Source organism: Silurus meridionalis, chromosome 8 (genome assembly GCF_014805685.1).
Source record: "Silurus meridionalis isolate SWU-2019-XX chromosome 8, ASM1480568v1, whole genome shotgun sequence".
NCBI classification, from domain to species: domain Eukaryota; kingdom Metazoa; phylum Chordata; class Actinopteri; order Siluriformes; family Siluridae; genus Silurus; species Silurus meridionalis.
The window spans coordinates 3,428,394-3,561,619 of NC_060891.1; the positions used below are offsets into that span (position 1 = coordinate 3,428,394).

At 38.4% G+C, this 133,226-nt stretch overlaps 10 protein-coding genes across 23 annotated transcripts; 8 read left to right on the top strand and 2 right to left on the bottom strand.

The window, feature by feature from the left end:
• The first annotated feature begins 1,425 nt into the window (after positions 1–1,425).
• On the top strand, positions 1,426–29,099 carry fam184aa (family with sequence similarity 184 member Aa). Of its 2 annotated transcripts, XM_046855507.1 has the most exons (18): positions 1,426–2,046; positions 2,966–3,799; positions 4,358–4,493; positions 5,241–5,422; positions 5,628–5,813; positions 6,182–6,304; positions 8,760–8,921; positions 10,237–10,358; positions 11,724–11,874; positions 16,326–16,538; positions 17,458–17,611; positions 18,360–18,487; positions 21,624–21,808; positions 24,466–24,612; positions 25,113–25,230; positions 25,320–25,424; positions 26,364–26,527; positions 28,655–29,099. In XM_046855507.1, exons 1-18 carry the CDS (start codon positions 1,804–1,806, stop codon positions 28,731–28,733), a joined length of 3,432 nt encoding a protein of 1,143 aa, XP_046711463.1. In that variant the 5' UTR covers positions 1,426–1,803; the 3' UTR covers positions 28,734–29,099. The 2 variants fall into 2 exon arrangements, with proteins under 2 accessions (XP_046711463.1, XP_046711464.1); XM_046855508.1 differs by lacking the exon at positions 26,364–26,527 and having other exon boundaries at positions 1,439–2,046.
• Positions 29,100–29,661: 562 nt separating this feature from the next.
• Positions 29,662–33,272, bottom strand: LOC124390157 (cardiac phospholamban-like). Of its 2 annotated transcripts, none has more exons than XM_046855918.1 (2): positions 33,157–33,272; positions 29,662–30,575 (listed from the first exon to the last, which is right to left on the bottom strand). In XM_046855918.1, the coding sequence occupies exon 2, from the start codon at positions 30,473–30,475 to the stop codon at positions 30,317–30,319; it is 159 nt and encodes a 52-aa protein (XP_046711874.1). In that variant the 5' UTR covers positions 30,476–30,575; positions 33,157–33,272; the 3' UTR covers positions 29,662–30,316. The 2 variants fall into 2 exon arrangements, with proteins under 2 accessions (XP_046711874.1, XP_046711875.1); XM_046855919.1 differs by having other exon boundaries at positions 29,662–30,571; positions 33,157–33,268.
• A 6,365-nt stretch (positions 33,273–39,637) lies between these two features.
• Positions 39,638–51,431, top strand: ros1 (c-ros oncogene 1, receptor tyrosine kinase). Its single transcript, XM_046856083.1, has 20 exons — positions 39,638–39,654; positions 39,866–39,893; positions 40,363–40,399; positions 40,654–40,787; positions 41,702–41,837; positions 41,973–42,177; positions 42,983–43,059; positions 43,216–43,341; positions 44,130–44,314; positions 44,422–44,519; positions 46,386–46,827; positions 47,650–47,713; positions 47,956–48,159; positions 48,455–48,568; positions 49,201–49,388; positions 49,540–49,731; positions 49,853–49,953; positions 50,236–50,433; positions 51,018–51,187; positions 51,291–51,431. The coding sequence occupies exons 6-19, from the start codon at positions 42,119–42,121 to the stop codon at positions 51,127–51,129; spliced, it is 2,160 nt and encodes a 719-aa protein (XP_046712039.1). The 5' UTR covers positions 39,638–39,654; positions 39,866–39,893; positions 40,363–40,399; positions 40,654–40,787; positions 41,702–41,837; positions 41,973–42,118; the 3' UTR covers positions 51,130–51,187; positions 51,291–51,431.
• A 2,282-nt stretch (positions 51,432–53,713) lies between these two features.
• LOC124390256 (proto-oncogene tyrosine-protein kinase ROS-like) lies at positions 53,714–56,615 on the top strand. The gene is made up of 7 exons (XM_046856084.1): positions 53,714–53,780; positions 53,965–54,094; positions 54,607–54,704; positions 54,786–54,989; positions 55,080–55,214; positions 55,757–55,917; positions 55,990–56,615. The coding sequence occupies exons 2-7, from the start codon at positions 54,044–54,046 to the stop codon at positions 56,151–56,153; spliced, it is 813 nt and encodes a 270-aa protein (XP_046712040.1). The 5' UTR covers positions 53,714–53,780; positions 53,965–54,043; the 3' UTR covers positions 56,154–56,615.
• An 892-nt stretch (positions 56,616–57,507) lies between these two features.
• LOC124390263 (ankyrin repeat and EF-hand domain-containing protein 1-like) lies at positions 57,508–62,320 on the top strand. Of its 4 annotated transcripts, none has more exons than XM_046856092.1 (10): positions 57,508–57,590; positions 58,308–58,732; positions 58,833–59,032; positions 59,114–59,260; positions 59,403–59,526; positions 59,661–60,345; positions 60,442–60,668; positions 60,866–60,960; positions 61,241–61,348; positions 61,570–62,320. In XM_046856092.1, coding segments are annotated over exons 1-10 (2,208 nt in total). In that variant the 5' UTR covers positions 57,508–57,588; the 3' UTR covers positions 61,765–62,320. The 4 variants fall into 4 exon arrangements, with proteins under 4 accessions (XP_046712048.1, XP_046712049.1, XP_046712050.1 ...); XM_046856093.1 differs by having other exon boundaries at positions 60,866–60,951; XM_046856094.1 differs by having other exon boundaries at positions 60,866–60,942.
• Positions 62,321–63,823: 1,503 nt separating this feature from the next.
• Positions 63,824–68,337, top strand: styx (serine/threonine/tyrosine interacting protein). The gene is made up of 11 exons (XM_046856698.1): positions 63,824–64,087; positions 64,455–64,487; positions 64,586–64,639; positions 65,053–65,150; positions 65,929–65,989; positions 66,083–66,119; positions 66,246–66,285; positions 66,687–66,737; positions 66,847–66,919; positions 67,251–67,335; positions 67,787–68,337. The coding sequence occupies exons 1-11, from the start codon at positions 64,028–64,030 to the stop codon at positions 67,858–67,860; spliced, it is 666 nt and encodes a 221-aa protein (XP_046712654.1). The 5' UTR covers positions 63,824–64,027; the 3' UTR covers positions 67,861–68,337.
• A 1,108-nt stretch (positions 68,338–69,445) lies between these two features.
• gnpnat1 (glucosamine-phosphate N-acetyltransferase 1) lies at positions 69,446–73,233 on the bottom strand. The gene is made up of 6 exons (XM_046856369.1): positions 73,079–73,233; positions 71,538–71,701; positions 71,400–71,462; positions 71,186–71,313; positions 70,979–71,040; positions 69,446–70,631 (listed from the first exon to the last, which is right to left on the bottom strand). The coding sequence occupies exons 1-6, from the start codon at positions 73,084–73,086 to the stop codon at positions 70,484–70,486; spliced, it is 573 nt and encodes a 190-aa protein (XP_046712325.1). The 5' UTR covers positions 73,087–73,233; the 3' UTR covers positions 69,446–70,483.
• socs4 (suppressor of cytokine signaling 4) lies at positions 71,712–86,468 on the top strand. Of its 6 annotated transcripts, none has more exons than XM_046856362.1 (4): positions 73,285–73,873; positions 74,491–76,458; positions 81,267–81,461; positions 82,035–86,468. In XM_046856362.1, exon 4 carries the CDS (start codon positions 82,063–82,065, stop codon positions 83,227–83,229), a length of 1,167 nt encoding a protein of 388 aa, XP_046712318.1. In that variant the 5' UTR covers positions 73,285–73,873; positions 74,491–76,458; positions 81,267–81,461; positions 82,035–82,062; the 3' UTR covers positions 83,230–86,468. The 6 variants fall into 6 exon arrangements, with proteins under 6 accessions (XP_046712323.1, XP_046712318.1, XP_046712321.1 ...); XM_046856365.1 differs by having other exon boundaries at positions 82,040–86,468; XM_046856363.1 differs by having other exon boundaries at positions 74,491–74,688.
• A 3,071-nt stretch (positions 86,469–89,539) lies between these two features.
• On the top strand, positions 89,540–111,953 carry wdhd1 (WD repeat and HMG-box DNA binding protein 1). Of its 3 annotated transcripts, none has more exons than XM_046855774.1 (26): positions 89,540–89,615; positions 91,906–91,992; positions 92,672–92,783; positions 93,648–93,799; positions 95,634–95,745; positions 96,530–96,580; positions 96,850–96,942; positions 97,090–97,182; positions 98,344–98,453; positions 98,780–98,939; positions 99,047–99,224; positions 99,333–99,526; positions 99,783–99,967; positions 101,759–102,000; positions 102,084–102,221; positions 102,341–102,497; positions 103,935–104,049; positions 105,163–105,294; positions 105,741–105,958; positions 106,703–106,827; positions 106,913–106,969; positions 107,684–107,715; positions 107,851–107,997; positions 108,187–108,320; positions 108,470–108,605; positions 111,579–111,953. In XM_046855774.1, exons 2-26 carry the CDS (start codon positions 91,916–91,918, stop codon positions 111,759–111,761), a joined length of 3,333 nt encoding a protein of 1,110 aa, XP_046711730.1. In that variant the 5' UTR covers positions 89,540–89,615; positions 91,906–91,915; the 3' UTR covers positions 111,762–111,953. The 3 variants fall into 3 exon arrangements, with proteins under 3 accessions (XP_046711730.1, XP_046711732.1, XP_046711731.1); XM_046855776.1 differs by having other exon boundaries at positions 98,347–98,453; XM_046855775.1 differs by lacking the exon at positions 89,540–89,615 and adding an exon at positions 90,148–90,166.
• Positions 111,954–113,204: 1,251 nt separating this feature from the next.
• Positions 113,205–127,643, top strand: gch1 (GTP cyclohydrolase 1). 2 transcript variants are annotated; one of them, XM_046855778.1, is made up of 7 exons: positions 113,205–113,270; positions 113,619–113,998; positions 120,715–120,824; positions 123,323–123,378; positions 124,586–124,617; positions 125,084–125,168; positions 125,602–127,643. In XM_046855778.1, exons 2-7 carry the CDS (start codon positions 113,620–113,622, stop codon positions 125,726–125,728), a joined length of 789 nt encoding a protein of 262 aa, XP_046711734.1. In that variant the 5' UTR covers positions 113,205–113,270; position 113,619; the 3' UTR covers positions 125,729–127,643. The 2 variants fall into 2 exon arrangements, with proteins under 2 accessions (XP_046711734.1, XP_046711735.1); XM_046855779.1 differs by having other exon boundaries at positions 113,227–113,345.
• The last annotated feature ends 5,583 nt before the right edge of the window (positions 127,644–133,226 follow it).

Here is a 133,226-nt window from a genome sequence, read left to right on the forward strand (position 1 = left end):
ATGTCCTAGTTTGAGAGCGTTGATGGTTTGATTTTACCAGTAGGGGGCATTTGTGACCAGATATTCATGATTTCTATACAAACATTGACAAAGCTAAAAAAAAATTGTTAACCCTTTCCTGTTTGCTGTGCACAACATGTGGGATCAGTGGCAAAGCTTTAGATTATTTAGATTTATTTAAAAAAGCTTAGAAAAAAGAAAGCAGAGGAAAAGCCATTAGGAATGAGGAAGACTGCAGGCCCTTATAGCTATTTCTACAAGCTATTTGAATCCAAAACAGAGACAAGACTGACACACACACACACCCCAACACTCAAATGATCAAAAAGCTCTTTGCACAAATTGCTAGTAAACTCTCATGTTTTCATGTAGAATATTTTTATATTGCTGCACTGTCGGTGTGTTTATTCTCTTATTGTGTTGTTTGGTTTGCACTTTATATTGTGTTACTTGTAGCTCCTCTGTCCTGGGGGCAAATTTGGTATTTACAGTCATAAAGAATCTAATTTGTTTCTTTGTGCAGGTCCAGTTTATTTTTAGTCACAGAATGAGCAATTATCTATTATCTGGTAAGCTCATCATGTGGCAGGAGTGTAATCCGTTAAATCATGGAAGCACAGAGCAAAAGCTTATTAGAATATTCAGATCAAACACCAGAATGAGGAAAAATCATTCCACCTTTATGACTTTGGTTGTTGGTCTGGATGGTGGGATCTCTTGGGATTTTTACACACAACCAACAATATAGGATGGCACACAAAACAAGCATTAATCAGTGTGTAAAATTTGCCAGAGAGGTCAATAGAGAAATGATTTAGGAAGGCTACAGCAGCTCGAGCAGCCACTCTTTAAACCAGTGCTGAGCAGAAAAGCATGTCGGATTGGGCAATACCTTGTGGTGAACAGGTTACAACAGCAGGAGGCCACGTTCACTTATAACCCTTAATATTATTGGTTGACATCATCAGGTCTTTTAGCTCATAGTGTGCAAAGTTGACATCAGAATCCAAAATCATGATGGTTACACAGTTCTATGACAGAGATCATCTTAATCAGGACTTAATCAGAATCTAATTTAAGTAAAACTAAAATCAGGTGTGCATCATTTGGAGTAAAGAGGCATTAGTGGTGGCTGCTGGGAAATGGAGTCCAAGCAGCCATATTGCCATTTTGGAGATAATATAAGATGTAATTTTTTTTTGCCTTTCCTCCGGAACTGTTTTATTATTATTATTATTATTATTATTATTATTATTATTATTATTATTACTATTATTATTATTATTATTATTGTTGTTATTATTTGTTTGTTTTTTTAATTTAATTTAATTTTATTTACCACTTGTTTGATTGCCTCAATCATGCTGTCTGTATGAGCCAGGAGTGTGTTCGAACAACTGGATGATGTCAAATAGTGCAAAGGAGCGCACTGGAAACGACATGACGTCATGGAGCAGCGGCCGTTGTAGTCGTCAGAGGTGTCACGTGACGTTTTTTTAAAGCAGGTTTGCGAGTGAGGTCGAGTGGAAAGGAGGCGGAACACGACGTGTGTTTGTGTGTGTAATTGTCGGTGGCTCTTCACACGCATTACACACATCACACACACCTTCATCCGGCGCGCGCACCGATCACCACATGACGCATCTGGATGCGGCTTGATGCACGCTGGGAAGAAGGAGGAGGAGGAGGAAGAGGAGGAGGGGAGGGCGATCTGGGGGGATGCTTTTGTGTGATCTGATGTAGCTCTGGTGCAGCATCGTTCGCAGAGAATCTTCTAACAATGCTGTGAAGCGGAGCGTGAAGATGGCGACGGGAGCAGGACGGCACCAGCAGCAGCAACAGCAACATCAGCAGCAGCAGCAGCAGCAGCACCTTCCTCCTCCTCCTCCTCCTCCTGCAGGAAATCCTGGTGCTCCTGCCTCCTGTGCATCGGGAAGCAGTCCGTGTTCAGCATCATGCAACCTGCTGTACGAATCGGGACTCGCCATGGAGTACACACACGAGCTGCACCTAAAGATGAGCAAGAAAATAGCCCAGCTCACCAAGGTCTGCCTTTTCGATTGCACTGCTCACACACTGCTCAAACACTGCTCACACATTGCTCACACATTGCTCACACATTGCTCACACACTGCTCACACATTGCTCATACATTGCTCACACATTGCTCACACACTGCTCATACACTGCTCATACATTGCTCACACACTGCTCACAGACTGTGGCTACTACATGACCTCATCATAAGCCTACTGCAATCAACTTCAGTTCTGGCATGTTCAGTCGTTTATGTTTGTTTGTTTGTTTGTTTGTTTGTTTTAACGCATGCAATGCATCATACTGTAATTTTTACGAATACAAACTCTTTCTATCTGGGGGAAGTGAGTGGGAAAACCAATTACCATAATGTTATTGCATACAACTGAATGCTTATGTAAATCTGAATCAGAAATTGACAATGAGCTCATTTGCAAGAAAAAAAAAACCAAACTAATTTTTCCTTCTTTTATTTTCTCTTCTGTTTTGGAGCAGCGCATGTTTTGATAATGATAGGCTTCCAACACTACAGGCAGAGCGAGTCAAACAGTTTACAGTATGCTAATTAGACAGGATGAGCAGGCGCGTGGGATGAATTAGAGATGTAAAAAAAAAAGGAGATAATTCGTCCATCGGGCAGGAAGAAACGGGCAGGAAGAAAGCGTTAAGTTAAGTTTTGCCAGATCTCATAAGAAGTCAATCGAAGGAGTGGTATTTTGGTGTCTTTCATTTAAATTATAGCTGATTAAAAAACACGGTAAATATAATACTCTCCTGTTATCGCTTATGTTAGAGCAGCTATAAACAGCTGGCTCTCTTTGTGTGTTTATATCAGATAATGTATAACAAAAAGTAAATAAATCAAAATCACAAATATGGTCAAATTCTATTTCCTGTAATTATGAAATCTTATATATGTTTATCGCAGGTCATTTATGCACTAAACACCAAAAATGACGAGCACGAAGAGGCCATCCGCTCCCTGAAGGATACCCATGACGACGAGCTTGAGCACATCCTGAGCGAGACACGTGAGAAGATCCTGCAGTACCGGAGTAGGATGGGTGCCGAAGCAGAGCTGAAGCGTCGGCTCCATGCTTTGGAGGAATCCCTAGAGCTGCACGAGCAGCTGAAACACGAAGCGCTGGCCGAGTTCGAGCTGTACCGGCGTCGCGTGGAGGAGATGCGCCTCAGCTCGGAGGAGCAGCACACGCAGCGGGTCACCTCTATGCAGCGTGAAGCCGAGGAGCTGCGCTGCGAGTTCCAGGAGAAGCTGCGCTCCTTCAGCCAGCTGGAAGCACGAATCGAGCAGGAGAAGCAGCGAGCGATGGACGAGCTCAAATCTATCCATCATCACGAGCTGCAGGAGCTGATGGAAAACCACCAGCAGAGCCAAAGCGCTTCGGTGTGTGTAGATCAGGAGGAGCTGATTGAGCTCGAGGAGCTGGTCGAGGAGCTGAAGCAGGAAAAGGAAAACTTGGAGGAGGAGTACGAGGTGAAGCTGGACGACTCGCGCGCTTTTTACGAGCGTGAGCTTGAGGCCATGAGGCGCACGCAGCAACTCACCACAGAGAACCTGCTAGCCTGGAAGAGAAGCGAAGTGGAGCTCAGAAAGGAGTTTCAGCTGCAGGAGGCTGCACTGCAAAGGACGCTGTGCAAACTTCGCTCTGATCTGCACCGTGCCCAGGAGGAGGCGCGTGAGAGCCGCGACAAAACCAACAGGCTGCAGGCTTCTCTCAATAACGCCGAGGTCACCATAAAGGTAATGATCCATATTCATATTTATAATCCACTGAGATCTCATGGAATAGTATTTTTTCTTAAAACTAATAAATACAGATTATAATGGATGGTATTAGAATTTAATTATAATCTTAATCATGCTCCTAATAAACTTGGCAGTCGACTAAGGCACAATCAGCTTGGGGTTGAGCGCCCCCTACCCTACCGCCACCCTCACCCTCACCCAATTAAATTATTACTATCTGAAGATGAATATGCATTATATGTTTACATTTTAGGCAATTTTGCAATGATTATTAAATGTGTTTAACCTTTTTTTATCTAAGTTTGTAAATGATTTATATGGTGTGAGGGTGGATCATTGTGGTGGGAGGGCAGAGCCACTGTGTGGGGGTGGGGTGGGGGTAGTTTCAATCTAGGAAACCCACATGCTAAGGATCGAATGAAACACGTTTAGATTCAAACCGACCAGAAAAAGTATACTAATTTCCATATTGAAAAAGAAAATCAATAAAAAGAAGTTTTGCATGAGCCAAAGTTTTCTTTATGTTAAAAAAGTTTTGTTTTCCATGATCAGGAGTTACATAAGCAGCTGGAGGAGGCCATACAGGACGGAGAGATTTGGGTGATGCAGTTGAAGGATACGGAGTATGAGTTGGAGGGAAGCAGGGATCGAGTGCAGCAGCAAGCCACTGAAATCCTCCACAAAGCCAGTAAATGAATTGCCTCTGGCACTCAATTATGGTCCCTCTACAAACACACACACACACACACACACACACACATAAACACTCATAGAGACAAGATGGATGGCACAGAATCCTCTTACCTCGTTCTGTGTATTAATTCCTGTTTGATTATCTCACTGTTATGGATGATTAAGGACTGCAGGGATTTTAACTTCAAGCGATTGGAGTGGAGTCGCTTCATTACATTTGCATTACAATTACATTCACAGTTACATCAGATTATATTTTTTACATTGTGTTTATTTTCTGCCTGGAACATTCTGTTTAATGAACACCAATTCCCTGCTAATTTTCCATCCATCTAATTGTTTCTGTCTGTCTGTTGAGAGAAGTGGTTACTCAGTGATTAAGGCTCTGGGTAACTGATTGGGAGGTCGGAGGGGTCAAGCCTCCATGTCACCAAACTACCATTTTCGGGGCCTTAAGCAAGGCTCTTTACTCTGAATGGTTCAGAGGCACTGTTACATGGCGGACCCTCTGATCCCAGCTTCGTAACATCGCTGGATTATGCAAAGAAAGATTCTCACTGTGCTGTAAAGTACATGTGACAAATAAAAAGCACCGTATCTATATATCTGTGGCAATCTATCCATCTATCTATTTACCTGTCTATGAAAATGAAAATATTTTCTTTGCTCATTTAAGCTTTTCATCAAAAGTATATTCACAGTTTTGTGTGCCTGACAGACTGTATTTCGTTTTCGGTCTAAGGTCAGATCGGCACGCTGCAGGCCACTCAAATGAGCCACGAGGCCACCATTAAGGACCTGCAGCAGGAGCAGAGCCGTCTGAGGGAGAAGATTGTCCAGCTGGAGGAGGAGAAGGACAGACTGCAGAGTCAGAGCCAGGATTTAGACGAACAGCAGCGCCTGCAGATCCTCAACCTGGAAAAAGTAGGTCATTTTGTTCTTCTCCTGTACTAGCTCTTTATATAGATTTGCGTGCTAGTTCGTCCCTAACTTCAGGTTTAGATCTACCGCAGTGATAGTTTGTACACCATAATTATTATTATAATTACAGATCTTGCAGATAAATAAGCTTATCAAGAGTTTATATACTTTCCTGGTGCTCTAAAGCTCATCTGTGCTTCGTTTTCAGTCCATATGTGACCAGAAACAAAAGTACGAGCTGGATTTGGCTCAGGCTCGGGCTCAATATGAAGAGGAGGCTGCTCAAGTGAAAGATGACGAAGTCAAGGCTCTTGAGGAGGTCATGGAGAAGCACAGAGTGCAGCTGGAGAGCGCACACAACTCTGCAGAGAGAGAAAAAAAACAGCTCATCAACGTATGTGTACATATTATTAGGGATAATGAATGGTTTAGCGCTGAGAAGATGAAAAGATACTGTATATAGCCAGACAGGAAGGCTAAGATGGATGCTCTTATATATTTATATATTTAAAAAATATGGCTTCCTGCTTTGCTATAAGAATTAATATAGTTCCTATAGCCTGAGTGCATTTATTTCATCAGTGGGAGCTCTGGGCATTATCCTCATTTACACTTTCCACTGGTTTCAGGAGTGGGGAATGATGGTGCATTTCAGTTTCCACCCCTTGACAATTCTTTAAGACCTGTTTTGTCATCAACACATACCATCCTGTCTGGGTTTTTCTCTGCTCTTTCCATTGTATACACTCAATCTATTTTCAGGAAATGAAACAGCAGTATGAGATCCGGCGTCTCTCGCTGGAGGAACAGAGGAGCTGCATGCAGCAGCAGCTGGATACTTTCCGTGAGGAGCTCACTGCCAAGCTCAACATTGCCAACCAAGAGGTATGCAGAAGTCTCTCATACACTGCTCAAGCACTGGGTTTACCAATGAGATTTACCACAGATTCTTCACTGACCTGTCATAACTATTATAGTATTCCATTTCCATAATATAGCAGTGAGGTAGGTGTGAACTGTTAGATGATTTACAGACATTGTAGTCCTTCGCTCATCAAGAGCCTGACAATAATTATAGCAAGAAACAAAAAAGAAAAGAAGGAGACCTATAGGACAAGGCCAGGCTTAAAACACAAAGTGAAACTAAGAGAGGCAACTTTCAAAGTGTGCTGCCATAGAGCACTGACCTCAATCCTATTGAACACCTCGGGGTGAATTGGAACACTGACTGCACCCCAGGCCTCCTCACCTCACCTACATCAGTATATGGCTGTACTACCACCCTTGTGGCTGAATGAGCACAAATCTCCACAAGCACACTCCAAAATCTAGTGGAACATCTGGTTTTCTGGTCATTGTAGTCAATTGCTAAAAGGTCAGAATACAGTACAAGTTATTAAGAGCCTCACCATAATCATAACTAGAAGCAAAGAAAGAAGAGGCAAGCAGATCTAAAGGACAAGCCCAGGTTAAAAAACACAACTTTTACATACTATTCATACAAAGAGTAGACACTAAGCCAGACTAATTGCAACTTTTAGAACAGAAATCTTTGGCTATATGAGGCAAGTGAACTAAACTGGAGCAAATTCGTGGGTCAGGCAGGTAGGGTAGGTAGCAATTTTCCAAAGTTTATTCCTCATGGACTATATGGACTTTAAATATTTATAACATTAGTAAAATCTGTTATTGTTGTAAAAGTATACCTCAATGGGGAGATAGTAGCTCAGTATTTAAGGCTCAGGGTTGCCGACCAGAAGGTCAGGGGTTCAAGCCCCAGTATCACAAACCCTGCTACTCTTGGGGCTTTTGAGCAATGCCCTCCATTCCAGGGTTTCTAAACATAGCTGACCCTGTGCTCTGACCACAGCTTTCTACATCGCTTGCATATGTGAAGTAATAACAATTTAGTATAAATTGAACAATAAAGTGTTCTTTAAAAAAAAATGTCTGTCTTGGAACATACTTTAATTAGCTTAAGGTTTAGAGCACATAGGGTTTAGGTTTATCTATATATCAGGTACTACATGTGGTATTCAAGCCTGGATTAATAGTGCTCTTCAATTTAACCACTACCTCAAATAATAATCCAAGACACACACACACACACACACACACACACACACACACACACACACACACATATATAATGACTTTGATCAATACTTATCATAATTAAGATGACAGATGTCTGGGAAGCTGCCTGCCTTTGGGTGAATCTCAAATGACTCTGGCTATTTCCTTGCCTTAGTGGCGCACATACTAAATAGGAAATAAAACAGCTAAAGAAATGTTTCTGCTACTAAATAGAGAAACTTGTGCCTGGCCAAACCTCCAACATCTATTATTAAAGTGCAGACACTACTGACCTGGAAGAATGCCCAGTTTCAACAGAGGGTCTGCCAACCATTAAACCACCGAATGGATTGTTTTTGAGAAGATTGTACGAAGGCCTAAGGGTAAATCATACATAGCAAAAAAAAAAAGCTATGTTGCTGCACTGCAAGCTGGCCAATAATTAGGTTGTGTGTTGGACACTGATAATACATTCCAGGAATGCCTGTCAATTTTAGCTGACGCAACTGCTATCATCAGACCAAGCATTCTCTACCATAAACCATGGTCCACAAAAGAACCTCATTAGCAAGCATGATCATATCTGCAACAGTCAGGTGGAGCTTTCTGAGTGTTCCTAAGAAACAAAGAAGCAAGGTGTAACCCAGTTCTGTGGCTCTTAACAAATAAAATTAGAAGACCTTCAGGAAACAGTTCAAGCCTTTTGTATGGGATAAAACCTGTAAAAAAAACTTTACTCTCTTTTTATATCTTGAGTCAAGACAATGAATATTGCCTTCAGGGCTATGGATCTGATGTAGTGACTGGTTCTTATCTGTAAGACACTTTTAAAGCTGTCTAGGGCCCTCCATATGTAGTAGAATGACAGAATCCTAAAAAATTGGCAATAAGAATGTCTTGAAATACTCAGTAGAATGTACTGTAAAACTTATCAGCATGGACCAGGCAAAATCAAGCAGCATAACAAGCTACTCGAGGCAACTGGTGCATAATACACCAGGCAAAATCAAACAGCATGAGAAGCAACTCAGGGCTACAGTGCACAATAACACTTTAAAATTATGGGGGCACAACCATAGAGGCACCATATATATCAGCTATTGAACAAATGCCATAAAGTGCTGGGAGTTTAGAGATTATAGAAGGTGGTGGATAAATGTGCAGAGATAAAGATCTGAAATAGATAAATATATTATGGAAAAAAATGTCCAGGCATGTTGTGTTTCAGTGATGAATAAATGCTTTCGCTTGCACTTTTCTTTAGGTGTCTCATCTAAAGGAGCTGGTAAGGGAGGGGGAGACAAACCTGGATTCAGCCGAGAATCACATCTCTCGACTAAAAGAGAACCAGGAGAAGCTGCTCATTGAGCTGGATGCTGCCAGAGCCAGAGTGAGAGAGACTAACCATGTTCTCACTGATGTACAGGTAAAAAATTTTAATAAAACAAAAGATTCACTTATTTTTGCCATGATGGAGTCTATGACTTGGGATATTCTACTACTTTGTACATGCATTAATGAGCATACATGTTAAAATTAACAAAAAGAAATCGAGTGCTCTTTATCAACCTGAAAAAACCCGTCTTTACAGTGAAGCATGGTGGTAGTAGTATCAAATCACAGAACTGCTAACGCCTGAAAACAAGTGGCAAAAAAGCAATAGCAATCCTAATATAAAATCTTTTACAGCCTGTGGTAGGGCTTCACCTTCTATAAGGATAAGAACCTTAAGCTGTCAAGTTGTGCTAATTAAATATTTCAGCGTTAGGAAGACCAGGTTCTTCAACCCAGGCCAGAAAATTCTTGATAACTGCTGTTTAGTAATAGTCTCCACAAAATCTGACAGAACTTGAGCAATCTTGACAGGAATAACCTGTGACATATCAAGATCAAGACATGCAAAGCTAATAAAAAACATATCCCCGTAGTGGGGTACAAGCAGCCAAAGGTTGTTTAAACATAGTTTTGCTTGAAATGCCGCTAGTTTACTTCAGCATGATGCCCATACATGTGTGAAGAGATTTCCCAAGGGCATTTCTAGTTGGTGTTGTTTTACTCTAGCTACTAGTAGAATTCTTGCCTTTGGCTTTGACCTACCAGCCTGTCCCTGAATATTGCTAATAGATCTGCCTGCAGCCACACCATCTGCTCATCTTTTAACCCCTGCTATGAATGTTGATTAGATTTCTCCTAATTCACAGATTCTCTCTAATAAATGCATGTCAGGTCTGCACTTTGGGTCACCTCTATTATACAATCGATCAGAAAAGACCCACTGACATTTCATTCAAAACACTTGCGTGTTTAAAAAATGCTTTCTGCTGACACGAATACGCTTTGCAAAAAACGAGAACAGAAACGTATGTGAGAATAAAACGTGACTCAGTAGTGCTGTACATGTTAATCACACAGCAAAAAAAAACATGATGCGAATAGATAACGCCTCATTTGTGGAAAGAAAAAAAAGATGTTACATGTGAGGCAATATGTATTCATATTATCTACACAGCACAGCTGGGCACCGTGGCATTGCGTAGAGAACAATAGCGCGCTTGAAAAAGCCAAATTAAGCCCTGTTTGGTTGTGAATGCAGCCGAGGATGACAATTTTCCCTCTCTGCGTCCGTGTGGAAAACAAATGTTTCTAATGATTCCTGTGTGCAATTAAGTGTAATCACTCTGTCTTTAGCGATAATGATCCATTATCCACACACACAGAGATACATGGTATTTTTTTCACAGGAAGAGATCGAAAGCCAGAAGCAGCAGCACGAGGCCAGGATCGTTGCCATCAAAGCTGAGGAGAAGCAGAAAATGGATAAAATCACCAAGGAGCTTGATCACAAATGGACGGATGCTCTGCGGTAATTCACATTGCAAAAGTATTTTATAGATTATATAGGGGAGCTTTATATGGTAGTGGTGGCTCAATGGTTAAGGCTCTGGGGTATTGATCAAATGACAAGTGGTTCGGGCTCTAGTGCTGCCACAAGCTGAAATATGCGAACAAAAGAATTTTGCTGTGCTTAAGGTATATGTGACAAAGCCTGTTTGCTCTTTTATTATATAGTTCACTATATGGAAACCTGATCGTCATGCCCATACCAACAAAAAAGTAAACCCAAAATTGTGAAGAACTATTTCTAAATCATAATCATTTCCTTTCACTGGAACTATGGGGTCCAAACCTGTTACACACCTGGTGTGCCAAGGTTGGAGTAGAAGAACTCGAGTGTCCTGCACAGAGCCCTGACCTCAACTGCTATGAACATCTTTGGGAAAAACTGGAACTGCACCCCAGACCTCCTCACCTGACATCAGTAATGCTCTTGTATATAAAAGAACACCAATCCACACAGCTGTGTCCCAGAATTTAGTGGAAAGCCTTCCCAGAAGAGTAGATTTTAGTAGTCCTTAAAACCATGGATGTGCATTATACACTATATGGACAAAGTATTGGGACATCTGACTTTTTAGCCGTATGTGGTTCTTCCCCAGTTACCACAAAGTTGGAGGCGCACAATCATATATATATATAAAATATATTTGGATGCAGAACCATTAACTTTACACTGAATTTGAACTAGGAGACTCAAACCTTTTTCAGCATAACAATGCCCTTGTGTCCAAAGCCAGCTCAAGGAAGATATGGTTTACATAAAATGTAGTGGAAGATTTTGAGCAACCTGTTTTAGAGCTCTGACCTCAAACCCTACTGAACACCCTTGGGATTAATTGGAATGCTGACTGCATCCCAGGCCTCCTCACCTACATAACCTGAATTTATTAACACCCTTGTGGCTGAATGAGCACAAATTTCCATAAACACACTAAAAAATCTAGTGTAACATCTTCCCAGAGGTGTGGGGGAATTATAAGAGCAAATTGGGACTAAATGTGGAATATGTTTAAAAAGCACATACCATACTTATGACCAGGTGTCTGCAATGCAATGAAATATATTGATTTTGCTTTTATTCCGTTGGCACCTTACAGCATCCGGATTCGAACCGTAGCTCGTGTTATTGTTTCCATAAAGTTTTGTGTTTTCCTAGTCCCTTTGTGGGTTTCCATCAGGTTTGGTCCTTGAAACTCTTACATGCTAACTCATGGTTGATTCCTATCAAAAAATGTGAAAGAGTTTCTTTTGGATAGTGATATTTTAACATATTTATCTACAGAAGCAGCTCACATTAATCAGTAATCCCAGATTGTGTTTGTGTGTGCAGAGCTGAGCTAAAGACTCTAAAAGAGGAGCTGACGGATGAATACGAGGCCGATAAACAGGCAGCGCTCAGCCAGCTATCTCAGCAGAAAGACGTAGAGATCATGGTGGCCAGAGATACCTGGCAGAGGAGGGTGGAGGATCTCCTGGAACAGGTATCAGACTTTTAAGCTTCTCACCTTGACAATGTATGTGCCACATGTCTTCATTTCTTCTCCCTAATGGCTTAGTTTTTCAATGTGTGGTTTTGACATCTGACAGAGCATCACAATATAGTTGATACATCGTAATATACACTATATAAACAAAAGTACTGGGACATTAGAATTTTTCACCTATATGTGGTTCGTCCCCAAAAAGTTGGAGGCACATAAATGCATTGAATTCCTTTGAATGCTGCAGCATGAAAATTTCTCTTCACTTGAACTAGGAGCCCAAACCTATTCCAGCTTGATTATACCCCTGTGCACAAAGCTTCATGAAAAATGGTTGCCATGAGTTGGAGTGGAAGATCTCCTGCTATAGATGTCACACCTATTGAACACCCTTGGAATGAATTGGAACACTGACTTCCTCCTCACCTCACCTGCATCAGACTTTATTAACATCCTTGTGGCTAAATGAGGACGATAAACCTCAACCTCCCTCTATCTAAAAATCTAGTGAAACATCTTCCCAGAAGAATGGAGGTTATTATAACAGCAAATTGGGGACTAAATGTGGAATGGGATGTTAAAAACCACATATCAATGTTAAGGTCAGGTGTCCACAAACTTTTGTCCATATAGTTTATTTTAAAACAGACTGCAATGCAATTAGAAATTAGTAACAGCAGTATATTAATACAAAAGCGATTTACCAATGATTTAAAATATTTATAAATTCTGACTTTTCTCTCGCAATTGCAAGTTTATATTTCACAATTCTGAGGAAAAAAGTCAGAATTACGAGTTTGTGTCACGCAAACTTTGTCTTGAAACCAGGCTTTTCTTTCCACCTAAGCAGGAGCTATACCTGATTTCAGAGGGTTAATGAATTTATCCTGGTCTCCATTTAGATATTAATTGTGCATCCTATTGGTCAGCCTTCAGCTACAGTGATATTTTATCGATATGATTAAAGACCTCTGCTTTATAGCCACCTGTGGCCGGGAGCCAAGGGAGCACAATTGGCTGTGCTTTCTGACTAGGAGGAATGACATTACTCTCTCTATCTATCTATCTTTTGCACTTTCTTTCTCCTGCTTTCTCTTGTTTTATGTTCTGTCAATCACAGTGACACTGACCAATCCCAGGCCATCTAGGTGGAAGACTTTGGGAAGATGCCCATGGCTAGTTTCTCAGCAAACACATTCAACCTTCACTCTCGCTCCCTCTTTGAACCAGACCCTGACTTGTATTATATATTTACTAAAGATGATTTATACACTATATGAATAAAAGTATGACTTTTCCAACCATATTTGGTTCTTGCCCAAACTGTTAGTACAAAGTTAGAGACACACAACTGTATAGGATGTCTTTGGATGTGCTAGCATGAATCTTTCATCTTGTCAGCTTGAATTGAACTTGCAAACCCAAACCTGTTCCAGCATGACATTTCTGTACACAAATCTAGCTCCATGAAGATATAGTTTCTATGGGTTGAAGTGGAAGATCTTAAGTGGCCTGCAATCCATCTCTGATCTCACGCCTGTTATGAGCTAGCATGAAAATGAGCTTGTCATTTAGCAAGCTAAGAAGCAGGTATTATAGCTACTTAGCTACAGGATAATCTGCTGTTTCAGTGCATAAACTGAAATAATCAGCTGATATTAAATGGTTCAGTGAACCATTAAAGATCCTCATAGCAAAAATATTAAAGTCTGTTTATATATTAAATGATGTTCGATCCGTTTGTTGTCTGTTGATATTGTAGACGGTACCGTTACCATGCCTGGATCTTTTCCAAACAACAGTTTGTCTGATTTGCATTAAATAGGAAATCTGTCCAGATGTCACATGGTCTGTTGACGTCACATAAAAAATGTCTGTATCTGATTATGTGTGTGAAATTGGTTTTGTGTGTGTGTGTGTGTGTGTGTGTGTGTGTGTGTGTGTGTGTGTGTTGTCCTCTCTAATTTCTCCATCCCACATCTCAAGCAGATGCCAGTATTAAGCGCATGCTGCCAGACAACATGCTGTAATTCAGCCCTCACTTAGACATTAATCCTAAATAAAGTTCTATTTGGAACTAAGATGGAGCTCAGGGATTAGCCGCTGTTTTGTCAGGATATGCCAAGCAGCCCAGTGACCCAGTGTGAGGTAAAATAAAAATTTTGATTAAATATTTAATAGGGCAGAACAAATCTCCTTGCAATCAGTCCCCGTTTCCCGGCTTGTGTCCATCTTACAAAGTAACACGAAGGGATATGACAGCTTGGCCACTAGAGCTTTCTCGCTCTGTCGCTGAGCAGAAGAGAAAAGGGCTGCTGGCTCACATATGTGCCAATAGCTCTGCTGTCATCTTCGAGATTGCATTCATTTGTTCGTTCTGAAGTACAATTATTTATTTATAATATATATAGTTTTTTTCACTCAGTCTTTGAGTTTTCTGTAATATAATATGAATGACATTTTGAGACATTTAACATTTAACGCTAATGTTTTTCTTAAATCTTTCACAGATTTTAGCACTCTGTAATGCAAAACCTTTTAAGTTTGATGACACAATTATTAGTGTACTTTTTATCCGTTTATAGTTACTGACTCATTGTCATGTATGTAACTAGGTCACAGGTGATCGGATGCCAGTGCAGAATATTTTAAATAAAAAAAAAAACATAACCTCGGTATGAAGGTGAGGATCATAAACAATAAAAATAACTGTGTAACGAGAAATGTAAGATATTAAGTCCTGTGAAAAGTAAAGTTTACGGTAATATACGGACCTAATTAAAAGAGAGCATGATTTAGGTGCAGAGATCATGTGACATGGCTGCAGTGAATGCTGGGAACCATGGTCCAGGGACATACTCTTGACACTCTGTCAGTAAAACAGATTTCTGTCATTTTGTGGAAAAGTGTTTCTTAGTTTTTGGAGTGTGCTTGTGGATTTGTGATCATTCAGACCAAAGTCAAGTATTTATGTAGGTGAGGTGAGGAGGCCTGGTCTCAGGTCAGTGTTCCAATTCATCCCAAAGGTGTTCAGTAGGGTTTAGAGCTCCATAACAGGCCACTCAAGATCTTCCACTCCAACCCATGTAAAGCATATTTTCATGGAGATTGCAAAGTACACAAGGACATTGTCATGCTGGAACAGGTTTGGATTTTCTAGTTCAAATGAAGGGAGAATTTAATGCTACAACAACTATCATATACAATTGTGTGATTCCAGTTTTGTGGGGAAGAACCACATACTGTATGCCAGCACATTATACTATTTTTTGCCCCACCAGTTAAACCATTGACTCTAACTATTGTAAAATGTCTGCATCTAACAATAGTGTTTCTCTGGTGGTTTTCTTCTGGATTGCTTTCACACCACAATCACTAATCGATCAGTGGATGATTTATTCACTGCCTCCAAAGGCATGATGTGATTTACTGAATCTGAGCTACAGAACTGCAAAGGATCTGGATATTGCATCTCCTGCAGGATGTAATTTAGTTCTTCTTCCTAACAAGATGCATCTTAGGCCATTTTTTTACATTTTCTACCCAGGTTTCAAATACTACATAAAAGCCTACAGCTATTTCAAGGTGCCCGAGTGCATCAGAGAGAAAAAAAAGGGAATATTTTATAAGATCGGTGAACTCTGTCTCTTCTTTTGGATTTTATCTTACATAAGGATTTGTGTATTGATTCCGAACAAAGACAGGACTGATGCCGTAAACGGTGGGTCACGTCTGGTTTGATGAGTCATGGTGTAAATTGGGCTTTACAGAAAGAGCTCAGAGTTTCATCTCTGTGGGGAACAATGGAATTTCTTACTTCGAGGTAACAAAAAAATAGAATGAGATCTTCTTAATCACCCATTTGACAGAATTTATTTGTTCAAATTTATACAGATTTTTTTAACTTTACATCTAAGACATCATAACTCTCAGGCACACACGTGGTTTGGACACACGAGAATAGTTTTATCGACCGAAGCAGACAAATCAAAAAGGGTAAAGTGTAACAACGATGGTTGTGGATGAAGTAATCATCAAACAGATGTAACAAGGCTTGACATAAAATCATTCAACAAACCAGCCTGGGGTAATACCATAAAGTATCTATGAAAAAACATCAATAACATCAGTAGGGCAAGGGCAAGCTACACTGGGATCCTTGATGTGTACAAAATCCCCCAAAAAGCTTTTATTGGTGCATCAAAGGTCCAGGGATGTAGAATGAGGGAGAAGATCATGTGATTAGGGCCATAGTTTGTAATCTGGGAGTTGGTGTTGGTGGAGTAGACATGGCACATGATGCCCAGTGTACAGTAAATGTCTTAAAAGGACTTCTTCATAACCTCCTTATATTCCTCCTTTTTACATTAATCTTCTTTTATGCTATTTTTGTTTGATAGTGTTTGACCATGTGTCTATCTTATATTCTGTTATGTATGTATGTGTGTTAGATTTCCTTATTAAAGCAAAGTTTGGAGCTGCAGCTCTCGCAGTCAAACAGCGCTCTGCAGCAGCTGCAGTCGCAGTTCACCCAGGAGCGGCAGCACTTGGCCCAAGAGCTGCACGAGCTGGCGCTGGAGCATCAGCAACGAGAGCGCCATCTGCAGGACGCCCACTGCTGCACTATGCAGGACCTGGAGGAGGCACGCCAACTTGAACTTAGGGTATGTGCACACACAGACATACACATGTACAGTAAATTCTTTACACGCATCAACTCCAAGTTCAGTATGCGATGCAGCTACAATATATCATTGAAATGTTAGATAAGAGAAATGTTAAATGAACAAAAGTATTCGGACACCCAACCTTTCCAGCCATACAATATGTCGTTCTTCTGCAAAATATTCCGACAAAGTTGGAGACACTTGATTGTATTCGACGTCTTTGGACGTGGAAGCATGCAATTATTCCTTCACTTGAACTAGGAGAACCAAATCTTTTTTAGCATGTTAATTCCCCTGTGCCCAAAGCCAGAACATGAACACATGGCTTACACAGTAATCCCCCAAAATATAGTGGAACATCTTCCCAGAAGAGTGGAGGTTTTTAGAACAGCATGAGGTCTAACTGTAGAATGGGGTGTTCAAAAAGCAATCTTTTGCTCAGGATTCCTTTATATAAGCTGCTTTGGGCTTAGATTACCAATAAATAAATAGATAAAGCAGAGAGGCAGCTTTCATTTCATAACACTTGTGTGTATGATTATACAGGCCTCATGTGCCTTGTTTTTTTTTTTTTTTTTGGGTATTTGGTGGGTGGATCGTAGGATGTTCTTGGCTGAAATAGAATGGCTCTTTAGCAGGCGTTTGACACTGATTTTTTACATAATGGAAAGTAAGTTTGTGGTTTCTGTAATGTTTTGCAATGGAGCTGTGCGTTGGCGTGCTCACAATGTTGTATTGATGCTCTAATATACATTACCGTTTCTATACAAACTGCTACTTCTAATAACAGAGCTGGATGTTATTACAATTTCATCTTTTAATATTCACGTGGTTTTTCTATTGTTAAATAAAATTCAATGAAGGATTTGGAGGACTTGTACCAAGCTAGAGATTAATTTATTATGTATGTGTGAAGGAGCTGGAGGATCGTCTGAAGCAGGAGCAGCGTGAGGAGCTGCATGCGCTCAAAGAAGCCCAAAGACAGACGCTGGACATTTTGCAACAACAGTCAAATCAGGAGCTGCAAACTCTTCGATTCGAGCTCGAAGATGAGGGAAAGGCCATGCTGGGTATGATTTAAAAAAAAACACACACACAATCCACCATTCAATCACCATCATCACATGTGACCTTTGAGACAGTTACTGAAAGGAATCAATACTAAAACTACTGTTATACTAAATAACAGAGCTTCAAAGTGTTGACAAATAGAGCACTTATAGTTAAAGCTTTTGTTTTGATGCATCAGAGGTCCAGGAAAACTAAAACCAGGTTCATCATTTGATGGGTCATGTGATCAGGTTCATAGCTGTAATATTTTTATAGTAATGGAACTTTACTGATTGCAATATGTTACTGGTACCATGGTATCACAATCTATAAGACTAATGATAAAAAAATAAATAAAAATGACAAATTATGTGTTATTCGACCAAGTGGGCGGAGCCACAGGGTGGGTGTCTATGTTTGTTTGTATATATTTAGGCGATGAGCTTGGAGAGGGCTTTCATTAGGCCTTTTGGACATGCGTCCAAATCTTGTTATTCCTCACAAAGTGGCTATAATGTAAGGGACTAATAACAGGGACAAACTGTTCACTGCATTGAGTGAAATATAACTATAAAAGAGCATAAAAAATTAAATAACATCATTCCATTTTTTCAGGATATTAATTTGAAAGAATAATCAACTTCCAGATCAACAAACTTTAGGATATAATGGATATACTGTACAAACTAACTGTACTGTTTTGTACTACTCTATCTAAACACAAATTTCTCTGTTTCTTGCATGTGTGTGTTTGCGTGCACATTGTAGCCTCTCTGCGTTCTGAGCTGAATCATCTGCATGCTACAGCTATCGAGCACCTGAGACAGAAACACCTGCAAGAAAACACAGTGGCCAAAAGAGAGCTGGACAAAACAGTGGAGTGTTGCAAACAGCATGTAAGTGATTTAAACACACACACACACACACACACACACACACACACACACTGCACACTGAACCAATTTCATGCACATAATTAAAATTTCGTTTGTGATGTCAACAGATCATCTGACGTACCCACACACACTTACTCACACACACACACACACACACACACACACACACACACACTCTGAGTACACTTCAAACTGCACTACAAGCAAATCTGGTAATAACTGAAAAATATTTAAAAAAAAAAGGACTATGTATATAGTTTCACTTCACACCTCACAGTTTGTCTCCTGATGGTGGTATTGCTGTTACTGTTGGTGGTGGTGGTGGTGGTAGTGGTGGTGGTGGTATTGATTTGTATTCGGGTTGTGATGGTATTGTTGTTGTTTTTTGTTGGTGCTCCAGTTATTTAAGGTATTGTTGTTGGTGGTGGTGGTATTGTTGGTATAGTTTTGTAAGTAATGTTAGTGTTGTGGTAGTGGTTGTAGTATTGTTGGCACAATTTTGTATGAGATGTTGATGTTGTTGGTTGTGTTGGTATTGCTGTTATTTTCATTGGTATTGGTGGTGCTGATTGTGTTTTGGTATTGCTGTATTTGTGGTGTTTTTGGTGATGGTGTTGGTTTTGCTTTTGTCAGGGGTGGTGGTAGTGTTTTGGTATTGCTGTTACTGTTGATGGTGTTGTGGTGGTATTGCTGTTATTGTTGGTGGTGGTGGTTTTGGTCGTGGTAATGCTGTTTTTAGTAGCGGTGGTATCGTTTGTACGGTTTTGTATTGGGTGTTGGTGGTGGTAGTATTCTTGTTTTTCACAGTCCTTGTCCACGGTTCAGTTTATGGTTCTTGTGTCCTGGTGATTTTGGTGTTTTATTTCTTTGTTGATATTTGCTGGCACTAAAAATGAGTCACTAGACTGTGGCTATTAAACATGCCTGGTGTGAAATCAAACAGTTCTGATACGGGGTAAAAAGGATCTTCAGTCGAGGCTCTGATATAGTAAATATTTCACATTCAACATTTAACAAGAGACCCAAAAAAAACAGCTGGTGGAAAATGGATAAATCCAGAAGAGTAGTATGTTTAAACAGGGCTTACTAAATCCCTTGGGTTTTGAAGCCTCCCTGTTAAAAAAAAACACTCACTTAAAGCAATACGAACATACAAACCCAGAAGGCAAAAGATCAGATTAGGATTTAAACAAAAGGAACATTTTGTAAAATGCAAAAATGAAAGCTTTCCCTCTAACTGTTTCAAAGTGCTGATACTGGAGACTCCTTTCAAAGCCTGGTGAATCAGGAAACTAATTTTACTTACAGTACAACATGTCAACAAAAAATGACTAAAAACCTTTTGGCCAATCAGGACCAAGTGTTAGACCCGCCCACCAGCATGTTCATCAAGAAGTTTTCCATTTTGAAGCTGACTCCAAAAATGTACATAAATCCTATAAAGCATAAAGGCCATGGATTTGCTTCCTAGTTTTATACACTGAAACAGAGAGGGAAAAAAACAGAAAACCACTGCTGTGATGAATCTCTCGAGCTGGATTTATTTAAAAATCTGAAGGATGCGACACGTCTGTGCGAAAAATAAACGAGGCTGTCAGGAACAGGTAGCGGTTGAAGGAACCTGCGCTCGCTCATACCAGTGATAAATTCGCTTCAGGGTGAAGCCCATTTTAGTGGGAAGTAAACGATGAAAATGATGAATCGCAGAAATTAGTGTCTTCTGCACATTTTTTGCAGAAGACTGCAGAAGAATTCTTTGCTTCTCATTCCCTTCACCATTTCCTTATTTTTCTGTCTAGCCTTTTTTTTGGTGCAGCTATAAAAAAAAGGATGTACAAGTGACTCTAATCAATGATTATACTGCCAATGTGCTGTTTTTGTTTTTAAATAAAAGGTGCATTTGGAGTTTTAGGTTGTGCCCATATTTTGTATTAAACACCCTTACCTTAATATCTTTATCGTAATAGTAGATAAGGCTATATATATAGAAAGAGAGGCAATAAAATGTTTTTTTTATTTATTTATATATATATGGCACAGTCTAGTAAATGCCATTTATTTTTTATTACATTTTAATTTTCAGATTTATTTCATTGTATATTGTATAGCGGATGAATCGGATATTACTTATTTGATATTATTTTTCTCGGTTTTTCTACTCATTTCCAAACACCATTATAACATATTTCCAAGCACATATAAACTGGGAAATATCATGCTATATGTACAAAAGGTTGTGGACACCTAACCTTAAGATTAGTGTGGGCTTTTTGAACATCCTTTTTAACATTTAATTTGTTGTTATAATAACCTCTACTCTTCTGGGAAGATGTTTCACTAGATTTTGCAATGTGCTTATGGAGATTTGTACTTATCCAGCCACATGGGTGTTAGTTTATTCAGGTGCTGTTAGGTGAGGTGGAAAGGCCTGGGGTGCAGTCAGTGTTTATCTCAAAGGTGTTCATTAGGCAATGGTACCAATAACATGCTAGTATACACTCAGTACTTATATATATATATATATATATATATATATATATATATATATATAGGGTTGATAAGGGCTGTCAATCGATTGTTCTTCTTCTTTGGCTTCTCCCATTAGAGGTCACCACAGCGGATCATCAGTCTCCAAAGGCTGTCAATCGATTAAAATATCTAATCACGATTAATCATGTGATGGTCATAAGTTAACTCATGATTAAACTAATTAATTTTGACAGCCCTAATATATCTGTATCTCATCCAGTAGAATAATATTTACCATTACACTGTTCAGAAATGGTTTAAAGAACATGGCAAAAAGTTCAAGGTCTTGACTTGGCCTTCAGATTTCCAAACCTTCAGTCCGTTTAAGTATCTGTAACAAAAAATCTTTTTACTTTGCAGCTTACAGGACTTAACATCTGGTTTGCAGACACTACAGCACACTTTCAGAAATCTTGGGAAGTCCAGGTCTTAGACAACTCAGTTGTTTATAATTACAGAAGTTAAAGCATTAAAAGCTGTCCTACTTGAGCAGAGGGTATAGATAAGGAATACAGCACTAAATTGGGGGGCTAAATGACTCATTATGGGTAATGTCAATAATAAAGCATCCTTACATTTTCCTTACGACTTCATTTGTGTATTTTAGGAACAGGATCTGCTGGTTAGTTTCTCAGACCTGCAGCAGGAGGCAAACTGCAGGAAGAACCGTGTCGCAGATCTGGAAAACGAGATTCACTCTCTGAATGAAACCGTCAACAAGCTGACCAAAGAGCTGGAGCTGAAGGGCAAAGAAGTTCTGCGTGTCCGCAGTGAAGCCAATTTGCAGATCAGGTTTGTTTGCCGAGCGTTAATTAAATAAACAGTTACGCAAAGATGAAGTGTGAAGCAGCTGCTTTATTTTAGTCAAACACTGATACACGCAGGTGTTTGGTGCGTTGAGAATGGATCAACAATATATAGGCATATATAGGTCAAAGCCAATGTTAGATGACATGCTCTGTTCATTAAGAGTCACAGGATGGTAATTGTTAGTGGTTGTTTTGGACCAGGAAGGTTGGAGACTTATTTCTGTGGAAACAAATACTGATCCAACATGGCTGCCATTCCATACTCCAACACCATGTAATTTTGTCTGGATTGCGCCTCATTGGAACCGACTTCACCATACAATTAGACAATGCATCCAAGCTCTATAAGGGTTATTTAGAGAGTAAACATTAATCTAGAGTGTTATTTATCATGGAAAGGCCTGGCCAGTTACCATACCTAAATCCTGTTGAACTGCTCTGGGATGAACTGGTTCTCAGAAAGAAATCTTTAAGTGGTGAAGAACACCTCTGGCAAGTTTTACAAGAGCCACAGCAAAGTTTTTCAGCTGAATGTTTGGAGAAAAAGCGTGTGTAAAGCTGTTATACATGCTAAAGGAGGGTTTTTCATGGAAAAAAAAGTTTACCATTTGTACATGAATATATTTGTTTAGTAAAATTTGAATTTCATACTGTTTAAATGTATGTTGAAATGCACACACAGGGATGCAACATGCTACCAAAAACAGAGGGTTAAATAAATAAATAAATAAATAAATAGATAGATAGATAGATAGATAGATAGATAGATAGATAGATAGATAGATAGATAGATAGATAGATAGATAGATAGATAGATAGATAGATAGATAGATAGATAGATAGATAGATAGATAGACAATTTGAGACATCTGGACAACAAGATGAAGGGATGAAGTGAGGACTAAAAAAAGATCTCATGCGGCAGCTGCTCATGTGTTACACATTCCAGCCATGACACTGTACACCAGAACAATACTCAGGGAGTTAATCACTCACGTTAGCTATTTGTGAAACGCATTCTTCTCAGCAGTCGTTATTAGAGGGACTGACCGGTGGCTTCAGAGATTCCCTGCAGTGTCGTGAGTCTAAATTCATACAATGGCATAAGAGGCTTAATAGTAGAAAGCTAATTATTAACTAGACTAATTATAATCCTATTAAAAATTATACTACACTTGTATACTAAGGTAAACGACACTACCTCAACACTGAATAGACCAAAGTTTGTGGGCACCTGATTATAAGATTCCTATGTGCTTTCTGAACATCCCATTCCACATATAGACCTGATTCACTGTTATAATAACCTCCACTCTTCTGGGAAGATGTTCCACTAGGTTTTTAGATAGTGAGGTTGTGGAAGTTTATTGTCCTCATTCAGCCACAAGGGTGTTAGTAAAGTCAGGTGCTGTTGTAGGTGATGTGTGGAGGCCTGGGGTGCAGTAAGTACTTCAGTTCAGACTTCTTTCAGAAGTTCTTTCACTGTAACCCATGTAAACCATATCTTTATGGATCTGGCTTTGCACACAGGGGCATTGTCATGTGAAATAATCATCTAATGCCAGCACACTCAAAGATATACAGTATATACTTTTTTTTTCTTTGAGGAAGAACCTTATATGGCTGGAAATCTCAGGTGTCAAGTGACATTTGTCCTATAAATAGTGTATATTTTGCAAAATTTAGGGGACATGAGTGAGGAAATGTGAAGCAGGAAGCTAGAAAAATGAGGCGTGGTAATTCATAAATGTAATTGTACTTTGGCGAAAACATACAGACACAAGAAGTATCAGTACTACAACTGATTATCTACTGAAAAAAAGAATTACAGATTGCATTTTGTTTACAGACAAGAAGACGGACGTGTTTTACGACAAGTAACAATTCATGAGTGAAATGAAACGATTTTGTTGTAGCGAGGAAAGAAAAGCACAAGTGTGTGTGTGTGTGTGTGTGTGTGTGTGTGTGTGTGTGTGTGTGTGTGTGTGTGTGGGGGCGCTGTGGCTGTGTGTATATGTGTGGTGCAGCAATTTGGTCGAAAGCTATTTTTCTTGCTAAAAAACAGTGCCACCAGCAGTGCAGTGTGTATAAAGGTTAATACAGCAGGAATTAGGAGGGCAGAGGAAGTGATTTTCTTTGGCAGGCCCGAGGCTGAGTGAAGCAATAGGTCTCTCTCTCTCTCTCTCTCTCTCTCTCTCTCTCTCTCTCTCTCTCTCTCTCTCTCTCGCTCTCTTTCTCTGTCTTATACATGCGCATAAAAACACATACACAACCAGATTTTTCTCTTAGCACCATGTATTTCACTCTCTTTCACCTCCATATCTTAAAATTAAATTGCAAGCCTGTGTTATCTTTAGAATCGCCAAAAATTGTGTTTGACTGAATTCTTCAGTGCATTAAATGGAGCGTTCAGACCACCTGCTCAGATCATCGCTCAGTCTCAGGAATAGTTCAAAATATATATATAAAAAAAAAGTCCTGGAAACTGGAGAACACAGAGCAACTCGAGCTTGAGATCAAGATCGAAGCTGGATCCCTAAATCTGTAGCAATGCTAACTGCTAGCCTAATGAATGTTGAGGACCTTTACAGTATGTTGCTGGTGTGTGCATGTTCTAACTGTAAGTGAAACTGTTTCCAGGGCTCATGAACAAGATCTATCCAAGAGGCATGAGAGAGAGCTAGGCGAGCTCAGCGTGAGCCACAACAGAGAGACACACATCATGTTGTCTGACTTTAACAAAGCTCAGGAGCTGCTGAAGGACAAGATCTCAGCCCTTCAAGTCCTGTAAGTAAAAATAAAAATGACGAAATCGATATATATTGTATGTGTATGTACAGCCATAAAGAAACCCAAAATCCAAAAAGGGTGAATATGTAGGATTGTTTTGCTGTCACAAGACCTTGGCAACTTGCAGTCATTGAGTTGACATGAACTCCTCTGTTTACCAAAGTATTCTAGAGGCCATCTGTACAAAAGCTAAATAGTCTGAATCACCAAAGAAAAAAACACAATGCCTGATTTTTCTTGGATGACAACTGCATCTACAGTCCTTAACATTACCCGTTTTTTTTGTGCTTCTTTAAAATAGCTTGAACAGCACATCCTGAAACCCATCTGCTTTAAAATCTTTGCCTGGGAGAGACCTTGCTGATGCAGTATAACTACCCTGAGTCTTGTTGCTGTGCTACTATGGAATTGAAAAGAAAATATGTGGTATCATCTTTCCCTAGTTAACAATGAATGTTTTTGTGTGTGTGTGTGTGTGTTTGTGTGAACGTGTTTAGGCTGGAGGGAACCGAGGACAAGTTTCGAAATCGTGAGAGCAGGTCGGAGGACTTGCAGAAGATCACTGATCTCCGAGAGATGGTGGCCGAAAGAGAGTCTCTGGTCAAAAAGTTGGTGGTAAGTGTGTGTGTTCAAGTTGCTGTGCGACCTTACACACTGGTCCTCACAAAGGGTTTCATGCACACCTCACTCTCTCTTTGTTTCAGGATGATAAGAAGTTCTACCAGCTGGAGTTGGTGAATCGAGATACAAGCTTCAATAAAGTGTTCAACACCAGCCCCAACGTGGGGGTCATTAATCCACTCATAAAGGTACAAACGCTCGCTTTGTATTTCATCACACGCTCTGAAAGGTGCCACAAATACAATCTGTGCCTCTATAACCTTAAAACCCAAGCAGCTGGGGGTTTTCTGGAAAATACTCACCTTGTTTACTATTATAGTGAAATATAAAAGTATTAAATCCCCTCAATTTCTGGGTTACAATCCAGATTGATCAACAAACACTCTATGGACAAAGGTTTGTGGACACCTGACCTGGCTATGTGTTTTTTGAACATCTCATTCCACATTTAGTCCCCACTTTCTGTTATAATAACCTCCACTCTTCTGGGAAGATGTTCCACTGGATTTTGGAGGGTGCTTGTGGAGATTTGTGCATTCACATTCATCCCAAAGGTGTTCAGTAGGGTTGAGGTTCTTAAGCAGACCACACAAATCAAAGGAAATTAGACAAGCTATAGCTTAAGCCTCCCAGATCTCCCACACATGCTACTGTTAGCACTAAGATCACTTATAATGCTGAGGTTCTAAGGGTTAAGCTGAGGACTTCATGTGCCTCTGTCATGAATAACATCCATTATTTTAAACGCAAAGACATGGCACTCTGATTTTAATTTTTTTGCATTAAGGCGAATGCTAATTTTTGAAATACTGATGCATCCCATCCCATGATAATAATAATCATAATAATAGTTAGGAATGGGTTATTGCGCATGAAATGTTGGGGTTTCTTTTGTACGTTTTTGCCTCTCATTGCCATGAAATGTTCACGTGGTCTCCCTTTTTGAAATCCCGCTCCCTCACATCGACCTCTCCTTTTGCTTTCCAAGCCATTCTCTCATGTTTTCTTATCTCGTCCAGAGAGACCTCACCTGGAAGCAGGAAGCTAAACACCTCGCTAGTAATATAGTGATCCCCCCCACAAACAACACAAAAAAAAAACGTTCTGTTTGTGTCCTTCCGATTTAGCATAAGAGTAGAAAAGCTGCAATCCGATTCATCAGCTCTCCAAACCTAAGTGTTGTGGAAGCCGAAGAGAGAGGGGCGGGGCCTACCAGCGTAGAGTCTGTCCCAAGTTCCCCCAATCAGCACGCAGAGCACAAAGCTCCGTCCCTGACCCTGCCCACGCGCAGGTGAGCCCCGCCTCTTCGTCCAGTGTCCATCCTCTATATTACACTCATTCACAAAACACACACACACACACACACACACACACACACACAGACTCACCGTGACCAGAGCCATATTTGATCACACAGCCATTACTGTGTGTGTGTTTTGCTGTTTATTTTTTTAATTATTTATTTGGTTGGTTGGTTATTTATGCATTTATCACCCCTTCACACATTCCTCAGTGCATCTGGCTGGCACGATGCACAGGAAGGGTGTTTGTGTCGCGTTTTTAAAAAGCATGGGAAACATATTCTCGGAAGAATTTGTTTTATTCTCACCGTCATGTAGGAACAGAAAGCGTAGATTTTGCGTACTACTGGCGTACACATACACACTGTGTGATCTTTATTAGACACAGACAGACAGACAGACAGACAGACAGACAGACAGACAGACAGACAGACAGACAGATAGATAGATGGCATCGGAATGGAAAAGCGAGCATGCCTTAGTGTTTATGTCCTCCTTTTCACGTGTCCATAGATTTTTTTATTAAATTTTTTTTTTGTATTTGCATGTTTAAATATGTGGATGCGATGCATATCGATATCAATGATTGTCTATCTGATTCTTCTCATTCTTCCTTCATGTTTCTGGTGTTTTTGCAGCTTTTTTTTGAAGTTGGTGGTGATTTAAAAAAAAATGTGGACCATATTCAGATTTTGTTGTTAAGAGTTGCATCAACTTTCACACTGGGAAGGTTCCTGGTATTCAGAGTCAGGTTCCCCACCAAACAGATTATTAATGATTATTTATTTAATCCAATTTTTTTACAAGCATTCATATGAATAAAAAGAATAATTTAATCCATTGCATTTATTTTGCCCCCTACTCCCCCCCCCATACTTTTAAAAATAAATAAATAAATATTTAATGTATTTTATAATTAATTTTCTCAAAAATGTGTTTACTTTTATTGAACGCGACGTCAGACCTTTAAAGTCTGATTATTTATTTTAGCCAAATGCAGCATTTTTTGGCTAGTTAGCATCTCTTACTTTACTTTAATATTCAGGATCAACTCATTTTTATTATTATTATAAACACATGGATATTAGGATAAGACTGGTGTATAAATACACTTGGTCCTTCGGGAGAATGATTTTAACACATTGTGGGTGGTCTGTGAGCTTGTGTATGTGGAAGACAGCTGTTAGTTCTTGTGTTAAGAACCCCCGTAATCTACCATAAGCAGCGTTTGATAGCGGGGTGGAAGCGCTTGGGTAGAAAATGCATGTGATTGCAACAACCAGTTTGTTTTTCCCAGTTGCTTTCCTAGCAGAACTCTGAAAGTCTTTCACCCTGAGTGATTATTGCAGGGCATATTATTTTAGTAGCCGTTTCATCAGCAGGTCACAGGAACTCTGTGACATACCCAAGACTCTTTGTCCTATAACCTTATTCTGTGCCCTGTAATAATCTCATCTTTTACAAAGCCCGCAAATGAAATGTAGTAGTAATTGGATTGTGATGGATTCCGATCTACCAGCTCTAAAAGATATTCCAGGAAGAACATCATTCGAAAGAACCCCAATCTGAATTGACCTTATCAGTGATATAATGTATGTATGCACTTATTTTTCGCTGTCTTTTTTTCACCTCTATTCGTGTCTAAACTTGCATGCTGATTCCCACCTGATATCCTACAGAGTGTGAAAAATAACACCTTCAACTTTTCAGATACATGAGTCAAAGAACAGTTGGAGGAAACCCATATACTCACAGCAAGCTCACAGACTGGGCGCCCGAACCATTTACCATTCTATAGATGTATGTTTGTGTTGAGATTCAAACCCAAGACGTTCTTCATCCTTTGTGAATCACAGAGCCCTCCAAGACATCCCTCACACACGTACACTAGATTGAGACTCCCACAATACTCTAGCTTGGCTGTAATTGTCAGAAAAGAAGGACGTGTGCCATGCCAGACTGAGCGTACGGTCAGTTTAGCTTCTTTAGGACTCTACTTAAATATATCCGTGTTGAGATTCAAACCACGGTTACTCTCATATGTTTTGCCACTCAGGTTTGTGCTTTTATCTCTTCACTTTTTAAACCTCGTTTTTTTCTGTTTGTGTGTCCGGCAGCCATCGTGAGAGCGATGACGCGACAGCAGCGGCGCCAGAAGAGTCGCCCGAACTCTCGTCTCAATATTTCTCGTTCTGACACTTTCCACCAGAAGAGCATGCGAAAAAAAAAAACAGCACTTTTCAGTCGTCCATTAGTCTGTGTTCTGCACTTCACTGTGAACTTCACTTCCTGTTTTTATTTCAGTAATAATATGAAGAATAATTATAATACTCTTTATTCCTTTGACCTGGGCATTAATGCAATATGAGAGGAGAGGTTTATCCGATTTCGTCGATCGCACAGATCAGATCTGTCTCTTCTTGAAGGACCGAAACTGTTGGAACAACACTGTCTTGCCAGTTCTGAACAATTTAATTTACAATTAATTGCACAATTAATTGTTTATATTTGTATTCGATTTGTCTTGTTACGAAACAATAAACCATCAATTATAAAAAATAATTATAATAAACTATGTCTGTCATCTTTAAATGCAAATGTCTATATAAATATGAGTAACGGGGAAAAAACATTTCAGTTAGAGTAGTAATATAATAATAATAATAATAATAATAATAATAATAATAATAATAATAATAATAATAATTTAGACAGATTTCAAAGCAAGTAAGACCTCTCAGAAAAGGTAAAAAAAAAAATATTTTTTAACAGTTTAGGTTTTTTTTTTTCAGTTTTTTAATAGTAAAAGTTTACTATTCTTTAATATTATAGGAACTAACTTGTTTCATAGCCATTCAACAACATAAAATATAACTATGAAATAAAAAAAAAAGCAACGTGTCGTTTGTAAATGAATGTATAAAAAAACTGCTATTGTTGCCATATTTCTATGACATAATCGTTTAAATAAAAGCCAAAAGACTATTTTCTCATCAGCTGTCATGGATTCAGAGCCTGGAATATAAAAAATATTTATACAATTAAAAAAGATATTATTTGGATTTCAGATTTAAACTTTTGCTTATATGGAAAAGGGTAATTAATCACATTACAACAATAAGTCTTCAGTGTAATTTTTGTAAATTTTATTTTTACAATGTTTTATTTACAAAGTAGGAAACAACATTTTGGGTATCAATTTCTAATGTGTAAAATATATATATTTTTTGTAACGTCTAGCGCCCTCTGCTGGCTAAGAACATATTGCAAACGTTAGAAAAACAAGGTCACATGGGTTGACTTTTAAAGTAGCTCTTTGTTAACGTTGCTGGTGACATTTCCAAGCCAGAAAAAAAATGTAAACAAAAGCCAGAAAACACATAAAGTAGCGAGATCCACTGTGTAGCAATATGGTGTATAGTGAATTTGGCAGAAATCTTTGATTTGAAATAATCTTTATACATTTAGAGAAGCTTTTGACGAATTACATACTGCAGCTTTAATTTTATTTACATGGCTCTATTACGTCTGAGCAAAATATGCAAAATACCTTCAAATGAAATAGAATTATTCTGGATTGTTACTAGAGAAAACATGGCAGTTGAGTGTAGTGCATGTGGTAAGAAATGAAACTAGAATCTCAACAACAACAGCTAGCTTTTGACTTAATTTCTAATAATTATCACAGCATGTCAAGCAATAACGTGAGAAAAATTCCTGTCCTTGTGCGACCTTCCGTCCAGGCCATGGCTTCCTCCAACCACGTGCGTCCTTCATCCTTACATCAGCAGGACGATGATGTAGATGAGGAGCAGGCAGATGAGGATGAGCGAGAAGTTGACGAAGAGCTCCTGCAGGTTGCGCTTGGTCTGCGGGTTGACCTCGATCAGGGAGGCCCTGCGCATGGCCGAGCGGGTTAAGTGTTGAACTCTCTCCATCGCGACCGGAGGGATCAGGCAGAACGAGACACGGGACGAGAAATGACCTGCTCAGGGGAACTGAGCCGTGCTTCGGTCAGCTGCTAGCGTTCACTCCTGCCTTTCATCACAGCAGAAAAAAGACAAGAGAGGATAATTGGAGCTATTCTGAGCAGGTGTGAAAAGGAGGCTTAAACACAAAAGCATGGCCCAGTGCCACAGTTATGGATATTTATAGTAAAGGTTGTGAGGTGAAATAAATAAGACCTGAATTGCTGCCAAAGAGCAACACGATGAGAAAGAAAATATACTTTTATATACAAATGTTATATATATGTTTGTAAAATAAAATATGAGCTCTTTTGGTGCTAGTTTGTCATTCAGTTCTAATAAGGAGTAAAGCGCCGCTGCATCGTGATGGCATGAAACCGCTGGCATCATCATCAGAAGGTATTTAAAGAGCATCATTGGTAATATAGAAACCGTAGTGAAAATAGATGATGAACGGGGAAAAAAAATAAAATTAATTTTTATTTTACATTACGTTAATCCAAAACATCAATTCCTGTATTGTCCTTCAATTGCAAAAGATAATATTCTATTAAAACGTGTTAGCTAACAAAAGTTTAACATTGCCGAAACAACTTCAGAACCAAATCTTCACGCGTTCACCTCAATATAAACGTCTGCTACTTTATATCCTGTAAAAATTTACCTCACATTGCTGAAAACAATTCCTTAGATAAATGGGTGGGGCCTCTGATTTCCACAGTTTGTAGGTAAAATTGTATATTAAACATGATTTTGATTATATTTCTGTTGTTAGGCTATAATTCATTGTGAACAAATGTGATAAGGAAGAGAAAGGTCTAGTGAGGTGTGTGTGAGAAGGTTGACATGCTAGCATGATGCTAATCACTTGGCTAAAAGCTCCAAGAGACTTAAACATGACTGCATTTCGTAAAAGACACTGGAAAATTCAATAACCGTTTCCTTTTCATATAAGAACATCTTTTTTTTTTTTGGTATAAAAGTTTTTTTATTCAGAGCACAATTTGGTGATGTATTAAAACACAGCCCAAAATCAGTTGAGTGAATAGAAAATGTGGATATTAGCAATTTTCTCCTGATCATTATGGCTAAACTTGAGGGGAGCACTAGGGGTAAATTGCCATGTTGTTGTTGTTGTTGTTGTTTTAGCTGTTAAAAAAGATCACATGGTAAAAACTCCTGTCCTTTTTTTTATATAAATTCAACTCCAAAAATATATTTTATGTTTTATTTATACTGTAAAGTTTATTTGAGTGTACTTCTAACTCACAGTGCTACAGAATTATATTTTATCTGTCTGTCTGTCTGTCTGTCTATCTATCTATCTATCTATCTATCTATCTATCTATCTATCTATCTATCTATCTATCTATCTATCTATCTATCTATCTATCTATCTATCTATCTTGCACATCCCACATGGGTTTTTACAGAAAACATTTTTCTTCACAATGACTTTTTATCATTTGACCATCAGCTACAAAGCTTATCACTCAATGGTTTCAAATTTTCCTTGAAGGACCTCCTGGGTATTAAAATTAACTTGATAATGTGATCTGTAATCCATTTCAGCATGAGTACAATTTTAGACGGTTTGATGGATGTAGGTTTTGATGTCAACATAATCACTGATGCAGTAACACAATAAGAGCCAAAAGCAGGAGCTACACAACATCGAGTGGTGGAAGGAGTCTCTGCTGTCAGTCTCAGCATTTTGGGAAATAACAAACAACATAAGAATATAAAAGTTGGGGAAAAGAATCGCTATTGAGAAAATGACTGTTCAAAACCCTCTTGTCCTGAGGATGTTCCTCAACATGAATCGTTATAGTTCAACATTAAGTTGATGTGTCATGTGGAAGTCAATGTGTCATGTGACCAAGATATAGCAATTCTTTTGGTATTGATTGTCTGTATTTTTTACTTTGTTTAGGGTTTTTTTAATAGTGAACAATTGTCTCTTTCAGTGGCATAATTGTTATCAATATTTATATAGAATATATACATAGAATATTATGTTCAATAAAAAAAGTGCAGGTAGGATATAGTGAGTAGGGAACATCTCAGTGCAAGAGGAATGAGGTACGAATGTACAGTGATCATGTGGTAATTATACCCTAATGTGCAAAGAGGAAAAGTAGAGTATGAGGTATAAGGCATGTGACATGGTGATAAGGGTGTGTAAGCAGCATTAGTTATGTACAGAACAGGTGTGATTATTTATTAATTTTCGTATAATATTAGATAACTGACAGTTTAACCATACACATTCTGGGAAACACTTATGATACTTTTACAGTAACAGTGAACAAAACCTCTTGTTGTTTACAAAAGCCTGATTATGTTCTGAAAGGTCATTTGAATAAAGAGACATTTACCAGAGGCGCTTTATTACAACATGCAAATATGTTGGGGGTTGTGTTCTTCCTTATCAACTCATTTTTATAGCCTTTAAAATATATATATCAGATATATTTTTTTAAGAAAGTAATGCGTTCAGTAGTTTACCAATGTTACCCAAACCCATCATCTAAATTAAAGCTATGGATGTTAAAGCCAATTTTTTTAAATCATTCATTATTCGATTTGTGTATCGTGTCCTAAACATTTATATAAGAGTAGTAGAAATGAGATAATCAAGGTCTTCTTACCGTTAGAAGTGGAGGAAGGTGCTAAAGGTGAATTGTAGTGATGAGCACTTCCAAGTTATGAATGCAGAACAGAACAGTCCAGCGCTTGTGTTTGTTGTGTTCAGTTTATAAGAGGAACTAAAGGGGTGGGGAAAAGTGGGAACGTGACCAGGAAGAGGGTGACGGACACCACTGCTGTGACCTCTGAGTGCAACTGAGTGTACACTAAAAACATACAGTTCCCACAAGCAGGGCTTTCCTGTGCCTGATGCAGGCTTTTATTCTCCTTCTCCTTCAAGCTATTTACTGTAAATGAAACATAGTGACTTTTTTTTTAAGGTTTTGTATTATTCCAAATGAAGGGAGAGAATTCTGGGAGATTAACAGTATGGTTTCATGCTAAGACCACAGGAATGGATTAGCCTTGGACCTGGCTTAACCTTTATTGTCACGCAGAAGAACGTCTATAAATAAGTGCTATAAACAGGGGTGGTTTATTTTAAGATATTTACTATATATAAGATCATTCTCCGAGTGTAATCTTCAGAGGAATGCGCATCATCTTCGCACAAGTGGCTAGCTAGCTGTCCTGTCAACACATCAGGCTGCTGTTGTACGACTGGTTGCATGCAACACTCTCAGGTCACTAAAGGTGCACGGTTTCCATGCAATACGTGTGACATGATCACGTGATGTTCTGAAAGTAAGACATCTGACGCACCGTAGAAGACAAGAGTAGCAAATCGGTGTGATCGTATCGTCCTTTTGGTGTTTTGATTCCTAAATGAACTGATACCAAAAAATTCATTTGGATAAATAATCAAAACCGATAATATAAAAAAAATCACATTTTCATGACCAATATTGTTTTCTAAGTCTGCTTTTTGTCCAAGATTCTAAGGGCAGGTTGGATTGTTTGAGTATCTGCAAGAGTTTGTAGGAGTAAGTGAGACTGGCCAAGAGTGTTTATGGGAGCAGGTTGGATTGAACAGACTTTCTGCTCAAACATGCAGGACTGTTCAAGCATTTTTTGCAAAAGTGAGACAGATCGGGGAAATGTGTCTGTAGGAGTGGGTGGGAACGGCTCAAATGTTTCTGTGATAGTCCTGCTTTCCAAGGCTGGTATAATAGCCTTCTTGATTCCTTGACCATTACCTGTGTATTTAGAATATAAAGCCATAAACAGACCAGAAACCCTTTACTCCTTAACACCATCTCTACCGGTACATGGTAGACATACTTCCAGGCTCTTTTCTGTTCTGCCACTATGGCTTTCAAACTATTTTTTTTTCCCGACAAAGAATTTTAGAATGATGGTATACTTAGTCTGGGTCCTAATAAAACACTATTAGAATGTATTTCCTTTAAATCACTTCACTCCAGGTGAGGGTGTCTGCTAAATGCCAATGCCAGTCAGTTAAATCCACTATAATCAATTTGGACAATAACTAAAATAAAACCAAAGCTGCACCTGGACCACGACACTTTTATTCAGCACAAATTATGCTCCAGGATTCAGTCCCTAGCTGGCCAGTCATTTTTGCTATGTTCATGATTCCGAGTCACCTAGTTTCTTAATCCTAGTCTGTATTGACATGTTTCACCTGTTATGTCATAATCTCGCTATCCTGCCTCTTTGAATTATGATACTGGATCTTCCTTTGGAGTTAACCCAATATGCAGACCCAAATCATTTAGATTTCGATTCTACCTTTCATATATTAGCATATGAATATGAATATACATGTATAGCTACTCAGTTTACCTAGGAAAAGGAAATTATTTTATTTGACAACAGATTTATTCATTTCTACCCTAATGCCATTGTGTCCTATAACCAAATGAGTTAACCTTTAACCAGAAAAAGATAGAATGGTTGACCAGAATTCCAAAAATACTCAACATACTATAATGGCACAGGCTCACAAGAAATCTTGAGCAATTTTAACATTAATATAGAAAGTGAAACAAGTAAAAAAAAAATTATTGAAATTTGACCAATGAAGGAAAATGAAGGAGTCTTTGTGGACACTTGTTTTTTATGTTGCTGCACATTAGTGTCAACCTGAAAGACATACCAAATTGCCCTAAGTGTGCTTTTGTGTTTGTGTGTGTGTTTTGTCTGTGTGTGAGTGCACCTCACCAATTCCACAGGGAGCCTTCCCAAAATAACCCTTCTTTGTGCGCACAAATCCACCTCACCCTAAATAAAAAGTGCTTCGCATAGTTGCGGCCCTAGTGACCTAGCGCGAGCCGTGTACATGTTTTTTTGCTGCTCTTAACTCGGTATCACTTCAAAAGTTCCTAATCCCAACACAAACACTCCTGTCCTTCTCCGTTACTGCGTGCGTTCAGGATTTTCAGCGCTTTAAAGATAAACGACCTCAACCTGTGTGGAGCCTGAACTGTGAACCTTGAGGCACTTTTAGCGTAGCGGCTTCAGAAATACCTGCCTGATACATGGAGGATGGAGCTACTGCTAAACCTTTGTGAAAATCTTTACACCCTTCATTGTAAAAAGATCCAGACTACATGGTGTTGCTATGCTTGATAGATAGACTGATATACTGTAGATGCATACCATATAGTACCTTCATGGTCGGTGTTAGGTCGACACTCATTAATACTGCAGCAGGAAGGAATGGCAGATGTATTTATAAATTTGCGTTTGTAGACTGGAGGCTTGACAGCAATAATGTAGAGCTATTGATCTCAATCTCAGGTTTGGGTCTTCTAATTCACGTTATAGGGAAATTTCATGCTACACCATACAAAGGCATCCTATACAATCGTGTGAGTCCGAGTTTGTGAAAGGACCAAATATGGCTGAGTACGTCACGTGTCATGTGGGTGTTTTAAATTGCTCAGCATTGGCACAACAACAAGGCAGTGTGATTCGAAAAGTGCCATTGATTCACGTTAGGCTTGGAATTCAGACAACCTAAAAAAAAAAAAAAGTTTCTGCTATTTTTATTCAATCAGAGTTTGGCCTTGTCCTTGTTTACAGTCGCATTATGAGGTATTTCGCAGATTAAATGTCTCTGCTTGGCAATATTTATAGCTAGTTGGCTGGTGAGAGGCCTGATGACAATGTGATTATAGATTTGAGATCGTGCATCTGGTAATGAAAGCTTTCCCCTGGTTGGATGAGAGCACATCCTATTCCAGCACAGCACATTAAAACAATCTCCTACCTTAAAGGTCATACGCTGTTTCTAACCACACAACCATACATGCAAACGAGCGAAAAAGTGGTGAAGGTCTCTTATTTGAATAAATGTGTAAGCAAAATGCGCTAACATTGTAGCCACTGTGCACTATAACGAACAGGGCGGAAATGTCAGAGCACTCAGGTATAAAAGCACTATTGTCACCCAGTTTAGATATTGTCACAAAGCAGCTTTCAGAAATAAACAGAGTATGAATATACATTTTAAATGTATTACTTTATTCCCAGACTTGTATTCCTGATAAAAACAACCCGCTTTAAGGGATAAGCTCTCTGAGACTTCATAAGGAAGAAAACTGAAGAGGAACCTGACTCAAAAGCAACTCATTCCCAACCCCAAATATTCATTCATTAGTTTGTTGAGGATATCAACCGTTCACTGATGGACACCAAGACCTAGACCTAAGACACTGTACCAGAACTGTTCATATCACAGTCCAAAGCCATCTTCATGGTTCCTAAGTGGAGCTACCTGCATGCATCTCATTTTCCTGAAGCTCACCTTCATAAAGCTTCGGTTTGACAAATGAAATGTTGCATTTTTTATATTTAAAAAAGATTTAATCTTTTAAATATTAAAGCTTTATTTAATTTAAAAAGTTTTTATAAACAGGTTATCAAACAGCCTTCACGAATGTCAATTTTCACTCAAAACTTTTCGGTTCTATAACAAATAAGGTCATTCTTACTTGAAATCCAAGGGTGCCAGGAATTATAAGCACTAACATGACCAGTTACCATTTGTCTTTCAAAAATAAACAGACGTTTTTTGGGGGCTTCTGCTTTAGATTAGGTTTGACATGTTAAAGTGCAAGTAATATAAAATATACTGTATATATATATTATATATAGTTAAACAGCGCCGCTCGTGGTTCGTAAAGGAAATGCACAAAATGGTATTAAGAAGAAAGGCTGGGACTGATTCTTTCTAGCCCAGACTATCTATCTATCTATCTATCTATCTATCTATCTATCTATCTATCTATCTATCTATCTATCTATCTATCTATCTATCTAATTCAGTTAATTTTATTACATATGAGAATATAAAATAATATTCTTTAGTGTCTGTGTAAGTCAGTACCTGCCTATAGGGAAATGCCAATGGACTGTTCTAGACAATCCACTGCATTTGTACCTTTTTTTTAATCCAGTGTTTCTTTTAAATATAGTTGGGGTGTTCAACATTTGGCTATTTCAAATAGCCAAATTTGAAATAGCCAAAATCTCATTCCCCTCTATTTCCTCCTTATTCTACAAATGAACCTGCACTGGTGGAATCAGCTCTCCCTCATTACACCTCTCTTACTGAACATCAGGTAAGGAGAGAGCTGAAGAAACTGAAGACCAGGAAAGCAGCAGGCCCAGATGGGTTGTGCCCCAGGCTCCTGAAGACATGTGCAGATGAGCTAGGAGGTCCTCTCCAGCACCTCTTTAACCTGAGCCTGCGCCTTGGTATAATACCAACACTCTGGAAGACCTCATGCATCATTCCTTTGCCCAAGGCCAAGCAGCCTAGGGACAATAAAGATTACAGACCAATTGCACTGACCTCTCACATAATGAAAACTTTGGAGAGGTTAGTGCTGCAGTTGCTGAAGCCCCAGGTGCAACATGCCCAGGATCCACTGCAGTTTGCGTATAGGGAGAGGGTGGGAGTGGAGGATGCTGTCCTGCATCTCCTCCACCGCACTTTGTCTTACCTTGATGAAGGGGGATGTGCAGTGAGAATGTTGTTTTTTGATTTCTCCAGCGCATTTGACACAATCCAACCCCAATTCTGCAGGAAAAACTCAGGAGTATGGCAGTCGAGCCATACTTAATATCCTGGATCATGGACTATCTGAAGGACAGACCCCAGTTTGTCAGAATGGGGGCCAGCCTTTCCAGAACACTTTGCAGCAGTGTGGGAGTACCTCAAGGTACAGTTCTTTCTCCGATGTTGTTTGCTCTGTACACGACCGACTTCCAACACAACACAGAGGCTTGCCACATACAGAAATTCTCAGATGATACCGTCATTGTGGCCTGCATTAAGGAAGACAAGGAGGTGGAGTACAGGCAGCTGGTGCAGGATTTTGTTCTTTGGTCCAAGCAGAACCAGCTACTGCTAAATATTAGAAAAACGAAAGAACTGATTCTGGACTTCAGAAGACAACCCCCCCTCTCCCAGCCAATATGCATTGACGGTGACCTGGTGGAGACGGTCACGTCTTATAAATATCTGGGAGTGGTGTTGGACAAGAAACTGGACTGGAACGAGAACACCACCCTGCTCAGCAAAAAATGTCAAACCAGGATGTACTTCCTGCGAAGGCTGGCATCTTTTAATATTTCCACCAAGCTTCTTAGTATGTTTTATCAATCAGTCATCAAAAGTGCTCTGCTGTACGCTGTGGTGTGCTGGTGCGGCACAAGCAAGAAAAACCTGACCCGACTAAATAAGATCATCAGGAGGGCTAGCTCTGTTGTGGGACTGAAGCTGGCCTCAGTGGAGGAGGTGGCAGAACAACGGACATTGTCGAGACTTCAGGCAATCATGGACAATGTGACACACCCTATGCATGAGGCCTTCAGTAAGAGGAAGAGCAGCTTCAGCAGCAGACTTTTATCCCAACGCTGCACCACAGACAGACTTAGGAAGTCTTTTGTCCCACGAGCCATCAGACTGCACAACACTCTGTGCTGAGAGCTTTTACTTTATCTTTTGATTAGGCTGGAATTCTGGGAAACTTGGCTTGATTTTGATTTTGGGTGATTGTTTATATTTGCTTGTACCTTTTATCTTTTATCTTTTATCTATTTATTGTGTTTTATTTTGGTTTAGGAATGATTGTGTTTTTATGTGTGGGTGGCTGGCCACTTGGAATTTCCTTCGGGATCATTAAAGTTTATCTATCTATCTATCTATCTATCTATCTATCTATCTATCTATCTATCTGTCTATCTATCTATCTATCTATCTATCTATCTATCTATCTATCTATCTATCTATCTATCTATCTATCTATCTATCTATCTAATATAATCGTATATCATTTTTTTATATCATCGTCACACCCCCTGTAAAACCAATCCCAGAGTTGTGTAGCAGTGAAAGTGAATCACCTTTTAGCCTTTATCCACAATGAGTATTCATTCCACACCAAAAAGAAAAGATAAGCACCTCATTCCTTTTCCGAGTCCATAGTTCAGTTCAGCTAATAAAAGTGTTGTGATTACTGACAGTTATCAATGACACATACACGTCTGGAAGCACCAGTTCCTGTTTCCTGTCTGTTCACACGCAGGTGAAAAATGCAGACGGACCATGACGGGACCAGAACCAAAAATCTAAATAGAGTTTTACATTAGGAGTCAGATGTAGGGTTGGTTTTAGGTGTTGGGGAATAAGAAGTGAGGAAACAGGTGTGAATATAGGCGTAAAATGGAAGGGATTTGGAAAAGAAGATATTTTCACTGTCTAATTTTACATTTGCTTTTCTTTCTCATCTGTCTAAGACCATCATCAGGCAATCAACCTCAAGAAGTAAGACGCATTAAATATTTTGTTCATTTCAGTTGAACCTTAGACTTTTATCTGGGATGGATGGATGGATGGATGGATGGATGGATGGATGGATGGATGGATGGATGGATGGATGGATAGATAGATAGATAGATAGATAGATAGATAGATAGATAGATAGATAGATAGATAGATAGATAGATAGATAGATAGATAGATAGATATTGTTGTATGGGTGTGTGCGTGTGTGTTTGTGTCTGTGTCTGATATGGTCCCTTTTTTAATTCAGTGCAAATGAATCACATGAACTGCATTATAAAGACAAATGGAAAATCATCTAGAACCTTCTTAAGTTGAGAAGTACAATCTCGTAGGCTGACCAGATAAAGATCAATGAAGTATGGCCTAATATTTACCACAGCAAGCTGTAATAAATCATTTCCTTAATGTTGCTTTTTTGTGTTCTGATAATCAAATATTTGTATTCTAGGTGGCTGAAAGTCCTTTTGGAAACTGCACAGAGAAAAGTAAGCAACTGCCGAACTTCTACAAGCTATTAATACTAAATAGGGTCATTCCTTATACTGTATATGCTGCCCTTTAGATCTAAATGTGGTAGATATGTATATACACTATCTACTATATGGACAAAAGTATTGGGATGCCTGACTTTTCTAACCATATGTGGTTCTTCGTCAAACTGTTTCCAGAAAATTGGAAACACACAATTGTATAGAATGTCTTTGGATGTGATTGCATTAAAACATTTTTTTGCCAATAGTTTTTCTGCCTCCACCGTATGTAACTTCGGTTGGCTCTCACAACATCACCCTCAGCTGGACTCACCTGAACTGCACCGAGGTTGTTTATGTTCCTCAGTGGACTGGACATGATGGAGTTTGGACACACAAAAAGGTGGGAGTACATATAAATCCATTTTTAGAGGTGGAAATAGAATAAAATATTCTACTCAAGTAAAATACTGTTACTTCAATGAAATTTTACTTACCGGTAAGTACAAGCAAAGTTACCAGCCTAAAAATCTACTGAAGTAAAAGTCAAAATTAGCAGCAGGAGTGAAGTGTGGGATTCTAGTATAGTTAAAAAAAAAGAGGATATAAATCTCAAAATAGTTGTTTTAGATTGAATTAACAAGTTTACAAAATAAAGTGCTAACACAAAAAAAACTTGTCTAATGTGAGTTATGCACTTTTGCACCAATAATCAGCACTCTCCTGTTATGTCATTTATGATACCAAGAGAAATCGCAAATTGTCTGTCTTTTCCGTGACCATCTTTCTTTCTTATAGTTTTTTTTAGCATGCTCACAATCAGTGCAGTAGTTGCCGAGGCACGATTTTTTCCCCCTTTGCATAATTGTACATTTTAATTTTTTTTATATTTTACAATACTCCAAACAAAACATACTTAAGTACAATTACAGATTTAAAAACTACTTTAAAAAGTACACAAAAAACTACTCAATGACAGTAATGCGAGTAATGGGTTTATAAATTAAGTGCTTGAAATATGTTTGATCGGGACACAAAGGTTTAATAAACAACAAAGAAGAAAGCAGCTGAAAAGTAGAACTACCTTTGACTGTAGTTACAGTTTTCTTTGCATATTTAATTTGCACATCTTGATCTTTGCCAAAATGGTTCATGTTCCATCATGAATGCTGTTGAACAGCAATTTCTTTTAGCAAAGTCTTGCCACAGATTTTAACTAGGTCACTCTTGCACACAAAATATGAAAAGTTTAGTGGTACTTATGCAGGGAACCTTGTCTGATTTTGATTCTTGTCTTGTGTGTATTTTCTGTTGTAGAATGTAACAGAACCTACATACACAGTGGAGAATCTGCAGCCGTACACACTGTATAAGTTCAGGGTTTGGGGTGTGGTTTCTGAGACGTACGTTGTTTCTGCAGAAAGCCAGTTTTACAGAACTGAGCCTTTTGGAGGTATTTTCACAATTGGGAATTATCGAATTAATCAAATAAACAAATGTTGAATAAAGGTTATTCTACTGCTATTGTATTGATATAATTAGCTATCCGAAGTCCACTAAATACAAAAAAGACATGAACTGTTTTCAGTTCCCTCTAGTCCTTTGATTGAGAGCGTAGACAGTGACTCCGGATTGAGTGTGGACGTCAGCTGGTCGGCTCCAGAGAACCCCAGAGGCTCCATTGTGGGATACAACCTCAACCTCACCTCCTGCACACACATCCTCACCCTTACCATGGCAGGAAATGTCTTCTTCGCTACATTCTACCCGACTCTGCATAACACCACGTACAGGTTTGCAGAGATGCACGACATGCCTGGGGTTCATTGCATTGTTCTTAAAGTTGTGACGAATACTGAAGTGACCTTCAATTAAATACACCTGCTCCTGGAAGGGCCCTGAACAAACAGCCAAAACATGTTAAGGACAAAGTGTAGTAAGCTTTATCAAGTATTTATCAAGAATTAGTAATAAAAATGATATTAAATACTATTAAATTGAAAGATTAGGACGAAAGTCTGTCAGTTGGTATGGAAGGCATTACTCAGAGAAGTGACCAAGAGGCCAAGGATAACTCAGAATGTAATACTTCCACCACCGTGCTTCACAATGGAGATTGTGTATTTTTAAGAAACTTTAATCTTATTTTCTGACTGGAATTGAACTGCTCAGATTGGAGACTCCTTTGATAAATTCAAAATAAACTTCACCATGTTATAAAAGTCCTTTGTGCTTAGCATCCAATGGACCAGCACCCATGTATGTATTAATTATAGAATAAGTAACTAGAATAGAATAGAATAACTAGAATAGGTTACTATATAATAATATATACCATCAGGCGTATTCATTAAACAATGATTTGAATTCATTCGGACCAATTAGAGAAATTAGTGACTATCATTTTAGACATAATAATAATAATAAGTCTACTGGATAAATGCCTAATCTTCAATAGCACATGAGGCATAAACGTTGATTCATTGATTTATTGTTATGGTAGTAGGATTTGATTTGGGTCTGTATGAATAATGTAACAAAATAGCGTAATGCAATTCTTAGCTTGCTCATTTGTTGCCAATTTCTACATTTATCCAGAATTTCAATAGCTGCTGTCAACCGCGAAGGTCAAGGGGTGGCTGTTGAAGCCAATGTGACCACACCACCTCAGCAGGGTCAGTTACAGTACACACACACACAAACACACACACACAACAAACATATGAAAGGTTAATTATAAATGTGCAAACTGTCTACCATTAACTTGGCCAAAATGTTTGTGATGAATGGGGGTTATAAACATGGCCAGAACTGATTTTTTTCTTCCTCAGAGCAAGATGGTGTCCGCTGGGTTTTTGCATCCAGGATGAATTCGCTCAGGAAACAGCAGGATAAGGCGGACATGTTCACCGCAGCTGAGTGTCTCTCTGATACACTCATAAAGGAAAACATTACAGGTCCATTTCCTCTCACTGAAGCTATAATTTAGACATTTCATTAATTTTTTCCAGATTCATAGCCTATAATATAAAAACTATGTTCAGCAACCTCAAACTCACTGAAATTTATTTAAGCATAATGTTATGTAATTTTGGCTTCTGTGAGGCTTGTAGTTAACTATAGGAGGGGGAAAAAACTGGCCTAATTATTAATTACAAACTGCAATACTGGTATAGACTATATGCTCAAAAGTATTGTGACATCCAACTTTTCCAGCCACATGTGGATCTTGCACCATCCAGGAGGCAAACAAACTGTATAACATGCCTCTGGATGTGGTATCATGAAATTTTCTTTTCGATTAAACTAGGAGTACTAGGAGTTACTGCACTAAGCAGCTGATCATCATACAATGTTAACACTATAGCATTGTCACTTTCTGTGTATTTTGCACTGCTTTATCACTACGCATTTTTGCACCATCCATAACTCTGTTTATCATTGTACTACTGTATATTCCACCCACATTTATTCTGTATGTACTGTTTCATACCTATATTCATACTTGTACATATCATGATATTATACTGCAAATTACTATATTTACCTTAATTAATACAACTGCATTACATTTACTCTCTACATGTACCTCGCACAATGTAATGTAATGTAATGTAATCTAATCTAATCTAATGAAGATATGGTTGACATGGGTTGGGGAGTAATATCTTGTTTGTATAGTGTAATGAATTTGCTGGGGAAAAAAATAATATTATGTATTTTTGTATTATTTTGTTTCGGGCAGGAGTGGCTGAATATCACATGACCAACCATGTCTACTTCTCGGAGGGGACTCGTATTTGGGAAAAGAGTGCAGGGAATCTAACGGATCATTCCGACCTAAGACTCGTTCTCTCAGGCCATGCAAAAATCACAGCTCTGACTGTGGACTGGCTCTACAGAAAACTCTACTATGTCTCTGATCACAAGGTGTGTCTCTGTATTTACTGTATGTTTTTTTTGGTCCACGTATACCATATAACGGTTAATGATGGTTCAATTTGCTTGTTTTAATCTCCGCTTTAATTAAAACACAGGTCCGCTGTTGTAAACTGGAGGACTGCTCCCATGGCATGGACTTTAACCTCAATTTAGAGAGTGTCCCTCGAAGAATCATTGCCGATCCATACAATGGGTTAATATCATCATCATCATCAATTCTAGTTCAAATCCACGAGTAAAAATGGATAAGTTGATTGAAATTCTAAATAAATGCAACAATTATAACATATATAATATTTATAGGGTCCGTGTACATTGCGTTCATAAATTTTTTGTTTTGATATAATAAGTACAGTTTGTCTAACAATATAAGTTGAAAATGCCATAATATGTAAACGACTTATTTATAGTTTCTTGCCATCTTTTTGGGGGAATTTGAGTTAATGGGTTGAATAGTTCTCCTGATCAATTCGGGTGTAAAATAACCGATCAACCATCAGCGCGTGATCCGAACAGCCCCACCCTGCCCCGCCCAATTTTTGTGCAATACATTTTCATTTTCATTTCGCAACTTACTGTACTTTCTACTTAAAACTGTAATTTATTTTACCTAATTTCATTTTGCACCAAACTATGCACATATGGTAATTAAAAATGTTAATTTAAATACAGAAATACATTGCCATTTATTTTATATTGAACTGCATATTTGCATATTTAATTTAAAATTGAACGTTTCTACCTTTACCCTTTCATAATTTGGATCATTTTATTTATCATTTGGGAAAAATGACTCCAGAGTGGACATTTCTTCCTAATAAAAGATCACCAATGACATTTACTTCCAATTCAGGATTGGACATTACATTGGAAATATTTGGTATTGTGAGATTTGGATTGCTATGCTTTGTATAATTAAACGAATATAAAAAAAAAAACTACTGTAATTTCCGGACTATTAAGCGCCCCAAATATAAGCCGCACCCACTGAATTTTACAAAGATTTTTATTTTTAACATAAATAAGCGTACCTGTGTATAAGTGTCTACACTGAAACTAATGAACTTTACACAGGCTTTAAAAAAAGACAGTGTCTGTCACACGGTGTAACGGGTGAAATATGTTGTGGCTCCTTTAGAAGCAGAGCGGCATTTTGGGAATTGCCTGCCGCCTAATTTTTTCGCTATTTCTGCATGTGTGCAAGACCGAGGAATATGTCCTTATTATTTTCTGATGCTCATTTCTAAGTTTCTTTGACTAACCCGTAACGCTGTTGCCAAGAATAATAAAAAAGCATATAAAAGCAAATAATAAAAAATAGCTTATATGATTTCTGTTGCAACTGGAGTTAGCGAGCTCTCCCTTCACCCAGACTCAACATGTTACAACAGCTTGTATCTAAACAGTAGCCTACCAAGAAAATCATTGTTCACTGTCTTCCTCCTTCCTTTCACAACTATTTCTCTCGAGAGTTTATCTTTTGGCATCGTCGTGCGTTTAAAAATCACCATCGGTGATCGGGAGATGCGGTGTTGAGGTGCGTTTTTTCGTTTCTGTTCGGAAAATTTCATTGGTCTAATGTTATGGGGTTCAGTTTTTTGGCTTGAAGTTTGTGAAACCGGGAAAAACCCAGGAAAAATCCATAAATTAGCCGATTCGTTGTTTAAGCCGCGGGGTTCAAAAGTGGGAAAAAAAAGCGGCTTATAGTCCGAAAAATACGGTAATTAATAAATAATTTACTTTTTTGTGTGTATAAAACCATAAAAAAACATTTTCTCCTTTTTTTTGCTTTCAATAATATTGAATTAAAGAAGGCGTTGTAATTGACGTTTTGTTTTTTAATTGCGAATCAGAAAAAACGAACTGAACAAACGCAACGTACACAGACCCAAGAAAATTTGGTCTATTGTAAATATTTACCTTTCGAGATTTTTATAAAGCAAAAAAGAAAAACAAGTGACTGCAACATACATAAAACATCATGGCTGTATGTCAATATGGATAAGAAGAACACTGCAGAGATTCTTCTAGACATTTTTTTTTCCTCTTGTCTTGTCAGATGGCTGTTCCTTCTTCTGCATGACGGAATACATCGCATTCCTCTTCCCGAATTTTTGGACCACGCATCAAACCTCACGCTTGTACTAAAAACAGACTCTGTGCATGACTTTGTGGTCAGTTTTTCCAATAGGAGACTGATTTTCTATGACAAAAACAATCGCACACTGTCCGCTGTATCTATGGACGGCTTGCTGCCCATTCCGCTGTACTCCCACATCAAGCAAGATGTTCAGAGTGTAGCATATGAAAACGATCTACTCGTGTTGACAGACGGACACGCCGTGTACAAACAGAGCGGAAATGGCCAGGTGGGCCTTTTTACAGAGTTCTCTATGGACTGTGATATCTTCCAGTCAAACTATGGAGGATTTGGAAACGTTCGCTTTCTCGGCCCGTCTTCTCAGCCGTGTCCGGTTCCTAGGCAGCCAAGGGACCTTCAGGTAGGGACAAGTTACATAGGAAGCGATTTTCCTTGTTAAGAAAAAGTCGTCAATTGGGGGAGGGGCGTTTTATTCCTTTTATACCACAGCAGTTTTGCAAAGGTTGGTTACATCATAAGTTTTGCCTATTTATTGTTATTTATAGCTAATGTTTCATTCCTAGCTGCAGTCATTCCCTCTTTTGCTTTCACCTTCTCAATATAGCAAAGGAAAATAGATTTGTTCTCTTCATGTTGACTATGAATTAGCATTTGTCCACCAGCAATTAGACATTTAACCACATTTAAATCCACGAGGTTTGTGCCAAAATCAGCCATTCCAATGGCCCATGATGATGTGGTGGTTATATAAAGTACTTCTTTGCTAACTTTCGACCAACACTGGACCGACTTTGGACCAATGAAGGGCCAAAATAGCTACCCAAAAACTGACAATCGCTACTTCGATGCGATTTTGTCCTCGGTATCTTCTCACAGGAAAACTTTAATACTGACAATTTTTCGTGGTTAATTGTTTTTATTTGTACTTTGTTATTATGAGAGCTGCAACAGCTGCTGTTATAGAAAATGAATACCTTCTTAGCGATTAGAATTGAGAAGTAGATGGCATATGGCAGGAAAACTATTGTTAGGTGTAATTGTACTTCATGGATATCTACAATATTTTGTTTTATTTATATGCTATGTTTAAAAATTTTTATTTTTTTGTCTGCTCCATTACTAAACACTGTGGTTTATTTTTATCTAGTATCAATAACTAGTATCAATTATTGACAGATTATTTTGATAACACTTTTGCCACATTGCTCATTATTGTACACAGGTTTTGTTTGGATCTGATAAAGCCACTCTACGTTGGAACAAACCAAAAATTCAGAACGGATCCAGTGAGTAAAGCAATCGTAACATTATTTTATTATTATTATTATTATTATTATTATTATTATTATTATTATTATTACTACTACTACTACTTCAATTGCCATCATCAACTGAATATTTTGCCATAAAACTTTGAGTTATTCCTATAATATCATAGCACTTGAATAGCAAGAATGTATATATATATCTATTCATTCTAAAATGACCCATTTTACTCTGTATGTGTTTATTGTTTGCTCCCATTCAGGTTCTTCGGCTTGGCAAAACTGGACGTACTCAGTGAAGTGTTTCCTGAATGGATTAGTAATTAGTGAAGTGAGTCAGATCGCCGCCACATACACAACAGTGCGAGATCTCCAGAGCGTTCAACAATACGTGGTGAGTGTGTGGGCTGTTTCTCCTGGAGGAAGTTCACACACAGTGATGTTTCAGGGCACAACTCTCCAACCAGGTACAGAAATAATATGCTGAAAAAAATATTTTGAAACAATTTAAGTAATGTAACAGCATTTTCAGTATTTTTATACAGTATAGTTGTGATTAATAATTAAGTAAATTTGAGGTCCTCATTTTGTAGAACTGGCAGAGACATGTACCACAACTCCATCCCAGTGCCTGATTGGCCACGCCCCGTTTACTCAGACTGTAATGCACAGAGGCCACGCCTCCTCCAATGGGGCTGATACATTAATAGTGACTTATTATTCTGTGTTTAACTATAAATCATTTATCTTTTCTGCACCCAGATGAAGATCCACCATACATTGCTGGTGCCACTGCTGACAAAGGAATCTGGAGACAACAACTAGATAGTTTTGACTTCCTCGCAATGCTGACCTCTAGTGTCACAAACGTGAAAGGTAATTGTTTGATTCTGTATTTTTCATAAAAAAAACACGTACCAGCAGTATCCTTGTAGTCGACCACTGGTTGCCATTTCAGACTGCAGAAAAAAGGCAATTTCCTCATTGTCTGTCTGATTTTTGATTCTGAATAAATGGTTTCCTACAGACAAAGAATTTCCTTATTGCTAAATCCTAACGTAAAATAGGAATTAACCAAATCCTCCACATCTATTTTATGCAAAACAGTGAAACGTTTCTCGAAATATTACCACTTTGTTATCGTATTGCTGCTTTATTCTTAAAATATTTTAACTAAATTCTCGTAATTTAGAACTTTTTTTCCGTATTGTCATTTAGACATTATTCTTGTAATCTTAGATTTTTTTTTAACTAATTTTAAAAATGGCACTAAATGCCATAATACAGAAGAGAGAGAAAGAGAAGATATCTATAATTTTTGTTAATATCATGTACAGTATAGGCTGATTGCATCCAACATTTTCAGATTGACATATTTTCTCAACATGCTCCATTTTCATACAACGTGTTTAATTTCTTTGTTTCTGTTTTTATTAAAATACAGATCATAAAACAAATATATTTTACGCCTCATAATCGATTATTTGTTTCGTTTCGATGCCCAACAGACATGGACTGGTATAACAACACGATCTTCTGGACGAACAGTTCAGGCCACATTGGCTGGATAGATGCAGGTGATCACTCTACTGCTTCTGGGCTGTTTTTAGCGCCTCAGAGTGGAAATCTGGACGCTCATGCCATAGCATTTGACTGGCTGGGACGATGTTTGTACTGGAGCTGCAACACGAATATGGTGCGTAATGTATAAAGCTCCATTGGGTCCAGTTTAAAGAAGCAAACAGTGGATCCCAAACAGGGAAAAATAAACAAGTTCAATTGGTTTTGCTGATTCTTTTTTCTGACTGATTCCTTCTTACACTTATCCGTTATCTTTTCTCCATCAGATATGCCGAGGACGTTTATCCGGGTCGGAGGTGGAGATCGTTCTTGACGCAAACCGAAAGATCAGAAGCATACTTATAGATTCAGTGAACGCTGCGATTTACTGGAGCACCGATACCACTCTAGAAGTTTGCAGGTTCGATGGTGAGAGACGCCGCTTGATCGAAAAGCTGGACATCTTTTCAGGGAGGAAAGTAAGAGTGTGTGTGTGTGTGTGTGTGTGTGTGTGTGTGTGTGTGCAGTTTTCACCTGCTGTACTTTCCTTAACGTTTCCACACACTAGCCTGGAGCAAAATTTGTCATTTCTGATTCCAGATTGCAGGTATCACTGCAAACTGGAGAGAACGCAGGCTGTACTGGCTCATCCAGGATGGATCCTTCTTACATCTATACAGCATGCACACCAGCAGCGAGATGTAAACACAACCATACACACACATCAGTGACCAAACATAAACGTATTAATACAATGTGATCCTGATGTGTAAAGATAAAAAAGACACATTTTCACAACCTTCTCTAAGGCTGCCAATGTTAGTGGCACTGTACTTTTTTAGCATTTTTAATAATCAAGAATGAACATTTCTTGCAAGATTTTGGACATTCATAAATGAGAATTTACCACCATTTATAGGTTTTGTTTGTTTGTTTGTTTGGTTGGTTGGTTGGTTGGTTGGTTGGTTGGTTTTTCCACCCAGGGTGCACCATGTTCTCAAATGGAGCTCATCTATAGTATCGAATCAGCAGGTAGCCTTCTACAGCGGACGGCTTGTATGGCTGGACGAAGCCGGCAAACTCAGAATTCAGGAACTGAACCAAACGTCAAGTGTTGTTATGTCACCGAATAACACACTGACAACTTTTGCTGTCCTGCAGAAATTTAAAACCTCTTCCAGGTGGGTGATGATCAACTGGGCTCTGTTTTCAAACACTGTGTGTTTTTCCATCAGATAAATTACACTATATGGGCAAAATAATTGTGACACCTATCGCTTAAAACCAAATGCAGATCTTCCCCAATCTGTTACCATAAAGTTGGAGGTACACATTTGATAGGATGCCTTTGACGTGAACTACGAGAACCAAACCTGTTCCAGCGTGACAGTTCCTCTGCGCACAAATACAGCTCCATTAACATTGGGTTTGAAGTGGAAGATCTCCTGCTATAGAACTCTGACCTCAACCCTATTATACACCTTTGGGATGAACTGGAACACTGACTGCACCCCAGGCCTCCTCACCTCACCTACATCAGTACCTGACTTTACTAACACCCTTGTGGTTAAATAAGCACAAATCTCCACAAGGACACTCCAAAATCTAGTGAAACATCTTCCCAGAAGAGTGGAGGTTATTATACTAGTAAATGAGGACTAAATGTAAAAAGGGTCCACATATAGTGCATGCCTTTCTTTTACTGTTTCTGTTTGTTATATGATAAAAAGGTCATACAAAAAACAATGTATTTTATTTGTTTCAGATGGTTTTGTCTCCGCCCCAGTCGTAATTCCTCCTGCTGTCCCCAAATCATCTATTCGGCTCAAATCCAACGAAACCGTGGTAACGATCATCTGGGATCCGAGCAGCACTGAATTCGGGACTGTGTTCTACTGTTTAGAGATAAATGTCCCTAATATTCCAAAAGAAATGGTGATTTAGACCTTAATACTTTTTTATAAACACCCCCTCCCACCACACACACACACACACATTTTGTAGCATATTTCTAATGTTTAATACATTTTTTCTACAGATTCGTTCAGGGAGCATTTACTGTCCATCATCGTCCAACAGCGTCTCCGAACCTTCAAAGCAAATAAGCAGACTCAAGCAGAACAGCAGAATTAATATCACAATAACTCCATATACATATTGGGGCAGAGGCGAGTCAACGGTTCAGACTCTCATCATGTCCGGTGAAGGCAAGATATTTAAAAATATACTATTTTACATTTTAAGGTGTCTAAATAATATACACTATAAGGACAAAGGTTTGTGGACACTTGACCATAAGATTGGCCCCATTCCACATTTAGACCCCATTGTTGTTCCACTACATGTTCTTGGAAAGATTTGTCATTAATTTACCCACAAGGGTGATATAAATATTAGATACTGATAAAGGTGAGATGAGGAGGCCTGGGTTGCATTCAGCTTTTCTGTTCATTCCTCTATAGCAGGACATTCAAGATCTTCCACTTCATCAATTGTTAGCCGCCAACATTGTGGTAACATTTTGGGGAAGAACCATATGTGACTGGAAAAGTCAGGGGTCCCAATACTTTTGTCTATAGAGTGTGTAGTTTTATGTATATTCATATTATAATAGTATTTTTCATATATATATATATATATATATATATATATATATATATATATATATATATAAAATCATGACCAGTACAGATAATAGAAAAAAAATCATTTAGTAAAAGAAGATAAAAAGTATTATATTTTAAGTTGAATGCTAGAAAATTGGAGGTCTGTCAGAGAGTGTGAGTGATGAGACACTCAGTCCTTGTAACTCTTCTGACTGTTAAGATCACTGACACTGGAGACTCCTTTCATAAAAGTCAAAGTGCCTTAGTCAGTCTCTCTCTCTATCTCTCTCTCTCTCTCTCTCTCTCTCTCTCTCTCTCTCTCTCTCTCTCTCTCTCTCTCTCTCTCTCTCTCTTTCTCTCTCTCTATCTCTCTCATCTCTCCACAGGCTCTGCTTCACAAACCAACAATGAACTCACGCTAAGTGTCGTGATCAGCCTTCTTGCAGTCGTCATCATTATCACTTTTGGAGCGATCAGTGAGTTATATTTGTGACATACTTATTTTTCTTGGATAATAATTTGTTGTGCAGAATGTCTAAAAAGCAGTGAATGAAAAAATCTACATCATCGTGGTTGTGTTTCATTTTGAAGTTTGCTTTAGAAGGCGAAGGAAAAATGGGCCAGAGGTGGATATAGAGAACGACTTGATGGGTTTAGGGAGCGCCTGCTACGCGGTCAGGTACTGTAACTCCTGGTGCTGTTTTCTGTCAAATTCAACTTACGCATGTATTACAATCAAATAAAAATCCGACATTTATTAAATTCAGGTCATCAGGAAATGTTTATCATAGTTGTTTTATTCTGAATGCAAGAGGAACTAAATGTTATTATGGTTCTAGTTGTTTATAAGCAGAGCTTTCATTTAAAACACTGATTCATCTGACCACAAACTACCTGTGGGTTCATCAAACGAACTCATACCTGATCATCCAGCCAATCACTATGCAGGAAGGCTATAATATGAATGGAATGAAACACCTCAGGACACAATGGGAATTCCTTTTTGTGCCTATCATTTGACCTCCTCTTTATGTTTTAATCTGTTTTCAGTGCACTGCCCATTCATAAAGAAATCGAGTCTCTTCCTGAATTTTCTCCAGAGAGTCTGAAACTGCACAGGCTGTTGGGCAGCGGAGCTTTCGGAGAGGTTTATGAAGGAGTTATCCTCTCAGAACACAACACCAGTGGGACGGCTGAGACGAGAGTGGCTGTCAAGGTTCAATTTTGAATAAAGTTAGAAAAAATTGTTTCATGTGCACTGGTTATTTTTTAGTAACAGCCATTAAAATGACGTCCTAATGACCACATTGTTGTGAGTTCAAATCTCAGGACAGCCTTTTATCCTTCAACTGTTACTTCCTCTCAAATAATGAGCAAATGTTTATTCACAAACGACATCACATGGCCTTTCTAGAAAATGAAACATTATTTTATGATTATTAAACGTGCTTCTGATAATAATGGATGTGTTAATAGACTTAAAAAATTATATATATTTTTTTACAGACACTGCAGAAAGGAGCTAATCATCATGAGAAAATAGATTTTTTAAAAGAGGCCCGTTTGATGAGGTAAGTGGATAAAATGATCTGGAAATTTGTGCAGTTTTTGTATTTCAGCAAACATATTTCAACTTGTGTGTAATCATGTGTAAATGCAAATGCATGTTAAATGCATATAACGATTCAAAATGTGTTAATGGAACATCTTTTAGTGCAATGGTTTTCCTGACAGTTATGCATTCTCACCCAAAACTTGAATAAAAATACAAAATTTGACAATAAAATCCAAATTACAACTACAAATGCAAGACAAATACACCCGGGGAAATGAGACACAGGTGGCGGCAATGACACAATTAAAAGACAGCAGCACAAACACCTATGGAGCAATGGGACTAAAACAAAACATTCCAGCTAAAAGTAAAGCAAACAGTAATTCTTTATACCACCTTCTGAATAAAATGTACCTGAGATGATTGTGTTTTTTCACTGTAATACTCAAAAGGGTTAAGTGTTTATTACTATGAATAAAACCTCATTAAACACCCTTAGTGTGCACGGTATGTATCTTCTAGGTGAAACATTTTGATGTTTGTGTGTCCAGCCAATTTAACCACCCGAATATCCTGTGTCTGCTGGGAGTCTGTGTTCTGAACGAACCTTATTGTCTGATCCTGGAGCTGATGGAGGGAGGAGATCTGCGTTCTTACCTGAGAGGAGCTCGTTCCACGTCTGTGAGTACAAGACGCGACTGTATTGTTCTTAAAACACTTTACACACTATATAAACCTGGAAATGTTCCACAAAAACGCTCTACTATTCACATTTTTGATATCTTATGTGGACTTTTTTGCACAACACTCCATTGTGACTTTAGCTAGCAATCGGAGTGCATTAACAGTGTTATATTAGTCAAATAAATCGCATTCTCTCGACATATCTGAGGAAAAACTTATTTCGAATAGTTTTATCCTATTTGCATGGTCGCTGTAACTTCACATTGTCTGTTTAAGAAGAAATTTGATTCGAACCTTGATGTCAAAAGCGATTAGCGGTTAACATGTGAAATGACGGGTTTAAGTTTTCTGGTGGATGTAACATTTGTTAAACTATTTACTCGTAGATATTTCTCAGCCTGTGGTGCAATGTGGTGGGAAATCTGTTAGACATGTTAAGAGTTCGATTGTAGTTCACGTGTTGGAACGTGCTTGATGTGTAGCACTGATGATGCACTGGATCGTTGCAGAAAACGGAGCAACTTTTGACCAGAACTGACCTTCTGGATATTAGTGTAGATGTTGCTAAAGGATGTGCATATTTGGAGAGGCTCCGTTTTGTTCACAGGTATGGATAAAGATTATTATTATTATTATTTATTATTGTATTATTGTATATATTGTATTTTATAAATTAATTCGCACACAGAGACCTCGCTGCCAGAAACTGCCTCGTTTCAGTACAATCCTATACAGATCCTAATCGGGTGGTTAAGATCGGAGACTTTGGATTGGCGAGAGATGTTTATAAGAACGATTACTACAGGAAAAAGGGGGAGGGCTTATTCCCTGTTCGCTGGATGCCACCAGAAAGCCTGAATGATGGAATTTTTACCAAGTATTCAGATGTATGGTGAGTCCTGATAGATTTTTTTATAACTCATCGTTCATGGAATTACAAGCAATATTTCATTGTTTCCGTCATGTGTATTTGGTGTATTAGGGCGTTTGGAGTGCTTCTGTGGGAAACTGTGACTTTAGGAAAGCAGCCGTATCCGGCATTTTCAAACCAGGAGGTTCTTCGTCTTGTTAATGCAGGAGGACGACTGCCAGCACCCGCTGCCTGTTCCCAAACCCTGTACGAGTCGTGCGTTCTGGTATTAAAATAATTCTGTTGAGAAAATTGCTCATGTATGTTAAGTACCGACTGTGTTATTATTCGAATTTACTGACTGATGTGATGCCTGAAGCTGCTTATTTTCAGCATGTCCCAAAGTGTTTTATTCCTCTTATACCTTATGCCAACACTTTCAAGTTTCATACTTTTAATCCGCATGTAATTATACTTATTGTTGTACATTAAATTATAGCAGTAATAAATGTCCTGTCCCTTTCCACCTTCTTTATAACCTCTTAAAAATGTATTACAATCTTAAAAATAATTAGGAACTAAATCTTTATCATGTTACTGAAAACTACAACACATTCCTGGATCAGCTTTAACCTTAGAGCATGAAAAAGCGCTGACAATGGAGACTCCTTACAATCTTTCATTAAGAATAAAATGAAACGTTTCAAATATTTCGAAAATCCATTTTACATAGTACAGCTGTTCTAATAATGTAATTTCCCACCTGCCTGCCTCATTATCTGTGCCCGTCTCTGTCTCTTCACCTACAGATATAACGTGATGCTGTCCTGTTGGAGGACAGAGCCCTTCCAGAGACCCAGCTTCCGCTCCCTTCAGTGCACTTTAGAGAGGTTAAGAGAGACTGAAACCGAAACAATCAGCAACGATGGCAAATCTGGCCATGTGAATCCTGCATTCCAAAAAGAACACGGTAAGATTTCAGAGCTTTTATCTCATGCATTGTATCAGGACCCTGAAGACATTTGTAATTGTGCTTTCGCAGAGGAAGAGATTTTTTCCCAAGGTGTGGACACGGATGAGGGTCTGGGGTCAGGACTTACTCATGTTCTCAGCAACGAAGGCCTGAACTACCTGATATACCGAGCCGATGACTCTGAGGACACAAACAGGAGGACTGATTCTTCATCATTTACAGAAAATAGATGAATTGAGAAAGATGGCTTGTGTTTTATTTTTTTTTATTGTGTTTATATCATATACTGAGTGATTATATCATATACTGTATAATAGATGTTTATTCTAAATGCAATCCAAACCACCATCTGATGAACACCTGAACATTGAGTATATAATGTATATAACTGTGATATGCTTAGAATTCCATTAAATAATTGTTCAGAGTCAGAGATTTATTTTAATCTGAGACAGTTCAGCACTTGTAGGTGGTATGTTACACTTTATGAGATGTACACAAGAACACAACAGAAATCCTTTAAGTAGGGTTGATTCCAAAGAGTTGGCATTATGCCATTTTTTGATCATTGAAAATATTTTATATTTTATTTAGTTTTCTTATAGTGTTACAGTTTTTTTTAAGTACAGCCGCCATTACAAGCCTGTAATCTGAGGAGCTAGCATTGGCTAGATAATGATGCCCAAGGGACACAAGTAATCTTTTTGACTACAACCCATATGTGTATACCCATATATATATATATATATATATATATATATATATATATATATATATATATATATATTTAGTCCCAATTTGCTCTTATGAGTCCCTCCACTCTTCTGGGAAAGAAGTTCGACTAGATTTTGTATCTTACTTAACTGAGTACACCTCTCACATTTCAGCAACCATTGTAGTAGATCTTCTCAAGAGACAATACTAAAGAAATTAAACTTGAATATATATTTTAGAGTAGTCAGTGTGCAATTATCAAGTATCATTATCAAGTAGCCCAGGGTATAATAACAGGGTATAATAACAACTAATCGTTTTTATATAATAGAGAAAAAAAATTATTGTATTCAGATGAAAATCTCATATGTAAATAAATACATTTGTGTAACAAGAGGAGTGAAAAGTGCGCACGCACAAAATTGTTTTGAAATATTTCGTCTCCATTTTTTAGATGAATGTTTTTTCTTTTGACTTTTTAATTAGAAAATAAAATTATTTATATTATTAGCATGTAGTTTTGCACCACGTTTTGGAGACAAGGTGAGGGAGGTGAGATTGAGATAGTTTGGACATGTGCAGAGGGGGAACATGGGGTATATCAGTAGAAGAATGCTGAGGATGGAGCCACCAGGTAGGAGGAAAAGAGGAAGACCAAGAAGGAGGTTTATGGATGTGGTGAAGGAAAACATGCAGGTAGTCGGTTTGAAAGAGGCAGATGTAGAGGACAGGGGGGTATGGAGACGGATGATCCGCTGTAGCGACCCCTACAGGAAGCAGCCGAAAGATACATCTTATATACTATTATACCTTGATAAACAAAAACCACGATGACGTCACAAAGAGGCTATAAATAAAGAAACGCGCTGGAGAAGGAAACAGAACGCTGCAGACTTCCTGACTGTTGAATTCGCTGGTTGTATTCTTTAGCATCAGCAGCAGATAAAAGTAGACATGTATGTAGTAGTATTTTTATTAGCAACATATTATAATAAAATAAAAAAAAAAATAAAGTAAATGAGATGTGCCTCACATCATCCCGTCCATCAGATTGAGCGTGTAGCTTGAAGTGCGCATGCGCACACTCTCGCCAGAGCAATGTTATTTCCTTTTTTCAAACGAGATTCCTCTTTTTTTTTATTATAATATAAATACATTTCTATCATTAGATAAATTCGATTAGTTGTTTTAATACCCTGGGCTACTTATTACACGCATATTAACAACGTTTTATCTTACCTAAATTTAAACCTTCTTATGAATAAGTTGTTTAAGTAATTACAATATACACAGAAAATGACTTATGAAATATTTGTTGCCTTACAGCACTGCATTCAAAACTGCACATATAACTATAACCTACACAGAGTTATCGTATTATAGATAAATAAACCTAGCATCCCATAATACACTTTTTTTTTTTTTTTTTAGAAAAATCAAAAAAAGTCGATTGTCAATTATATTTTTGTCAGATTCAAAACTTAAAGCAACAATAACAACATGATAAAACTATTCCTCAAAATCGTCCGTCATAAAAACTAAGAGCAAAACTAAATCTAAACAAGTTTTTGATATGAACATTGTACGGTACGCTGACACTTTTGACCCGCTGCATGATTTTCATCTCCATCCCATTGTCAGGAGTTAATTTTCCGTTCTGTTTCTTTATGCAGGAACAGGTCTCATGAAGCAATTCCTGGTATAGGCAAGCCAATGCGATTGCTGCGTTCTCCAAAGATGTTGATGCGGAGAAACGTCATGGCACATAGTAAACTGGAGATCAAGCAGGTGTACAAACTGCTGCAGGAGGTACTCCAGCAGAATAAAGAGAAGGTGGTGCAGTTGTTGCGGTCCGGCGTTCCGGGTCTGATCAACCTCACCGAGCCGAATGATGGGATCGGTGCCTTGCACTTGGCTGCGTTGAACAACTATCTGGAGATGGCTCAACTCCTCCTGTCCCTATATGCTCACCCTGACATCCAGAACAAATATGGACAGAGTGCAATCATGATGGCTGCAAAACTGGGTCATGTCGACATGGTGGCGCTTTTGGCTAATAATCAAGCCAACATGACCTTGGTAGACAAAGAGGGCAAAGGTGAGCTTGGGTTTTTTTTGAGTTTATGTTTTGTAATAATAATGTGTTATTTGTTTATAGCTCTGACGTTATTAAGTCCCTATTTTTTTGTGTCATACAGGAATACTGTTCTACTGCATCAGCCCTACAAAAACACACAAGCAGATCTGGGAAATTGTTCTAAACAACAACATAAATGTCAACAACATCGCGTACAGTGGGAGATCTGCATTCATGTTCGCCTGTGAACATGGAAAAGACTGTGAAAAGCTCTGTCTCCAGCTCTTAGAGAGAGGAGCTGACCCCAACGTCGCTGATCCGGTTTGTCTCAACCTCGCCCTTTTAACCAAAAGGATTGTGCCCAGGTTTTATTATAATACTAATAATATGTGTGTTTTCCAGTTGTCGGGGCGTACCCCTTTGATGGAGGCAGTCAGATTGGGATCTCTCACAGTCGTGAGAGAGATTCTGCAGAGAGGAGGAAACCCGAATGTTGTAGACAAGCAAAAACTGTCTGCCGCCCACATTGCAGCAGAAGGATTTATTGAGGTAACAGAGGGTTTCTGTAAACGAGGGGAAATATTTCATACACAGCATTCCTATGCTTACTACTATTACTATTAATTATACTATTAAATACTATTATTACTCAGGTGCTGCAGTGCAACCAATGTTTATATTATTGTCTCAGGCCCTGATTCTGTTGTCAGCGTACTCGGCTGATTTCAACCTGGTGTCGTCGCTGGGGAACACGCCATTACATGAAGCCGCAGCCAAAGGCTGCGTTCAATGCTGCAGGTTTTTGATTCAGAGAGGTGCGTTAGTTACAGTTCAAATGACAGTGACAAAGTGACAAATCCACAGCATAGACTTTTCTGGAACGAGCTCCAAATTAAAGCTCTCAGTTTCGCATCGCATCTCCTTATTATTGTATGTATTTTATTATCAGGGTGCAAGTTGATGACGAGGAACCACCAGTACCTTCTACCGAGTCAGGTGGCTGAGCTCAACAACCACAAAGCTGCTGTGAAAGAACTTAAAGAATCAGAGAAAGATCTGCAATCAGGACTGCTCTCAGCGTTCTTCGATCAGGCCCGCTTACACGATTGGGCATTTGAGCATGAAGCAGTGCTCAGACAGGCCTTCCAATCTGCAGAGAAGTCAGACGCTTGTATTTCAGAGGAGACTTTTTTGTCCGTCTTGAAGGCTTATTACGCCCCAATAGACGACGATGGCCTTCAAACTGTCGCAGACAAGCTCATCAGGAGATCCGCGGGTGACATCGACATAGATGACTTCTTCCTGGATGTCGGCTACCTGCCAAATAAATACCATCTCTCATCCTTTCACCATTCATTGACCAGAGGCGCAAGAGTGATGGACAAGATTGTCAACCAGTCCATTAATGATACATGTATTATAAGACGTGGCCATACTCTATCCTCCATCTTAAAGCCCAAACCTGTTTACATCAGCATTAATGACTGTGTAAAAAGGAATGACTTTGGGTCTCTTTACATAGCATTAAGACAAAATATTCCTGTTGACATTAGAGATCATTTTTACAAAACACCTCTTATGAACGCCTGCATCTCCGGGAACCGCAAGATGGTTCGCTACCTCATCGCACACGGGTAAGGAGAACTACAGAATGGGAATGGAATCATATCAGTGCTCTCATTTTTTCGAAGGCCACAAAGTGAAAATTTGTCTATAATCTATGTTTTCAGGGCAAACGTGAATACATGCGATGACCTGAAGTGGACTAGCCTACATCACGCCTGCTTTTGCGGACACACCGAAATAGTTCAACTCCTTCTTGAGCACGGTGCTATTGTAGACGCCATTACTATCCACAAAGTGACACCGCTAATGAGGGCCATCCAAAGCAGCAAGCTCAGCTGTGTGGATCTTCTCATCAAGTCTGGGGCAAACATCCTGGCCACAAACAAGCGCGGTACTTACTCAATTATCAGTATGGCTCATTTAATGCACATGGACCCCCAAAAGTCATTTCTTAGTGAATGGGGCTTTTCCTGATGTCTAATGCAGAACTAATTCTCTGGTGGAGCATTTAATCCATTTAAGAGTTGCGGCAAAGATCTGACTTGTATTTTTACTTGCCTTTTTGTGTGTGTGTGTGTGTGTGTGCAGGTCAAGACTGCATGCTCCTCGCCCAGATGTATGGAAGTCCACAAATCCGAGCTCTGGTTAGACATACATTGTATCAGGTACCAGAGGTGAAAACAGTAAGACTGATGGAATTCTCATTACACATGTTACACTATACTACACTTTACTACACCATGCCATCACATAGTATGTTGAATATTGGTTAATTTAGCAAGAAATTTAAATAAGAAGTTATTTTAGCAGGTACTTTTTCATCAGAGTGTGTGAGAGCGTACTATTTCAGCTTAAACTTTAGTCTAGAAAGCCGGACATGGGCTAGTATTTCACATAGTAGTATATAGTTTAGTAAATAACCTCTAAGGTTTTTTTCCATATGTGTGTATTTGTGTTTTGCAGAAGAATGTGACTAATAGAATGCCAAAACAGTGTCAGCAAGCTATGAAAGTAAATGTAGCTTTTAAACCTGGGGCTAGAAATTACTTTAGTACCAGCGCCTTTCAAAGAGTGAGTAAATACTTCCTGATTTATTTCCACAAACTGATGCACCACTCTTTCACTATATAATGTAAATAAATTCTATAGACCTTACACAGTAAAGTGTTTAGTATAAGAGTGTAAGCGGTGAGATGTGTGAAGGCATAGATATATAAGAGATAGTCACATATATACAAATAGAATATATATAAAAACAGCAATTTCTAATGTTTAAAATGTGTGTGTTGTAGGACTCGGTGAAGAGGTTTCTGTCAAGCTCTGACTTCAAGCAGCAGATGGCAGGGAGAAGGATTTATTTGACAGATAGCATGATGAACATTAGAAGAACGGGACAGAGTCATCAACACTCCAGGGAGAGTCTGAGACTGTCTGGCATTAACTCAAGCTTTCCTGCCTCTCGAATGTCTGGAGTCTATCATCACTAACTAACTGTCTTCTCTAATTGTCTCTATTGCCGTGTTTTCAATCTCAAGGATTGGTGGGTTTTTTGTTTCTTTCTGTTTGGGAATCTGTTTTGAAATCTTTTTGTCTTTGCCTCAACACGAACATATATGCAGTGTGCGTACACACGCTAACTGCTAGAGGAATGATAATAATAAGTGGTTGATAATGAACTGAAAGACAGCAGCTTTACACACAGGCTATGATGCAGTAAATATTGTCACATACAAGCATGGCCGCCCACAGACTACACCGCCCACCAAGTGCAGTGCTATTTGTACTGTCGCCAAAATATTGGTTGAGCATGACCGGCTTCAGTTTTACACACATTACACACATGAACAGAGACTCTAAACTCGTTCAAAGTTATCACTCTTTATTGTTCCTGTACACCTGAGCTACCAAACCCTGTTCTTTATTTTGCCCTTTTTTATATTGACTTGTCCCAGTCATGTTCTTCTTTTTGTACATCGCCTGACCTTTGCTGATCTTTGGCCATGACCCTGCCTTGATTCATTAAAGATTTAAAGTTTACAGACACCCGCTTGCATCCCAGTGTGCTTTATAAACCTATACATACTAAAATAAATCTTTTTATCTTATTATTATCCCTGTGAATCTTTCTGTGTTATAAAATGATTTAACAATAGTAATGATTTAAAATTTGAATTTGCTATTGTGCAAAAACCTTCAAATGAGCCTTGGATAATTTCACATGATTTTGACACATCATTGATAACTTGCACTATCACTTTTGCATCACTCTTGATTAGCGCATGCATTTCATTTTGCAACTCATTTCTCACATTTATTGTAGTATTTCACAGTCTTTCCATTCTTGCTCAGGTGTTTTTTTATTGTTATGTATAGTCTGGTGCTTTGTAAAATATGCATACGCATGTGAATACTAATGCAAACCACTGTAGTGAAGTTGGGAGCACTGAGATCGGGTATTGGTTGTTGAGAACAATTGTGATCAGTGATTGGTCTTTCAGAACAATGGTGATCAGTAAATGGCCATTGACAACAATGGTGCTCAGTGATTGGCTGTTGAGAACCATAGTGATCTGTAATTGGTTGCTGAGAACAATGGTGATAAGCGGTTGGTCTTTGTAAACAATAGTGATCAGTGTTTGGTGGTTTTCAAACAATAGTGATTAATCATTAGTTGTTGAGAACAATAGTGATCAGGGACTAGTTGTTGATAAAAAATAGTGATCAGGGATTGATCATTGAGAATAATGACAGTTAGTGTTTTGTTGTTGGAAACAATAGTGATTAGTGATTTCTTGTTCAATGATGACTGGTGATTAGACTTGGAGAACAGTTGTGACCAGGGATTGGTTGTTGAGATAAATGTAATCGATCAATCAACAGTAGTGATCTGTGATTGGCTTGTGACAATTGTGACCAGGGATTTACTTTGCTAGAAATAGTAATCAGTGACTGGTAGTTGAGAACAATTTTGATTGGTGATTACTCTGAGAGAACAATTGTGATTGGTTGTTCAGAACAATTGTGACCAGGGATTTGTCGTTGCTAGAAATAGTAATCAGTGACTGGTAGTTGAGAACAATGGTGATTGGCAAATAGTCTTGGAGAACAATCGTGATTGGTTGTTCAGAACAATTGCGACCAGGTAATGGTCGTTGGGAGAAATAGTAATCAGTGACTAGTTGTTGAGAACAATGGTGATTGGTGATTAGTCTTGAAGAACAATTGTGACCAGGTAATGGTCATTGGGAGAAATAGTAAGCAGTGACAGGTCGTTGAGAACAATTTTGATTGGTTATTAGTCTTGGAGAACAATTGTGGTTGGTTGTTCAAAACAATTGTGACCAGGTAATGGTCGTTGAGAGAAATAGTATCAATTAAAGGTCATTGAGAACAATGGTGATTAGTGATTAGTCGCTGGGTGAAATGATCAGTCGTTGAGAACTGTGGTAATCAGTGGGCAAAGTCTCCAACACTGAACCCAACTACTGAACTGAACGAAAGCCGGATGAAAATGCTGAGTCGCGCTTGCGTCCCTCCCTCGACCGTCAAAAAGAAGGACGCTCGCTCCCGAAATCGCGTGTCACGTGACCCAGCCCTGACCGGGCGGAGCAAACATGGCGGACACGCGTGCGGAGCTCCGGGACGAACCTCAGTGTGATTGCTAACGCTAGTTTCGCGTCAGGCGTGTTTCTTAAAACTCGGCTTGTTGACGAAGTCTGGCTCTCAGACGCCATTCACAAAGCCGCAAGTATGGACGAGGGGAATAAGATACAGTTTCCGTCCCTTCCTGTCTGCAAGGAGGACCAATTGGTATGCTAGCTATGCGAGCTAATGGTAGTTTATGAAAAGAATACACTTTTTATATAAACACATTTAAAAAATGTATACCCCAAGTGAATGGGGTCTTCACAATATATGTATGTATTTTTTAATAAATTGTTTGAGTTCATTTCTGAGGGTTTTTTTCTAAGGGTTTGCACCCAATGCCAATTGAATACTTAGGGCACTACATAGGATGTCTAAAGTCGTTACATCATGATATAAGAAGTGTCCGGATGTAGGGTGTACTGCCTGGATTAGGACTGTACCAGTGTCTTAGACGGTGCATTATAATAGCAGATGAAATTGCTAATTTTGTACATTTCTATAGTGTTTTTTATTTTTGTATTTCTTACAGGACTGGTCATATGAAATGCGTAGAGAGATGCAGGTATCTTATTTTCTACACTGTGACGTCTTATAACCTCCACATGTAGGTGGTGTCCCTAAAGCAACTCAACTCACTGCAATGTGTTTCTTATTTTAAAGGAGATCCTCCCTGGACTCTACCTAGGGCCCTACTCTGCAGCAATGAAGAGCAAGGTAATCCCTGTCTCAAAGCACAACTCCACCAGGGTGATGAAGATGATGGGAAAATGGTGGACTAGGCACAACCTCGGTGCTGTTTTGTGCTCGAATGCATAAGGGTGTTGATTATTTTTCAAGAAAAGCAGCTGGAATAGTAGCACCAGCTCTAATTCAAATAATGGCTTTCACAGATTAACATGCTCGGATTTGCTGCAGTGGTACGGTCTGGCTCTTTTCAGACATGTAATAGCATTATAGGTAACTAGAAATGATTAAAAAGTTGAATTTGCATGTTTAAAAAAGATATCATGACTCAGTTTGTTTTATTTCAGACTGTAAATGCCTTGATTTGTTTATTGCATAATTGATAATGGATTGTCATGGAAGACAAAGTGATTTATTTATTTATTTTTTGTTTGTCTTTTTAGCTCTCAATATTGGAAAAGCAGGGAATAACTCATATAGTGTGTGTGCGCCAAGATATCGAGGCCAACTTCATCAAACCCAACTTCCCCCTCAAATTTAAGTATGTAAATTGTTTCGCATTAATGCTACTGCTATCGTGTGTGTGTGTGTGTGTGTGTGTGTGTGTGTGTGTGTGTGTGTGTGTGTGTGTGTGTGGAGAGAGAGAGAGAGAGAGAGAGAGAGATAGCGAAAATTGCTGAGTTGAGTACGTACAAGTTTCAGGCCCAATAAATAAGGTGTGGCTTGTCTGTCTTTCGTGATTGTTGCTCTTGATGAAGGTGATGTGGCCTCTGCTGTCATACCTATACCTATATATTAGTGAAGGAGGCGTGGCCTCTGTACCTCTCAGGATTAGTGAAGGAGGTGTGGCCTATGTGACTATAATAACTAATGAAGAAGGTGTGGTCCTTGTTCCTGTCTCGGTTAATGAAAAAGGTATTGTCACTGTGGCTAAAAAGATTATTAAATGGGGTGTGGTCTCTGTCATTCCCAGTGAAGGTGTGGGGTAGGATGAGTGACTACTTGGCCTTTTGCCCCTAAATAAATAAGGCATTTCCTCTGTCCTCATCAGCTGTACTCAAAGGAGTCATGGCCATGAAGAAGACGTGTCTCAAACTCACTAGTTGTGTCCACTTTGGCTGTTATGTGTTGTAAAGGAAGTGTGTCCACTGTATCGTCTCTGTAGGTCAGAACTCGACTCTAGAAGACACTACATTTCCTTTATGTATGATTCTCTGTACAAAGTCTTCAGTGCATATTAAAGAGAACATTCTCTCAGCCTAGTGTTTGACTCTTATTTCAGTGATCAAGCTTCACTAATTTTATGTAATTTTTTGCAGATACCTCGTTTTAGATATTGCAGACAACCCTGTGGAGAACATCATCAAATATTTCCAAATGGTTTGTTATAATCCTTACATATAATAATCTTCCTGTATATTGTAATGGATGTCTTCATATCCTTAACAATCTCTTTTTTTTATTTGCTCTCAGACGAAGGAATTTATTGATGGCTGTTTAGAGACTGGAGGTAACTCACGATCGATTGTGATACTGATTTATTTCTGTATAGAATCTACAGGATTGTTTATGATGTCGTTTTTAATCTGTCTCAGTGATGACATCATGTTTAAAAAGCTAAAATTTATTTCTACAGGAAAGGTTCTCGTTCATGGGAATGCTGGGATTTCAAGAAGGTATGAAGCATTTCATTTGCTTAATAATAATTGTGTATATATGAATATAATGCTTTGCTGTTACGGGTAGCTCTAAATGTTTTTACAACGCCACCAAGTGGCCATTTCTGACTGCAGTGTTAATAGATTAATCACCTGGCTTTTTAAAAAAAAAAGAGATTTTGTATTGTAGATGGACAATATTGTTGCAGGTTTATTTATATCTGGAAACAATTTTTTTTCACAGCACAAATATTATACAAACTTAGAATGTCAAAATGGTTGGATTTATATTAAATATTTCTTTTAACCAGTTGTCGATTAGAGCCAGGGATAATTTTTTTCTTTTGCGACAGCCTTATTATAGAAAAAGTTATACAGCACGTTTCCTTCTGCTGATCTTGTTTTATTCTTTCCTCCAGCGCTGCCTTAGTTATTGCTTACCTTATGGAAACATTCGGTGTGAAGTACAGGTAATTATCAAAATGTCTCATTTTATAAAAATAAAATTTTTTATACATTATTTGTAAGTTTTGTTTTGCACTCAGTATTTTGTGCATTTATTTTTATTTTCCTCCACAGGGAAGCTTTCAGTCACGTCCAAGAGCGGAGATTCTGCATCAACCCTAACATAGGATTCGTGCATCAGCTGCAGGTATGAGGACGATTTTGGAGTAGCATACCAGCAAATCATCGGCAAGTGGGTGGTTGGGTAGATAGATGGTATGGATGGACAGACGAACATAGATAGATAGTTTGATGGATTGATAGATTGACACAGACATGGATAGGTAGATGGATGGATGGATGGATGGATGGATGGATGGATAGATAGATAGATAGATGTTTTACAGACAGATGTAGATTGACAGATCGATCTATCTATCTATCTATCTATCTATCTATCTATCTATCTATCTATCTATCTATCTATCTATCTGTGTTCTTGGATAAAGTTCTGTTCTCTTGTTTCTTGTATTTTGTAGGAATATGAAGCGATCTATCTTGCCAGACTAACCATCAAGATGATGTCACCCATTCAGCTAGGTCGAACATTCTCCATTCAAGCAGGTCAGTTTGTTTTCTACGAGGGCTGAAGAAGTGACATTTTCATTTCTAGGAGTGAGATGGCTATTAAAAACATATCGTAATGACCTAACCGAGCTAAAAAGAGCTCAACGGGGGATTTCTGCATGGGGTTTAACTTGTATGGTAAATATGGTGATTTTGTTAAATGAGTCAAGGCACCAAAGTTGGGAGGGGAAAAAAATGTTGATTGAGAAATATAATGAAACCCACCAACAGGTCCAGTATTAGTAGACATGGAGCTCTCTTTAGTTCTGTCAGTAGTAGCTATTTGTTAAATGTTTCATTTAATGTCTACTTTATCTGGGTGTGATTTGGAGCAGCAGATTTCTATCATAATAAATTTGTGTTAAAATTTAGTGTTCTTTTTATCCATTGTCAGTTTCCAAAAAAACAAAACCCCTGCTAACAATCTTCCCCTTTTTCCCCCCCACAGGGAGCCGGAAACGAACACTAGAAGACGACGACGATTTTGGGAATACGCAAGTTCATGCGGCGCAAAACGGATAGACGTACTTTAGTGCTTAGCTGCATTGGATATGTTTTGTTGTTTTACATTTTTATGGGATTAAAAATTGTACATATTGTGACTTTTTTTGGTAAAAAAACAAACAAACAAAAAAAAACCAGGCAAACATCAATTTAAAAAAATAAAATTGGGGGGGTGGGGATGAAGAGTACTCCTCGAAGCAGGGGAACATTTGATATTTGTTGGGGGGGTTTGAGCCGTATGCACTGATGTTTTTTGCAGTTTTATAATATTTAACACATTTTGCATTTGCAGTGGGACAGTATTGCAATAATGCCCTTTTGATACTTGAAGTCGTCTTTATTTTTTTCGCTACATGATTGCATTAAAGGAACGTGAATGGACAAAACGAGGACGACGCTCGAACGAGCGCGGGGAAGCGTTCGGGCAGAGAGAAAACTTCAACGCTTGCGAGAATTAACAACCTACTCAATAAAATGATGTGGCTGAATCGTTAATAATCGCTTGGTTTTTCATGTCAGATTTCAGAATTTGCATCGTTTTGGGAGTTTTTTGCGAATGTAGTGTCTTTGTACGACTTTATAAAACATATACACCGATCAGACCACCTTATTAATATTGTGTTGGTCCTGCTTCTGCTGCCAAAACAGTCCTGACTTATCCGGCATTAACTTCTTTAGCAATTTAGCTACAGGAGCTCGTCTCTTGGATGGGACCACACGCCCCATCCTTCGCTCCCCACATTCATCAACAAACCTCGGCCGCTCATGACCCTGTCGCCGGTTCACCACTGTTCCTTCCTTAGAGCACTTTTAATATATACTGACCACTGCAGACTGGAAACGCCCTATGAAAGCTGCAGTTTTGGAGATGCTTTGATCCAGATGTCACAATTTGGACCTTGTTAAATTTGCTCAAATCTCATTTTTCCTGCTTCCAACACATTGAGGACAAAATGTTAATTTACTGCCTGATAAATCTCACCCTTTAACAGGTGCCATGATGAAGAGATAATCAGTGGTGTTCACCTTCACCTATTCAATCAGATAATCAGTGTTATATCATAATTGTATGTAGTCCTGGTGAACTCAGATGTTATGGTAGGGGGGGTGTATACACATAATTTATTCATATATAGTATAGAAAGATTTTAGATCCTGTAGCATGAAATTTTCCCTTCACTTAAACTAGGAGACCCAAACCTGTTTCAGCATGACAATGTCCCTGTGCACAAAGCCAGCTCCAAGTAGATATGCTTTACAGTGGTTGGAGTAGAAGATCTGCTGCTATTGAGCTCTGACCTCACCCCTATTAAACACCTTTAGGATGTATGCTAACACTGATTGCACCCCAGGCCTCCTGACCCACCTGTATTTACTAACACCCTTGTGGCTGAATGAACACAAATCTCCACAAAATATATCTTTCCAGACGAGTGGAGGAAATTAGGGGACTACATGTGGAATGGGATAATCAAAATGTGAATCTTACGGTCAGATCCATATGGTGTACATTATATATATATATATATATATATATATATATATATATATATATATATATATATATATATATATATATAGAGGGAGAGAGGGAGGATACAAATAAACAGAAAAGCTTTTTTAATTGGATTTTTTTCACTTTTTACCCATATCCCCCTTTCAGAGCATTTACATAAGAAAAGAAATAAAATGCTGCATTGTACAGTATAGAAACATCCCAAGTATCTCTATTACATTTAGGATATAAAAAATAAATGTTAGGTAGTGTACCATTACTTGATAGGAATATATATTATTTGTCATCAGTTTCAATCCACAGTCTCTGGTTTATAGTTTGCTAATAAATAATGTTTATTAACGAAAGTTGCGATCACGGCTGGACATGTGCCACATATTACTGATTGTAATATGTAATATATCTTGTAAACAGTGAGGAAAGCCTTTAGAGATTAGCGTAATAGGAAAAGATATCGGCAGTACGGTCTGACAGAAACCGGCTAAAGTGCATTAAACTCAGCTTCTGGTTGTGAATGTAAACTCTACAGAGGGTCTGGAATTTGTAGCCATGACTTTCTTCTTCTGCTTCTTCTTCAACAGCATTTATAAAAAAAGAGAAGAAACTGAGCCACTGCGAGCCATGCGTCTTTAGTTGTGCCGATTAAAGCTACCAGGTAAACTTCCAGCTGATCGACTACATTTGTAGTGTGTTTGTTTTTTTGAGGGGAAAACGTATGCAAAATGATCATGTATAAATAAGCAAAGCATATTTAAGGTCTTCGTTCTTCCTCAGAGAATATTTTGGTACTGTTTATTATAAGAAAAATATAAATTACCATATAGAAAAGTATGTTTTTTACGAAAATATTTCAAGTACCTTAATTTTTCCAGCATAAATGACTTAACAAAATGACCAAGCGAAAAAAAAAACAGACCTTCTGAGAGCATTAGTGACTGGGACTTTATATTCTATACCTATGATCCTTCATCATGCTGTAGATTTGGTTGATTTTGTTTGACCCTGACTGGGGCCAAGTCTCGGTCCGTTCTTATGGAAAATCAGCAAGGTTAATCCCGCGTACAGTCAGTGCGAGCTCGGATATCAGGAACCACCCGCTCCTTATGCGCAGCGTCCCCTAGGGGCTCACTCGAAGAAGCGACACTGCATGTAGGTTTCGTCGGAGGGCGTGTATCCCAGCTTCTTGTAGAATTCAACGTTCTTCTGCGCGCACTCCAGCGTGATCTTGTAACACTGCAGTTTTTTGCTGAGCAGAGTCAACACCGCGACGAGCCTGCGCACAAAAAAACATGCAAATAGGTGCACCTGTTTAGAGAAGAAGGCGTGGTCTCTGGCAGGTAATTTCAGGTCAACTTAAAAGGTGTGCTTTAGTAAAGGGGGTGTGGCCTATGGGAAGGTCAAACTCCATGAGGGAGGTGTGTCATTGTGATTGTCAGTCTCAATGAAGAAAAAAAAAAAAAAAAAAAAAAAATATATATATATATATATATATATATATATATATATATATATACAGCCTCAAGTCTTATTGTGTTACAAAATTCTAATATTCACAGCGATTCTGTTAATTGACGAGTTCATAGAAAGCAAAAAGGGACAAGAGATTAGAAGCAAACTCACAGTTTTCCCAGCTGTTTTCCTCTGCAGACGTCACTGACCACCACCTCCTCGACACGCCCTCGCTATTGAGAAAACAGCAGGTCATAAAAATGCACTTCCTCATTCTTCAGTTAGACATTTATAATGCACTAGAACTGCACAATGTTGTATTTATATATATATACACAATATTTATTACACGTGTGTATGGGAGAACGTGTGCTGTACCTTTGCACACCCATGAATGAATTTGTGCTCTATGATCAGCATCGCCGTGGCAACGATCTGCCCAACGTTCGTGTCCTCGACCACGATGACGTAATAGTCGCCGGTTTTCTTCATGTGTTCAAAATTCGCTGCACGGTATAAAGATGCTGATTGTTACCCGCTGCAACTCTTTTATTTTTTAAGTAAATGTGTAGTGAAAAGCAAGCATCAGTACCTCTGAACTGCTCTTTCGTGACGTCTCCTGCCACCGTGAGCTGCGACAGGACCTTATAGAGTCCTGCAACCGACGCAAAACAAAGCATGAGACAGTTTACGGGCAGAGGACCGCGTGAAAGATTGAAGGAGCTCGTACCTCTGTCTAAGTCGGCGAGGTGGAGAGGACGGAGGACGAGGCTGTCTCCGGGATTTAAGGGTGAGATGGAGGGTGAGAAGGACACAACGCTGCTACTCCAGTCCAGCTCCTGGAGCAACGAAGGGTCAAACAGTGGCGTCTCGTCCAGCAGCATCCCGCAGGCTCTGAGAAAGGAATACGAGAAGAATATGAGGAGGGGGCGGGGCTCAAACCACGTCAGCAGCTCGAGCGTCCTGTCCAGCTGTGTTCTTAAAAAATTTGGATGTTCTCTTAAGGAAACAGTGACTTCAGTTATTCCTTGATACACCCATAAACACGGCATGAGTCAGTGTGAGGCAGTGTGTTCTGAAGCACAGAGGCAGGGCTGTTCAGTGTACTATGATCCTCAAACATTTTCTAATCAAACAAACCTCTGCTGCTGTACGAATGTCTGACAAACAGAAATCATGATCGTTCTCTCTCTAACACACCCTATAAAGGTAGTTTAGCTTTCTTTTTTTTCTTTTTTTCTTTTAAATGTTTCACAAATCTTTTACACATCCCAGTTCCAGGAAGCTGCCTGCTGGGTGTGTAAAGTAATGTAGACAGACATGAAGGGTTAGATTTCAGTAGCACCGGTTTATTTCAAGCTAACTACAGTAGGTGTGTGTTCATGGTGGTCAATGGTGTGGGCGTGTGTGTGTGTGTGTGTGTGTGTGTGTGTGTGTGTGTGTGTGTGTGTGTGTGTTCCTGGGTCATGTCCTGGGTTTCCAGGATATGCTACTCTCCTAATACTCAAATCAGTCTGTCTACCTGTTTATCTCTCTCAATCATTTAGAAAACAAGGTTCTGTAATGGGTTTACAATTTTTAATATCTTTTAACCATCCTAATAGTCTGTCTGTCTGTCTGTCTATCTATCTATCTATCTATCTATCTATCTATCTATCTATCTATCTATCTATCACAAGCTTCTGTCAATGTTTTTTTTTCTGTTGATGACTATTTTGTTATGAACTTTTGTCAGGATTCAATAGAATTTCATCGACAAGCTACAACTTTCTATCTTTGTCTTTCCATCCATCCATCCATCCATCCACAGAAAGAAGTGGGTCTTTCTAGGGTCTCCCTTTTTTCAATAAACTTTCTAAGAACATTTCTTTTGAAGCTAGAACTCTAATCCATCCTAGTAATCTATCTATCTATCTATCTATCTATCTATCTATCTATCTATCTATCTATCTATCTTCTTCACTACTGTTCATAAACAAAAGATATTAATCTAGGGATTTCTTCCTAGACTTTCTTTGAAAATCGTGAACTGTAAACCATCTTGTCTGTCTGTCTGTTAGTCTAAGAGAAGCCTATATATACTATATTACCATATAATTGAAAACGAAAGCAAATTGTAATTACTTAAAAACATGGTGTGTTTTATTTATTGTTTATTTAACACATACTGCTACAGCAAGTCATGTACTACACGAATAAAGGAGCGAACACGTTCTCCAGCACCTATATGTTCTCCGTTCGGTTCCCAAACATGATCATGCGGTTACTCACTCAAACATGCGGCGATCAGAAGCGACGTTTGGTTTCAATCAGCCCAATGTTGTCGGATAAAGTGTGTTGTATCGTGTTCTGATACAGTGACAGTAGGGAATGAGGGAGTGAAGCTCCGGCGCGCCTCACTTCCGCCTACGTCACACTGCGCGAGGGGCAATGACGTGGCACACAAGGATCAAGAAAGGGGCGGGGCGTGACGTCAACAAGACGGAAAACAGGATATTTATTTTTTCTGTTTACATCCTCTTCAGTCACACTGAATGTCTTTTCGTATTTGGAAAATATCAGTTAATTTTTATATATAATATTCTTGCATGATCCTGTTAAATGGTTGCTAGTTAGACTGTAGTGGCATTTATTCCCCAGTACTTCTCATTTTCATCTCTACACATGGCTTTAATTTACCCCATGTAGTGGCTAACTTAAGAGTTGTGAAACTAGGGGGAAGAGGCATCTATTAGTATCAGTCAAAAGCCTCGACACACCTTCTCCTTCATTGTAGATTTATACTGAAGACATCCAAAAACCTGTTAAACAACCCAGAATATGTTTTGTATGTTTGTCCAAAGTAGCTCCATTAAGCTTTGTTGACGAACACTCATGACATTTTCTCATCAGAATTACCATTCACCCGGAATCGTTTTTCAATTCACAGGTGTGCCTTTTCAAGGGTTTGTGACATTTCTTGCCTTCTTAATGTGCTTTAGGCCATCCGTTGTCCTATGCAGAGGGAAGGATGAGTATAGAAGCCCTGTTGGTGCTACAACAACTACTGTATAAATCCTTATTATGGTAAGAAATGCTCAGTTAAGTAAAGAAAAAAAAGCGCTTCCTGAAATGATGGTCAGTCAGTCTGAAAAATCTCAAGCACTTTAAATGTATTCTCATGTGCAGTCTCCAAAACCATTAAATGCTAAGATGAAACAGGCTCCCATAAGGACCGTGTCAGGAAAGGAAGAACACGAGCTACCTCTGCTGCAGGGGATAAATTAATTAGAATTACCGGCCTCAGAAACCGCAGATTTAAATAATGTTTCTCGTTGTTTAAGTGACAGACATATTTCGAAATCCACTGTTCAGAGGAGTCAGGCTTTGGGGGTCAAATTGCATTAAAAAAAAAAAAAAACATATTACCTAAGAAGAACAACAAGCATTCCTGGGCCAAGAAACACAAGGAATAGACATTTAGATCAGTGCAAAACTGTCCTTAGTCAAATCAGTCCAAATTTGAAATTTTTGGTTCTAATCTGTTGGTGACTTTAAGGAATTTGAGTAAAAATTAAGAGGAACATTTAACCAGCATGGCTACCACTGCATTTTGCCATCCCATATAGTTTTTGCTTAGTGAGACCATCATTTGTTTTCCAACAGGACGATGACCTCAAACTCACCTCTATGTTATGTTACAGCTATTTGTCTAAGAAGAGCTTGATGGATTGCAGATCGTTTGAAATTATTTGGACTGAAGAGTAAAGCAGCCAACAACCACCTCAACACATCTGGAAACTTCTCAAGACTACCTCATGAGGTTATCAATCATGGAATGGCCTGCCCAGACAATGCACCTAAATCCTATTGAACTGCTCTGGGATGAACTGAATTGCAAGGTCAGCAAGAAATCTTAAACTAGTGAAGAACACTTTGGCAAGTTTTCCAGGTGGCATGGCAAAATATTTTAGCTGAATGTTTGGAGAAACAAACTGTCTGGATGCCAAATGTGTAAAGCTGTTATTTGTGCTAAGGGGGGATTGATTTTTTTTTTTTACGAAATAAAATTTAGAATTTGTTAAAGTAAACGTTCCAGTATATAAACAGTGGGAACATGCATGTGTTGTCCTGGTGTGTGTCACACATCCTTGGCCAATAAACCCGATTCTGATTCTGATGTGTGCAAGTAAAGGGAATTTTTCCTGCTAGTGCATCCAAGGACATCCCATGCAATTGTGCCTCCAATTTTGTGGTAACAGTTTGGGGAAGAACCATGTATGGCTGGACAAATCAGGTGTCCCAATATCTTTGTCCATATAGTGTATGTTAATGAATGCAATTATAGAGAAAGTGTTTCTAAATTAGGCCTCTTTTCTCACATACACACACACACACACTTACATACACACCCCCATACACTTACCGTATATCTCTTTGAAGCTATTGATTTTTGTCATGCACCTAAAAAAAAAGACAATTAAAACATGTTCCGGATGCTCAGGCCGAGCACAAAGGAGGTGTAGAAATGGAAAAAGATGTAACACCAAGCCCAGGTTAGTGTTAACGATGATTGACAGCTTCAGAAGACACGCGGTGTGCGTCAGTACTAATGGCAGTCTGTAATGTGTTCTATAATAAACTTTATAAGACTGGATTTAGAATTATCGACCCACATTTCATTTATCGGTCAAGATTGGATACGTTGGATACAAAAATCAGGCGTGTGAACATCTTCAGGAGGGTTGAGACGCACATTATTTTGCACCCTATGCAAGTAGAATAAACACAGAACTTTGTGCCCCAGTTAACTTCTGATTTGTTCAAGCGGTAGCTTCTGCTGTATATGTGATTACAGCTAGTAAGTCCGCCTGGTAATGTATATGTTCAGATGGCAATTCTGATATAGTTAATGATTTTAAAATGACCTATGGAAAGAAAGTAGAGTTGATATTGTGTGTAACTGAGGTTGGCTTTCTTTACATTTACATTCCTGGCATTTGGTAGATGCCCTTATTTTGAGCTACTTACAATTATCTCATTTATACAACTGAGCAGCTGAAGGCTGGGATTTGATCTCACAAGCTACCAATAAGACCATGCGTCCAAATATACATACAATTTTGACCCTCTATATTAGCAGTGTTATTTAATTGTGTCTGAACAGAGGACACAAACGCAACCACGTGTTAAAATATTTCCAGGCTACAATGCGGGTACACGACATATGAAATAAGCCGGTGTAAACTGGGAACCACAGTAGGTTGGGATTTGGATTACAGATGAGGTCGAAAAGGAAAGTGTCCGAAGAACACGCGGGAGAATATTTCCTGTTCAGATTTCAGCTTTAAACGAGGAAATGGAGGGTCTCTTCCGGAGATGCTAAATTCAGGACGTTAAGAACGAGCAATTGGACACATGTTAAATAACTGTTATTCCATAATTCATCTTCAGTTACCGGGCGTTGCTGCCCAACAGACAGCAGGTATTGAATAAACCGGGAAATGGCTCGGCTCATAGCAGGAGGGGGTGGAGGGGGGCTGACATGCCTGGCAGAAAGCTGATATAGTAGTTTACATGACTCCGGTACGGATCGTTGCATCGAGTGGAAGATATAACTTGAGGAGATGCAGCGGGTCTGTTCCTAATGGCCAGACTCTGAAACCGAATCTGTACGTATAGTCATACCACATCCGTCTTTTTTTTCTGTTGCTTTTATTGGAACGATGATCCAAATGAAGTCTTTTAAAAAAAGGAATACGATGTTCAGATTTAAAATGCAATATTGTCATGTTTTGCTTCAGAATATTTTCAGTATGTTTTAATATGCCTGCTAAAAATGTTTCTAAGTAAACCAAGAAAAAATTATACCCAACCCAGGAAATGGTTCTGAAGCAACTTTATTGAAACAATCGAAAACTAATTTAACAAAAAATGCATACAGTGCCTGAGATATGTTTTTTAAGAGACACATGCATGGTTTTTTTTGTTTCTTTGAAACAAACCTGGTAATTTAACCTTTTGAAGATTGACCAAATAAATATAGAAAAGTACAGAAACCCTATTTTCATTGAAAAATCCTCCTTTCGCTTGAATAACGGCTTTACACGCTCTTGGCATCCAGACATTTCTCCAAACACTTAGCTAAAATACTTTGCTGTGCCTCTTGGAAAAGAAAGATGTATTTCACTGGTTGGAGATTTCTTTTTGATCCAGTTCATTCCAGATAAGATTTAGGTCCAGTGACTGGGCAGGTGAATGTATTCTTCAGCTCATTGTCTTGTTGCATGGTGTAGTTTTCTTCCATTGAGCCACAGTCCAGATGGAATTGAATGGTGTTGAAATATGGAATGGCAGCCATGTTGTTTCTGTATTCCTTTTACCATTGTGAAGTGGAATGTGGCATAACTACCTGTAATTAGTGGCATAACTACCTACTAAGTGATACATAATGTTAGAGAACATCTGAGAAACAAGTTCCTGTGCAATGACAGTAAAGTTGTATCAACACTATATGAACAAAAGTTTGTGGATACCTGAGAAGAACACCTTTAGCAAGTTTACCAAGAGGCATGGCAAATTGTTTTAGCTGTAAGTTTGGAGAAACTAACTGTATGGATGCTAAGAGGCCATTATAAAAATTAATTAAAAAAGTTTGTACATTATATGTTTGGCCAAAGTAGATCTTTATACCAGTAAAAACATTAAGTACCTCTTAACATTTCTTTAGAAACACCTCGTCTTTCATGGCACATGCAAGACGAGGTGTTTCTAAAGAAATGTTAAGAGGTACTTAATGTTTTTTTTTTGCACATGCTTTAAGGAATTCAATAATCAGTGTGTCAGAGATTTTATAAAACACTTCACTCAAAAAAACTGACAAGATTTTATGATTGGGTTAATTGTATGGAAAAGCCGGAGCAAATTTAATAGTAAATATACGCTATATTCGCTAGCTAAGTTTAATTTTTTGTGTTGCTAATGCTCTATGTTTATATATACATTAACTGAACCATACTCTGATTCATGGTCAACTCTCAGACTTCCCAGTTACTAATTATGCGTTTTAAAGCAGCGACCACAATGTGTTTACACCGCATCATACCACCACCTTAATCACCAACAGCAGTTTTGGAAGCTCTGCATCCACAGATATGAATCAATGAGGACACGTGGTGGGATCGACGGAGCCAGAGCCCTCCTGCTGATTCAATTATCTTCAGTCCAGTCCTAAAAAACCACCATTCTTATGTAGAGCTGAATGAACGAAGGTTATGTGATATTTATCTTCCAGACGGTGTATATACAGTCTACACTACAAACTATACTTCGGGTTCCTAAAATGCTTTCGGGACGTGTTAATGCTCCTGCACATGAGGAAGCACTCCTTAAAAAAAGGGGTGCAGTCTTACGTGGTCGTTCCCGTTTGATTAGACAGAGGAATAAAATATTCATGATGCCAGCTCTGTTCTGTAGATCAATGGTAGCATAATAGCTGGCATATGTGAAACCTCCCTGGCCCAATTTCCTCCACCTCCAAGATAAAAAGTGCCATGTTAATGGGTGTACTGGGTTACAGCGATTTCCTGGGCGTAGCTGGTTCACATGCGGATCGGAGACAAGGATGCGCTTTACAACGACAGCAGAAGATTTGTTCTCCCTGTAGTCTGATACGCCATGCTCAAGAAATGGTCTCGATTTTTTTTGTTTTTGTTTTTAATATAGATAATTTTCTAGACACCCATTTTATTCTAAAATGTTTTAATTATAAACACCTTAGAAGTAAATATCACAGGGCAAAGTGTTAATTAAGTAGGAATCTGTTATAATGTATATAAAAATGATTGGTTGTGTAAAATAAATTACATGGTCAGTGGATATGATAAATAGATATAAAAAGAAAAAAAATACATTGTTTTTAAAACAATGTAAAAAGAATTTTCCATCCATTCATTCAGCACTATTAAACTGATACTGTATCCATCCATTGTTGTTATACTCTGCCCTTCCCGGAAATCAAATAAAACATGAGTATAGAAATGAATAAGTAATAAAGTATGGATCAGTGAATCCAGCATCCTATTATGTGAGACTTTTGAAATTGGATAAATATCATCATCAGCTGAGAGAGAAATATTTTTCAGCGCATGTGATTTTTATAAACATCTATTTATTCTTATTCTTCTATCTATCCTGTCTATCCATCCATCCATCCATCCATCCAGTCAATGAGCCCTCCTTGCATCTATCCAGCCATCTGTCCTTGCTTTTTAAAACATCTATTTCAAATATCTGTCTGTCTGTCTGTCCGTCCATCTGTCCGTCCACTCATCTTTCCAAATATCTAATCAAGCATCCACCCATCATTCCATTTTTCTTTCCAAGCCTCATATATGGCTGGATCCACCTATCCATCCATCCAGTCAGCCATCCATCCATCCCTCCACCAATTTATTTAACCTGTCTTTTTAAGCATCCATGCAATATTCCATCCATCCAACCAAAGATTTGTCCATCCATCCATCCAGCCATCCATCCATCCATCCATCCATCCATCCATCCATCCATCCAATTGTTCATCATTTTTTCTATCTATTCATACATTTATCAAAACATATAAAATAATCCATCCAAAAGTGTATATTTATTCTTCTGCCTGAATGTAAAATAGTAACTAAGCCAACTGACTCAGTAACTAACAAATAAATATCTCTTGTAGCTACATGTTTACTGTACACACTGATAATGTGTATTGATGATAAGCTGAACTCTTTTAAAGCGAACACATGGTGTTTTGTTTGTATTTGTTAGCCACATCTGAGCAAAACAAAAAAAGATAGTTGACCCCTGGACTGACATAACCTCCTGAAATGCCCAAGTGTGTGTGTTAGTACAAAACAATTACATGAATATTTTATTGCATTAAGGAGGCTTGTCAAACATGAGGCATGATGCCACGGGGTGAAAAAAAAGCTTTAAAATGACATCACCTAATTATTAAGTCCTGAAGAGTTCTAGATTTGATCATGGAAGCCTCTTAGCTCGTCCTTCAGCCTTTGATATCTGACACTGTGAAGGTTTTCTAGGCTCAGTACTGGAAATGTATCTGAGACCTGGACGACGGTCATGACGGCTAATTGGGACGAGCAGGACTGGCCGGATATGCACGGGTTTGAGGAAGACTCGTATCGACCAGAAAATCAATAAATCAAGCGCTCAATGCTGGTTAAGAGCTCTTTCCGTTTCCGTCCTAACAAGATTGTTGGGGCAAATTAACGGCTGCTGCTGTCGACTAATTATCAGACGGAGTGGTGCCCAGCCAAGGCTGACCTGGAGGTCAGAAATATCACAAATGTGGCTTTACTTGTGGTATATAATGATCTCTTCTGCTCTGTAGACAACATGAAGCATGATAAATAGACCTTTTTGCAGGGGGCTGTCAATTTACATTCATGGTATTTGTTAGACACCTTTATTAAGAGTGTTTTACATTTATCTAATTTAAACAGCTATGCAGTTGAGGGTTAGAAGCCTTACTCAGTGGCATCTTATACGCTATATACGCATTGTATATGTGTATATGTTTAAGGTGTTAATGTGACTGTAAATATTATTTAATTCAAAGCTACAGACTGTTAAATCTGAATATTTGTTTTTGTTTAAGATTCTAATTGAACACTGTAGGAATTCATCTTTCTATCTTTCCAACTCTATCCAAGCATTATTTATCTATCCATTCATCCATCCTAAAATCCATTTATCATTTTTCACAGTTGTCTATCCAACCATCTATCCATGTTCCAATCTTTTAAATGCTTTTCCGAGCATTTATTTGTTATTCTGTTCATCCAGCTATGTGCTTACCCAAAGATCTATTCTCACATCCGTCCATCTTTGCAACTGCCTATCTAACCATCTGTCCATGCATCTGTCCTCCTAGCTATGTCCATTACATTCATCCATTATTTCATCAATCCATCCATCCATCCATCCATCTATCTATCCATCTATCCATTCTTCAATTCAAAAGATCCATTAATTTATCCTACATCCTTCCAACATGAAGTCCTTTTTTGATGAAAATCCTTTTATTTTTTTGTAAATACGAAAAAAGTTACAAATTTCTAAGTTAATACATAAAACCTCCCAGGACTGATCTTCCATTATAGTAGCTATAAACAGTCCTTCCTTCACTGTTTTAAAGCTTATAAGACACAAAAATGCCAGAAACTGAAAGCACAAATTTCACTGTGCTGGAGATTTTCCACTTTTGGAAAACATAAAGGTTAAAGCATGGACACTGGAGACTCCTTCCTGTCCTCTCACAAAGTGTGGAGTTGTCCATGTGTGAGTTGTTACTTTCATAATGATAAAGTATAGACTGTTGTTCTCCACTCGCTATTAACTGCTGTGTGTGTGTGTGTGTGTGTGTGTGTGTGTGTGTGTGTGTGTGTGTGTGTTGTTTCTCCTGCACTCTCAGCCAGGGTCAGTGTGTCTCCTAGGAATTGCTCTATGAGAGCACTTTAAAGCCAAGAGACGCGCTCATTACCCTCTCACTGCACAGCTCACCACTCACACACACTCACGCAGAGCTTCCGAAAACCATGGGACAATTCATTGCCTGAGGACTAAATATTAACATCTTACAACTTACACTCCAGTGTTGATATTGAAGGTAAGCCCTTTTTTAAATTCGTATTTTAATGGACATTCTGACTATATTATGTGTGTGTGTATATATATATATATATATATATATATATATATATATATATATATATATATATATATATATATATATATACACATTATACTCTACATATATAGATATATATGTGAAAATCTTTTTCCTTTTTTTATTATAATTATTAATTTTTTTCTACTTGTGAAATGATTACAGCTACACTGTATGTATGAGGAGCACTACAAATAAATTATTATTATATATTATTATTATTTAATAATAATTGACATTTTTTTCTCGCATATTTCACATAATTCATTTATGTAAAATAAAAGAAAAAACACATTTATTGATTAATTTTGTGATTAAACAAACACCAAGCATACTTATTTATTGTATTTATTTATTTATTTAGTTTTTGCTGTTTTTTTTTTTTAAGGAACCTGCACATATGTTTATTATAACATTTATTATTTACATTTATTATGTTTTATTTTTAGCATGGAAAATTTTTTTGTAAGAAATGTGTTAAACCATAACTGTATATATTTTGTTTTTGTGCAGCACAGGACAACATTGACGTGTCCACATCATGTCCGAGAAGAAATCCAGACCCTCAGATGCGCGTCCCAAAAACCTGCGTAGCTGGAGCGTGGACAGCTACATCCGCAGCGTTAAGAAGCGCTCGCGTGGTCCGCGCCATGACGCCCCTCCCAGAGGAGTAGAGGATGGAGACGTGCCGGATGAGCAGAACGTCCGCTCGACTTCCTGTCCCCAGAGACGGAGGGAGAGGAAGTGCAGCTGTACGGCTATCGGAGACGGAGACATAGACTCTGTGTGCAGGAAAGCGTTGTCTCGCCGATCTCTCCGACAGAAGTTCCAGGACGCAGTGGGGCAGTGTCTTCCCCTCCGTGGCCACCATCACCACCACCACCATCACCATCACCACCACCACCATCACCAGGGCGGCTCGTCGAGACCATTCTCGGTGCTCCTGTGGTCCAAGCGCAAGATTCACGTGTCTGAGCTCATGGAGGACAAGTGTCCGTTCTCGCCGAAGTCTGAACTGGCGCAGTGTTGGCATCTTATCAAGAAGCACGGCACGCATCAGAACGCGTCAATAGTCCTTGAGGACCACAAAAGCAGAAGGTTGACCTCGTCTTCTTCGACTTTCATTTCCTGGGAGGAAGTCAGCTCAAACGGTGCATCCAGCTTGACTGATTGGGACGCGTCTTTTATTCACGGGGCACCCCAGTGTTACTCACATGCTGACTGCATCTTAGTTCCTGATCTCCTTCAAATCATCAACAGCCCATGTTATTGGGGCGTCCTGAACCGATTCGAGGCCGAACAGCTTCTTGAAGGCCAACCCGAAGGCACCTTCCTGCTCCGAGACTCCGCCCAGGACGACTACCTGTTCTCGGTCAGCTTTCGGCGCTACAGCCGGTCTCTTCACGCACGCATCGAGCAGAGCGGCAAGCGATTCAGCTTTGACTGTCGCGACCCCTGCATGTACAGAGACGTGAGTATCACGGGCCTTCTGAAGCACTACAGCGATCCAGCCACGTGCCTGTTCTTTGAACCTCTCCTGTCTCGACCCCTGCCCAGGACCTTTCCCTTTTCCCTGCAGCATCTGTGCAGGGCGTTAATCTGCAGCTGCACTACCTATCAGGGCATCGAGACTCTGCCCCTGCCGCATACACTCCGGGATTACCTCAGGCTATACCATTTTAAATGTGACGGGGCATGCGAGATATGACGAGCTATTCACATTTCAAATGTCTTGAATTAGAATCAGAAAGAATTCCACAAATGTGTCATTTTTTTCTTTATTCCTTGTAGTCCCTGATTTTCTGAGTGGGATCAATGGGCTACCTTTCTCTGATCAGACTGAGCCAATCATTTAGAGCTCATTTGTATGAAACAGGGTGAAAATAGTTACAAACTTTTCATTAAAACTACAAAAAAACTTGATTTCCCTGCACCTGTAGCAGAATGTTCATTTTCATGTTGTACTACCAAGTTGTGGTACCATCAAAGGTACCTCTTTTGTACCAATAGTCTGTAAACCTATAGGATATAGGAATTATACATAAATGCAGCATAAAAGAAAACAAACGTTTGCGTACCTTGATTAGCATTAGCATTTGAAGTTCGTAGGGATTTCAAGGACAATCACAAAAGTATATTTGTATAAACGTGTACTCCTTCTTGTGCAACCCGAACTGCTGAGATGATCAATGTCTCTAAGTGAACATTAGCATCAGTTTTAAATCATCACATCATTAATGTGCAACTATTTTCAGTCTTCTGCTTAAAATCACTCAACAAGCGCTAGACATGCTTGTTTTAAATGTAATAAAATGGTGTCCATCAGTGATTCAAAACAGAAGAGATGGAAACTCATTTTTACCCTTCGCTCCTCTGTAATGCTAACTGTTGTGCGTCAGGAGAGATAATGCGCTAGCGTCTGGCGCCGACTAAATTGGGAAAAAATCTGTAAAGAAAATGCCCCGGCTGGAAAAAAATGGTCTTCCTGATGAAGCTCCTTTTGAACGATCTAGTGAACGAGCACAGTGATGCTGGGTCTTCTGTGGAAAAAGAAAAAAAACCTAAACCTGATACCCTTAATCGATTTGATTCATATAGCGCTTACTGTAAACACTGTCATGAAGCAGATTTACAGAAATCCGGATGCAGATTTAGATTAACGACTGTGACATCGGCACGAGGAACCAGGCAGCATGATATTATAGATTATTTCATATAAAGGTTGAGAAGTCAGTACTGAGAATGCATTTAAAATATCTTTATGATTACAGCAGCAAATTCTTGTGCAGTATCCAGGTGAGAGTCATAAAAAAAGAAATTAAAGTGTTTTGAGGGTCTTTGATTTAGAAAATTCATTTAGAGTCATAGTTAATCACTTTGAGAGGCTTCACGGTTGTATCACATGTTATATGATACCAATATTGATTTCAAATTGAATTAATGAACAGCCTAAAGATCTATGAAGTTACTAAGCAACTCAAGAACCATAAAGATGGATTTGGACTGTAATTAATACAAACACCTTAACAATAATACAACTATAATGAATGGATATTCGGTGCCACTGAGAATCTGGATCCTCTCATGGTTTCTCCCTTATACCATCTCAGGGAGTTTTCTCCACTGGTTCGCTCATTAGAGACAAACTTATAGGCATTTCAACTTCATAACGCTTTAATTCTCTGTAAAGCTGCTTTGAGACAATGTCCATTGTTAAAAGCGCTACACAAATAAATCTGAATTGAATTAAATTGATAAAGTTTAGGTCAAATTTGTTGCGTAACATTGACTGCTAATTTAACAAATTGACCATCACAAAGCAAGGTTACAAGGTAAACCGAATTAAAATATATTATATATATTTATTTCCACATGAAACATATCTTCTTAAAGGTTTCAAAGTGTTTATTCGAAAACTGACCAGGTGCAATTCAAAACCATTGAACACGTTCAAAGGAATACACAGAAAGAGCAAAGACAGGGCAAGGAGGTCAGACGAAACAAATGGCTTCAAATCTTTGGTAGGTCAAGACTTAAATATAATATTTAACAGAAAGTCCTTTTGGTAGGCAGGGAAGGTGTCCTAAGCTACATTGTTTTATAGACTAAAAACCCTTGTTTTGTCTTCTTTTTGGCTCGTTGATAGAATCCAGACAAACAACTTACATATGATGGTTTTTCCATCAGGCTTCCAGACGTATATTTAAAAAAGGGTTGCATGCAGGAAGTGTGTTGTCAGGTATATATATATCAGATTAGTTGTGACTAAAGCCAACTAATGTAAGTAATGTAGCTCGATAATCATACGACACTCAGTAGGACAAATCGATAGTCGGCAATTTGTAAATGTGGAAGCTCAAAGCTAATTCTTCTGAATTTGGACATGAGCTGAAAAGCGCAATACGTTTTATAGAATGAGCGATCGTACTCACGATTTTTTCCGAATCACGTAAAAGATGTACTGTGTTACATGCAAACCAGGTCTCAAACATAGACCTGTTCTTAAATACACTGTATGGGCAAAAGTATTGGGACACCAGACTATTGCTGCCATTTGTGGTTTTTCTGCAAAAGTTTCAGGCGCACAATTGTGTATAATGTCTGTGGATGTGGGAACATAAAATTCTGAGGTTCTTAGCCTGCTACAGAGCTCTGACCTCAACCCTCAACCCTACCCACCCTCAATCCCAACACCTTTGGGATGAATTGGAACGCTGACTTCATCCCAGGCCTTCTACATCAGTACATCTCCGCAAGCACACTTCACAATCTAGTGGAACATCTTCCAAGAAGTGTGGAGGTTATTATAACAGTAAATGCGGACTAAATGTGGAAAGGGATGTTTAAAAAGCACATCAGGTGTGCTTCAGGTCAGGTGTCTACAAACATTTGTCAATATAGTGCATGTGATGTTTGTGCGATGTCTTGAAACGTCCCTCTATTTGTTTTAGCATAAAATAAAAAAAAATAGACTAATTACATATTATTATGATTTGTTTATTATATTTCTTTCCCCAGTATTCCCTTAAGTATTTAAAATCATTTTAATAAACTTTTACATTTTTATTAAAATTTTAGTTTAGATTTTACTACAACATTTTTAGCAGATTTGCACTCATACCCCCATAATAAACAGATGTTGTAATATATAATGTCTGATACTCTATATGTATACTGTGTATATAAACTGAATGGAATGGCCACAGTTTCTTCATGTTGACCTTTTTGTTTTTGTCAGAATATCTGGCCAGATGGAAACGATGTTAAGGGAAGAAAGAAAAGCAATCGGACAACTTTGTTTTCTTTTCCTGTCTTTTGAATCTGACGTCATGTCATAAAGCACGTATCATTGAAATGGTCTATATCGTTAACTAAAACCCTTCATCTTCTGAATAACAATGTGTAGCAGCAGACAATTTTCAATAAACACTGCCTATAAATACTGAACAGGTTAATGTGCCTGAGTGATATTTCCTTTGTATTGCTTCTATTAAATGTGGATCGATGATAAAAGACCCTTAAGCCATTACGATGCATTTTTTATGAGTTTTTTTAATGAGATTTATAATCCTGCTTTTATCCACACCAAGGGGATGGAAAGGAGCAAAAATGATTAGCAAAAATCCTCCTCATGATTTACAAGAAATGTGGAATTCACTATAAAAAAAATGCCACTTTGCTGAAAGTATCATAAGTTAGCAGTGCCATAAAGACTTAGTTATATATGATATACAGCAAGGGTACTTTTTCAGCATGTGAGCTACTTATAAAATGACCAAGCCAAAATGATCTACCTACTATAAAAATGCATAAATCAATATATATTTTTTAATGTCATGTGATCTACTAACACTACCTTTTGCGTTAGACGTATTGGGCACCCCTGATATACAGTAATCGCCCATTTATCGCAGTGGTTACGTTTAGGTATACAGTACTATACTGTAGTAACATTTTACTTCATGTTATAATTAATAATTATAATTTCATTAATAAATGTCATTATTTCAACATAAAACCTTATAAAAAAATTCTCTATCTAAATCTAATCTAAACAATTAATAATGTGGCAAATGCAATTTCGCAATAATCCAGGGTGCGAGATTCTAACCGCGGTGGAGAATTACTGTATTCATTTTTATAACCTAAACATTAAATCAACATTTTAAAATATTTTATTTAATCTTAAAGACACTAGAGCTGATACCAATTAACTACAGAGTGACTCAGGCATGCTTTCTTGCATTTGGAAGGAGTTTCCAGTGTCAGTTTTCAGGAAATTCTGTGACATAAAAGGTACATGTAAAAGCAGTCAGTTAATAAATCCAAGCAGTATAATTATTGAGAAATTGCTGCAGTATGGGAGAAATAAAATAGTTTGTGACTGCCTGCTATATGAAAATAACATCCATATTCAGGAGAAAAATTTCACCCTATAGTTCGTGTGTTGTTCATTACTTTTCCTCTAAAAACCAACTCAGAGTATAGCAAATTATTAGGGCTGATTTCTTCCTAGCTCAGACTGTAGAGCCATGTGTTCTGTCAGCTGGTTTGTTGGAAGCATAAACAGAATGAAAATGTGAATGTATATGGATATTGTTCTCCACCAGTCCACTATAATTAGTAATTCATGGGTGCCGTTTCACAGGTTCTCCTTAAAACAGGTATCATAAGATGAAATATATATATATGTATAAACTTCTGAGGTGTATTTAATCCAGATGTATGTTCATGAGTAACCAGATTCTCAGATGACTTCTGCAGGAACCATAAACATTGATCTCTAAACCCATCAATGTTAAATATTAATGTGCCTATAATTATCATAATGACCTCAAATACATATGTGGTTCCTCTTAAAGCTGTTACCACAAAGTTGGAGACACACAAGTTGGAAGCATTATCATGCAAATTCGCTTTTACTTAAACTAGTGCCCCTGTGCACAAAGCCAGATTCATGAAAATTGGCTTTACATGGGTTGGAGTGGAAGATTCCCTGCTATAGAGCTCTGACATCAACCCTATTGAATACCTTTGAGATGAATGTGTACACTGACTGCACCCCAGGCCTCCTCACCTCACCTACATCAGTACATCACTTTACTTTGTGCCTGAATGAGCACCAATCTCCACAAGCACACTCCAAAATCTATCAAATTGTTATAAACACGACCAAATGACTGCTAGTGTTATTCAGATTCATTTAAAAACACTGAGAACTGAGAAACCCGGAAATATTCATCTTGAACATCTTTAAGATTTTTTTTTATATTTATAAAGCCATGCAAACATCATTACACTATTTTATATGTGAAAGGGTCAGCACCTAGCTAGTATAATCAGAAGGATCTATGCAGAAGGAATAAAGCATCCGATTGGCTGCAGCACTGGCTTCTAAAAAACCAATCAGCGGGAGTTTAAGAACTGAACTAGTCGATTTGTCGCCCGCATACACGTGTATTCTTGTGAAGGAAATTTGATAGATTTTTTAAATGTAATTTATCTTTAAGTGCAATATCAGTGAGACCCTGAATTTGGGGAACGTGTATGTTCATGAGGGATTGTGCACATTTAAGCTATTATTATCGTCCGGAAGAATATCTGAACATTGATTTTTCCCTTAAGAGACTCTTTGCTGCCTTTCCATCCTCTGCATCCCTGTGGTCTGGTATTGAATTTCATTGCCAGCTTATATCTGCGTCTGCAGTTGCTTCCTGCTTTTTATATTAAATTACTCCTAGGAGGAAAAAAAAGACAGAAGCAAAGTGTCTTCCTTTCCCAATGGTAAAAAGCATCCAGGTGTCGGATGGCCTGCATTATTTGGTTTATAGCCTAGAGAGAATATAAAAGAATTTGCTAGTATCCTTTAAAAAGAAGGATTACAATATTAAACCCATTATTAGCCGGAAGTATTGATTAAAACTTATTAATTTAATTACAAACTAAGCACATTATTGATTTGTTCGTTTTTTGTGGTTGTATTTCCAGTCTTTAAACGTGTTTCTCTTACTTCCGGTACAGTAATTAAAAAAACTACATATCCCATAAACACGAGGTATGTGTTTCCGGTATGTGCGTGTAGACTCATTTTAGACTTACCATAATATATTATTTACTAACCAAATATTATTTTTTATAAATGTTTTTTCTGATTTGTCTTAATATATATATAATATGTTAATATTTTTGTAGATGGACTAAGAAAGTTGAATATATTTATCAGCCCAAAATACCCGGATGACACGGAGAATCCTGATTGGTCCCGTCCTCGTGGGCGCCTTTCATTAAAGGAAGTTATTTTAAGCCAAAAATAAAATTTTAACACGCAAAACATATTATCATGCGTATTTATAAAACCATATAAATGAATCAAGGTTATCCGAAGGTAAGTTTTGCTTTTTTTTCCATTTTGTTGTAAATTTTCTACCGGCTTTACACGTGACGCAATTGGAAGGCGGGGCCAAACTGTGTGTTTAGACCAATAGCAGAGGTAGAAACACTAAAGTTTACGCCTTTTTCTTGACGTCATCAGTCCGGCGCGGGAGACTGAAGTTGAAAGCTGTGTGTAAGAAGAGACTTGCCGCCAATAACGAGGTGAATAAACAATAATAATAATAATAATAGTATTTATTATTAATATCTTTATATAATGTTGGTTCAGTACTTTTAGATGTTTAATTATTCGTTTTGCGTGTTTTGTTTTGTTTTGTGTGTATTATAATAAACCAGCACAGTGTTTAATGTCACGTTGCTGGTTGTTTTTATCATTTCATTGTTTTAACATTTTTATGATTTCATAATTATTCGATTATTCACGATTTTTCTCTCCAGATACTTTATTTGGTTTTATTTTTTTGACATTTTTTTCAAACCTCATTATTGACTGCATGGATTTTTTTTTTAAATCAGGGCACTAATCTTTTGTTTGTTTGTTTGTTTTTGTTTGTTTGTTGCTTTATCAATCATCACTCATCCCTAATTATCATTAGTATGCAGCAAGTCAGCATTGGATCTAAAGCTGCATCAAGTAAACAGTAACCTACTGTAGATATTCTGTTCTGTATTTATTCCCTTTAAACAGGAAGTGTGGCGTAGGATATCCCTAAAACCCCACGATGCATTTCAGCAGTCTGGAGTCTTATACGGTTTTATTCGTCTAAATTTTCACATTTAGTAGTGTGGTGCATTTTTGCTTTTTTATTTGTTTCTGTCATGCATAAAATATACAAGGTGGTATCACAAAAGATTCGAGACTAGTTTTGTAACACGCCAAAAGATGGCAACACAGTCATAGGGAGCACCGACCTTCATAAATCAGTATGCCAAAGCAAGATGGCTCACTTCTGCACCCACCCTTCTTGCTAGATTTGGCTCCTGCAGACTTCGCCATCTTTCTGAATGTGAAGATCCGGCTCAAAAATTGACGTTTTGACACCACTCTGGAAATCCATCTCAAATCACAGAAGGTTCTTGACAGGCTTCAAAAAGAAGATTTCCAGGATGCATTGCAGAAGTGTCAGGAGCACTGTAATGCTGTGTATAGGGGCTATTTTGAGGGTGATATTGTCAAGTCAAGTTTATTTCTATAGCGCTTTTCACAACAGACATTGTCTCAAAGCAGCTTTACAGAAATCAACAGTCAAGGTAATTGGTTTGCATTTATCCCTGATGAGCAGCCGTGGCAACTGTGGCAAGGAAAAACTTCCTTAGATGTTATGAGGAAGAAACCTTGAGAGGAACCAGACTCAAAAGGGGAACCCATCCTCATTTGGGTGACATCAAGAGTGCGATCATTCTTCAACAATACAAAACACTGGAGTGTGTAATTATAAGTAATGTTCTTTCTACAGTCTTTATGGTTATAAAACTAGGAGCTACTGAGCAACTCATAAAATAGATCAACATTTGTGGTCATCACAGATCCAACACCAGCTTCTCCATGCCAGAGCCTATAAACACTCCAGGAGGTCCAATGTCAAAACTCATGTTGAAGTGGGATCCAATTGGCACTGGTACGTCACTAGATGGTACGGGATGTTTGCGAGATTTTCTTTATATTTTGTATATAGAAAGTACTTTTTTGTAAACAGAGCTAGTCTCGAAACCTTTTGATACCACCTTGTGTTTTTGTGGTGTACAGCCAAATCAGGATATTCAAAGTAAGTAATGTGTGATTTAGAACTGGCACACCCTGAAGCAGTAATGAGCAGAACAGTTCTCGTTTCACTTCTGAAGCGGTGATTTGTCAAAAGTAATAACAGTATCCAACCAGTAGCCAGCACTTGAAGTGGTACCTGGGACAGAGGGTCATGAAGCGGCTATAAGTTTTACTTAACGCGTTACTTTAAAAATAATAATAATAGTAAAGGATGGGTTTCACCAACATTTATAGGTAAAGATAATGGTGGTAGCTGAATGAATGATTGGGGGAAGATAAATGTTACACAGTTTGCAGAAGGTGGTATATAAAGATTGTGTATTTTTTGTTTCCATGGAACTGTCTGCTTTTATGTCTGCTGAATATTGACTTTATTGACACTGCAACTCTGAATCCTGAACTTCATTTCTTTCTTTTACTTGGCTTTTGAACTTTTCTTGAATTTGGACCGTGCTATTGTTTTACACCAGAGGTTCTCAAGGTGGACTAGCAGGGTTCTCGGAAAAAAGTTTTTTTTTTTTATTTTATTAACCCACGGTGATCAGAGTTGCAATGAATGCAAAGAAAAACAAATCTACATGGTTGTAAATGGGGGATAGTGAAGAAAAAGTGACCTAAAACTAAATCAAATATAAGAATCTTTTTCAATTCACAATGTTAGTACAATTTTCTTTTTTATAAATATGTTTGCCAATTACAAAATTCTTCCTCTATGTGCCTTTACAGAGGACCCACGATGCCGTGCGAGAGGAAACCGATGCGCTACGGTCACTCTGAGGGCCACACGGACGTCTGCTTTGATGAGCATGGCAAGTAAGTAACGAGAAACTTGAGAGAAGGTTCCATTGTGCATGCTGCGGTTCTGTCACGCATGAATCTACAGCCTGGGTCGGGAGAAAAAAAATCGCTTCTCGCTTCTCTGTGTATTTTTATTAGCCTTTATGTGGATGAGAGTTTTTCATGGAAAATATGGACTGGAATGATGAACCTTCATGTCTCTTTAATATCAGCACATGAACACTTTCATCACATTGGGACACTTTAAATCTGTACTACTGTTCAATATCTATGTCATATACATACCCATCCCTTTCTGTCTGTGTATATACATTTAATATACACAATACATATATTCTCTATTTTATACTTTATACTTGGATTTATTTAAATTTATTAATTTTCTTTTCTATTCTAATTCTTTATTATCTTGTTGGACAGTCATACTACGCATTTCGCTGCATGTCGTACTCTGTATGAATGTATGCAACAAATAATATTAGATTTGAAGAAGACAAAGGGGCGGAGTTTAACCCCATGCTGTTTATTTATACCACCTGTTTGCTCTTTAATATATTTTAGCTGCCTGTTTTGTCCTTTCTCCCTCTGTGTGATTCTCTTTATTCGTTTCCGTTACTATAATAATAATTATAATTTGTTTAAGATCATAAAGGTTATGAGTGGGTTGTCTCTGTGTTTTGCGTCTCTGCGCTAGGTGCATCGTGACGTGTGGGAGCGACGGAGACGTGCGCATCTGGGAAAGTCTAGACGACGACGATCCTAAATCCATAAACGTTGGAGAAAAGGCCTACTCGGTTGCTTTGAAAGTAAGTATTAAGTTTGGTGATGCGTGAAATGATTGGCTCTTAAATTTAAAATGTAGCTCGAACAAATCGATTCGGAATCAAACTGGATCAGCAAATCTTATAGACGCATAGATTTTTTTTTTGTATCGTAACTTTTTGAAGCAATCATTATTGGTAAATGTTAAATATTATGTCGGTACAATTTTTTTTTATCTAAAATCGCCTCAATTGTACTTCCACTGCGTTTAATAAGGCAAAGGTGCCAATACATATGTTTTAGACAAGCCATTAATGATATCGAAGATGTCTGAATTCGACGCATTTCTTCGTTGCTTTTAAAACACAAAAATCGGCGATCAAACTCCATTCGTTGAAGGGAAAGGACAAAATTGACACGTTCAGACCAATAGATAGCAAGTGGGTGGGACTGTGGTAAATCTGGGGTCTATTAGAGGAAAAATGGAGGAGCTGAGAGGAATCATTTAATATCGCTCACACCTGATATAAAATGACGTTTTAGTTAGTTATTTTTGCCACCTTCATTTAATTAAATTAATTTATATTTGTATATGGTATTTGGTATAGTTTATAGAGATGCAACGATACAATGAATTCTGAATTATATGCAGTAAAAAACAAAAGAAAAATGTTTTGTAAACCATTCCTGAAAATCTGATCGAATCAGGGAGAAAAAAAATGACTGAAATACAAGGAGCTCTGTTGTGGCATCAGACTCATTGTTTTAACTAGAAATTGGGATCCGAAGTGGGTTAAAATGATCGAATTCCTACTCATCCTTCTTAAGCTCTGTATAGTGCTTTAAAGCAGCTTTGCAGAGATAAATGTGTGTTAAGGATCCAATCTGTGCCTTGTCTCCTCTTACAGGGTAGAAAATTAGTCACCGCCGTTTCCAACAACACGGTTCAGATCCACACGTACCCTGACGGAGACCCCGATGGAATTCTGACCCGTTTCACCACCAATGCAAACCACGTCACCTTCAACTCCAGTGGCACGAGAGTTGCTGCAGGCTCCAGGTAAAACAAACACCCCTTATTTATCAGTTACATTTGATCAAATGTCATAAAATGATGGTACGGATTATGATTTTATTGTTCTATCAAATTCAGTATTTTAGCAGTGTAAAAATCCTGCTTTTTGATCAAATCATGCATAATCCCGATCATAAAAAAAATTATAAAAAAAGGACATTATAATAATGGTGCATATGTAAATGTCATCACAATAATTCAGAGGTCTCCAACCACCTGGTTGCAACCCAGTACCAGGCAAAGAAAGATTTGCTGCTGGGTCGCCAGAAGGTTCTGGGGAAATATCTATTGTCCATTAATCGGCACAAATAGTTGATTGCCGGAACCATCAGCTATTGGCCAAATCGATAGTTTTTCCTGGTTGCGTCTGTGCTGGGGTGGCTGAGAAGGTCCACTGTCATTAACGTGGTTCCCCAGAACGGGGGGGTTACGTTCTAAGATGTTCTAAGCGAATTTTGGTCACAGCCCCTATGGTACCTTAGTGAATTTATCTAGACATTGTCACTTGAATACAATAATGTGTTTTAAAAAAATTGTATGAAATTTCTAAAACAGTTTAAAATGTTATTCCTGAATACGTTCCTGAACATTCGGTCCCGCTGCAGATTCACGTGAATTTTAATATAATCCGCAACTTGCTGTTAGTTAGATTCCAAATGAGAGGCCGCAAATTTTCAAGCCTCGAGTTCCGAATCGCGAATTATCAGGGGTTGACTGTAAACAGTACAAGAGTGGCCTCTAGAGGTCAATCACTGATACTGTTTGTTTTGACACGGAGGCCTTACGCTGTACCTCATGCATGTTAGTTCAAAGTGCATTAACTCAAGTTAACTTAATTTAAAAATGTATTAGTAAATGTTAAAACTTTTAACAAACAATAAACAATACTTCTAAATCATTTATTAACTTTAGTTAATGTGACAAATGGAAAAGCATTTCCATTTCACATAAATCCAACCAGTCATGTTTATAATGGCCAACTTTAAACGTTTTCAGTCCAGAGCATTGAAATGGCATTTATTTATATTTTTGTAATAAAGTTCAGTACTATTTTTTTTTAATCCAGTATCCTTTTTAAAAACTATGGGTTGTTTTACATTTTCTCTCAAGTTTCATTTCTATAGTATTGTCCTTTGAGAAGATCTACTATAATGGTTACTGAAATGTGAGGGGTGTACTCACTTTAGTCAGATACTGTAGTTATATATGTATACACACACACACATTCCCCACCTGTCAGTCTGTAAGTAGATTTTTCAACCAAAACTGGCCCATAGTTTACAAAGTTAAAGAACCCTGCAATAAGTAACGGAATGTTGTGCATGCATTTGATTTGTAAAAGTGTCAACACTTGCAGCATAGAAATATTTAGAAAATGCAACATTTTGTTTTATGCTTGTTTGTACTTGTTGATCAAACATGACGAGATGATCAGAGAGGTTATATGTGGAGTAAAGCTCTTGAAGGACCTCTAGTGGCCAGGTCCTGCATGTCATCAGTACATGAGTGTGTTTGTTGCAATAGGGAGGAACAGGAAGTCATCATTTCACATAATTCCTGCTCTCACAAAGTGCCTGACTGTTTGAATGTAAAGATTTATTTATTTTAACAAGGAAACATTAAGCACCATGTCACTCCATCATCGATCCAGCGTTGCGTATTGATCGGGCATGAGCTAGCAGCTGAGGCTTCAACAGGTTATTTGATTTCTCTCTCTGAAGGGTTAGGAAATGAGTTTTGCTCTCATTTCCCATCTGGGAGCAGCTTTTTATATGATCATCTTCTCTATCTCTCTTTTCCTTCTCTGTTTTGGTATAAGTGACTTCATGATAAAGGTGATCGAAGTGATGGACAGCAGTCAGCAGAAGACCCTCCGTGGACACGATGCACCTGTTCTCAGTGTGACATTTGACCCTGCTGATGAGTATGTTGTAAGTAGAACAGACATTTTTCTTTTGTGTGTGTGTGTGTGTGTGTGTGTGTGTGTGTGTGTGTGTGTGTGTGTGTGTTTCTGGAAAAGGTCCAAAAACCTGTATGAAACTTTCCATGGGAACTTCATCTGGGGAATTTGGGAAATATTCCAAGTTGGAAACTTACCGGGACTTAATGGGAATTTATGCGAATTAATTGAAAAATCTTGGGGAATCTATATAAACTGTATCATATACAAACATATATATATATAAACATTTATTTTGGTCATAAGCTGACATGCAAGAAAACTAATACAGATTTTAAAAAATGATATTTTGGACTGATTTAATTATTAATATCATTTTGTTGCATGACAAAGAAGATTTATGTAATATTAATTTAATTTACGGTAGTATTTATTCTATTTTGTAGAGGTGTAATGATACAATCTGGTCCATATTTTTGCAGAATTAACTCTTTTTTTTTAAATTTCTGAATCATATGCTGTAAAAAACAAATGGAAAAAGATGTCAGTGAATAAAGGATTTATAAATCATTCCTAAAAATCTGATCGATCCAGCCAGGAAAAACGACTGAAATATATTGAGCTTATCGGAGTGGTTATTTTAAGTAAATTATTTTAAGTAAAATTGAGCTCCAAAGTCGGCTAAAATGACCGATTTCCATCTCATCCTTCTTGGAAACTGTAGATCTCTGTATGAGTTTTCTCAAACATTTCAAATAAAAGAAATGCCCTGAGGGTTGTTCATGTTTTGCTAATACTGGTTTGATCCTTCACAGGCCTCCTCGAGTTGTGACAGCTCAGTGGTGGTGTGGTCTATAGAGGAGCAGGTGAGGAATTTTATTCCTCTGTTATGATTTTGTGAATGGGGAAATCTGTATTTAAGGAATACTGATCGCTCTATGACCCAGTAATTGTGTTGTAAAGGTCTATTTTTTTTTTCTAAGCAGAAAAAAAAAAGAATTTACCAATGTTTCCTTGAGCCACTTTTTAAAATTTATTTAAATTTAAATAGTTTTTTCACTTGTTCGAAACTTATTTTAAAATTATCGCACAATTCCACCTTCAATTTGTTTTTCGCTTGCTCGTTTCCTCCAAGACTCAAGTGGCGAACTGGAAGGTGCTTCAGAAGTCGAGTGACGTGAGCAACGCTAAATCTCTGTGCAGACTCGCCTGGCAGGGATCCGGGAAGGTACGAGAAGGTTCTTAGTGTAAAAAACCAAGGTTATGAAAAGTGATAGATCTTTACTTTACGAGATGTTTTGCAGAATGTGGAGACGGTTTATACTGCGTTTTAGTCCCTTTTTTCTTGTTTACGTGTGTGTGGGTGTGTGTGTAGCTGCTTGCAGTTCCAGTGGACACCACAGTACAGCTGTATGAGAGAGACTCCTGGAATCATGTTGGCATGCTTTCTGATGACCTTCTCACTCAGGTCAGTACAGTTTACATTGGAAAGCAGCTGATAGGGGGCGTGTCTTTTACTTTGGTATTATAGTCATCTCAGTGTAAGACACAAGATGAGTTTGATGAACTGGAGAAGAAAACATTCTGATGAGAAACATAACAGGGGAAAATGAGTTGATTAAATATAACAAGGCAATAATCTGGTTTGATGTGATTTTCAAATTGCTCTCATCACCCTGAAGATGATTTTCGGTCTAGAACAAAATGTCCCAAAGTGTTTTGTTTCTCTTATACCACAGCAACATGCCAGCGCTAACAAGCTTGGGAAAAAAAGCAAGAAATAAAATGCAGCCTGTCTTGAATCTCCATGTTCATGGTATGAAAGTGTAGTTTACCTTTGACTTTTAGAAAATGCTGATGCTGGAGATTCCTTCCAAAAATGCTCAGTAAAGTTCTCTGTACAGGAAATGTCACTCGGAAAGTGAATCCAGATCTTCTAGACCAACCAGATTTGAGAATGGCAACATGAAGGTTGTGTACATAATGATAGGGATGTGCCTCTCCATAACCGAGGCTGACACGATTCGCATCTCGATGCATAGCCAATGATACGATACTATCCAACCCTATTACAATGCAGTGTGATTCAATTTGATTGAGCACAATGCTATACAATTTAGTGTGGTACAAATAGTTAGCTTTTATTTCTTTGGTTCAGACAGACAGCAAACGAAAATTGTTCTGAACTTCTAACGCATGGCCCTTTCACAAACATTTGTAATGCAAAAAGAAAAAAGATGAAAGCAAAACCAGATGTTTACTTCCTGTTCTGTCTGCAGGAAGTTACAGCTCTACCTCTGCCATGTTAATCTGTATTTTATGTGACCCTCAGGATACGCCTCTGTCTCCATAGTGTTGTGATGCATCATATTCATGTAGCAGTAGTGGTTCTGAGAGAACGCGCTTGAGAAACCATTTAGCGAGGAGAAAGCAATTAAAAATATCGGTCACAAATTATTAGTCACTTTCTAAATAAAGTGCATCTAATATTTATATGTAAAAATCTGTTTTTACTGATACAAATATGTGAACAAAAACATGCATCACGATCCAAATTCCAACTTGTATCTAATGCACACTTTATTTTATTTTATTGATGCTTCACATTTAAATTTTATGCTACTTTAAGCAGGTTGTTAACGTGGTGGTTTGGTCACCGTGTGGGAAGTTTCTGGCAGCGGGAACTGTTGGAGGAACCCTCTGCATTTGGGATGTGGAAGCTAAGCTGTGCATTGAGAGGTACTCAAATGTTTTAATATCGCTTCCAGGGCCCTCTGGTGTGTTTGTTTTTAGTTGATCTCGCATGCAAAGCAAATGAGATTTGAAAGTGTTTTTGCCAATAAATGATCGATCGACAGACATTATATATATTTTTATTAAAATACACTATATGAACCAAAGCACCAGGACACTGAAATTTTCAGCAACTGCTTCCAGTCTACATTTCGAAATATCCATCAGCATATTTATTACAGAGTGTATGAAAAAAAATCATGTGGAAGTTCCCCAAAATCTCTTTCATACTCAATCTTTTATACTCAATCTTTATTTTCGTTCTTTTTCAGACAGAAGCATGAGAAGGGCTTCACAGTGTGCGGCATGGCCTGGCATCCCGCTGGGGGACAGATCGCTTACACGGACACAGAGGGCTGCTTGGGCCTGCTGGATGGAGTGTGTGTATCTTCCTCATCCTCCTCATCTTCCACTTCTACCAAGAACACCACAGTCAGTGTCTCTCTATTTGCTTTTACACCTATGTACTGTATGGACAAAAGTTTGTGGACACCTGAGCATGCCCATATAAAAAAGGTGTGTGTGTGATTGGTCATCAGGCTGTTGAGACTAAAGAGCAGAACGGTTATGATGATCTGTTTGACGAGGATGACGGTGGCCTGCTGGATGAATGTCGGAGCGTCTCAGGGGGCGAAGCGGACGACGACGACCTCATGCCGTCCGCTCGCAAACCGCGCACCAGAGCGAACATCCTGGACGATGACGAAAACTCTCGAGGTGCGAGTCTTGCGACTGACTCGATCCGCTATCAGCGTCTTGTATCTTTTAAAACAAACCAAATATCCATCTCTTTGATCTTCATTCATTTTTAGCGTTCTTTTACAGAAACTGGCTCAATGAGGGCAGATCCTTTGGCTGACGATGATGGACAGAGCGATATTTTTCCCACTTCGGCGCCCCCTGCTGCTGCAGCACCAGCACCACCACCACGGCCGGTATATGAGGGTCCAATGCCCACTGTGCCACAGAGGGCCTTCCAGCCCGGCTCCACACCTGTTCACCTCATGCACCGTTTCATGGTGAGAAGCTAGAAAGCTTTTGTGATGGATAAAAGAAAGTAAATAGGATAAGAGGATTAATAGATTTTATCCCACAGAGCTGCTGAATACTGAATCTGATTGGTGTTGAGTCTTTTTTTTCAGAAGGAGTCTCCAGTGCCAGTATTTTTTTTTTTTTACTGAGGGAATGTTACCTTTATGATGGGGAGAACGTTTAGCACGGCGCTGTTTATACAACCTGTAAGAGGTGTGTGTGTGTGTTTGTGCATGCATTCAGGTTTGGAACTCGGTGGGTATTGTGCGCAGCTACAACGACGAACAGGACAACGCCATCGATGTGGAGTTCCACGACACCGCCGTCCATCACGCCATGCACCTTACCAACACTCTGGAGCACGTCATGGCCGATCTTTCCCAGGAGGCCGTTCTTCTTGCCTGCGAAGGCACAGACGAACTCGCTAGGTGTGTGTTATATTATTATAATAATAATTATAATAATAATAATTTGTGTTCAGTCATTGTTCCAATTTATACCAAAGGTGTTCAATAGGGTTTCGGTCAAGTCAAGTTTATTTGTATAGCACTTTTCACAACAGACATTGTCTCAAAGCAGCTTTACACAAATCAACAGTGATGGTGAATGGTGTGAATTTGTCCCTGATGAGCAGCCGTGGCGACTGTGGCAAGGAAAAACTCCCTTAGATGTTATGAGGAAGAAACCTTGAGAGGAACCAGACTCAAAAGGGGAACCCATCCTCATCTGGGTGACATCAAGAGTTTGATCATAAATCTTTCAACAATACAGAACACTGGACAGTGAGAACTAACATGATTACTGGAGTATAAGATTATAAGTGATGTTCTTTCTGCAGTCTTATACAGTCTATATGGTTAGTAGCTCCGAGTTTTATGAGCTCAGCATTTGTGATCACCACAGATCCAGCATCAGCTTCTCCATGCCAGAGCCTTTAAACACTCCAGGAGGTCCAATGTCAAAACTCCACACATGTAGCGGGATCCAAATGGCACTGGAACGTCTCTAGATGGTTCGGGATGTTTGTGAGTTCGGCATCTACTTCTTCAAAGGTCCGTAATCATCACGAGGTGGGAGGTGACTGGAGCTGGCCAAACCTCAGGGTGTCTCGGGATGGGGAGAGAAAGAGAAGCAGTGGAGAGGAATTAGCGTAGCTGCTGTTCATGATATTAACAGCACAAGTTGATAATGTGCATGTGATCAGATGTTCTGGAGCACAAGGTTATGATGTGATGTGTGTTATGTGTAGGCTTTGCTAAAAGATATGTTTTAATCTACACTTAAACTGGGTGAGTGTGTCTGAGCCCCAAACACTGTCAGGAAGACTATTCCAGAGTTTAGGAGCTAAATGTGAAAATGCTCTACCACCTTTAGTGGACTTTGCTATTCTAGGAACTACTAGAAGCCCAGAGTTTTGAGATCTCAGGGGCGTGGCGGATTGTAGCGTGTTAAAAGACTGGATAGATACATGGGAGCCAAACCATTTAGTGCTTTATAAGTGAGAAGTAATAGTTTGTAGTCTATTCGAAACTTAACAGGAAGCCAATGTAGGGACGATAGGATTGGGGTTATGTGATCATATTTTCTTGATCTTGTAAGAACTCTGGCTGCTGCATTCTGGACTAACTGAAGCTTGTTTATTAATGACGCAGGACATCCACCTAGTAATGCATTACAGTAGTCTATTCTGGAGGTCATGAACGCATGGACGAGCTTCTCTGCATCGGATATAGACAACATGTTTCTTAACTTAGAAATATTTCTAAGATGAAAGAAGACTGTTTTTGTAACTTGGTTGATATGATTTTTAAAAGACAGGTCGCTGTCTAAAATAACACCCAGGTCTTTTACCGTTGAACTAGTGGTTACAGAACATCCGTCTAAATGCAGGTTGAGATGCTGGAGCTTCCGTATACTAGTTTTTGGGCCGATGAGCAAAATCTCAGTCTCAGTCTCGGTCAGAGCTTTATATAGCAGGCCAGTCAAGATCTTCCACTAGAAACCATGGAAACCTTCATAGAGCTGGCTTTGTGTACATGGGTATTGTCATGCTGGAACAGGTTTTGGTCTTGTATTTCATTAGCAGAGAAAAAGACAGCATCTGAAGTCATTGCATACAAGTGTGGACCTCCAATGGTGTGGTTTGCGTTAGAAACTGCTTTATAGCTGGAAAAGTCAGGTGTCCCAATATTTTTGCCTCTGGTGTACCTTGTTTCCAGCAAACTACAGTGCCTGCACTTCTCCTCCTGGGACACGAATAAGGAGTGGATAGTGGATTTGCCGAAAGGCGAAGACGTGAGGGCGCTGTGTCTGGGACAAGGCTGGGCCGCGGTGGCCACCAGCGCCATGCTTGTGCGTCTCTTCTCCATCGGCGGAGTCCAGAGAGAGATATTCAGCCTACCGGGACCTGCGGTGTGCATGGCCGGACATGGAGAGCAACTTCTTATAGTCTACCACAGAGGTACGAAGAACCTTTCATAATCGGTTTGTTCATCAAAATTGTATCGTGTCACATGAATAACATTTGGATAACGTTCCTATAAGGGACCGGGTTCGACGGAGATCAGGCTCTCGCCGTACAGCTTCTGCAGCTCGGCCCCAAACGGAGGCAGATCATCCACGGAGAAGCTCTGCCTATATCTCGGAAGTCGCACCTGGCATGGATGGGCTTCAGCGCAGAAGGTGATTTGTCCGTTCTCATCCTATCGAGTTTTTATGACGGAAGGCACCTTGTTTTTCTGAAATAGAAATTGGATGTTGATAATAGGATGGTGGTAGATTTATACTCGTTTGTGGCGCAGGAACACCGTGTGCCGTGGACTCGGAGGGCAAGGTGCGAATGCTGAATCGCTCTATGGGGAACACATGGACTCCTGTTTGTAACACCAGAGAGAGCTGCAAGAGCAGGTCCGATCATTACTGGGTCGTCGGCATCCATGAGAATCCCCAGCAGCTTAGGTGAGACTTGTAGGTGTGCTGTATGGCTTTCCTGCTGAGGATTTTCCTTTTTGATGACTTCTTAATAGCCAGTGGCCCAATTTATGAGCTTTTAGGTCGTTAAATGAAGGATTTTCTGAATTTAAATTTAGAGAAAGAACATCAACCTTCTATTTATTTATTTATTTATTTTTGACTAATAGATAAATATTTTAAAGTGTCCATTTTAATTCCAGCTGCAGTAAGACAGGGAGCAGCTAACAGATATAAATCCTACAATTCTCACACATTTTATAACCCTTCTTCTTCTAGCCATTTTCTTCTTTTTCTAGCCCTTTTCTTCTTCTTCTTGTTCTTCTTCTTCTATCATTTTTCCTCACCTTCTTCTAGCCCCTTTTCTTCTTCTTCTAGCCCGTTTTCTTCTTCTTCTCCTCCTCCTTTATCTGACATGGAACAACGTGCTACACACAATGGGCATTTCAGTGCGTTTATACGAAATACAGGAAAGACAAGCATGTCTACAACTAAACATTCCAGTGCGGTTATAGGGAATGCTGGCATGTCACTCAGCCAGTCATATCAGTGGACCCAAATGTGATGCAAATGTCTAAATAACTGACTTACTACTTACTACTCTTTTAAAGCAGTAAAATCATGTGATTTTTTTTACCGAAACTGGACTGCTAAGTTGAACATTTTACGGTGGGTTTGAGAATCCAAGGGCTTTAGGCTTATTGTTACTCAACTTGAAATTCCACGCAAGCTCAAATACGTCGCTAATCCTCTTGTTTGTAAGTTTGTGACCTAAGCAAACACTCACCAACAGCTTCCTCCAGTTAGATGTGCAAGTTCTCCAGTTGAAACAATCTCGTTTTTTTGCGTTGGATGTCGTTTGTACAGATATATTTTTTTTTTGCTTCAGAACAGATGTTTTGTGGCAACTTTTATTCGCCAACTGGACCCCATGCATTCTCTTAAATTCCTTTAAAGTTTGGTCATGTTTTTATCAATTTATTTGCTTGTTTGTTAGGTCAGGTGCACATTTGGTTCCTCTCAAGTTTTCCTTGCCACTGGCTCGCTCATTAAGGATAAACAATTATCATTTATAATTATCATTTATAGCATTTTATTATATTTTCTACTATTATTTAATTGTATATTATTCAGCTCTCGGTGTGACTTATCCTGAAATACTGGTTTGTTATTTTTTGTCTTTAGGAGGAACATGTGGAAAAAATATTGTAAGATGCAGTTTGTGTAAAATGTCCAAAAAAAAAAAAAAGAATAAAGCAGGAAAATCATTGCTCTCATCATCTTCAGCCAAATGATTAGCTGGGAAAAAAACCCAAAGGCAATAATTAGTTAATTGCTCATGTTGAAAGTGTAAAAATAGTGTTTGAAAATGTTGTATGTTGACTATAAGATCTGCGTCTGCTTTCTGTAATTCACTTCTCTTAGGTGCATTCCCTGTAAAGGAGTCGTCTTTCCCCCGACTCTTCCTCGCCCCGCTGTGGCCATCCTGCCCTTCCAAATGCCCTTCTGCCAGACCAGCACAGAGAAAGGCCAGATGGAGGTGTGTGTGTGTGTGTGTGTGTGTGTGTGTGTGTGTGTGTGTGTGTGTGTGTGTGTGTGTGTGTGTGTGTGTTTAGTGTTTGTTTTAATATCAGCCGCTATGTTGTTTGCTCAGGCTGAGAAGAAAATGTAATAAAAGCTGGTTCCTGTAATACTGGTCTGTACCTGTCGTGCCGGTGTGGGCAGGTTCAGGCAGATAACCATCAGCACTCTGACATGGATCCCCTGCTCCTCTTACATCACCTGCGCAAACTGTTATTTCTGTTCGAGGGCACAGATAAAGAGATATGGGTCAACTAGTACCTCTGCCTGTCTGTATACCTACCCACCCAAGATTTTAATATATTTATTCAGCTATGTTTCTTTCTTTCTGTCTGTCCTTTCTTTCTTTTTTTTTCCTTCTGTATTTCTTTCTTTCTTGCCTACTTTTTTTCAACTTTTTCTAACCTTAGTATCAGAGACCAGAGCCATGACCTGTGCCCTGGATTTACAATCAATGGTTTTATTCAGTATCAGACTTGACGATTATGCAACCATTTACTTCTTACTGATGTCGTGGCTAAAGAGCCAAACACTAGCAGGCTGTGTTCCAAACAGAGTTTTCTTATTAGGTGATTTACAAAATCTGAGGTTTTTAAAAGATTAGGCTTCTGTGCTCTGGAAGCCATCAATTTTTAATAATAATTTGACATATGATTCAAATAATAAATAATAATAATACAGTTTAATACAACTAAATTTGTTCATTCATTCTAGTTATTTTTTGTATTTTTGGACCCTTGGTATAAAGAAGGTTGTGAGAGGTTTACAACTCTACCCTGATTCCAGTTTCACAAAAATGTACACAATGTAATTTAGACCCAACAATGACTGAATTAGATAGAAATAAATCTGCAGGACGGCAAGAGTGTCATTTTCGTTCTTAGTGGGTGTCATGAGCACCAATAAGGTTTTCTGTAGCACGCTAATTGCAGAATTGAGTAAACCCATATGACGTGACTCTAATGCAGTCATCACTGATCATCATCACAGTCAGTATTACTTATGATTCTGAAAGGCACGATTGAGCTCCAGTCAGTTATGATTGAGAAAAAACATCCTTATGTTTCTACAGGAGCAGTACTGGCGCTCGGTGCTCTTCCATAACCATTTTGACTTCCTGTCGTCCACCGGTTATGAGACAGACCAGGAAAGTCAGAGGCAGCAGGAGAAGGAACAGCAGGAGCTGCTGATGAAGATGTTCGCGGTAAGTTGATGAACGAGATTCACAGTCACTATAATGATCCAGTGATCATTTTGACTAACTGAAGAAGAAGTTAAGACAGTAATTAAGGCTCTGGTTTACTGATCGAAATGTCAGAGTTTCCAGCCCTGGTATTGCCAAGCTGCCACTCTTGGGGCCCTTGAGCAAGGCCCTTAACCCTCTTTGCTCCAGGGGTGGTGTAACATGGCTGACCCTGTGCTCTAACCCCAGCTTCCTAACATCGCTGGAATATGCAAAGAAATAGCTATTACCCCATGGGATCAATAAAGAATTTTAAAATAAATAAATGATAAAATATGATGACACAATCAGCTTTTTTATTAGTAGATGAGGATCTTTGTCTTTCAATTTCCTGTTGCAACAATGTTTTTTGGTAATCTGGTTTAAAATCTTCTGACAGATTTGAGTGATTTTTATTTTATTGTCAGCTCTCATGTAAGCTGGAACGCGAGTTCCGCTGCGTCGAGTTGGCTGAGATGATGACGCAGAACGTGGTGACGCTCGCCATCCGCTACGCTTCGCGCTCCAGACGCATGCTCCTCGCTCAGAGGCTCAACGAGCTCGCTCTGGAGAAAGCCAGTCAGCTACAGGTGGAGGCCGAGCCAGAGGACGAAGCGGCCCATCACAGCCAGGCACGAAATTCCAGGTACTTTTTTACAATTATTAAAAAAATGTAAAAATATAATGGGTCAAGCCACGTGCTTAGCGAATGTTATCGACTCGATTAAAAAACGAATTTCTGGATTTCAGTGTATGGGTCACCAAAAAATTCTGGGGGAGGAGCTTCATGAACATGGGTGGGAATCGAACCCACCTGAATGGATTATCTTCATTATGGAAAATGAGGAAAAATAATATTTTTTATTTAACTGATTTTCTGTTTTAAAATATAGACTGTATAGGCAAAAGTATTGGGACACCTGACAAGGACATCCACACAATTGTATAGGATGTCCTTGGATGTTGTAGCATGAAATTTTCTCTTCAATTGAACTAGGAGATCCAAACCTGTTCAAGCATGACAATACCCCCGTGCACAAATCCAGGTCAATGAAGATATGGTGTACATGGGTTGGAAAGGAAGATCTCCTACTATAGAACTCTGACCTCAACCCTTTTAAACACTAAGGGTGAATTGGAATGCTAACTGCACCCCAGGCTTCCTCGCCTCACCTACATCAGCACCTGACTTTACTAACACCCTTGTGGCTGGATGAGCACAAATCTCCAAACACTCCAAAATCTAGAAAAAGAGTGGAGGTTATTAGAAATGTGGAATGAGATGTTCAAAAAGCGTATACCAAACTTATGGTCAGGTTTAAACAAACGTTTGCCTTTATTGTGTACAAAAGAAATTGAAACTGGTTTCACACTTTATTGCTATTTGCAGGTTTAATCATGCTGGTCGCATCGCCAGAGTAGCACACGAAGATTCTGATGAAGAACAGCAGGAGGATCATGAGCCACAGGACGAACCGATGGAATCGGAAGAAGGCCCAGAAAACAAAAAATCACGTACGTATGTTTACGCATGTAAAACTATCTGACTGTCAGCTCTGACCAAGTATATCCACTTTTGTCCTACATTTTGTCATTGCAGGTGTAAATCCGTTCATTAAAGGTACAAAATCACCTGAAAAACCTTCAGTCAAACCTGGTGAGAGCATGCCTTTTGTTTATTGCATTTTTCTTTGAGCTTTGGAAACTTTTAAGACTCTTTACGCCTTCAAGTTTTTTATTTTTTTTAAACTCAGCTGTTAATTGTTGTTTAGGAATGCATTGACAAAAAGAAAACCAATAAGTTTCAAGCCATGACTGAATCTAATGGCTCGAAATTGAACGTATTCTATCGGACAGAATTTTCCAAATCTTACATGATCATTGAAAAATGAGTTTGCCTACAAAACATTAGCAACAGATATTACAATCTTCCTTGAGAACTAGCCATATGTGTGTTATGTGTGTTGTAACAAGTTCTGTCAATTTATCAACCAATAAAAAAACCCCAGATATGACGATTTATATGTGACGCTTTTATGATTACACCTATGCTTCGAACTCGACGATTTTACACATTGAAAGCTCCGCCCCTTTTCCCTCCTCGATTTCTCTCCGTTGGCTTGACCAAAACAAATCAGTCTTTTTTTTTTTTTGCAATGAAATTTCAATTGCAAATTAGTCAATTAATAACTGTAACTAAAATGATTGACAACATGTTTTGAAGCTCCGCCTCCTTCATCTTCTACGTTTCTATTTTGAAATTCATTTTGAGAGTCCTTCAGGTTAAAAGGAAAGTGTTTCGTGTAGATGAACCTTTTTTTGTTTTGTATGGCTGATTTAAAAAAAAAATTTGTTTTTATACTTTTTACAGTCAGTAAAGAAGGTCGTGTGAACCCCTTTAAGGTGAGCCCACTATGTTTGGTGATTAAATTTTTCTTATTTTATTTTAACTATTAAATTTTTTATCAAATGTAAAGAAGTTATATGCAAGTTTTAGTTGGTCTTCAATGCTATCCCTCCTGCATTTTAAATGAGCAGGTCAGTGGATCTGGAAAGCCATTTTCGTCATCACCACAGCCCAGAGCTACCAACGTTCTGGACACCATGACTGCATCTAACAGGAAACTCACAGCATCGTCTAAAGCTCCAGTGCTGAAGCCTCTGGCTCCAAAACCACGCTCCAAGGCACGCACACACACGCACACACACACACAGCCTTTTTAGCTTGTCTGCTTTTAGAACCTATAGCAATCGTTTTATTTTTGCTATAAAAACATGAAAAGATGGTCAATGGTCAATTCAATAGGAACAAAGATAGAATGTGTGTGTGTGTGTGTGTGTGTATTATAAAGCCATTTTCTGTGTGTGTTTTAGGCTCAGGCTACTTTGCTGAAGATGAGCGCATCTAAAGGAGCTAAAAAGCCGGAGGAAAAGGAGTTGGAGAAACCGAGAATGGAGAAACCGGAGAAGTCAGAAGCAACACCTGTGGATAACGTGGAGAACACCAGGTATGTCGTGAATAAGTGTCATTCATGATACGATCAGGATTTATCCAGTAAGAGTGGCTATCAGGAAGTGTGTGGATTTTATTATATATGTACATATTCTGCATGTCTGCTGTTCCATTTGAAATTTGTCTTGTTTTTTTAATACTTAGACCAAAGACCGGTTTCCAGCTGTGGCTCGAGGAGAATAGGAAAAACATCCTCGCTGACAACCCGGACCTGGAGGAGATGGACGTGATTAAAGAGGCCATGAGCCGTTTTCGTACTCTGCCTGGCGATGAGAGGCTGGTAAGATTTGAACTGTCAGCCTTTTATGATTTATGCATATGTGCTGAAGATGTCGTTTGCCCTCTTCCTAATACATAATCTCAAAGAAGGCCACGATTGGTTACTGTGACTCTGAATGAACATGAAGACCGAGTAGACCTTTTATTTATTTATTTATTTATTTATTTATTTTCTCTCAAGGTTTTGTCCATAATATCTAACATACGGTACAAGCCTTTATATTTATATATGCAAATTGGTATTTGACGAAGTGGAATAAGTGATCTCGGTTCTACAAAGCTAAAAAAAAATTACTCGGTAAGGTACCTGTTGTTTTTTTTGGCCGCCCGACCAAAATTACCCCAAGCGCAGCGACGACTTATCCAAGAGGTCACAAAAGACCCCACAACAACATCCAAAGAACTGCAGGCCTCACTTGCCTCAGTTAAGGTCAGTGTTCAGGACTCCACCATAAGAAAGAGACTGGGCAAAAATGGTCTGCATGGCAGAGGTCCAAGATAAAAACCGCTGCTGAGCAGAAAGAACATAAAGGCTCATCTCAGTTTTGCCAGAAAACATCTTGATGATCCCCAAGACTTTTGAGAAAATACTCTGTGGACTGAAAAGTTGAACTTTTTGGAAGGTGTGTGTCCCATTACGTCTGGCATAAAAGAAACGCCACATTTCAGAAAAAGAACATTATACCAACAGTAAAATATGGTGGTGATAGTGTGATGGTCTGAGGCTGTTTTCTGCTTCAGGACCTGGAAGATTTGCTGTGATAAATGGAATCATAAATTCTGTTGTTTACCAAAAAATCCTGAAGGAGAATGTACGGCCATCTGTTTGTGACCTCAAGCTGAAGCGAACTTGGGTTCTGCAGGAGGACAATGATTCAAAACACACCAGCAAGTCCACCTCTGAATGGCAATTTTATTTCAAGGCAAATGTTTTTTTTTATATTGATAGTCTTAGATTTCCTTGATAATTTCAATCCGTGAATGAAAAATGTCATGTATCTGTTGTTCTAAAGTCCAGGTACTTATTTGTGTTTGCATGAAGAGCCTGCATCATCCATGATCGCTGAAATGTCACGATTTTCACATCAGATGTTTCTCCCGTCTGGAGACGGATGGTGGCATTCAGAACTTCATTTAACTTAAATGACGAGGTTAAACGGTTTTCCACTTCTGGATTATATCTCCGAAGCATAATCGCAAAGCTTATAGGTTGATATTTACCTTAAAGACACACCAGCTAGGTCTTTTCAAATCAAGTACGTTTGAAGTGAGGTAAATTAGAATGACAATTTCTTTTCCTGCTGTATTCGAGTTCGTGACCCTGCACTCTATGGGATACTCCACTCATGGCAAAACACACACTCGAAACACACCAGATCCAAGACGAGAGGTAGCTTGGTTGGACCGTTGCTCTGGAAACATAGCCTGGGGGAAGATTAAGAGAGAGAGGGGGGGGGTGTTTATTGGCTGCGTTTATTGATCTTATGTTAATGTAGTGTCGAGGAGGAGGAGAAGGAGGCGCTCGGTGAGGAGGAGGCTGAATGAACAGAACGAGCGATGAAAGGCGAACGTGTGCAACAGGCTGCGGCTCTCATAAATGCCGCGATTGTGGGTGACTCATCGCCGGGTCGGTAATGTCCAGCGCGTGTCCCTCCTCACTCAGGAAGCTTTGAATCCAGATAGCGGCTTGATTGATCGCGATTAGTTTGAAATTTTTTTTCCTCAACATGCACGTGCCGATAATTCATCATGTTCGTGTCATCATTTGAAGAAAAGAAAAAAAAGGTGTCTACCTACATGTTTTTTCCATTTTTTTATATATTGATTACCTCCACAAATGTATTTGTTCTGATATTAAAAAAGAAATGTGGTGAAAGGTGGTTTATTCTTCAACCATGATACAGTGCCCCTGGAACACAAAGGGTTAAGGGCCTTGCTCAAGAGCCCCAAGAGTGGGTTTTGGACCCCCAACCTTCTGATTAGTAACCACTAAGCTTTTCTTTGTGTTTTTTGGATAAAATGCTTTATGTAGAACATAAGGGATGACATAAATGTGGCATTAGGTCAAGGGTCATGGAGATAAAAGAATGGTGAAGGAGTACTGAGGTTTGGGAGAAGGTGCTGAGATTAACAGCATCACAAAGAAGAAAATTGAGTCGTTTTGCTATTAATGTAGATAGCTATTAACTTGCTATAAGTGTCTTATCTATCAAGTATTAGCTATTAATGTGCAGTTAAAATGTCTGAATGTCTTTGTGCACCTTTAGGGTCCAGCGATCGTTTTATTTAGCCAGGCTGCATTTATTTGCTTTTGTTCATCAAATGAATTGTAAATTGATGTGTTAATAATTCGTTCAGGGGGGAATCAAATCCCACTAGAAAATCCAGTGTTAGATTCAAATTCTAAGATGAGGTCAAACTTGATTGATTGATTTAACACGCACACATGAATTTCGTGACGTAGTAACGACTCGCATGAAACAACGAATTCGGAGAAAGAAGACAAAACACACCGATTGCGATTTTGCTGTTTAGTTGACATTTTGTTTGAATGTTGCCTTATATGGAGTTTTGTTGTAGGCTGATTATTAGTGCATCACATGACTATAACATACTGTATGCTCTTAAGTTACTATATCTGTCTGAGGAGCTCAATAGCTCAATCACATAAACTCCCTGAGAGCTTTGCTTCTCAGAAATGTTTCTTTTAAGCGTTGTCTATATCTGTGTTATATTGCTTAGCTTTTTGAATTCTAAAACCTGGCAGGATACGATAGAAAAGAGCGAGCGTTTCCTAGAATGGCTTACTTTTTTACTAAAAAAAAAGCAGGATATTTTCCTACAGGATATAACAATATTAAATAACGTCAATTCAGACAGAATGAAAAATGTACCGTAATACATGAACACAAAGAATAATCTAATCTGAGTGCCGGTTTATTTCTCATATCTGTCTAATATCTTTTGTTTTCAGATGTGGACTGAGAAGGCAAAAGGCTCGACCGGAGAAGGTGCAGACCTCAAGAAAAGAAAGCGAGATGAAGAGGGGAATAACGAAGCAGACGGCCAGGAGGACACTGATGAAAACAGCGCCAAGAAGAAGAAGCCTTCGGACGCTTCGGCTAAGCTCTCTGCGTTTGCCTTTAACAAAAATTAAAACTTGTGTTTATTTTTTATTCTAATTTTAAATGTTTGCAAGTTCCTAGAATCGTTTCTCTTATTAACCTTTCACACTTTACAGTTTGCTCTTGTGTTTGTCTTGATCGTTGATGTTTGTACATATTTGATGTTTGTGAACTGTTTATCTATGTAAAGCTGAAGACAAATAAAATGTTGAAATAAAATCTCATCCAATCCTTTTCAGTCTTTTGGATCTGTGAAGCAGTGAGGTTTTTTTTTTCTTTTTTCATTTTGTGCTTGTTTTTAAGTTGTTCCACTTGTTAGACCAGAGACATTTTTCTTTAAATTTTTTAGTCGTCCAGTTTCTAGTGAGGAGCCTCAGATTCTTGTTTTTGGCTGACAAGAAGAGCAGTACAGGATCTGTCCTTGTTGCGCATCAGCTTCAAAGTTTAATGGCTTGTTAGTTCTAATAATTTTTCTTCTCACCACGGTTGTATAGAGTGGTTGCTTAATGTTACAATAGTATTTATTTCAGTTTGAACCGTTCTGATTTCACAATTCTGCGTTTTTAGAATAGAAGAATATCATTTGTCACATATACATTAGAGCACAGTGAAATTCTTTCTTTGCATTTCCCAGTTTGTTTGTAAATTGGGGTCAGGGTCAGCCATAATACGGCACTTCTGGAGCACAGAGGGTTAAGGGACTTGCTCAAGGGCCCAAGAGTGGCAGATTGGCAATACAAGGGCTTAAAACCCCAACCTTCCAATCAGTAAACCAGAAGCTTAACCACTGAGCTTTTTCTCTTTTAGCATAATAATCTATATGTTATATAATGCAAACTGAGGGGTCTTTTTGGTATGTTTTAATGATTTTAGGTATTACGTTATGGCCACAGGATTGGCTGACTGGAAAATTGCTCGTATAAGCAGGTTTTCGTATTTCAGTCAATAAGGGTAAGTTTTCACACAGTGGAAGATGCAATATTTTGTCATTTATTTCTTATGAACAGTATTTTATTAGTGGCTTTTATAGACAATTCACTATATATATGTATACTGTGAACTTTTGTGGAAATATATGGGACTTGGAACAAGTTGGTTAAATATAATAAAGATATCGTGATAATCATTCAAATATCATAAATTTGATTTCAATGAGCACTACACAATCAAAGTATATTTGAGAAGCATCCATCATCAAGAGGAAGGACATCAGCGCCACAGTGCTCCTCTAACACTATTAGCGCCTCATCATCTGCTTAAAAAGCCCCTCAAAATTGTCCAGTCCCAAACCTCTCGTTGTCCCCTGCGTAGGAACACTATTATCCGGTTGGGCTCAACAGCCTACGCAGTGCACTCCGTCCAATCAGCGAGATGCTGCGAGAGGCTCCCAAAGGATGACGTGATTTGTCATGGTGTCCAATAGCGAGTCATAAATTAGCATACGTTTATAAATACTGAGGTGTTCCGCGCGCGCACGCAAACCTGAGGAGAAAAAGGGCAGCGGAACCTGGAAGAGCCCAAACTGAGGAAACTTCACACGAGTGAGACCTTTGAATATGTTCTTTTAATAATAATAACCATCATTATTATTATCATCTTAAAAAAAGAGAAATATGGTAATTCAAAGCTTGAAATATGTATTTAATTTGTAATTGAGTTGTTAAGCTGTTATTACAAAGCTTGTGTAATTAACACTGTTGTCTGTGTGACTTAAAAAGAGAGCATTCATACAGGTTTTAATTATTGCTAAAAGAAGTATTATTATTATTATATTAAAGCATATAAATAATATTTGTATCCAAATCTTACCATTAAACACGTCACATAAAAGTCTGACTAACACTGCAATACTCTATATATGCACTTTTACCACAAAACATCACCCTAAGTATGATGGAGTCCCCCAAACCGAGTGCGAGAGCAAGCGAAGCCTCCTCAAGCAACGATACAGCCGTGAACGGTCTTCTGGATGGGATGGAGAAGATGCCCAAGTGGAACGGAGCACCCAAAGAGACGCCCAAAGGTGAGAAACCCAATAGCAAGAGCATCCCCCGTGCTCCATGTTCGTCTGTGATGGAGAGCTGGAAGGAAGAGCGCACCAGGAGTCTGGAGGATAACGAGATAAGCCTGCCGAGCATCGTGGCTGCGTACACCACCATCCTCAGGGGTCTGGGAGAAGATCCGCAGAGACAAGGCCTTCTGAAGACGCCTTACCGAGCGGCCACGGCCATGCAGTTCTTCACCAAGGGATATCAAGAGAAAATCATAGGTGAGTGACGGTAAGGACGCAGGTTTCTGAACCTGGATCTGAGATCTGAGGGTTGTTCATGCAGCACTAAAATGAAATTCAGCATTAGTTTTCTGGAATTGTTATATAGAGCAGGTTTTAATCTTATGAACAGGATTTCAAACCTCATGTTTGACCATCATGTATACATTTAGTATTCAATTATATGGAAAATATATAGACTAAATTGCTGCCATGTCATTTTTTTTCTTCCACATCTGGATAATATGGCAAGCCAAAATCAAAATCTCCTCAAAACTTATAATACACATCCAAATTTCCAGATTTCTTTTGATCCCATTCTCAACATCTTGATCCCAATTCTGTGGGAATGTATGTGACCATGTTCTCATGAGTACATCTTATGATAATATCTGTAATAACACAAGCCTAATGAGGCAGAATAAGATGATTTAGGAGCTTTGTGCGGTATAATAAATGATCGAGTACATATGCAAGTGTCTATAAAGTTTGGGAGTTTTGGTTTATTGTTTGTTTTGTTTTGGTGAATGGGCACACCAGGCAACTTCTCAGCAACAGGTTTCTGACTTAAAGGAAGTGACTCGGCTTTGCGAACGTTCCTCATTCCATTCTCATCAAGCTTTTTTTTCTTTTCAGGAACCTCGCCTTCGTTTCCCTGTTATTACCTTTGTGAGAGAAAAAAAAATTTCCTGAAGTGCACGAGTATTTACAGTACATTAAAAAATGTGTTTTCATATCTCAGAAAGCGTTTTATAATTGTACAGCTTGTATATAATGTAAATCTGTGGATTTTTGGTATTACTGATGACTAATATTGCTGTTTATGCTCCTGTACTGTGAGTGGTGGATGCAGGGAGCTGCCCCTCTTAGTTTTACCCCAATACGAACATCTGGTCTTGGTTTGGACAGCATTTTTAAGAGCCCTCACTTATTAAGCATGTTGGCATGTTTTCCAGTTGTGCATGTGCAAGCTCTCAGCCGAGTTCAATGCCCCTGGCGACCTTTACCCTGGTGAGGAGCAGCGACATGGCACACCTACGACTCTCATTATCACAGTGACATAAGGCTAAAGAGGAGTGTCTTCAAAAATGCTTATCGTACATGTGTTTGTTTGAGACAAGCCAGGTATCGTCTTCTTGTGTGATTGATCGAAAAATTCGCCACCCCTTTCGAAAAAGAAATATAAGCCACTTTATTAAAAAAAAGGATCCCTTAAATTTCAAAGCCAGTTTCACTGGTGACATTAGCTCAGGTGTTGGCGCCAGAGGTGAGAAAAATTGCACACATCCTTTACTTAAGTAGAAGTACAGATCCTCATGTTTTAAAATAAAAAAAAGATTTTAAAGTACTGATTATTCTTTTTTACTCAAGTGAAAGTAAAGAAGTTTTGGCTCTGACATGTACTTAAGTAAAAAGTAGTTATTACTTCCACCTGTTTTAGCTGTTAACTGGACCTCACTTCATATAAGATAGATAGATAGATAGATAGATAGATAGATAGATAGATAGATAGATAGATAGATAGATAGATAGATAGATAGATAGATAGATAGATAGATAGATAGATAGATAGATAGATAGATAGATAGATGGATGGATGGATGGATGGATGGATGGATGTGATAGCCTGGTGGGTTAATGTCAGGGTCCCCACGAGGATGAGTTTGAGAGTTTGATTCCTGGTCGAGCTGGTTGCTGTGTTGGTAAATAAAACTTCTGGACCTTGTCCAATCTGAAAACATTTTAATTCTGTCCTTTCTGTTTTTGATTAATTTCTTGATTTCCTGGTCTTTAATGAAAGATAACTCCACCCAAAAAAAAGGAAAAAAAAAAAGTGTGTAGCTCAGTGGGTTAAGGCTTGTGCCTGAACATGGTCTTTAATATAGTCCATGCTGGTGATAAGGTTTCAAAACCAGTCCTACATGCCTTCTTTCTTACTGCCCTGACATGAAACAAAGTATGAACCCTCCAAAAAAGCACACATGTTTTCAGCAGTGGTCGCTCAGTGGTTTAAGGCTTGTGCCTCATCTAAACATGCATCCCAGTCTGATCTCTTCCATGGTTCATTGGATTAAGGCTGGTGACTCGCTGATGGTGAGGATCAGGGTTTGAATCCTGCTTTCTGTCTGCTAGTTGCGATGTCGTTTATGTTCCTGCTTTCTTCAGCTTTATATGCTTGTGTTGATGGTTTAAAGGTAGATAGACCTGCTCTAAACATGCTTCCCAGCCTCTCTTCCCTGATGGTCCGGTGGGTTAAATCAGGTGTCATGCTTTTGGTGGGGTTCAGGGTTCGAATCCTGCTTTCTGCCTGCCAGTCACGATCAGGATTCACTTCCTACATTTTTCTTTAGCGATATATTTTTGTTTTTAATGGGTTGAAAAGAAAGATAGACCTGCTCTAAACAAGCTTCCTAGCCTGTCTTCACTGATGGTTCATTGAGTTTATGTTGGTATCTCACTGGTGGTGGATCTTGGTTCGAATCCTGCTATTTTCCTGCTATTTACAATGTGGGTTCAACTTGTGCTACTTACATCTGTATTCGTTTCCTACATCTTTCTTTAGTGTTAAATTCTTGTGTTGATGGTTTGAAAAGAAAGATAGACCTGCTCTAATCAAGCTTCCCATCCTGTTTTTTCCTGATGGCTTAGTGGGTTTCTTTCTGAAGGCTGGTACTTTGTTAATGTTGGTGGTCAGGGTTCAAACCTGGCTTTCTGTCTGCTAGTCATGAGGTAGGTTAAATTCCTGATTCCTACATCTTCATATTCTTGTTTTGATGGTTTGAAAAAAAAAGATAGACCTGCTCTAAACAAGTGTCACAGCCTGTCCTTCCTGATGGTTCAGTGGGTTAAGACTGGTATTTTGCTGTTGCTGGGGTTCAGGGTTCGAATCCTGCTTTCTGTGTTTCTTTCTGGTCTGAATTTCTTGCTGTGAAGCATGAAACGAAGGATAAACCCCCCAAAAAAAGAAGGTGAGTTGTGGGACTTGATGGCTCTGTGGTAAAAGCCTTGCCTCTGAGCTCAGAGGTTGCTGGTTCAAATCTGGCTTGTCCCTACACTGGGTAAGTTGTGTGGAAATTAGTAGGTGGTGAGCAATGGAGTGGGTGACTGTGAACAAAGGCTGTGAAGACCTGCTTAGTTACAGCCTCAGAATTAAAAAAAAGTTTTTTGCATTTTGGGGAGGAAAGAAGGGGGAATAAAATTTTTCTCTGGAGCCTATGTTGAAACTTTTTTGGATGTTTTTGCTTCATAACCCCCTGTTTTCAGCTTCTCTGATGCCAGGGGGGCAGACGCCTGATTAATGCCCCCCTGGTTCGGGATATGCCCTCTGAAACCATCCACATCTGACCTTCCATGCAGCCATTTCTGACACCTTCCTCATTATGGTCACCGGAACCTTCCACACTCTTAACTTTGAGCCCTGGCCGGGGTTTGAACCGGCAACCTCTCAACCCAGAGGCAAAGCTCTTCCAATTGAGCCACAGGATCTCCTGCAAGAACCTGATTTTTTTAGGACCTTTTTTGGTTCTTTTATAAAACTTTTTAAACAATTCAAAGGAAAACTAAGGGGTAGGAATTGAACCGGGTGAGTCAGATAGCAGAGGCCGCATCACTAACCACTACACTATCACAGGGGAGACAAACAAGCCTTTGCTTATTGGACTCTTGTTTTTTTCATAGTTAAGAGACCACTGTTTTCTCTTAGATCATGATGGTAGAGGGTCAAAACTTCTCCTTCCTGTACATTCTCTCAGTTACTCAAAGTCTATGAGAAGTGACTCAGGTACAAGAACCAAATCACCAAAACCTGCACCACTGACATACCATGATTTACCAGCAACCAATTTTAATGACATTTTATTGTTCTGTTTTTAAAAAACTTCTTATAATGTTTAATATGAAACTAGAGGTAAGAATCGAACCAGGGAAGTCTTTTATTTTAGATCGCTAATGGCATTACTTCAAAACTCAAAACTTTGTTATACATGTAAATAAGCAGGAAAGACAGAGACAAAGAGACACAGACACAGAGATGTGTGGACATCATTAAGAGCCTTTGCTATGTTTCCACACGGACAGTTAATGAGGTGATACCGGAGAAACTGCACCTCTTCAAGTCAAGTCAGGAAGCTTATATATAGAAAATTATAGACATTTTACAGATTTGAATGATGTATTGTTTTTATCTGTACGATCAATAAAGACAGTAATTTAAGTTCGTTTCGCCATTATGAGGGAAAAACCCACAAAACGCCACCCAGGGGGGTTAATTGTGTGAATCATGGCGGATTTGGTGTTTAATTTCAGACTTGGCCCAGAAATAAAACAAAAGTTTACTGATTAAAAATATATTTATTTATTTATTTTATATCTAAGAAAGGACGTCATGGATAAACGGATTTTTTGACAAAGGTTTTAATTTGCCTTTTTTATTTAGTTATTTATTTATGTATTTACACCTTTACCCAAGCCTCACCTGCTTCATTAAAGACACTCATCCCAAGCTTTAGCACAGGGGTTCATTCCAAGGCTCAGTTCAAAGACTCACCAAAGCCTTAGCACAGTGCCTCAACACAAACCTCAGTTGAGAGACACATTCAGAGACTCATCCACTCATCACATTGCCTCATCCCAAGCTTCAACAAAGAGAATCATTCCGACCCACAACACATTGCCTCATCTCAATGCTCTATATAACACAGTTTCCCCATCCAAAATCTCAATATAGGGCCTTAACACACAGACTGATCTTGAACCTCAATTCATTGCTTCATCCCACACCTCAGCAGCACAGGGCCTCATCTCATTCCTCAATTCGAGGCGTTAACACAAGGTTTAACACATTGCTCCACCCCAAGCCTCAGCATAGAGCCTCATTTTCAACTTCAATAAGCTCCCTACCTTTCTTCCTTTTTTCCCTTACTTTCTTCCTTCCTTCCTTCTTTCCTACATAACATCCATCCATCCATCCATCCAACCATTGGTTGCGAATGAAACGTCATGTTTTGTTTGCTGCATGCGTCAGTGATGTCTGGCACAAGATGGACTGATTGGCTTCTTTATTTCAGGGTTCGAGCAGCTGAACCTCTCGTTGACATCTCCCCCAGTTTAAAGGGTATCCATGGAAACTCATTTCTTTTTGCGTGTGTGTTTGCGTTGGTGCGCAGGGCCGTTTACTGCGTGTAATTGAGTGTGTGGTGTTTGTGGGGATGGAAGGGGGGCAGAGGGACGGCTCGGGTCTGACGCTGATTTGATTTCCTGTTCTTTTTTGTTCAGAAGCTGTGTGTGTGTATGTGTGTGCGTTTGGGGGCTGTCATTGAACAGCTGCTGCTGTGAGGTTGAGTTTGACTAAGAAGCTATATTCTATTTCATTGAAAAGTTAATACACGCACAAAAATATAAGCAGTAAACCAGGATGGCTATTTATTTAAATGGTATAAAAAGAAAAAATATATATAACTTAAAGGACTTTTAAGTAGAATTGTACATGAAAATTGAACATTGATGGTGATGAAAGACTTGGGGGTGTGCCAATGGAGGAAAATATCTAACATCCTGGGTGTGTATTGTGACCGATACAAATTGAAGTGACTGTTATGTCACCTGTAACTTCTTTATACTTTATAGCATGGAATAAAGCTGTGGTTGGATTAATAATTTGTCAGAGTTGCGGTATCAGAAATGAATCTGATCCGTCCTGGAAATAGTGATATGTGTTCTTTAGCGTTTTATGTCCACATATGAAGGATGGAAGGAATGAAGACTTTTGTTAAAGTATGCTAAAAATAAGTAGAACAGTTAAGTAGATCATATCTTTAGAAAATTTGAATTTAAATGTAAAATACACACACACACACACACACACACACACACACACACCTATATACACATCTGTATTAACCAAATGGGGTCTAAAAATAAAATTCATTTATTTAATTTAATTCAATTGATTACTCATATTACAAATTTAAAAAGTGTATTGCATCAATATGATTTATTTTATTTGAGTTTTATATATTTTTTCATAAAATATTGTAAATATTATTTTATATATTATTTAACTAAGCAGGTGTTTTTATAAAAAATAGTTTTAAAAAGGAAAATGTTATGTTTATGTTCACAAACATTAATAATAATCTCTACTAATTATATTTTTTTCTTTCTTTCCTTTTATATTTCTGAAGAAAAAAAAATCTCTGCTCTAATCAGGGATTTTTTTCCTTTTTTTTTTTTGTGTATTATTTCCTCTTTTCTCTTTCTCTCTCTCTGTGCTCCACTCCTTTTTTTAACCCATGATTAACTCTGTATAAGTAGAGCATTATAATAAGGGGACACTGTCACATGTTACTGAGTGTTGATGGAGTGTATGGAGGGATGTGATCACCTGTTTATTGTGACTTTATTATTAAAGTTTGCTCATCAACAGGATTATTGGACGCACCTGATAACCTGCTGATCAAAGGGCTGATAAGCGGCGCGAGAGACACACCAGTGTTGTGGCGCGACAGGCCCCATGTCCCCACATCCATGTTGTTACACGGCTGAGAGATTAGGCAGTCAGGAAATGAAACGGCCTGTGAGAGAAGCGTAGACGTGTGCTCACGCTCAGATAAAGCAGGACGTGGTGTTTGTGCAGAGATACAGAGATAAGAGGGATCTGTGTGGAAGAGGAGGATGCTGAGCTCAGATTGTAATTTTTCTCTTGTTTATGTCTGCAGATGTTCTGAACGATGCCATATTCGACGAAGACCACGACGAGATGGTGATCGTGAAGGACATTGACATGTTCTCCATGTGCGAGCACCACCTCGTCCCTATCTTCGGCAGAGTAAGAGCCATTTGTGCCTTTCTCTTCTGATTGACCTTTGAGTGACCTCTAAATATCAAATCAAATAATGTGCATGTTTAATCACATCATTAGATACATCTGTACAACAAAATCACAGCAAAATGAAGATTATCTTTCTATCTTTCTTTCATTCCTTTCTTTTGATTTTTTCAATAATTTTAGTCTTTCTTTCTTTCTTTCTTTCTTTCTTTCTTTTAATTTACTTATTTTTTTATCTATTTTAGTCTTTTTTTTTTCAAAAAAATCTTTCAACATTTTTTTTTCGTCCTATCTGTTGTTTTTTCTTTCTGTCTCTCTGTCTGTTTCTTTCTTTCTTTCTTTCTTTCTTTCTTCTTTCTTTCTTTCTTACTTACTTTCTTTCTTTCTTTGTTCTTTCTTTGTTCTTTTCTTCTATCTGTCTGTCTGCCTGTCATTCTTTTTTCTTTCATTTTATATTTCTGTTGGTTGTCTTTTTTTTTTCTATATATCTATCTGTCTGTATGTCTGTCTCGTTGTGTGTGCGTTGTTCTTTAGGCAGTTTCTAAATTTTTCCTTTTAGACATTCCGTTTTTTTTTTCTTTCTCTCTAAAAGAAAGAATGCATCTTATCATGTGACTGTGAAACCACTGACTATAAAGCCCTCGATCCAAAACTTCTTCCTGTCAGAGCAGCTATAAGCTATAAACCTGTTCGCTTTATTAACCTAAAAAAAACAAGTCTTAGCTGATTGATTGGAGGACAGCAGTGTCCGTTGTGTCCAGACTTTTACCTGAGCACAGAGTACATTTCTTTGCTTTTCGATTTGGTGACACAAATGACAGTAATTAACACACACAGTGAAATGGACGGAAAGTCCTATGCAGACTGGAAATGACAAGCCACGCCCCCTAAAGCACCGCAGCTGTGTGCCATTCCGCAGCCGAGCCCTGTCAGCGTGTAAATGGCTCGTGATGACAGCACTAGCCACCGATCACACACACACACACGCACACACATACACGCACACACACACATGCACATGCACACAGGTTTTAACATTTTAATTTTCTACTCGGAATTTACTTTGTTAGGTGTCATCTCTTTCGTCCCTGTTTACATGCCTCTCTGTCTTTCTCTCCATACTATTTTTTCTCTCTTTCTCTCTCTCTTTCTCTCGCTCTCTCTCTCTTTATTTCTCCTCTCTCTTTCTGTCTCTGTTTCTTACATTCTCTAATTTACACTGTTTCTGTCTTTTTCTTTCTTTTACTCAAGTCTTTTCACGCTCGTTTTCTCTCTCTGTTACTTTGTCTTTTCTTTCTCTCTCTCTCTCTCTCTCTCTCTCTCTCTCTCTCTTTGTTTCTCACATGCCCTCATTTACTCTGTTTCTGTCTGTTTTCTCTCTTTTACCCAGTATTTTTACTCCTTTGTCTCTCTTTGTCTTTTTCATTTTCTTTCTTTCTTTTTATTTCTCCCCTCACTTTCTGTCTCTTGGTTTTTCACACTCTTCTATTTACTCTGTTTCTGTCTGTCTCTCTCTTACCTAATGCCTTGTTTTTACTTTTGCTCTTTTTCTCTGTCACGCTCTGTCTTTCCTATTCTTTCTTCCACCCCTTTCATTCTATCTCTCCCTCTCTTTTTCTCTCTCTCTGTCATTATCCACCTGTCTTTATCCTGTCTAATCTCCCCATGACTGCAACAATACTATGTCACTCATTCAGGCAGCTGTGCATCCCCCCATCACCGATAGGCCTCTCAGCATCAGTCACACAAACACACTCGCACGCATGCACACACACACACACACACACACACACACACACACACACACACACACAGGTGTGCTCTTATGCTTCACATCACATATATACACACACAACACGCTTTCACTGCTCATATATGAATCCATCTATACTTCTCAGAAGTTTTGTGTGTGTGTGTGTGTGTGTGTGTGTGTGTGTGTGTGTGTGAGAGAGAGAGAGAGAGAGAGTGAGTGAGTGTGTGTGTATATATGCTGCCCTTTCTCATGCTCAGCTTCATCAAATTGTTGCTGACATTTCAGTCGAGCTTCTGTTCAAGGCCTGCGGGCAAGCAAGCTTATAAACACACTGATTCTCTCTCTCTCTCTCTCTCTCTCTCTCTCTCTGTCTCTCTCTCTCTCTTTCCCTCCCCCTCTTCTTTTCTTTCTTTTGCTCCCTTTTCCCATCTTTGCTTTTTTTTTTTTTTTTTTTTAAATCTCTACCTGTCTTTATACATTTCTTTTCTGTCTTTGTGCTGTCTCTTTCCCGTCTTTTCTTTCTGTGTTTAATCACTCCCCCCCTCCCCTCTCTCTCTCCTTTTCTCAATCAAAAACTGATTAAACCGATTCATCTCTTCTTCTCCGACAGTCACGGACGGGAAGTCCGCTCTCAGTGAAATGTCAAATCTCAGTGGTTTTTTTTTTTTGTCTTTGTTTGTGTAGTAAAAAAAAAAAAACAGTCAAATATCAATTCGAATTTGACTTTGTGTTTTGCTGCCTGTAGGTCCACATAGGATACCTTCCTAACAAGAGGGTGCTCGGCCTCAGCAAACTGGCAAGGTGTGTAAAATAACACACACACACACACAAACACACAGGATTCATCAAACGATCATCTGGGTCGAAGAATCGCACAAGAGGTGGTACTATGTTTTTGTTTTTTTTATTGTATGAACATGGCTATGCGTTGTAGGTCGTACGCATTAGCTGTATGTGCATTATGCATTATAGATGGATAGATGGATAGATGGATGCACACTGCTAGATGATCTCCATCATCTTACTGCAAACATTCAAGGACCTTAACTTCCCCAGAAAGCACAGTCTGCTCATCCCTTTTCTGTACACAGTCCCTGAGTTCTCTTCTAGTCCATCTTGATGACAAGATTGACACACACTGAGGTATCTATAGGTGCCAACCAGCTCAGAGTCCTGACCCATGATGGCAATAGGACTTTTTGTGGGCCTCTTCCTCCTGTAGTCCAACACCATCTCATATTCCGGAGAGTGTAAATCACTATACGCTGTGTTGTAAGCTTATTAAAGTGAGCTGCTCTCTGCCAGCTTTGTTTGTTTATGTGCGTAAGTGTGTGTAGCATTAAGTAGATTAACTTTAGTGCGTAAGGGAGCACACAGATCCTCTCTGACCTTAATAGCTGAGGCTTAGCATTTCTCGTACCATACACACCAGTAACGTGAGGGCAACAGGTTCACTCGAGACGTGCGCACACACACAAAAGCAAGTGATAGAAGTTGTTGATCAGTTTAACTACGGTATCACTATGCCGTCTCTAGTGAGACTCAGTGTTTTGAGGGAGTGGAGGTAAATATAACCTCATGCTGAATGCTGAGTGATTTTATCATTTTATCAATGAGAAATGATTAGACGTTTTCCTTCCCTTTCACATTATACATTAAGTCAAAGGGGTTTTTCACTGAAATACACTCTAGTTCTCTGTGAAAACAAAACATTGTACCTTCAAGACCAAGGTGCTTCATGAAAAATAAATTAACACTAAATGACACAAAGCCAACTGGAACATACAAACCTACTGTATACAAAGGACTGCATAAAATGCAAATGCAATGAGACAATAAAAAAACACAATGACACAATAAACACTGACAGTGCGGCACCAGCAAATAAACTGTCCATGTGATAAATACTGTACATGCAAACAAGAGGTGGTTTAGCAGCCGGTATTTGTGTGTATGTGTGTGTGTGTGTGTGTGTGTGTATATCACTCACTCATTTCTCTCATTTCAGGATTGTTGAGATCTACAGCAGAAGATTGCAAGGTAGCATGAACTTTTTTCCAACAACTGCTTTTTGTTAGCTTATTTGCTTCTCTTGTTTCTTTTTTTCTATTTTCTTTTACCTGTTTTTTTTTTTTTTACACCTTTTTCTTCTCTCTCTCTCTCTTGTTCTCCTCTCTCTCTCTCCCTCTTTTCAAGCTGTTATTTCTACATTTTAACTTTCTGTTTTTCTTTAATCTACCCTTCCTCTCTCTCCATCCTGTTCAATTTCTGTATTATCAATTATTTCTGTATTATTATATTTTTTGAATGATTTTGCCCCCCCATCTTTCTTAAATATCATTTTCTTTTTGTCTTAATTTCTCTTTCTAGATTTTCTCATTTTCTCTATCATTTCTTTTATTTTTCCTTTGTGTGTAATAATTCCATTTGTGTGTGTTAATATCTGTGATTCTTAAGGTCTCTATACTTCCTTCTTTATGAATGTTGTGTATTTTATTGATTTCAGTCCAGGAACGTCTTACTAAACAAATCGCCATCGCCATCACCGAAGCCCTGCAGCCATCCGGAGTCGGAGTGGTCGTCGAGGCAACGTACGATTTCCTTTTATGCCTGCACAGTCGCTTGCATGCGTCTAACCTGCTTTTCATTTAGAATTTAGGTTTTGAACAGTTGATAACCTCAACAATGATGAAACTGTAATGAACAATGTTGCCCAGATAAGGACAGATCTCCTTAGGGTCTCTCAGGGTTTCTTCCTTGTATCATCCCACCATCACCTCTGGTTCTCTTAATAGGGATACAATTATAGGAACTATTTTATTCCTTTAAAAGGTATTCCTTCAAAAGTCAAAAGTACATATCCAGACAACGAACAGTCAAAATGTTATGTCAATATTTATGTCGGTTTCTCCTTTAATTTGTAACTGCTGATTATTGAGCTAATATGCTGATAGTGGAAAAGGTCTGAATATGTACCTTGAAATTATCTCACACTCTCTCTTACTCTCTTTTCTCTCTCATCAGTCACATGTGTATGGTGATGCGAGGTGTCCAGAAGATGAACAGTAAAACAGTGACGAGCACCATGCTGGGCGTTTTCCGCGAGGACCCCAAAACCAGAGATGAGTTCCTCGCGTTGATCCGGAGCTGAGATGAGCCATTGCGTGTAGATCAGACGGTCTTCTCCAACACGTCCATCCCTCACCATCATGTTTTTTCAGTATTGGTCTCTAAATGAGACTGTGCTGCTGTCGAGTGTGTTCTCCCATCGCTTGCTTTCTCAGAGGTTAATATGGGAGATACCTCAGTTAATCTATCTAGTTAATCCTGGTGTTTCGACATGTACGTGTGTGTGTGTTTATCACAATTTTTAAATGATAAAATCAAAGGTCCATGGATTCAAATTCTAATATAGGCAACCGTTTTTAGTGTTTTAGTGACATCATGTTATATAAAGAAAATTTAAAGTTTTTAACCACTTATATTTATTTAGTTATACAAAAACCATTTATGCACAATTTAGACCCAGTACAGAAATGAGAGTCGGTGAAGGTAAAAATGACTCTCGAAGGCCCATCACAGACTCATTGACGGTTTTGGGATTATTCTAAGTTTTTAAATCACTGCCGTATTCACCTCCAAACATTTGTGATCTTACCCACAGTATGTAACTGCAGTATGTCAGTGATTCTGGGCTGTGCTACCTCTACTGCAAGGTCTTTGAACATGCCATGATTACTGTGGATTCATTCACAAAAGTGGGGCAGCACAATTCATTTTAAGAAAAGTTTTTCTGCAAGTTGCTGGCAGTAACACAATCATATCATAGAGGTCTCCAAATGACCAGGGTAAATACATTACTGTGTGTGAAATGTGAAAACAATCATAATCTTCTTTTATCTAATGATGCAAAGCAGTAAATTTTAATGACAGAGGTGTAGTGTATTCCAAAGCCATATTATTTATACTACTACTGCTAATAATAATAATAATAATAATAATTAGAATAAACGGTGAAACAGAAAAATAGGTAGATTTTTGTTGATATAAACTGAAGTAAGACATTCTGGTTGTTTTAAACTTATGGAGAGTGAAGACCCTGATTGGGTAAAACATTTAGAGGTTGTGATTGGTTTCAGATTTTGGGGGTTAAAATTTTGATCTCTAAATAATTTCAACCATTAGCAGGAAAACATTTTTATTGGTTTAAACTTATAGACTTAAGAGATTCCAATTGGACTAAACTTAAATAATTAAGTGGTCTCAATGGTTAAAGAAATTGAAGTATTAGATTCTGGTTTAAACAGATAGAGGGAAGAGATTCTGATTGGTTGAAAGTGAGAGAAGTAAGAGATTCTGATTGGTTGAAAGTGAGAGAAGTAAGAGATTCTGATTGGTTGAAAGTGAGAGAAGTAAGAGATTCTGATTGGTTGAAAGTGAGAGAAGTAAGAGATTCTGATTGGTTGAAAGTGAGAGAAGTAAGAGATTCTGATTGGTTTAAACAGATAGAGGTAAGAGATTCTGATTGGTTTAAACTAAAAGATGTTAGAGATTCTGATTGGACTGAATAGAGATGCTTGTTTGACACTAATAGTAGCCACAGACATGTCTCAGAAATGAAACTTCTGTAATTTAGTTACAATTTTTAGTTTAAAGAGTTCCAGATCAGTGTGGTGCTGTAATTTTTGTCACGTCAGTGTGTGTGGTGCGTATCGTTCAGCCCAATCTGTATTAACTTTGTTCTGTGTAACTGATGAACCACAAGGCCAATGAGTCACATAACACCATGTTGTGTACTGTGTGTGTATTAGTGTTACTTTAGCTGTAGACCTTCAGTGTTTTCCATACCTCTGATATGACACGCTTCATTTTTCTCTCTCTTTCTGTTGAGTAAGGAGCAAAGTTTGACGTTGCAGTTAAGTAAAAAAAAAAAATTATCATCTTTGATAATGTGAATGAATGTGAGCTTTCATATCAGTGATGCACATCCAAGAAAATATAGTTTACTACTCAAATATTTATATACATACGAAAATGTTGACTACATAAAGAGAAATTCTATTTAATCATCAGGTTTAGAAGATTTATCATCTATAATCATTTGTTCGTTTTTCGTGTTTGAATTATATATTTTGAAAAATAGATACATAACTTTTTGTGTGTGCGTGTGTTTACGTAAAAATTTAATCAAGAAAGCGAGCACTTAATATTAGCGCTCCAGTACTGTTCACGTGGCCTTCTTACCCGGGACTTACACAGTCCCGTATACACTTCAGTGTTAATTTACAGAAAACTGATGTTAAGTTAATAAGAAAATAAATTGTTTGAAAATCGCTATAAATCATGCAAATTTTGTATTTTGTTTTCTTTTTAGTTTTAAGCAAACTTGCTTGGGGTCAGACTGTAAATATCAGTGAGTGCTTGATGAACCAGTGAGCATCACAGTAACCTCCTTCTTTTTATACTCACTTATTAGTTCCAGCTGTACTTTTTATGTACAGATGTGAAATTAAAGAATAAGCCTCTGCAAATGTGCAAGCAGCTTTAGGGTTCGAGTCCTGATTCGGGTCTTTCTTTATCAGTAAACACCGCCCTCTGCTGGTAGAAGTGTAAAATGGAAGATAAAAGCCACTACACCAGGAGAGGACTGAGAAAGGATTTGCTCAATGGGCTTCCTAAGGGTACATACTGTATTTAGTGCTTATTGCATCTTCAGTTTTATTTAGGTCTTTCTTTATCACCAATAAAGTTCAGGAAGTCTCACCTTGTATCTTAAACCATCAAGCATCCCAGGAACCTACTTCTTTTTATGCAGTCTTATCAGGTCCAACAAGCAGCTGGTTGTGTCTGGTGGCTCAGTTGATTATTTCACCAATACCGCCCTCTGCTGGTAAAGGTGTAATATTAAAGATAAACCCTCTAAAGAAAAAAGTGGTACACAGACGCGAACTCTCTAAAACAGGTCATAGGTGAATCTTGTGAACCTACACAGATTTTCAGTTGCTTTGAATCGTTTCTTGAATCAACCAATAATCAACTGGTTCTCTAAAATTGACAAGTACAGGCTTTTGCAAGTAATCCATTGTGTTGTACTGTTTGTATTGTTTTGAGAAATACCCCCCAAAAAACGCTGTAAAATGTAGAAATACACTACATACAGTATAAAAGATAAACTCTGAACTCTGTACCATACCTTGAGAATGAACGTTAGTTTGTTCCTGCCTCAGGTGTGCAGTAGGGGCTGGATGCATGTGGGACAGTAAAATCAACAGAAACTGGATAGGGGATTAGTCTGGCCTTTCCCACTTATGACCTGTGAACCTAAAGATGTAGAGACTTCATGGTTAAAGGTTTATCTTCAGAAACATTGCATCCTTAATAGTGACACTACTTTACAGACCTGCTTTTATCCGGTCCATGTTTAAACTGTGACCTGAGGTGGGCCATCACTCTCATCTGGTTCGAGCAGTGGGGAGGTATGGGATATAAGTGAGGAACCTTTTAGATCTTCTGACAAACCAGTTGATGACATTTGATCTTTGACTCATTTTCCTCGTATCTTTGGCTCAGCATGCTTCTCGTTAAGACTTCAGATCCGAGATCAGACTTTCTGTTTCAAAGCTGAGGATTGCTCTAAAGATCTGATTCAGCTTTGCAGGTGAAATCTGATTGGTTGAAAATATAATTGGTTTTATAATAAAATAAAAGATGGGTTTGATTTTTTTTTAATTCAATTTACTGATGCGTGTGATGGGATGCACCAGCGTCCCATTCAGGGTGTATTCCCGCCTCACATGGGATAGACTCGCCGTGTCCCAAACAGGATGGAGGGTCTTCTGAAAATGAATGACAGATTTTTCTCCCCTTCTCAATCAATCCACTTCTTTTTTTTCAAAAGTTACTCTTTAATACTTTTTTTTTTTTTTTGTCTGTGGTTATTACAAATATGTCAAGCATTGATGTCAAACACAGACTTGCATAAAACAAACACATTCTATCGACACACAAAAACAATTTTCTTTTTAAAGAACACACAGCGTTCACACTCGACACACACACTCTCGGCCAAAATCCGAGCTTCAGATCTGAGCCGGTTCACGGTGGATTCGGACAGACGGACTTTGCGTGTAATCTCCCTTGTTATACATTGATGTTTTCAGGGTGTATATGCGTCAGTGTGTGTCGGAGAAGAGAGGGGAACAAAAATACTTCTTTATTGAAGTGGAAATTCTCAGCTGCAAACCTGAATTTCGGTGTTACACCGAGTCATTTCCCACCATCATGTTTTACGGTAGCGATCAGCGTATATCTCACAGGAAGAGGGAAAAAAAAAAAAAAAAAGAAAGTTCAGGTCAAGTTGGCGCTTTTTTTTTTTTTTTTTTTTGGAAAATATACATGTACAAAATTACAAGACATTTCCTCACAAAACATGACAAATATTTACACACACACACACACACACACACACACACACCTGATTGTTGTACAGACAGGTGTAATCCATGTAACTTCATATCAGCTTTGAAAAGTACCTAAGCAGTACTGAAGAGTTTATCTGACAGACAAGATCTACTAAAGGACATGCTCCTTTAAAACAAAAAAAAAAAAAAAAAAGAAAATCAACAATTTGTACTTTTTTTTTCCTATTTTTTTTCCTCTGCGGTCAATGCTTCCAGCTTTGTTATTAACCACTAAATATTTAAGTCCATATAAAATCCTTTACATTTCAGCTAAATATCCGAGTCCAAACAACAAAACAATAAAAAAAAAAACACGAGAAGAAAAAAGGCACTGCCATTTGTTATTCTAAATACGACTTCCCAGCCTCACATGCATTTTTTAAATATAAATTACTTTTTTTTGTGTAGATTTTCCTTTTTTTTTAAACATAATATTCTTTAAAAAAAATAATAAAAATAAAATTATATATATATATATATATATATATATATATATATATATATATATATATATATATATAATATTTATGTATATGTAAGCCTGCAGTCAATACAGGACATCGGCTCTTGAAGATGATTAAAGGACACAGTAAAGCGGTATAGGATACAGTATAGATGCAGATTTTTTTCCTTATAAAAAAAAAAAAAAAAGCAAGAAAGATAATTACAAAATATGGACTGATGAATAGAGCCAGTATACAAAAAAATAAAAATTAAACACTTTGGAATATCTTTCTTTGACCTTTTTTTGTTTGCAGTCGTGTGCTGTTAGAAAGGAAGACAGGGCTATGTAGCAGGTTGCCAGGTTATTAGGTTTTCATTATCTTGTACTTCTTACTCAGATTTTTAGGATTTTTAGTACTGAGAGCGCTCTTCTTCTCCTTTTAAATAAATAATGACCGCCAATTTTCTAATTGCACTCTGATTTGTTCAGTTTGGTGCTTTTTTTTTTTCTTAAGCAAAAAAAAAAAAAAAAATCATACATAGCTAATAGCATTTGTAATTTTTAATATATATATCATCTAATGCACTGGCACACGACTGCAAAAAGGAAAAAACGAACAAACAAAAGAAACATCTCAGACGTCAGCTTGGTATTCATCACCTACGATGATGTGTTATAAAAACAAACGAAAAAAAAAAAGAACGCAAAGCCTACACTCCAACGCCACGCAGTACAGCATGCGATCGACCGTCGGGATCCCAGAGCACGTGGATTTACTCGACAAGATACAAAATCGAACAAAGACTATAAAATACATATTTTTGATAAAGAAAAAAAAAAGAAAAAAAACAAATGAACCAAAAAAATGATATGAGATGTACTTATGGTTACCAGCCATAGCGAGTTAATACATACGGTATCTTAAATAATACATCTAATGAATACAATAATCTCTGCGACAATAATAGAAAAAAAAAAAGAACGAATAAATAATAATTTGAATCTGCTTATAAAGGGTTCGTTCAAATGGCAGTGTTGAGTGGCTATTACGCAAAAAAAATAAAGAACACCGCTCAAATGAGAACCACACACTCGAGACGTCATGGCGGTTTAAGAGCATGCTTCTAAAAAAAAAAAAACATTTAAAGGTTACTCATATATACGTAGGAAAACAACCTACTAGTTCAGAACAGCACAAAATTGTAACGAAGAGAATTGAGGGTGCCATTGAACGCATCTCACTTTTAAAGCACTTTTATATGACGCACAAAATGGAAGCGTTCTCTGAAGAAACCTCGGTGTTTGTGTGTAAGGCAGTGATAATCACATGCCTGCCCCATTTTTTCAACTCACAATGAGAGTATCATTCCTAGGGAACTTGGCAAAGTGTCTCATTTTTTTATCTCCTTTTCATATCTCTAGAGAACAAGAGCAAAAGTTTCTCGGGGTGTTTATGCCTTGCAATTATTAATATTAATCACAGATGATATTTTATAGGGATCCGTGTGCTTTCTCACAAAAAATTTGGATCCACCTGAACCAGAATCTCTTATTGATACGAAGGTTGGCGTGACTAGCTAGCTAGCATGGATAGACTGGTACTGAGGAAACTTTTGGAGCAAATATTGTGCCGAGTGAAAATGAACAAAAAATGTTCTAAAAATGTATCTGATCGATACACCACACTATTTGCTTGGGAAACTGTGAGAAAAAGGAGCAGTCGGACCTCACCAAGGCTCACCGAGACTACTCTCTTTTCTGACTAGCACAGTATAAACACATGGATAAAATTAGCTACGCCTATTGCTAGCCGTTAGTGTTTTCCAGTTAGCAACGTTGACGCCAAGCAACTTTGTGGAAAAACTAAACAAAAAAACCCTAAAACCATTTCTATCCTCTTTTCTGACTCTTACGATCTATGAAGTGAAAAACAGCCAGCAAACTTCTCAGCACTTTGGACTATTTCTTTGCATTAAAAAAAATAAAAAAAATAATATATATATATATATATATATATATATATATATATATATATATATATATATATATATATATATTTTTTTTTATTATTATTTTTTTTTTCTGGCATTGTAGCGTATTGTCGGCAGTGACGAGCAAAAAAAAAAAAGCATAAACACACACTCTGTGATTCATGACAGGAGTGTGAGCGTGGGATTTTTTGTTTTATTTGTTTTAATCCCAACCCTGCCTGCTATTTCATGTACAGGATGTACACAGCAATTTCCAACAGACTCAGATAATCAGAATTTCTGAGGTCACTGCATCCATCATGAATCAGAACAGGATATCACACAGGGCAGAAGATAAAGGAGCGGCACTTTGGCATTAATGAAGCCTACTTTTTGTCACGCGTATCTAACAGTCCCTAAAACCTGTATGTTTGTTGTTTATTTGTTTTGAAGGGATCCCAGCCCCAGTGCACACCCATCGTTTAGGATCGACGTTGTGTGCTCCAGCACGCTTTGCCTCAATCTATTGCACTTTTTTTGTTTTTGACGAATCAGCGTTTTTACAGCACAGAGGGAACGACGAACAAGATCTTATATTAGAAAGAGAAAAAACTACTATAGATGCAAAAGCCTCATTTTAAAGGGCTTTAACTCCTGCACCTCCTCAATCTCTAATTGACATTCTATTCAAATGCAAAAAACCAAACAGCTACTCAAAGAGCTTATTCCATGCTGTAAACCTACAAACATGATATGGTTATAAGAATGAGAACA

Coding starts and splice junctions, on each gene's coding strand:
- fam184aa (XM_046855507.1), top strand. CDS start 1,804: ATGGCGACGGGAGCAGGACGGCACCAGCAGCAGCAACAGCAACATCAG. Junction 5,814..6,181: donor AAAAAAAACAGCTCATCAAC/GTATGTGTACAT, acceptor ATCTATTTTCAG/GAAATGAAACAGCAGTATGA. Junction 21,809..24,465: donor GAAGCCAATTTGCAGATCAG/GTTTGTTTGCCG, acceptor AACTGTTTCCAG/GGCTCATGAACAAGATCTAT.
- LOC124390157 (XM_046855918.1), bottom strand. CDS start 30,475: ATGGAGAGAGTTCAACACTTAACCCGCTCGGCCATGCGCAGGGCCTCC.
- ros1 (XM_046856083.1), top strand. CDS start 42,119: ATGGCAGGAAATGTCTTCTTCGCTACATTCTACCCGACTCTGCATAAC. Junction 43,342..44,129: donor CATAAAGGAAAACATTACAG/GTCCATTTCCTC, acceptor TGTTTCGGGCAG/GAGTGGCTGAATATCACATG. Junction 48,160..48,454: donor GGGCACAACTCTCCAACCAG/GTACAGAAATAA, acceptor TTCTGCACCCAG/ATGAAGATCCACCATACATT.
- LOC124390256 (XM_046856084.1), top strand. CDS start 54,044: ATGGAGGGAGGAGATCTGCGTTCTTACCTGAGAGGAGCTCGTTCCACG. Junction 54,095..54,606: donor GAGGAGCTCGTTCCACGTCT/GTGAGTACAAGA, acceptor GGATCGTTGCAG/AAAACGGAGCAACTTTTGAC. Junction 55,215..55,756: donor GCTGCCTGTTCCCAAACCCT/GTACGAGTCGTG, acceptor CTTCACCTACAG/ATATAACGTGATGCTGTCCT.
- LOC124390263 (XM_046856092.1), top strand. Junction 60,669..60,865: donor CCTGGCCACAAACAAGCGCG/GTACTTACTCAA, acceptor GTGTGTGTGCAG/GTCAAGACTGCATGCTCCTC. Junction 61,349..61,569: donor GTACCAGCGCCTTTCAAAGA/GTGAGTAAATAC, acceptor TGTGTGTTGTAG/GACTCGGTGAAGAGGTTTCT.
- styx (XM_046856698.1), top strand. CDS start 64,028: ATGGACGAGGGGAATAAGATACAGTTTCCGTCCCTTCCTGTCTGCAAG. Junction 65,151..65,928: donor AACTTCCCCCTCAAATTTAA/GTATGTAAATTG, acceptor AATTTTTTGCAG/ATACCTCGTTTTAGATATTG. Junction 65,990..66,082: donor TCATCAAATATTTCCAAATG/GTTTGTTATAAT, acceptor ATTTGCTCTCAG/ACGAAGGAATTTATTGATGG.
- gnpnat1 (XM_046856369.1), bottom strand. Junction 71,463..71,537: donor CCTCGCCGACTTAGACAGAG/GTACGAGCTCCT, acceptor CGTCGGTTGCAG/GACTCTATAAGGTCCTGTCG. Junction 70,632..70,978: donor GGAAAACAGCTGGGAAAACT/GTGAGTTTGCTT, acceptor TTTTGTGCGCAG/GCTCGTCGCGGTGTTGACTC.
- socs4 (XM_046856367.1), top strand. CDS start 82,063: ATGTCCGAGAAGAAATCCAGACCCTCAGATGCGCGTCCCAAAAACCTG.
- wdhd1 (XM_046855774.1), top strand. CDS start 91,916: ATGCCGTGCGAGAGGAAACCGATGCGCTACGGTCACTCTGAGGGCCAC. Junction 91,993..92,671: donor TGCTTTGATGAGCATGGCAA/GTAAGTAACGAG, acceptor TCTCTGCGCTAG/GTGCATCGTGACGTGTGGGA. Junction 98,940..99,046: donor CTTCTACCAAGAACACCACA/GTCAGTGTCTCT, acceptor ATTGGTCATCAG/GCTGTTGAGACTAAAGAGCA.
- gch1 (XM_046855778.1), top strand. CDS start 113,620: ATGATGGAGTCCCCCAAACCGAGTGCGAGAGCAAGCGAAGCCTCCTCA. Junction 113,999..120,714: donor ATATCAAGAGAAAATCATAG/GTGAGTGACGGT, acceptor TTATGTCTGCAG/ATGTTCTGAACGATGCCATA. Junction 120,825..123,322: donor TCGTCCCTATCTTCGGCAGA/GTAAGAGCCATT, acceptor TGCTGCCTGTAG/GTCCACATAGGATACCTTCC.